This window comes from Coffea eugenioides, chromosome 11, assembly GCF_003713205.1.
Source record: "Coffea eugenioides isolate CCC68of chromosome 11, Ceug_1.0, whole genome shotgun sequence".
In the NCBI taxonomy this organism is placed as follows: Eukaryota; Viridiplantae; Streptophyta; class Magnoliopsida; order Gentianales; family Rubiaceae; genus Coffea; species Coffea eugenioides.
In genome coordinates this window covers 29,311,724-29,455,902 of record NC_040045.1, presented here as the reverse complement: position 1 = coordinate 29,455,902, position 144,179 = coordinate 29,311,724, and the positions used below count along the sequence as shown (strand labels likewise).

The 144,179-nt window shown below is 35.0% G+C and overlaps 7 protein-coding genes and 1 non-coding gene across 13 annotated transcripts; 5 read left to right on the top strand and 3 right to left on the bottom strand.

Moving 5' to 3' along the window:
- Positions 1–5,877: 5,877 nt before the first annotated feature.
- Positions 5,878–24,578, top strand: LOC113751219 (protein ACCUMULATION AND REPLICATION OF CHLOROPLASTS 3). 2 transcript variants are annotated; one of them, XM_027295148.1, is made up of 16 exons: positions 5,878–6,295; positions 6,435–6,493; positions 10,684–10,745; positions 14,216–14,350; positions 14,621–14,669; positions 15,063–15,175; positions 15,291–15,362; positions 15,642–15,752; positions 16,718–16,899; positions 17,840–18,124; positions 18,218–18,303; positions 18,473–18,864; positions 21,970–22,077; positions 22,168–22,305; positions 22,635–22,801; positions 24,075–24,578. In XM_027295148.1, exons 1-16 carry the CDS (start codon positions 5,970–5,972, stop codon positions 24,145–24,147), a joined length of 2,358 nt encoding a protein of 785 aa, XP_027150949.1. In that variant the 5' UTR covers positions 5,878–5,969; the 3' UTR covers positions 24,148–24,578. The 2 variants fall into 2 exon arrangements, with proteins under 2 accessions (XP_027150949.1, XP_027150947.1); XM_027295146.1 differs by having other exon boundaries at positions 18,206–18,303.
- Positions 24,579–55,479: 30,901 nt separating this feature from the next.
- LOC113753314 (uncharacterized protein At4g15970-like) lies at positions 55,480–59,610 on the bottom strand. Of its 5 annotated transcripts, XM_027297435.1 has the most exons (6): positions 59,129–59,610; positions 57,779–58,144; positions 56,832–56,968; positions 56,487–56,579; positions 56,255–56,375; positions 55,480–55,825 (listed from the first exon to the last, which is right to left on the bottom strand). In XM_027297435.1, the coding sequence occupies exons 1-5, from the start codon at positions 59,477–59,479 to the stop codon at positions 56,288–56,290; spliced, it is 1,035 nt and encodes a 344-aa protein (XP_027153236.1). In that variant the 5' UTR covers positions 59,480–59,610; the 3' UTR covers positions 55,480–55,825; positions 56,255–56,287. The 5 variants fall into 5 exon arrangements, with proteins under 5 accessions (XP_027153236.1, XP_027153235.1, XP_027153234.1 ...); XM_027297434.1 differs by having other exon boundaries at positions 55,480–55,828; positions 56,487–56,968; XM_027297433.1 differs by having other exon boundaries at positions 56,487–56,968.
- A 16,260-nt stretch (positions 59,611–75,870) lies between these two features.
- LOC113754051 (ubiquitin carboxyl-terminal hydrolase 23-like) lies at positions 75,871–84,516 on the top strand. Its single transcript, XM_027298370.1, has 10 exons — positions 75,871–76,415; positions 77,237–77,351; positions 78,185–78,295; positions 78,627–78,799; positions 79,016–79,342; positions 80,300–80,425; positions 81,696–82,424; positions 82,751–83,393; positions 83,508–83,598; positions 84,006–84,516. Exons 1-10 carry the CDS (start codon positions 76,068–76,070, stop codon positions 84,163–84,165), a joined length of 2,823 nt encoding a protein of 940 aa, XP_027154171.1. The 5' UTR covers positions 75,871–76,067; the 3' UTR covers positions 84,166–84,516.
- A 6,239-nt stretch (positions 84,517–90,755) lies between these two features.
- LOC113751840 (plant UBX domain-containing protein 7-like) lies at positions 90,756–101,068 on the top strand. The gene is made up of 10 exons (XM_027295990.1): positions 90,756–91,092; positions 93,802–93,932; positions 94,146–94,259; positions 94,803–94,998; positions 96,791–96,868; positions 96,978–97,046; positions 97,824–97,967; positions 98,094–98,196; positions 99,952–100,199; positions 100,666–101,068. The coding sequence occupies exons 1-10, from the start codon at positions 90,991–90,993 to the stop codon at positions 100,825–100,827; spliced, it is 1,347 nt and encodes a 448-aa protein (XP_027151791.1). The 5' UTR covers positions 90,756–90,990; the 3' UTR covers positions 100,828–101,068.
- Positions 101,069–103,652: 2,584 nt separating this feature from the next.
- Positions 103,653–106,660, bottom strand: LOC113752213 (putative F-box/FBD/LRR-repeat protein At1g78840). Its single transcript, XM_027296342.1, has 3 exons — positions 105,341–106,660; positions 104,122–104,298; positions 103,653–103,862 (listed from the first exon to the last, which is right to left on the bottom strand). The coding sequence occupies exons 1-3, from the start codon at positions 106,658–106,660 to the stop codon at positions 103,653–103,655; spliced, it is 1,707 nt and encodes a 568-aa protein (XP_027152143.1).
- An 11,255-nt stretch (positions 106,661–117,915) lies between these two features.
- Positions 117,916–118,022, bottom strand: LOC113754545. Its single transcript, XR_003465228.1, has one exon. It is a non-coding gene; the product is annotated as a small nucleolar RNA R71 (small nucleolar RNA).
- Positions 118,023–118,653: 631 nt separating this feature from the next.
- Positions 118,654–119,751, top strand: LOC113752212. Its single transcript, XM_027296340.1, has one exon. The coding sequence runs from the start codon at positions 118,654–118,656 to the stop codon at positions 119,749–119,751; it is 1,098 nt and encodes a 365-aa protein (XP_027152141.1).
- A 14,836-nt stretch (positions 119,752–134,587) lies between these two features.
- LOC113752211 lies at positions 134,588–136,372 on the top strand. Its single transcript, XM_027296339.1, has 3 exons — positions 134,588–134,978; positions 135,099–135,606; positions 135,640–136,372. Exons 1-3 carry the CDS (start codon positions 134,588–134,590, stop codon positions 136,370–136,372), a joined length of 1,632 nt encoding a protein of 543 aa, XP_027152140.1.
- Positions 136,373–144,179: the final 7,807 nt, after the last annotated feature.

Genomic DNA, 144,179 nt, shown 5'->3' with positions numbered 1-144,179 from the left:
AAAATCTAATTTTGCAAGAGATATAATGATTGTAAAAAAAATGAGTTTCTGACAATAAAGTGTAATCTAATTGGTAAAATGCTTCACCTGTAATTGATAGGTCACAGGTTCAAGTCATCAAAAGGATAAGTGGAGAATCACTGTTGATCTTCTTTTAAAAAAAAAAATTCAAATGTCCTAATCAAAGGGGCAAACTGTTTCCTGCTCTGTTTTCAAACTCGGACCGGACCGGCCGGTCGAACCGGTCAAACCGGGAACCGGCCAGGTAGCCGGTCCGAGTCACATTGAAAAACCGGAAATTTAAGACCCGGTCAAAGCCGGTCAAAAACCGGATTTGACCGGGTTTGACCGGAAAAAAACCGGTTTTTCCGGTTCAACAGTAATTTTTTTTAAAAAAAATTCAAACTTTTTAATATTATGTTTTGGCCCCCTAAATTGTTAAAACTTATTGATTTACCTCAAATATTTGATACTTTATAAATATTGTCCTAAAATTTGATGTTATTTTTCAATTAAATTCATAATTTTAATTCTAAACTTGTTAATATTTATTAAATAATATAAATTGCTACTTGATTGTTCTAATTTCTTTGTATTTTCTTGTTAAATATATTTGAAACATCAAATATATATGAATATACCTTTATTAATATCAATATATTATTATATATTATATATATAATATTTTAATTTTTAAATAATTTTTATTTATGACGTCATCCGGTTCGACCCCTATCGACCCCCGGTCGAACCCATTGACCCCTGACCCCTGACCTCGGCCGAGTCGCTATCCGGTCCGGTTCTGAAAACATAGGTTTCCTGTTCCTTATAGAGCTTTGCCTAGCAATCTATCGAGGTAAAGCTCTATATCCACGTATTTTATATTAATTACTTTTACTTTATTTTGATGTTTACTGTATTCTGAACCCTTACTAATATGTTTTTGTGTTTGATAACAATGCGCAATCAATTATTCTTCAAACATCATAACGTTCTGAATCTCATGGATGTTTATAAGGATTTGTAATTTATCGAACTCAAAAGAATGAGAAATTTTCTCAGTATGAAGCATAAAAAACACTGAACCAATAAAAGTAAAGTTTAATGGTATTATCACTCCAGTTTTGGAACTATAATACATATTCTTAGTTGCAAAGTCTTTTCTTGCATTATCCAATTTGCACCAACCAATAAGTAGACATTGATCTTTCAATGTACACTGGACCTGGGAAGTTTGGTGCCATTATCTTCTTTAATTCCTTTTGTAATCCATTTTTCAAAGACCCGGCGCGGCCAAGTCCTCAGCTATACAGGAGTTACTGATGTTCCTTGTGATTTGCACGTTATGGCTGAGAATTAAGAGATTGCTTCATTGCAAGTTTGGTTGATACCAGGATTTTGCCCTTCTTTTCTTTAATTTTCATTTTGCTGCTCTCAGACTGATTACTTTCATAAAGAAATTGCGAAAATTTTTAGACTATGCTGAATTTTTTTTCTTTAAATTGCTTTAAACTTGTGAATTCCCTATTACTTTTGTGAAGTTTTGTTATTTATACATCGAAATTTTGGTGCTGATTCAAAATCTAAAATGGAGTTTCGAGTTTTCTTGAAAATCATTATAGAAGAATTTTAACTAGCTCACCGCATTGTTCAGGAGATGGTGGTTGAGGAATCGAGTTCTATTTCATTTACATCACAGCTAGACGTTCTTGAATGCATGGCTTTTTCCTCTATCCTTTCTATTTGTCTATACAACATATAGTAGGGTTTTAATGATATTCATTTTGCTAATCATGTTCAAGTCTTCGTTTGCTTGTTTTCAGACATGTTTCTTCTGTTGAGGTTTTGTATAATGTTCTTTTGATCGTCACCAATTGATCGATCTGTTTCAAGAGAATTGCAGTTTCTTTTCTTTCTGTTAATTCCTGGAATTGTTTATTAGTTCTCCTTCTTATTAATTTGTCCAGTAATTCCAATGTGTCTTCCTTCTCGATATGAGGATGCAATGAGGTGATAATCAGACACAAGAGCTTAATCAATTATAGCACTATTGGAGAGTCTAATCTAACCAGTTTAATCAGAGCAAAACTGAGGTTTTGTTTTGAACAAATTTTTTTTCCAGCTTTTGTAGTTAGCAAACATCTTGACATAATGATGATTATATATAGGTCAAATTCCACTTTACCCCCCTGTGGTTTAGCGTTTTTCACATAACCCCTTATGGTTTCAAAAGCTATACATAACCCCCTTATGGTTTGGATTAAAATGTCAAAGTGACGGGAATGATCATTCAGAACGGCGTCACCTAAAATGTCAAAAATAGCCTTATGTAAAGTTGAAATTTATGTATTAACCAAGGGGGATTATGTGTATATTTTGAAAATCATAAGGGAGTTATATGATAAAATATAAAAGCATACGGAGTTAATGTGTTATGTATTTATAAGGATAATTTCGACATTTTTAGAAGTTCCGTTACGAGTGACTATTTCCGTTACTTTGACACTTTAATCCAAACCATGAGGGGGTTATGTATAGCTTTTAAAACTATAGGGGTTATGTAACAAAAGGGTAAACCACAGGGGGTAAAATATAATTTACCCTTATATATATATATATATATATATATATATATATATATATATATGCTTCTATTGATAGTGCATTTCATGATACATCTTGCATGTTGGTCTTATTAGAAGTAAAGTTGTGCTTGTGTTAAAAATGCTACAACAGATTTCTTTTCATTGCATTTAGGACACAAACCAGTGGGGAAAAATCTTCAACGAATTGAAGAAATATACAAGGTGAACAATTGAATATGGATGGGGCTTTTTCAGATTTAGAGATTGGGATGCAATATTTTATCTTTGAAATTGGATAGGAATGGTGATGACAATAATGGCCCAAGAGCTGGTGACACTCGCTGGAGAAATGCATAATATAATTGGTTAATGCTTGCTAAAGATATTCATTTTATCGCATAGGCCATTTTATATTTTCTAAAGTTTATCTCTTTCTTTTTTTTTTTAACGAATATTGATATCAAAGAACTAAAATACTAAATAAAAAATTAAAGTTAAACCCAACAAAGAATAGTTAAAAATAGGGTATTCAGTTTTGCTTACTGTAATTACTGGGGCAATATATGGTAATTACGAAATTAAGGAAAAGAGGGTGGGAAAAGGATGAGATTGATTGTTATTAAACAAATAAAACACGAAAAATAGAGCAAATAAATTGTGAAATATGTACACATGATAAAAAGATAGGGCTTTTATTAGGTATAGTGTAAGAGTAGCTAAGTCAATTTACTATATAGAGAACTGAGTAGTGAATTATTATATGATACATATGATATATGATAAATGATATGACATGATAGATTCATTGAAATTTATGATAAATGTATTGAACTTTAGAAAGACTAAAAATTATTCAAATTTTAGTAATAGGAACTTATAATCAAACCAAATAATAAGGATAGAAAACTTGGTTGGAAAAAATAAAAAAATAAAAAAATATAAGCTAATTGACAAAAAGGTTTACAAAGGCATAATTAATACGAACTTATACAAAGTATGAAATTAAAAGATTGATTGAAAGTTGCTATAGTTAAGGAAGTGAAAAAAAAAAAGGAAACGAGAATAAGTGGATGATAAAATAAAGATAGAATTGATTATTACCAAAAATAAAATACTTAAAAGTTTTGAAAGTTGCTATAGTTAAGGAAGTGAAAAATAAAAAGAGAATAAGCAGATGAACAAATAAAAGATAGTACTTACCTGGCCACAAATAAAAGATAGAATTAATCATTATAAAAAATAAAATACTTGAAATCTAATCAAATAAAAAATTAAACTTGGCCACTTGTTGAAAAATTAATCAATCCATCGCGGATTGTTCTAAAACATGCAACTACTTTTAATGTATCTTTTGCTTTGTCAAATGTTTCTCATGCTTGATTTGAGACTTTTAGTGGTTCTATAACCGTTTTAGATTTTAGCAATGAAAATTATGATAATACATGTATCAGGAAATTCATGTGATTAAAGTAAAAAATTAATAGAGATAGAACATCATTCTTGTAGGTATAAAAATAAATATGAGAAATAGGTATGTTGAATGGAGAAAATACTACCGTTCTAATAGGAATTAGATGTTTTGAATTCAAATCTACCCGCTCTTCACTTCTTAACTCACACCCTTCCTAAATTGAATTTTTGTTTAAAAGAAAGTATCTTTGACCTACTATCATGTATACTTTTGACGGTGCTAATGAAATATATATATATATATATATATATATATATATATATATATATAGGGCTTGTTCTTGGTTGATTATTTTAATTGATTATAGATCTTAAATTTAGATAATCAGTTTTTGTGACGTTCTCAATTGCTTTTTTTTTTTTTTTTTTTTTTGTCAAAGGTCAACTTCTATATATAATTGCTTTTGTATTCGGATTATAGATTTTTTTAGTGACCAAGCTAAAATCTATAATCACCAATTGAGTAGCTATTGTTGATTCTTTTTTTTAATATATAAAAAGCAAATTTCATTAACAAATTGCTAAAAATCATTTAGCATAAATTGATCAGTATCACTACCCTAATAGTAGGTTAAACATACGCTAGACATTACAGATCTGCAATTTAACAAACACAATAGATCTAAAAAATTATGAACAGATCTAAAAATTATAAGAAATTTTCAACATTATTTTCTAATAGATAAATTGTTGTAGCTCCCTTCTGTGCATGCTGCAATTGCCATATCTACTAATCAACGGTCTTAAAAATTTCAGATTTGACAACTAGATCTAAAATAATAACAAAAAGGAAAAAAAAAACAAAAATCCCAATAGGAATCCTTAGGAGAATAAAAAATTCTCATTAGAAATCTCTAGGAGAAACAGAAAACTCTCGAGGGTGCGTTGGATGAAACTAAAATCTGAACACTGAAATTTGAAATCTGAAATCTAAATCCATTAAGTTATAAAGTTGTTAAGTATTAAATCTAATACATTTGAGTGCATATCATATTTAGTAACAAGTGAATAACTTATCACTTATTTTTGGGAGTAAATTTTGTATAGAAAATTCGGTGTCACTTAATTAATTCAGATATTCAATTTTTAGTTATCAAACACGTCTAAACATGTTAAGATTTGAATTTATTAATTTTAAGTATTGAATTGGATTATCAAACAGAGATTAAGAAAACTTACGATAAACTTTATTGAAAAAATAAAATAAAATGAAACGAAGTTCATGAAGGGTATAAAGTCAAAAAAACAAAAGTGGCAAGGGTATTATAGTCTCTTACTAAAAAAGACGAGACAATGGGAGTGCAAATAATAAGAGAAGGTATCATTAACATTTTGCTTTGTATATACCGATTTAATTTATATTCATTTTTATTAAGAATATATCCTTTTTAATTGGTAATACTAAGGGTTACTATCGAATCAAATTCAAATAGTGTACTATTCAAGTAAAATATTTGAATTCGAGTTTAATCTCATCAAGTTCTTCAATGTTGAGCTTGAATTGAAGCTTATTTTATCTTACGTGATCTCGACCAAATCGATTTCAATCGAGTTTTCAAACTTAGTTTTTTGAGTAAATTTTATAATTTTTTAACTCTTATAAATATACTGTTCAATAAATTACTCGAGTTTTTATTTTTCTCGCTCAGAAGTGATTACCTTATCAAGTAGTTAGGAGTTGAATCGAGCCTCTCCCCAAGTTACTCGCGAACTTGAGGCGAGTGGTTCGCTGAGTAGCTTGGATTCCAGTTCGCGAGTAGTTTGGTTAATTTACACCGCCAAGAATCAAACAGCCAATTACATGGGTTCGGCAAAATGGCAAACAAAATCATGAAGTACCAAATAGCCATTGTATAGTGGTCCTATCGTCCTGCTGAACTCTCTGTCTTTCCAAATCCTTCAAATCCCTGTACAATGGCATTTCACATCCCAAAATCCATCCCTTCTTCACCAACTCCCTGCACATTTCCCCATCCTTCATTCTTGCCTCACAATCTTCATTACTCTCACTATTACTACCGCACCAGATTCACTCCCATTTCCCGCCGCAAGCTCCTCCGACCTCAGCTGCATATTTCCAACAGTTCCAAAAGCGCGAACTCCATTTCCGACGAGGATAGTAAGAACAATAGGCAGGATAGTGTTGAATACGTGGAGGTGTTCGGAATCGGGAGTAGGAAGGATGCCATCCTCGATTTTTGCTTGAATTCTCCATTTCTTTCCCCAGCTCTGCGTTTCTGGTAATATATTTTTCTTCAACTGATTAATTCACTTTTTTCCTTTATGCAAATGTATGAAGAAGGCGCTTTCATTGCAGCATGGTGTACAATACTTGATGCAGTAATTTTAATTAAGAGTTGTGTTGTTCTGTTGATGCAGGAATATTGTTGTGAAGGATTCCACAAAGGTTCAATTGCAACAAAGGCTTTCCAACCAAGGTCTGTTCTTTGAACTTAGTGGTCCACTTACTTTAATACATATGCATATAAATTACAGGGAATTTTTTGACTTTTTCGACTCATTGGAAATGATAGAATAACTCCTATTACTTTGTCTTTATTCAATTTTGTGGAAAGGGAGTGAGTGTAAATTCAATGGAAGATAAGGGTTGTTTTGTATGATTTACATCTTTAAAGAAGTTAAGGGAGTTATCTTATATTTGTTAATCTTAATTGGCAGTCTACTCAGGCTGATGATATATGATCTTTGGAGACAAATACACCCCTATCATTCATTCCTGCACTGGACTTTTTGATAATCTAATCATGATAATACCCTGTCTTTCATTCTGATTACAACATTGGATGGGAAAACAGGGTGAATGTAATGTTGTTGAAACATTGGGTAGTTTTACTATATAGTTATGATTATTTAATTCGTGGGGAAGCTGAATTTCTGAAAATGCAGTTGCAGTTAGGGAGCTGATATTGGTGCTCCAATTGGCCATGGCACTTCCCTGGGATTTTCTAATCATATTAAGAGACAGAAAAATTATAATATTGGATTGGTTGAACTTTGAAGTTGTTTTCTTGCATTATTGGAAAGAGTCAGGAAGAGTGCAATTAACACTTGGCAAGTGTGAATATTTAGTCCGTGGCAGCTAATTAGATTATTGGTTAACTTTATCTGCTAATATATATTTATAGTGAATTCGCTGTTCATGATGGCTTGATCCATTGGATTGGCTACATAAATTTACTCTAGACATCTAGCATTTTGTTTGACCGGCTAATGCAAAAGAAAGGTAACAGATAGTGAGTGATGAGACCTTATATTAGTGCTATATCAGCCTCTATAATCGCAGAAGAGCTGAATGACAATAACTTCTGCATGTGAGTTAATTTTCTTTATTCCAAATACTGTTGGAGCTATCCCTACTTGGTTGAATGTGATTCCTAGTTGGGTGTTATTGGCACCATATTTGGCTTTGTAATTTCCTCAGTCTGTAATTTTGTAGATGAACAATGCTATTCCATTACCACTCAATTAGGTTATAGTTTATGATATGAAAAGTAAACTTATCTTTTATACCAAAAGATTCCTAGAAATGAAATAAGTGGATATTCAACCAAAATGTCATTTCACCTATCTGTTTACTGTCTAGTTTGTTCCACTTTTTTTCTTCAAACAGTTGCAAGTTGGCAGTTTTATTTTCAAATTGTGTTTTCATCAATATAGCTGCTTAAAGAACTATTTTCCAAGTGTTGGCCTATCTCCAAATCCAGCTACCTGCATCACTCCATAAATAGTCTTCAATAAATATTATTACTGGTGTACAGGAACTCTATACCTACTTTCTAAGACTGTTTAGGAAATGTTGATTTGTATGTCTGATTACTGTGGTACACTTCTCATTGTATGACTAATTGAAGTAGTGGATTGCCCAAGCAAAAAGGGGAGCATTAGTAGTATTGTCCTATTTGCTTGTTTGGAGCTTTAAAAATAGAAAGGCCCTTGGTCAGTTAAGAATCAAAGAGTACAGTTGCTGTTTGGTTCGTTGTACTTTGGGTCAATTCAAGAATTACTCCTTACTGGTTTATTTCACCTATATGCAACGGATTGCAGCTTTTTTTTTTGTTTTTTTCTTTTTAATACGGGAAGTTTGTCCACGTCATATTGCAGTCTTCCTTTCAGAGTGAAAAAGTTCAAATATAAAGAATGGAAAATGCATCTGTTAGGTCTGGTGCTAGGAAATTGACCAACGAGAATAATAGGGTTCTTGACAACTCAATGGAGACAATAACAAAGCAAATAAAATTAACGGAAAAATATAAAATTTTACATGGTTTAGTCGAATTGACCTACGTCCATTGGCGAAGGAGTAGCAGATTTACTATAACAAAAGGAGAGTACAAAAGAGACAGTGCGAAACCTAGAAAAAAATTCAAAAGTTCAACGGCACCTAAAAGTGAAAACACAAAAGAGTCTAAATAACACAAAATGTTTAATGGTTCAAAGTCCGATGACTTGCCCTTTTGGTTTGATACCTAACCAAAACTCCTTTTAGATTGGGACATGGGCTGCCTAAAACTCTCTTGGGCTAGTGCCTATGGCACTTGGTTGGTAAACTCACTTAAATTTACTATATTTATAGCCACCAAGAGGAGAGACTTCTTTGTAAAATTTCTAATGTGAGATACAAAGATAAACTCAACTAATTTCACCTTGGTGTGTATTAGCAAACAAGGTCCACATTCTCCATAAAAATTTCAACGGATCCCAACAGACCACAAAAATTCCAACATATCTCAATAAGTCACCAACGAACCAAGATGCAAAAGGATAACGAATTCCAGTGGACCAAAACTCACAAAAGGTTCAACAGATCCCAACAAGCTAAAAATACGAACATAATAATCTTGCTCCATCTTCTCCTCAAGACCCTCAATGAGCTCGAATGGGTCAAACAGCTCTTCTTCACAAAAAATCCAACTAAACTTCAATGGCTCTTCCTCCACTTTCTGTAGTGCTAAACCGACATGGAATTGATATTAATAGTTTGTTATCGTCATCAAAAACTTAGAGCCTGAAACTTTGATATCGGTTTGTTAGGAATGGTCCCAGAAAATTAACCAATGAGAACAACATGGTTCTTGGCAACTCAATAACGACAATAACAAAGCAAATAAAATAAATAGAAAAGCACAAAATTTTATGGTCCAATTGACCTACGTCCACGGACGAAAAGGTAGCAGATTTACTATAACAAAAACAAAGTACAAAAGAGAGTACGATACCCAACGATACCCTAGGAAATAATTCCAAGGCTCAACGTCATCTAAAACTGAAAACACAAAAGAGTCTAGATAGCACAAAATGCTTGATGGCCCAAAGGCTGATAGCTTGCTCTTTTGGTTTGATGCCAAACTAAAACTCCTTTTAGACTGGGACATGGGTCTTTTAAAACTCTCTTGAGCTGGTGCTCTTAGTACACTTAAACTCACTTAAATCCACCATATTTATAACCTCCTCTGTCGACTATATTTATAACCACCAAGAGGAGAGACTTCTTTATAAAACTCCCGACGTGGGATACAAAGACAAACTCAACAGCATCACATGGAGGATGTGACTTCTAGCTCCCAAGATATTCGTTGGTGGTGTTTTTAGAATTGATTATAAGCTTTAGCCACAACTGACAACATAAGAATTGTATTCAAATCAAGACAGTTATTGCTAACTGAGGAAAATTTCCATCCCCAAATTAATGTCTTCACAAACTCAAAACTAGTATTGCACCATCACAAATTATATCTTAACTAAACAAAGGGCCTGGTCCCATTGCCTTAAAGGAAGCTGTTTCACGATTCTCCTCCTTTTTCCATTTCCATTTCTACCTGCACTTCATCTTTTTTTTTTTCTTTTCATGAAATTTGTGTTGTTGGTGTATTGATTTTTGCTTAGCTCATCTTTAGCTGAACAAAAATGGTCTTTTGTTTTTCAAAAGCTTAAGATAGCATTTTCATGTTATGAGTATCTACTATATTGGACAGAAGAAAATGGGCTTTAGATAACCAACTGCAAAGCTTTCTTGCAAGCCAACAACAAGGTAACAAATAAATAAACTTATCTGAAGGCTTACTGATTGGGCCACCATCTAGAATTAAGTGCCTTATTTGAGCAGTCTGACTTGTAACAATGGTAATTACGACCACTGTCCTATCACTTTTTGCTTATAGAATGGGAATCAAATCGAGTGCATGCAAACTCTGTTTTATAATGCTGCATTCATGCTACAGTAACCTGTTCACCACTGTCCATATCATGTTCTGGTTGCAACCCAGTTAGTCTCTTCTTAATTCACATCCTAGTAATATATGTGTGTGTGTGTGTGTGATGAAGATTAGAGTTAAAGGTTATATTAGCAGAAGCTGAACAGTTTTGTCCTGTATAATCATGTAATAGAGGGCACATACTAATAACACCAAAGTTCACCAAACTGGTAATGGGAAATGCTACATGAATCTAGATGTCTGGAACCCAGAATGGGATCATCATATGCATGTGGATTTCTCCTTAATGAAGGTTTCAATTCCTCTTCTACTTTTTTTCTCCTCCTTTAATTCCCTGACCAAAACATCCCCCCCCAAAGCTTCTCTCTCATGGGCATTCTTTTACACCTTTGCAGATATAAATCCATTAGTGGAGGCTCCAGCCCAATTGCGGCAATGTTCAAAAGCGGTTATACTTGTTTGTACATCCTTTATTCTGATGCTTTTGACTGTTTTGGTATTCACCTTTTATGTCAGTTTGCATATCTGGGCAAACACTTAATTAAATAGGCAAATGAATCCCAACAAAATGCTTGGCTAGATGAGCAATGGCAGTTTCCAATTGTTGTGACGAAATGTCATAATAGCTAAATAGTACAAAACCAATGAGATCTTTAATAGATGAGTCAGAATGGCAAAAAAGTAGAGCTAAATATTTGAATTAGTAAAGAAATAAGTCTGAAGAAGAAAAACAGAAGGTTAAAAATGAGATCATTATGTTGGAAAGGCGATAATTTTTTTCAGAAGTTGTGATGTCCAAATATAGGACAACTGCCTCCAAATCATGCTGTGCTTTACATTTTAGTGGTGCGAAGAAACTTTTCTTTCGAGTCTTCATTGTATTTGAGAATAACGGCAAACTTTACCACACTATGACTAACTTGATCGCCTTCTCTTCTGATAAAGGAGGCACAATCAGAAAAGGAGTTTTCCAGTCTAAAAATATCATCCAAAAGAACATCAAGTAGACAAATGTCTCTATACCTCTTCTGGATCCTGTTTATGATACTCTTGCAGCCAGATTGCAAAATGACATTCTTCCACCATTCTTCAGCTGCCTCATGCTATGCTATCCTCAAGGCCCAAGCTTCTGCAATCTCACCTTTCATTTTCTGATCTAAACGGACCTTGTATCCACTATCCTCCCTGTGAGTTCCTTGCAACTATCACCATGCCTATCTTGTTCTTTGTGGAACTAGTTACGGTGTCTGTGTTGATGTCGATATGTCCTGGAGATGGAGTTTGCCAAGTTTTTACTTCATTCCTTGTTGCCTCTGTAGTGTTCACCTGCTGATCTTCATTTTTCTGAGCTTCTGAAAGTTCCTTCAATTCTCCAATTGTTTTGTTGACCAGGATTGGTCCAGTTATTATCTTCAAACTTCATTTCTTGCCTTCCAAATCTTTGAGAGAAAATTTACTGTTAATTGAATATGCTCCATGGCATTAGTTCTTTCTCAGCTTGCTCAAGTTTTTTCAACCACCCAAAAAGCTCCATCTGTAATTTCCATAGGCCAATCCCATTAGATGAGAAAGATTTTCCAAGCCACATGTACATCATTCCTTCAAAAGAAGAGCATATGCTCAGCAGTCTCCACTTGTTCTCTACATCAATTACAAATTCTCTCATATTTACCAGTTCTCTTTCATTGCAGTATTTGGAAATATATTTTTTAAGCATTTCCACAGGAAGTGCTTGAATTCATGCTTCAAGTTCTGGCTACACACAAACTTCCACACGTTAGCTTCTTGTTGGTTGTCACTGCTCTCACCTTTCACATGATGTCTTATTGTCTGGTGATGCTGTTGTTGGTTTCCCAAGTAGTGTCTTCTTCCCAGAGTGTACTGGGCCAAGGGGCAGAAGTTCCAGTAAGGACTGTTCCTTCCTCTGAATATGCTTAGTGGTAACTGCTTAATCTATTACATTCCACCTCAGAGAATAGCTCTCCTAACAGTTTGGCATTCAAATTCCTTTTATTAATCGGATCCTTAACAAACACATGGGGACTGTTTGTGGTTGTTGGCAATCTTAATTTGCCTTCATTTTGTTTAGGTAACCACCTGTCTTCCCAAAGTTTAGTGCTGCAATTGTCTCCTACCTTTTTCCTTTAGTCCGTTCCCAAACAGACTGATTGAACTGCACTGACTTTGCCAATCTAAGAGGAGGCATTGGGGTTTGCCTTACTTCCAAAGAAGATGGAGTTGGGAGCTATCTTGCTTTTATGACCTTACTGACAAGCAAGTTAGGATTTGTAATAACTTTCCAAACTATTCTATTATGAGAGTACTAAACTGTTGGATGCCCCTGAACCCAATGGTTCTGTGTGCAAGTAAGCATTCAAAGAACTACTACAAGAATTAAAAGGTGACTGATTGGAAACTAAGGATTTTGGTGGTTAGTGACCTCTAGATTGGCATTAAAAAGGATAATGTTTTAAGATTTGAAAAAAGAACTGAAATATTATGACTCTTGAATGGAGACATGCATACAGTATGAGACAGAAATGCAGTAAGAGATTGTAGCAAATGGTAATGTGAGAAGATTTGGAAATATTACTAGAAAAGGAGGCACTTGAGGATTGACTTTTGAAGAAAATCTGGTCTGTTGGCAGTTTTGCATTTTGGATTTAGTGTAGGTCTCTTTTCTGTTTTAAGTTTGTTTGATAATTAAGGGTAGTTTTGCTTTGTAAATCGGGTTTAACTAGTAGATTAAGATGATAAGAAGGTGTTCTGTGCCCTTAAATTATCAGGGGTTGGCTGCAGTAGCTCATTGACAGCAATTATGCAAGGCAAGACTTTAATTGGTGATGTCATTCTGTCCTGTAAAAGTTGTAGCCTGTGCTGCATAGATTCAGGTGTAGGATATGGTTAAGTTGATTGTACAAGCGTCAGTCTTTAACACGTAAAATTTTAGATTGAGGAATATGGATATAAAATTGCTCTAAAATGGATAATGCTACAAGAAGCAACTTAAAGATTTTCTGCAAGTTGATTTATACACCTTTTTCTTGAATCCTCATGTGTAGATCTAGTATCAATAAAAATTCCTTTTTGCCGAATGTCCAATGCAGCAATAGTGCTGAATTTAGATTCCCTACAAAAATCTAAGTCCATTACATGAAAGATTGATGAGGAAAACTCAGAAAGTAAGAGTCCTTTTTTGCCAGGGCTTTGGTAAGCAATTTTATTTTCTATTTTTGGCTGTAATTTGATTGAAGTTGATCTATTAATTGTTTTAATCAGAGTAAATTCAGAGCTATTTCCTGAATTTAATGATGTAAAAACTTCAGAGAGTTCTTTAGCATTTGGCTCTGCTGTAGTTTTTGAGCATCCCTGAGTAAGAGTTGGTCTAGTTTTGGGCAGTCTGACAAAGAAACATGTTGAACTTATGATGGAGGAATACTTGATGTAGTTTCTTGATCAGAAGCTGCTTGCAAAATGATCGCATGGATTTCCAGAATGCATTCGTTAAGAAGAAGTTTGCTGCTGCAGCCAGACTTTTTAAGTTTTATTGATTAACATAAATTAAAATAGTAGTCCATCTTGCGACAGAACAATATTTTTTCAGGCATCGTGTCATGTAAATTATTTTTCATTCACCCCTTAGCAACTGATATTTTCATTTTTCATCAATCTTGTTAAAGTTGACATTCGTGAAGAAGCATTATGACGAAAAAGAGAGTTTTTATTCACATACCTCTCGAGGATGCATTATGTTAGAGAAGTAGTTTTCATACATCTAGTCCTATCGTTCTTCATCTTCTCGATGTTAACCTTAGCAAAGAAGCATCCCACTTTTTCTTAAACATTATGACTATGTGCCTCAACTGCTTAAAACTGGCTCATTTGTGGCATTATTTTCATTTTAGTTGGTTGTTTCCTTGATCCTAGGTGGCTAGTGCTGCTTATGGCACTGAGGATACTGTTGCTCTTGAGATTCTTGGGACAACAAAGTCTGAGAATGGTTTAGTTGTTGGCATTATTTTGAGACCTTTCAGCTTTGAAGGACAGAGACGCCAAGCGGAGGTATAATTTTATTGGTATAATTACTAGTGATCCATATAATGGGATATTGAAGCTTTCAAAGTTTGTAAATAGAATGCTAACTAAGAATGGCTGAAGCAAAAGTTTGCTTTACTTTCTTTTCATTCTTCTGTTGGTCAGAGACACTGTAACATAATTTAGTTAAGACACTGTAACATATTATTTGTATCTAATTCAATTTTGCTCTTTCTGTTACCAGCTTCCATTCTATTGAATAGGGCATATTTTTTTATTTTCTAAAATGCATCTCAGGTGAATCATTTGGTGGGCAAACTTCAAGAGCATGCAAACTTTTACATTGGTAAGCTGTGACCTTTGTGTCATTCACTGACTGTTGGTGGCATTCTGGGTTTTAAACCATAAAAGTTGTATAGACTCTTTCTTTATGCCTGTTGATCATAATGGTTGTCACCATTAAATATAACTAATTTCACATTACCCAAACTATATGTTTGCTTTGCTGAAAAGTTTCTTTGAACACCTAAATATTGTCTTCTGGAGAAATTGTTTTGCTGTTGCTCTCTACTGACTATGTATCATATTGGCCATGGAACTGAAGGTTTTTATTGAAGGTTCTGATTTTATTGAAGGTTCTGATTTTGACTTGTTGTAAACTGAAATTTCCAGTTTTCTTTGCTGCTAATCACCTGCTAAATTTCTCGAGGGCTATTAGGTTGTTTGTCTTGACATGCAGTGATTGACACTGATGCACTTCTAGAAAAGGATTTGGTGACTTTGGATGAAGCTTTAAAGACTTCGAACGACGCGGTTTTAATGGCCATAAATGCCATAACCATTCTCATAGCTGTGAGAAAAACTACTGACTTCTCTTATCTTCAAAACTTCTGCACTGTGCAGGACTTTTGGTTGTTTCGTTATTTACTGATCAATTTGGTTCTACTTATTTTGCATCATTTGACAGGAAAAGAATCTAAAGCTTCTAGAGGTGGCACATAATGATGCTAAAGAAGTTAAAGTTCAAGAACTTCAAAGGGTGAGTTACCTGAATATCTGCTTTGATCAGCGTAGTTCATTGCCCTTACCCTGCCTAGGCTAGTAAGCTGTGTGATTTATGTTTATGTTTCCTTTTCATACACATGCTACTTTGCCCTGGCAATCCCACTTTTTATCCTTGCTCTGCAAGCCAGATGCTTTCAAGACCTTAATGAGCAAAAGAGAAGCTAGAATATAGTCTTATTTCATGGAGATTTTCATTTTGCACTTCTAATCAAGTTTTAGTTGTTGCCCAAAAAGCTAATGAGACATTTTGCAGATTTTTGAGGCCTGCCGTGAAGCGAAAATTGGATTTGGAAATGGTTTTAATATCAAGACTTCAGTTCTCAAGGCTGTTTTTGACTGCCCCTTCCTTGGTGTAGGCGTAAAGGTTAGAGCAGACTACATATTCTGCAATCTGAATTGCTTTTTTGTGCATTATTTAGCACTTTTCTGGAGTTCAGTGGCATGGCTGTTAGACATGGCTTAGACATGTTCCTGGTGCAGGGGCTAAATAAATGAGATGACAAGTTAATCAGTGTATTAATTGGTGGAAGGATTAGTATTAAATTACACATTTCGTTTGATACAAGTTAAATTATTATTCATTTATGAATCATTTAGAAATATGATGATGACTCAAGTTATGCCTCTCTTTGGTTAAGGAAAATTTTCTTTCCCTCTATTCTGAGGGTATATTAAAACAGGCAAATACTCTCCAAATATCACTTGGGAATACCAGGCTAAGAGCAAAGTAGATTCAAATGCAAGATCAATTTTTTAGACAGTTTCAAATTTTCCTTAATTTTGTTGTCTCATATGAGCAGCTAAAGGCATTGGTAGATCAAATAACATGTTTCAAGATGGTAATCTTTGGTTGTGTAGATATAGGACTATTTTAAATGTTTGTTCTGAGCCATTTCCACCATGAAGTGGGAAAGATGAGAAAGTACGTGTAAATTGATCAGAACTTGGCTTCCAAAGTCCCACACACCTGATAACCATTCAGATTCTAGTGGAAAAGGACAATCTTTGGTACGTGTCAGCACCCAAGAGCCGAGGAAAGATGAAGATGCTAAAAGTGGCTAGATAGGTTAATGCTGATTAAGTTTAAGATTATCCTGTTTGATGAGGCTAGTCTGATAGTTTCATCTTGTTTCTGAGCCTGTTGCTATGCTTTTTTTTTTTTGCATTTAAAGCCTGGTTCACCTTGTTAACCTTTGCTTGGGTTACTAGAAATCTTTTCCCTCTGCAATTTACTTGATGACATTGCATGTTTGAAGTTTGATTCTTAAGCTTTTTTAAGACAATGCTTTACATCTTCTTTTTGTACTTACATAGTATATTAATGCTCAGGATTCCAGTGGTACAATCATCTGCATTCTTGCAAGCTCAGGTGTCATCAGTAACAATGATGCTGGTGCCATTTTCCAAAGTGTTCGTCTAACTACAGAGTGCAAGGGGGAAATTATAATGTCTATAATCCATGACTCCAAACTTGAGTCCAATTTAATTAGAACTACAATAATAGCATTTGGGTAAGCATTTTTTTGCCTTAGTGCAATGGTGAACTCTTTGCATTCTAATTATGGATCTATTCATTTAATCTACTTTCTCTTTTAACTGAAGTTGTCACTGGTCCAGGAACTCAGTTTGATGCATCACTCTCGTTCCCCTTTCTCCGCTCCTCATGTTGCACATCCTGTTGTTAAGCGTTGTTCAAGCCAATTTTCTATGTCAAGCATAATTGCAAAGAGATGTTTTGAGATTCTATGCTTTGGAAGGACCAGATTTTAGAGTATTTTTCTCTTTCAGTTATTAAAGTCGTTACTAGTGTCCTTTTCCGAAGTAGTTATATGGTGTCAAGCATACAGAGGTTCTTCTAAATATATTTTTTTCTTCTAGTCTTCTCATATTTCCCCAACTAGGCAAATCAGCCTTTGGGTTTTTGGGAAATCCTGCTTTCCACATAAGAAGCCAATCAACGAGTCATAATGTAGTCTTGAGTAGGATTGCTGTTCCAATGAAATAGCATTGGGGGCTATTCTTAAATCATCTGCTCACATCTTTGACATAAACATTCATATGATTGAATGCTTACACCTCTAAATGAACTTACTTGTACTGTGGTGAAGTTTTTGAACATTTTAAGGTTGAAGTGACTAATTGTGGATTTTATACTTCTTTGCATACCACTGATGTGCTTTTATGACCAAATCTTGCCAAATTTTTTAAAATATTATTTATTGTTTGCTGTGGGTATTTTCATTGTTCTTTCATTCCTTATTTGAAATAATGCCTCATTTCCTCTTCAAAATTTGTGATGGTCAAATACTGTTGTACAGTTGGAATGGACATGACATTATTGTTTGATAACAAGAAGTCTTGGCACCGAATACTATTCATACCTCTTCCAATTAGAAGTCTTATGTCATCTATGTTATTGGTGTTTTCAAGCTGAGTATCTTCTTGTTACAGTTGTACTGGACATCAATCCACTAAGAAGATGGGATTTTTATCAAGACTGGCCCAACAGTTTCCTTTCATCTTCAATATCTTGAAGAACCAATCACCAGAACCTCAGAGAACCACTGAAGTCTATTTATCCGAGCCTCAGCATTTTTCTGGAGTGACATTTTCTCAAGAACATGATTATATGCTAGATAAAGGTTCCCTTGATGATACTTCTGATGCTTCATGTGGCTACAGAAGAGAAGTTGAACCATCGTTTAATAGTAGTGATAGAGATTCATCTTCTTTAAGGTATTTTCACTTCCTCATCCTTGCTTTGATCACATTTATATGCTTGCATTATGTCACTGACATTTATACAAATGTTCCAAGTTTTCTTTCCAGGAACTACAATCTCTCTCATGAACAAGTTGGTGTTGAATTTGCTGATTCTGACTCATTTTCTCTTGCAAACATGCCAGATGCTGAAGGTAGGTTATTTGCTTCTCATTGTCTTACATCACGACGTGCTTTTCATTATGTTCTGTAATCTCACTCTGTATAAATCATTGAAATAACCAGTGTGGTTACAACAAGCATATATGAGCATCCAATCTTTACTAGAGTTGAAGTAATAGTGGTGTTGATGCACTTACACAGGAGCGCCTACTTTTAGGGAGGAGCTGCTTATTAGATACCGCCTGGGGGCAGATGATCAGAAGACACAAGAGTGGACCCAAGAGTTGGCTGGAGATACAGAAACCACTCTAACAGTTGATAGTGTCAGCGTCTTCAGACTTCCTGTTGGTGTTAAACATTTGGAACAGGCAGAAGAATATCCAGCACACACTAAGCATCTGAAAAGATGGACAAGGGAGGACAGCAGGAAAGCTCAGGTTGATACTGCTACAAGTGTGTCTCGGGATGCGATGGGTGACAGGGGCTTCGAAGCTACAATAAACTTCAATAATTTCTCAAAAACTAGAAAAGGAAATTCGACCAATGATTCCAATAAGCCAGGAGTTCTTTCCAATCGGGCAGCATCAATGCTGGTAAAATCCAAAGACTTATAGCAGTTTAACATACTTTATAAGAAGCCATAGTCATAGAAAGTCTTATTTGTGTTTTTGTGCTCCTAAGATTAATGTGGAGTTATTTTATCTTCAACTTGTATGACTGGGAAAAATGCTACTTGGTTAATTTGCATTTTCTTTCCTTGTTAGGAAAAACAAGATTGTTGGTTTTTGTTAGGAAAAACAAGAACTTGTACATACTGCATTACTGGCTTCCAGTTTTATGAGTGATTATTGGCAATACCTTTCTATGAATAAGATCTACCCCACTGGTTTATGTTCTTTCCCCTTTGACTATAAGACTTCTTTTTAACCAAGTGCACTTCAAAGAATTACCCAGCCAAAATGTTAATCTACCTAGTTCAAGTATTATTAAGTACAAAACAAGTTTTTTTTTTCCATTTCTATTCATTCAAGTAAAATGTTCTCTACATTCGTGCATGTGGTTTCTGCCAATTGACTCGTACAGTAGGAAAATCTTTATTGTCTAGATGAAGCATGAAAGGAGCATCACAAGGCATTAATTAGAAGTTTCTGTTGAAAGAAACGATAGTTTTTTGTTCTTGACTAACAACTGCGGCAGAATCAAATCAAATCTTAGTGTTTTTTTTTATTGTTTAGTTTGTCTTCAGTTAAAAATGTGTTGTGTAGCTGGTGTACATGTGCTAGGCATGTGGCCCACTAAGAATATTTTGGTCATTTTTGCCACTTCAGGACAACCATGTCTTTGGGGCCCTATATGTAGACATCTTATGTACTGCAGCGAGCAGTTTTTGATATCGAATATTTCCTAAAGTTTTATCAGCTTTCTCGGGCTTCATACAAGCCTAGAAGCTTTTCTCCTTCAATTTGTGATTTCCCTTCATTAATTCCTTGTGTTTTAGGGCTGCTACCCAAATTTCCTCTTAGCTTTATGCATCAAATACATAACGTTGCTTTTCTTCATGAGACACTGAATTTAAAGATGTATAAAATATGATATGCAGCATTCTGCATAATGAATACGGTAAAATGGATGTCAAGTGAATATTGTGTCAAAGGTTATGTGCAAAGACTTGTGTTTGTGAAGATACAATCCAGCTTCAATGCAGTGAATATATGTGTTTAGAGTGCTTACCCTTCAAAAGTCTTATGTTTTGTCCATGTAATGCTGGACTTTTGTATATTCTACACATGCATTTTAGTTCTCTGCCTATAACAGCTAAATCAGCTACTTGAGAATTTTGAAAGTTCCTTACTTTCACATCGAGAAGATTTTTCTTCTGATATACTGCAATCAAATGTGATATGAATCATCCTGATGTAAGGTCCATCTTAGTAAGATGGAGGGATGTCTGGAATTATAGAGAGATGGGACCATAATGTGGGTTGGGTTTTTGGTCAAACAACATTGGATTACTGCAGTATAAGTTCTCTTCTTTGTGTGTTTTTCTTGTTTAATTGACACAGTTGTTTTTGGGATTTTCCTTTTTGTACTCAATTACAAACTGAATAAAACAAAGAATCTGCTACTTTACCCCTCCCCTCACCCCCCCCCCACCCCTCCAAAAATAAATTAACGTAAAATGGAATCAAAACTTCTGCTTTTTGGGTTGAATAAGATGACTTTAGATGCAACAGTGAGATTCAAGAGGACAGAAATAACCTTCAGGCATAGGCAGGAGCAATGCAGAATTTGCTGGAAGAATCCTCAATCCTGGTCCGTCTTTTGGGGCCTTTTGCATGTCTTTGACCTTTAGTGTTAAATACTAAAATGGCTTCTATAATAGCAAAATGGCTTCTATAGGATGTCTTTTGAGGCAGAATTTGAAATTTTGATTTGTTTATTTGGGGTAAGTTCAGAAAGTAAGTTGATATAGCTTGACAATTTGGGAGATTGACATTGTTAAACATCTAAAAATAGCAAGTGTGACAATGTTAGCGAGACGAGGAAATGTTGTGCCTAAACCAATGATTCAAGATTGAAAGATTGGTCTAGTAGAAGAGTTTCGGTGACCATTATGCTGGAGCAGATTTATGGAGAAACAGACTTTAGAAGTAGAGAATAATGCTGAAATCAGAGTGAAAGAGGAAGAAGGAGAAGATAAGACAGGAGTTAACTTGTAGAAGTATTACTTAACATATAAGCTGCCCAAATGAACTGATGATGAGGGGAGGTCTGTTGTGAGAGGTTCTTCTCTCTTCCTGCTGCTGGTCCTAGCCTTTCCTGGAAACTCCAAAAGTTTTCTACTTTTATCCTTAGCATGTTCCTTACCAAGGTTCTCCTACTCTAAGTAGAACTAGATGCCTAAAGGTTAACCTGGAGTCTGAAAATTTCACTTGAACAGCCTGGGAATAAAACCCACAAGTGTAACTACTACAGTTCCTTAAAAGAAAAGGAAAAATAACCCTTTGGCTAAATCCTATTTTTATAGGTTAGAATCTTGCCAACATGGAGAGAACCAGAACGGTTACTTTGAGGGGGCGAATTTCACACACATAAACTTTGATGCCGGTACAAAATTTTTGTAAACTTTTTTGAGGCAGCAAACGTTTCAATTTACAAAAGAATATCTTAAAATATTTCATGGAGGGGGGAAACATTAATTTCGAGAATTTGGGGCAGTGTCCCTTCCTGCCCCCCATTCCCTCTAGTTCTGTCTGTGCCTTTCAAATTCAAGTTTCTTCTCTTAAAACTGGTCAGTCTCCTTGTTTTCTGTCAGTTCAACAGGGAATGAGCTTATTTCTACTCAACCGTCTATTCTCCATGTTTTTATTCAAGTGGATGGATCACCATTTTTGTACTAGTGTACAACAGACCATCCAGCAAAGTGCATGGTTTATTAGCGGAGTTGGCAAATTACCTTTGGGTTAATGCATCTTATTCAATTTGGGATGATGCAATATACTAATAAAGCTGGTACTGCAGGATAGTTCCTTGGTTGGCAAATTACCTTTTTAGTTTTTCTTTTTCTTCCCTAGTTCTTTTGGACTGAAAGTAATCTTTTTTAAGTAGGTCCTTCGAGTGGTGGAGGGGATAGAATCTTAGTGACTGTCGAGCTTCTATCTCATTTTTCACTTTTCTTACTGTCTGGCTTTGAATAGGAAGCAGAACGAGATTTACCAAACAAGAAGTGGAATCCTGTACTGCAAATGAAATATAGAGGAGGAATATACCATGGCCGCATCCAAGGAGGACTTCCAGAAGGAAAGGTACTCGACAATTCTTTGAAGGGCTAGAAAATCTCCTTTCAGAGATACTCGTTCTATTAAAATGACAGAATTGCAAATGTAAATTTTCAGGGCCGTCTTTCTCTTGGAGATGGAAGCATATATGAAGGCATGTGGCGTTATGGTAAGAGATCTGGTCCAGGTACATTCTACTTCAAAAATGGTGACATTTACCAAGGATCATGGAGGGATGATGTCATGCATGGAAAGGTATGAGCGTTACTATTCTGTCCTTCATTGAATTTTTACTTGTCATTTAATGTCATAGAGCTAGCCTAAGTCTTTGTATTGCTTGCTGGGATATTGTTTCATCTTCTGTTCTGGTTTTTTCTTGAGTGTATTCTTGTAAATTGTCCAAGTATTGTGTTGTCCTGAGAGAAGAATAATATTCTCGAGCTCTATTATTAGAGCACATGCATGAGCATGTGTCTATTATCACACTGAAGCTTTTGGAAAAAGCACTTTGACTTTTTTTCCTATGTTTTAACGAAGACAACTACTTCTGTCACTTTGACCTTGAGATCATTGTATTACTGTAGGGTTGGTTCTATTTCCACACCGGGGACCGATGGTTTGTAAATTTCTGGAAGGGTAAGGCAAATGGGGAAGGGCGATTCTACTCAAAGCTCGGTGATGTGTTCTTTGGTCACTTCAAAGACGGATGGCGACATGGCCACTTTCTTTGTATTGGCATAGATGGAACAAGGTCTGTTTTATTCAAACTGCTGTAGTGCACTCTATGTTGTCTGTTACATGCTTTGGTTGTACTCCATGCGTCTTTCAATATTTCTAAAATATTCAAGAGCAATGAAAACTTTATGTGGTTAATACAGAAAGTGGGAATGTTGTTCTGAAAATCTCTGCAATGATACTAAGATCTTAGCATACACATGGTGGTGATTTTTATCTTGAATTACCTGAAGAATATGCACCTTTTGGTTCAAATCTATGTGGTGTGGTTGCAAGAATTTCACTGCCTGCTTTTCTAAGGGATACCTTGTAAAATGTTCTAAATAATATCTATTATATGTAAATCACATTGAAAAGTGAGCACTCGGGTCTGTAACATGTTAACATTGCAATCACAGATTAGCAGATTCAATGCTACATTTGCAAGTGAGTTTTATAGAATGAAATAGAGATGCCATATTAACTTACATGTCTTTCATGACCCCAACCTAAAAAAAGACATCAAGAAAATAAGTATTCAAATGAGACCCAACTAGATGGATAAACTATAATTGCTTCTAGCTTCCTGCTATATATGTGGTTTAGGGATTATGACTGTGGATGACAGCAACTCTTCATGATCAATTTTTAGAGTTAGAGATACAATTGTTGATATTTTCTTCATCAGGTGTGCAGTCATCAATTGTTTCTTGTGGAAACCCATATCTTTCACGTGAAGCATCTAGAGATTTGTATCGTAAAACGTTAAAGGATTCTTCTTTCAATCTATGACAGCTAAAATCTTATCGGAGAATGCATTTTTTGGGTCTTAAAGTACAGAGGAATGCCTAAAGGAATAAACACTTTGAGAACCTTCAATTGAACTCTCCTAGCATAACTTGAGTTTGTGACTTCTCTTTCCTTATCTATTCCTCCGCATTTGTCATGCGATAAATACACATTTGTATCAAGCTAGACTCTTCATTAGCTTACAATGATGTTTATGATACCTTCAAAAATTCCCTTCCTCGTCCATATGACTTCTGTTATTATGTTAATGAATGCCAATTTGCCTTTGAGCAAAGAATGCTTTTTTATTTTCACTGTTTCCAATCTTAGTGAACTTCTTTTGATGAGGAAAAAGAAAATTTCAATAGTGAATGACACAATAATCTATTGAGTTTAGATTCACCGGTTGTTGAAATTCATAGATTTTGAACTATTGTGCTTCAAAATAATTGGAATCATACTTCAAGATATGGCTTTTCTAGATTTCATTGATTTATTCATAATACATACAATCTGTGCAGATCTCGTGAGGTTTGGGAACAAGGTGTTCTTGGAAGCCGTGAGCAGTTGGATTCTGATGCTGATGTTGCTTAAGCTCTTTAGAGATGTAATTCAAGTTTGTATTATTCAGCCAAAGGTTTTTCTCTTTGACTCTCCTGAAAGCTCAATATGGTAAAACAATAGAGGATGCCGGACCAGCCTTTCAGTTAGAGCAAATACTGGGACCAGCTGCCTTGTAAATGTTGCACAGATCTTGTTTAGTTTCTTAGCCTGTCTTGCCAACATGTATAGGTGTCCCATTCAATTGTCAACCATTTGTATATATATATATACCTCTGACAGTATGCAAAAGGAAAATTTAGCGTTTCATGGGGATGCATTTTTAACGTATGTTGTGATGATTTCAACCTAGAGAGAACATTGGTGCACTCGTGCAGATTTTGAAGTTGGGTCATTGTTGCAGATAGTACCTTGCGTCAGCTCTGCTTCCTTTATTTTGTTGGAAATCTATTGTTGCATTCTTAGATGAAGGATTATCAATTAGGGCTCCCTAGGATTAGGAATTTTTGCATTTGCTTCAAGGTCCACTACCGTATTAATTTCCCCAGGTTTCTCGTCAGTGTTTGAACTGTTGCCACCCGTATTATCTGTGTTTGAAACTGCTCGAGTTGTTGTATTATGTTCCCTTTAATCAAGACTAATTTCTTTAGACAAAGTGTGAATCATATGGTTTCGATTGCAATTTAATTTAGATAAAAGCATATATACTACTGAGAAGAAGCAATACTAAATTGTTGTTGGCTGATCTTGAAAATTTACTGGTAGCAGAAATCCAGAGTTGCATGGTTCCGTCAACTATTTTGGCATCACATTTGAAGTGGATATAATCTTTCGTCGGTAATGCATAGAAAAATTGCTTATATGATAGATAATCAAGGAATCTTTGTTCGGCCGAGCATGATTTTCGAATTTAAAAGCTTTTTTTGTTTCTGAATTATGGTACAACTTTTTCATTTTTTTTTTTCCCTTCAACATGACAAGAACGAAGTTTGTATCACACAGCTTACAAAAGTAGAAACCAATTTTTAGCTTAATCAGATTACTTCACTCTCCCAATTACGAGACCGTCTCTCTAAATTGATGGGCGCATCTCCTGTGTAAGAGGTTTCAAATTTCAAACGTCATCCCAAACACCCGCCTGCTCTAATCAAATCCAAAACCCACGAGAATAACCAAAAATTCTACAAAATGATATGTTTTGTACCATTTTGGTATAAAGGCAAAATTAATGGTTAGGAGGAAGACAGCACAACAAACACTCAATTATAGGTCGTTTTTGAGGAGAGATGAATCCCAGTTGAAGAAAGAAATTGGTACAAGTAAACAAACAAACAGGGTCTGCTTATAAAAGTTGCCTTGTCTTATACAATGCTATTGAATAATCTAGGCCCACTTGTAAAAATAGTCTTATCTAATACAATACTCGTTAACCTACGTTGTTAATGAGTTACAAAAAAGAAAGCATGAAATTATTTTTTTATTATAAGAAAAGCATAAAAAATATGTGTATATGCATTAACCATTAAAAATTAATATTACAAAATAATGGAAGGCCAAATAAAATAAAATGTTTTGGCTATTAAGAAAATGGCCAAAATTTAGATAGATCCGATCTTTAAAAATTCAATAACCCACATTGTGTCACACCATTTGATGAGATAATATGGCACAATTTGGACTATTAAATCTTTAAAAATTGGGTCTAACCCGGTATGAGTCTAAAGAAAGGAAAGGTGAACTTTATAAAGGGTCAATCTAATGAGGAGTGCCCAAATAAGATGTAATTCAAGTATTAAATTTCATGAAAAGTAAAATTTATTAGAAAAAGTACTTAAATGCGAAAGAGCATAATAATGGTTAACATACATTCACATAGCAAGTTGAGTGTGATTTAAGTGTTTAACAAGTGTTATTAGCAAAATCCATTTATAAATAATTATTAGGTTTTACATATATAGTGAAGCATTTATAAATTAATACTTGATAAATTAATAACATTTAATAAATAATAATTTTTCGATCCCGACTTGAACTAATCAACTAAATTAATAATTTTATTGAAAACCTTATATAACCCTTTGATCCCATTCATATCATAAATTAATAATGCACTAAAATTACATCTCATATTTTTCTGAAACATAAGTCTATTGCTGTTTGTTTTATCCTGAAATTTAAATCTATCCAAACCTCATTCCTAATTTTCCTTATTGTATCTAAATGTTTTGGACATGAATTCTTATATTGCAATAAATTATGAAGAGTTAATAATGCTTTAAGTGCTTCTTTTTTTGTAATAGGCTCCATAGTTACTGTATCATCTCTAACTTTCATCATTAGCATGATTTTGAGTAATGTCAGCAATAATATCTTTTAAACTGGAGACCTCTAAACTTGTTTCATTTTCATCATCTGGATAATCAATAGGTAATTTACATATTTAGACTTTGAACATCTTTTTATTACTAGAATAATTCATATTTTTATAAAAATAAATTAAAACTTTAGTCGATTAAATGAGTGTTTATTTGAATTGTAAGCACACTCAATAAATTAATAAATTATTAAATTATCAATTAATTTTAAATTAATAGAATTTGTATAACTCCGAAATTGTTAATTTATAGAGGTTTTACTGTAATTTGTATTAAGGAAACTACATAGCTTTCATTAAATTGAGAAATTAGTACATTCATTCAATAACTTCAAGGCTAATTAACCATGTAGCTATAATTATTGCTAGCTATGACTTCATAAAAAGAAGAAGAAGAAAGTATCATACCCAATAATGCTGCACAAATATAGTACTGATGTATACATGCTTAAATTTAAAAACTGGTATTGGTTAAACTATCATGACACAGTTAAGAACAATTTTTAGTAGGGACGAATACAAGAGGATAACTTTGCATCTTGGAAAATTAGAAATGAATAGATAATTTACATTTCTTTTATGATTCAAAAAGCATTGCAAATATATGATAAAATTAATCGAACAAGATATTGTAAGGAAATGATCATGTATAAGAGCTAACTTTTCCTTTTCTAATGTATTGCTGCTTATCACTTGACTTCATCCTATAGTATCAGGTATAGTTGCAAACAAAAGGACCAAGAATAATTGCAAAGAAAATCAAATATTGTGCAGGAATTGCGAAAGTGTTAACAATAATTGGTAAGAATAATTACACATTCATGGATTCAATTTGTAGTTTTGTGAAGTAGAAAGAAAGAACTCTTTTCATGATTCATGAATCATGAAGTATGAACTCTTTTCATGATTCATGATCTAATTGCTTGAGTATACAATAAAAAAGGGCTAAGAATAATTGCAAATTAATCTTGTTTTCAAATTTATGAATTATAAATTGTAAGAATTGTGAAAGTATTAAGAATAATTGGTAAGAATAATTACAAAGAGAAACAAATATTATTTTAGGATTCATTTTGTAGTTGTGTGAAATAGAAAGAAAGAACCCGTTTCATGATTCATGAATCATAAAGTATGATTTAATTGTTTTTCATAAATGAGAATGAGATGCTGAGGCATGTATGTAGTATATGTTATAGAAGGACTAAGAAAATTGACCAAAGAAAAATTAATCTTCTTTTCATGATGCATGAAGCATAAAACAAAGTATAATTCATTTGCAATTGAAAGTGAACAATGAACTGAATTAACAATATATAAATTTAAATATATAACTTAAATTAAAATAGAAAAGTTAAATAAATTTATTATATCTAAAATTGAATAAATTTAGATTATTTTAATTATCTAAATTTAGACAAGCGTAGATAGTTTAGATAATTTAAATTTAGATAATTTGAATCAACAGAGGCAATTTTAATACACCATTCACGCGACTTCTATCTCTGTAGACCTGGTTATCCGGTAACCAGTTATTTTGCTCTTTCTTCAATTTAATTTTATGCACTTTTTGATTTCTTTATGCGAACTTGGCCCCACAAGTTCAACCTTCTCAGCTGCTATAATTGTGTACGAATCGAATTGACATTGGACTGAATACTTGGGTGTCAATCTAATACCAATGAAATGGTACAAACCGTTGTACCATTTTGAAGATGCTTCGCAAGAAGAACCCTAGATTATTGATTCTTCCCAAAATTACCCAATATTTCTACCCAATCACCTTCTCAATCTCCTTTATTACTAGAATTGAAGGCATGAATAGACAAAAACCATTAGTTCCATAGGTTAATGATTGAGGGCAGCTCCTATGCCTTTCCTCACAAAACCACCTCTCCTCTTTATCTAGCTTATGTCGTTCACATCCTTTGTCTGTTGAATTTCAACTAACTTTTCTGCTTTTGGCTTTGTTATCACCAGGTTTACTTAGTAGGTCGAATCATGACTTGGATTAACAGGGGACACCAGCTGATACATAGACAATGGTGGACAAACTAGTAGCAGCATTCCAAAAATTCAACTTGTCATTGGAGCAAATAGAAGGTATGGATCTAAACCCAACTGATATTGAACCAAGTGTGGAAGAGCGCAGGCTTAGTTTAGTAGGGAAAGTTGTAGGGAAGAAGATAGTAAACTTCATGGGTATGAAGAACTTTACTAGCCATGTTTAGGGATACTCAAGGAGTTTCAAAGTGACTGAAGTGAAGGCTAATCTTTTTCAATTCCACTTTGAATCCAAAGAAGATAGAAATAAAGCCCTGTAGGAAAGGCCATGGGTCCTAGATAATTAGTTATTGGTCCTTAGGAGGTGGAATCCATACGTAGAAAATGACCCCAGTTTCTTCAATGTTTCCTTTATGTGGATACAAGTTTGGCATCTCCCAGTACATTGGATGAGTAAACTACAGGATTTAGGTTAGGGCAGGTTTTTAAAGCAGTCAAAGAAGTCTAATTCCTTCAAGAAGGGGAAAGAAGGGTAGACACATGAAAATTTTGGCTCAAATTGACATTTTGAAACCTTTCCTACGAGGCACTGTTATTAAAATGAGTGGGGACATGTCACTGGACTAAGTTAAGGCATCCAGATTTTTACTATCGATGTGGGATCACTCGGCATGGAGATAGGAATTGTATGGCGGAACTAGGCAAAGACCCAAATCAAAGGAAAGGGTAATACGAGGCATGGATGAGAGTTGGGAATATTATGGCATCTCCATTAGGTTATAGGGCTGCTTAGACTCAAGTGATAAAGAAGAGCGAATAAATAAATGGCACAACAGAAGAAGAAAGGAAATCCAACAATGACAAAAGTTCTCTGGTGAGGAAAGCAGTACTCCAACACCAAATGAACAGATATGTTGAGAGACTAGAGACTATGTGTGCACCTTTAAGTACCGTACAAGCTGACAAAGGTGAAAAGAGGGAAAAGGATGGGAAGGAATACGGAACCAATGAACCCCAAGTACTACCAAAATCCCAAGGGAATGGTGATGTAGAGGCACTAAGGGATATCGATGTTGAAATAGAAAACCAAAAGAAAGGAAATGAGTCACCTTGGCTCATGATCCAGTGTATCAGCAATACCAACACGACATTATAGGAAAAGAAAACACTATAGTGTCTACCAATAAGCAGTAGAAAAGAGGCGGTCCAAAAGGAACAAGAATCGCACTTAGTGTCATGAATACATGACAGGAAGAATACATACTGTTGGGGAAAAAGAAGTTTTGTCTGAAAAATGTAGATGAGGAAATGATCGCTGGGTAGCCTAAACATGGACAAGAAAATAAGATAGCCGAACTGAACTAGAATGACACTAGAAGCAGAGAGGAGATAGAGGCAGCCCCACCAATGCCTCCACCGTGCAAATGATATCTACGGTATGGAACTGCCAAGACGCTAGGAGCTCCTTGGTAGTTCTCTAACTCAAAGAGATAATGCATCTCCATTCCCTAAACTTGACTTTCTTATGCAATATATATATATATATATGGAAAAAGTTAAAAGAAGGCTAGGCTATGAGAATTGCTTTGCAATGAACTCTGTGGGTAGAGCTCGAAGCCTAACTATGTTATGGAATAATGACCTGCAAGTAACTTGTGTGGAAACTACTAACTTCTTAATTGAGGTCCAAATACAAGATGTTGAAAATAATAACACCTTGTGGTTTGTGCATATCTATGCGAGCATTGATGATTGTGTGAGGAAGAAACATGGTACTTAATTGATGAAAGAAAAAAGAGATGGGTATTGGCTGGGGAAGTAGAATTGGAACTAAGAGGACCTTTAGATATTTTAGGGACTTCATTGAAAAAAATAGTCTAATGGACTTGGGATATGAGGGATTCCGTGGACATAATGTAACAAATAGGAAGAGGGAGAGGGCAAAGACTAGACAGATGCCTTGGAAGTCAAGAATGGTGCATGAATTTTAGAACTGCAAAAGTGGAACACATACATAAGGAAGCCTCTGATCACTACTTGTTGTTACTCAACACTAACCCCAACATCAAGAAAATTAAAAAAAAAATATTTTGTTTTGATAAGATATGGATATCAAAGGAGGGGGCTAATGATATTGTAACTAGCGCCTGGGGAGATCAAGAACAGTTAAATATGTATAAGGTAACTAGAAGATCAGAGCATGCAAAATAGCTTTATTGGAGTGGAATAGAAAGGAAAGGAACAATTCCAGGGTGAAAATAAAAGCTTTAAAAGAACAGTTGGCTACTGCAGCATTTGGCAATCAGGGAGCAGAGAAAGAAAAAATGGCAAGGTTGAAACAGCATCGGGAAAAAGCATATAAAGAGAAAGAAATGTTTTGGAAAAAAATCTAGGAATAGGTGGTTGAAAGAGGGAAATAAGAACACCGCCTTTTTTTTATACCAACACAAGTATAAGGAGAAGGATGAACAAAATTTCTAAACTACAAAAACATGATGGTGATTGGACTACCCGTGATCAAGAGTTGGTGGATGAAGTGTGCAATTTCCATTAGAACCTATTCACATCTAACTAGCTAAGAGAGGTGGAGAAGGTATTAAAGGATGTTCCTGCTCAATCACAAGATAGATGAATGACCAATTGACTAAACCTATGGATGCAAAAGAGGTCAAAGTAGCCTTGTTCTCTATGAACCCAAGTAAAGCTATTGGACCAGATGGTATGCCTTCTAGTTTCTTCCAACATTTATGGCAGTTTCTTAAACATGATATTGTTAATGCCATTAAAAGTTTTTTCCATTCAGGTCGCATGCTTAACTCCATCAATGACACCTTAGTAATTGAGATCCCCAAAGTTGCAACCCCTATCAATCTTTCTAATTTCATATCAATCAGCCTTGGCAATGTAATGTATAAAACTAATTGCAAAAATCCTTGCTAATAAGCTCAAAAGGGTCTTGCCCAATTGCACAAGTCTATGATAGTCTACTTTTACCCTTGGAAGGCAATCTTTGAACAATGTTATTATAGCCCATGAAATCCTTCATTTTCTTAAGAACAAAAGACATAAGAAAACTAGTTTCATGACCCTTAAGTTTGACATGGCCAAAGCTTATGATAGGATTGAATAGGTGTTTTTAGGAAGAATGATGCTCAAGATGGGGTTCTATCCCTTATAGGCTAAATGGATTATGGCTTGTCTTTTTACTATATCTTACTCTTTCAATTTGAATGGTCAAAAAGTGGGTCTTGTCAAACCCTTAAGAGGCATAGAACAAGGGGACCCTCTATCCCCTTATCTTTTCATCATCTGTGTTGAACGTTTATCCAACTTACTCAATATAGCAACCTCCAACAAATTAATAACTATTGTTAAAGTGTGCAGGAATGGACTAGGCATGTCTCATCTCTTTTTTCCAGATGATGCCCTCATGTGCCGCAAAGCCAGTGAATAGGAGGTAGGAAAGCTCATAAAAATTCTGGACCTATATAGCAAAGCATCAAGACGGATGGTGGACTTTGACAAGACAATAGTATACTTTAATAAGAACACCACACAGGCGTGTAGAAGGAAATCTCTGAGAAATTGGGAAATATGAAGAAAGCAAAAGCAGGCAAATACTTGGCGCTCCCTATGGAAATTGGAAGATCTAAAAATCAAGTATTTGGATATCTCAAGAGAACCATCATCAGCAGGCTTCAAGGTTGGAAACACAAACTGTTGAGCCAATCTGGAAAAGAAATTCTTGTGATATCAGTACTTATGGTGCTCCTTGCTTATGCCTTACCTTGCTTTAGAATTCCTAAAGGATAGTGTAAAGAGATTTGCAGAAAAATAGCCTAGTTTTGGTAGGGGGACATGAGAATGAGAGAAAGCTACAAATGGTCAATTGGAGTTAGATCACTGAAATGAAAAGCAAAGGTGGACTTGGATTCTGGAATTTAGAAAACTATAATTCTGCACTGCTAGCCAAGCAGTTATGGAGAATTCTAACATCTCCTGGCCTGCTTGTCAGTAGAATCCTAAAAGCCAAGTACATGAACAAGAGTGATTGGCAAAAAGAGCCTCCAAAAAATGCCTCGTAGGTATGGAAAAGCATATGAGGTGCCAAAACCTTATTGCAAAAAGGATTGAGAGTTGGATTTTAGGAACAGATGCTGGCAAAGTCACTATAACCAGGGATTAAAGAAGCCAAGTATAGAAAGTCAATGACCTAATGGCACAATGGAAATGGAATGCCAAGCTGATCCAAGAAACCTTCGGAGAAGAAGATGGAAACAACATAATTAGAATTCCATTAAGCATCTACCAGAGGAAGGACAAGTTGATATCGAGATATACAAAATCAAGCAATTACACTGTCAAATCTGGATATGTCATTGTCCATCAGGAGGAGAAAAAAGCCACAATTCAAAAAAAAGAAGAGAGTGAAACAAGTGTAGAAAACTCCAAAAGGAGAGCGTGGAAGGAATTGTGGGGCTCAAATGTTAAACATAAACTAAAACACTTCTTTTGGAAGTACTTATATAACAGCTTACCAGTCAACAAAATAATCAATAAGAAGACTGGGATAAGTGATAGGATCTATAGGGGATGTGGAGAAGAAGTAGAGACATTGGAACATATTTTCTTTAAATGCTATATAGCTAAAAGGATATGAAAATTGGCCCCAGTAAACTGGAATGGATTACAAGATCTGTAATTAAACTTATGGAGATAGTGGAAATGCTTACTACAAGCAAAATGAAGAGAAAAAGGAGATGACTATATTGAGCTAACTATTAACATCCTCTGGCAAATCTGAAAAGCCAAGAATAAGATGCATTTCACAAACTGTAAAACTAGAGAAAGAGATATAGTTAACAAAGCCCAACAAGAGTGGTTAAAATTCAAGAAAGCTTTGGAAGGGAAGTCCAGAGAGTGCACTGTAAGAACAACTCAAGAACAATGCAATATATCAAAGATGCTAAGAAAGGAATGAATCCATGCCATCAACACTGATGCAGTAATGTCATCACATCTATTATGAATAGGATAAGGCATATTAGCAAGGAATTGGACAGATATGGCAGTGAAAGCTTGGGCTGTGATGGCAAAGAGAAAAGGAATACCTATGTTGGAAGAAGCACCGGCAATCAAGACCACCTTACAAATGGCCAAAGATGCTGACTAGAAAGAAGTTAAGATCTTGACTGATTACAAGGAGGTTATTAACAGAATACAAGCTAAAGACCTATGTCACACAGCCATTGGAATAGTAATTGAAGACATACTAGAACTAACAGAGTTGTTTAGTAATGTAATTTCTACTTCATCTTAAGGAAAGCTAATACTTGTAGTCACAAGCTAACACAGTTAGCCGTTATGTTAGTTAATGACACCAAATAGGAGACTAATTTCCCAATGTGACTTACTCAAAGTGCGTTAATGACACCAAATAGGAGACTAATCTCCCGGTGTGATTTACTCAAAGTGTACATGAAGAAATGGTGCTGGTAGCTTTTTTTCTAATTAATATTGTATTATCTAATGTTAATATAATATACAAATGTTACCCTTTGACAAAAAAAAATAAGAAATCCATTTTTAGCACACTTTTGGAGCAGTTACCTTATTCAACAACCAAGAGTACATCCCCAATTCTAAGCTTCGAGCTAGTGAAAAAAGGTGAGAACTTTCTTAATTTTATTTTGCTCGTTCCTTTTTTTTTTCTTTGACTAAATCAATCTATTATTATTATTAGCATACATATACACACACCACATACGCTGTCAAACTCCACAATTGGATCATATAGTCTTACATATGAAGAAGGATTTCCTGACATAATAAACCATTTAGTAAATGGAATTCATATCACTAGGATAAATGTATTTACATAAGGTATAATAGGGTTCAGGGTCATACGCACCCAAGTTTGACTAGTTTGTGAAGACTAAGCATCATGAAAAGTTAGGTATTTAAAATACTTAAAAAAATCAGAATAAAAAATCCCTATAATTATTCCCTATGATTAAACTAGGTTAGCCCTAGTTTTAAAGAATTTTCTAAGTGTATAACCCTATTAACTAAGACTCTTAAAATTAAACTCTAAGCTAAAAGTTCAAATTTTGATCTTATGAGGAAAAGTTGGCTTTTTAATTCATTAAGAATTTGGCCTTGAAACTATTTTTATTGAATCCAAATAGGGAGTACTTCCTTATTTACGTGCAAATAAGGAAGTACCCCCTATTTGGATTTATTGAAATGATGTTACACGAAAATAAGTTTTGAACGCTGATAATATGAACTGCCTGTAGCTTGAATACAGCTCACTCAAACCTAAGGGACCAATGTGCAAATAATAGATAATTTTGCCACATTACTTCTTGAAGTTACACGTGTCAAACACATGTCGCATAGCTTGACACATATCCACACACGTGTCACAACCATTAACATATGTCACATCATAATGTGACACATGTCATCTAGCTCGACACAGGTCATGACTCTATAACATGTGTCGCAATTCCATCACTCCTCCAGTTGATTCATCACCATCCCATCTTTCTATAAATAAGGCCCCTTCTCTTTATTTACACATCAAAAATTAAAAACTCTCATTTATACTCCTGAGAGAGTATGAAAATGTAAATTAAAGAGGAGAAAAGGAAGAATAAAGAAGGTTAAAAAAATATGAAAAAAGGCCATAATAAAAAAATAGTGCTAGAAAAAGATGCATCCTATCTAACATCAAAGATATCAAGTGAGTATCCATTTATATTTATGTAGATGTATATTGTGTCCATATAAATGTTATAATACTCAAATATTGCTGCATTATAATCATATAGTTTTAGATCTACAATTTATATAATAAATTATGATAGATCCATGATAAAAATGGATCAAGTAAATTTAAGATTAATAGTCGTGTGTATCTAAATACTACCATAATGCTTGCCCTTACTTTATTTAAGTGGTAGGTAACCATACATGATTAATATACGATTGACTTTATTTAAGTGGTGGGTAACCATACATGATTAATATATGATTGTTATATTATATAGTGATGATTATACTTGATCGTTGAATCGGTCTGCAAGTGAGTTGAATCAATTGTTGGTTGTGTGCATTATCGCATTGAAAAATGTTCATGTGCTTGTCTTGCCAAAGAAAGATATTGTCGTTGCATGTGCTTGACCATACCAGTTGTGTACTTTATCGCACTGGTATAAGTAGTTATGCCAGTGCTGTGCCTTAATCCGTCGAGCAAACAAGGGTTATGTTGAATATCATTGTACATGCTAGTTCACAACCCACTATTTAGTTAAGAGGTTATCCACTTATTAGGTCGAAACTAAAAGCACTTTCAGAATTGGTCTATTATTCAAGAGTAGAAAGTTGACCTCATGATGGTGATATAAGGTGGAATTGGGTCATCATGAACAACTAATCCTGTATCATTTATTGTGTTGAGATTTTTTTTAATTTTTTCTTACTTTGTCTCATATTACTTATATCAGGTCTAACTATCCATCTAATATTTAATTACATAGTTCTCACTAACATGTGTTAACTCACCCATTATTAACAAATTTTGTAGATGATTTGAATATTGAGATACCGTACTAGTGACCTAGCAAACAGTATATCAAGTTGTTATTAAATCTCATGTAAAGAGACTAGGTGTAAAGACAACTTGATTTGTTCCACTGCAGTGTGTTGTAACTCTTTTATTATAAAATTCAATAAAAGAATTTGTGTTTCAATAAATAGACTATTGTGGTATTTGAGTCTTAGTGAGAGTTAGGCAATCTACTACTAATGAAACCTTGTTGGGCGTTAAAGCTGGGGTGTGACAATTAGTTTTATTAGAGTGAACCTCACATGGTCTCTACACGAGATGAGTTTGGAGCAATGTGTTGTGATTCCGACTATGCAAGAAAATGCAAGAAATTACGTGCCACATATGGGGCCTACCTCCAGAGTCCGTAAGGAATTTTGTGTCACGTATAGAAGTCAACTCTAGAGTTTGAGTTCATCCAAATGGACAACTTGGATTGTGACAGGCTTTACAAGGATGCAAAGTCCTTCAATCGGCGTGAATATGAGGCCCTTATCTCACAACAAAAGTGAGAGAAGTTTAATAGTTTGGGCCCATGAGCTATTGAATAGATTGGGTTAACTATTTTGACCTCATGATTTTGGTTCAAAAGTTATTCGGACTAACTCTTAGGTTCGAGTTATGACAATCTAATTGTCATACACCAACTCTATTCCTTAGTAAGGTTTCATTGGCAATGGATTGTCTAACTCTCACGAAAACTCACTTAACTAGTTTCATTGGTAATGAACTGTCTGGCTCTCGCAAAAACTCACTGAACTAGCACAATAACATGTTTATTGAAAGACAAATGCTTTTATTGAATTTTCACAATGAAAAAGTTACAACACACTATAGCGGAACATACCAAACACTCTTTACTCCTAGTCTCTTTATACGAGATTCAGCAAAAGTTCTATCTACTGGTTGGTAGGTTACTAGAACGATGTCTCAACATTCAAATTAACATCTAAAAAATTTGTTAACATTGAGGTAAGTTAACACACCTCAGTGAGGCCCATGTAGTTAACTTTTAGATATATAGTCAAACTTGATATAAACAGTATTAGATAAGCAAGAAAAAACAAATAAATCACAACACAAAAAAGAATATGGCATTGGTTGTTGGAGACAATCCAGTTCCATATTATACCACTATCACGAGTTCAAACTCCGTTTCCCAAACAATAGATCAATTCCAAAAATGTCTTTCACTATCAACCCCATAAGTGGACAACCTCCTATTTAAGTATTGGATTGTGAACTAGTGTGTACAATGATGTTCAATAAAACCCTTACTTGCTCAATGAATTAAGCACAACACAAGTATAATCACTTGTACCAAAGAGACAAAGTATACAACTGGTACGATTAAGCGCATGCAATCACAATATCATTCTTTAGCTAGATGCGTACATGAATTTTTTCTGGTATGATAAAGTACACAACTAGCAAATGATTCCATTCACTTGTAGACTGATTCCATGATTAAGTACAATCACCATGTGTACAATATAACAATCGTATTTGAAGCATATATGGTCATTCACCACTTAAATAAAATAAAGGCATGCATTATGATAGCATTTGAACATACTAGAATAGTAATCTTAAATTCTACTCGGTCCACTTTAGCATGAATCTAACATAATTACTATATGGAGTGTAGATCTAAAACTATATGCTTATAATACAATAATATTTGAGCACTAGAACATTTATATAAGCACAGCATATATCTATACGAATATAAATTGGCAATCATTTGGATATCCTTAGTGTTAAATAAGGTGGATTTTTGTTGAAACTACTTCCTTATTATAGCCTGAAACTATCTCCTTATTATAGCCTTCTTTCTCTGCTTTCTTTAACCCTTTTTGCTCTTCCCTTTCTCCTTTTTAGCTCACTTCTCTTACCCTCTCAAGAGTATAGATGAGAGTTTCTATTTATATGTAAATGATAGGGAGGGCCCTATTTATAAGAGGATGGGATAGTAATAAGTCAGCAAAAGGAGTAACGGAACTCCGACACATTTCATAAGGTAATGACACTTGTTGCGCTGGCATGAAATGTGTCCACTACGGTGCGACACATGTTAAGGGTTGTGACGTGTATGGACATGTATCAAGCTATGCAACATGTGTGTAACACATGTCACTATAAAAAGAAATATGGTAGAATTATTAGTTATTTTTGTATTAATCCCTCAAGTTTGAGTGGGTTGTATTCAGGTCACAGGTAAAACCTCTTTACCCAAATCTCCTAAAGTTGATTTAGCTCAAGTTAGAATCTCCTTAACTAATGGTGAACACGAACCTCCTTAGTTAGAGTCTCTTAGGTTGAATTAGTTTAATATAGATTAATGCTAACTACTGCTAAGATATCTCATACAAATTGATTGAGAAAAACCCTAATTTTCACCATGACAAACCCACTCTAGTTAGAGAAATTAGAGATGCAATTTTTCTTTATTTTCTTGGACGAATTTGGGTATTTTTCTATCAAGATTTTTTCAAAATCTCAGAAAATGTATGTTGAGTAGCCTTGCTAGCGAAAGCTTGATGAGTATTTATAGACAAATAAGTTGTCAATATCTTTATGGAAACTTGAAATCAATTTCCAATAGGATTTGACTTTCTTATTCTAATAGACCACTTGTATTTGGAAGATTTAAACTTATTTGTACTATAAGTTCCTCTAGTTTATTTTGTCTCACAAATTAAACTACAACTTATAAAGCTTATCTTGCAAGACTCCACTTAAAATTCTTTTAATCCAGTTAAAGAATCTCTTAATATGTGTGATCCATTATGTTCTCATATACGTTGACAATAACTATAAATTATAATTCTTAATAAATAAGAACTAGATAAATTAAAACTGCTTTTAATTTATCATGATTCTGCTAATTATTCAATTCATTCTTATATATCAAAATTGATATCTAACAATGATCATGACTACCCAAGTAATGAGAAAAGTCAAGTAGATGAATTCACCTTTTAGTGAACATTTATTGTGTAATTAATATTTTTTTATCATAGTTATCTCATATTAAACTTGAAATAAGTTGTACCTGTTGAAGATATATGATTATAGAAAGATTTGATATTGTAAATATTAGGAAAGATTTGATTTGATTTGTTTTGATTATAGTATCAGATATTAATTAGGTAACAGATTGATTTAGACTAGCATGATTTTAGGATCTAAATTAGATTACACTTATGTATATATATATTTGAATATTGTGTAGTCCAGAAATATGAAGAAGTGTATTTTCTCTCCCTTTTTCTTAGTTTTCACGGTATCAGAACGTTAGACTATGTTATCAGTTTGTCTTTTGACGTGACCCTATTTGAGTCACTTTTAGGTCTTTCTTGTATGAATTATAATGGCAGATATGCAAGGTAGTAGTAGAGAGATAAAAACAGTAATTTCTGATGTTATTCCTACAACATAAAAAATTACTGAACACAAACTGAGTGAAAATTTTTTTTTGAATTGGAGTAAAACTATTCGGATATATCTGCGCAGCATCGATAGAGATGATCATCTCACTGATGACCCACTCGTTGATGGGGAAGAAAAAAAGGTTTAGCTAAGGGAAAATGCAAAACTATTTTTACAGATCCGAAACTCTATTGATAATGAGATAGTCAGTCTCATCAATCATTGTGAGTTTGTTAAAGATCTTATGGATTATTTGGCTTTCTTGTATTCTGGTAAGGGTAATTTAAATCGTATATATGATGTTTGTAAGGAATTTTACCGTCTGAAAAAACAGCAGAGATCCCTTACAGAATATTTTATGAATTTTAAATGTGTGTATGAAAAATTGAATTCTCTCCTTCCTTTTAGTACTGATGTAAAAACTCAACAGTCTCAACGGGAACAAATGACTGTAATGAGTTTTCTTGCAGGATTACCAATTGATTTTGATGCTGCTCGAACACAAATTCTCTCTAACCCAAAGATTGTTTCCCTCCATAACACTTTCACACGAGTGTTGAGAACCGAGGGATTTTTGTCTATTTCCAATGTTACAAGTGCTCTCGTGAGTCGAAGTGGCGCTGGTTGAGAAAATAATGGTAGAAACAGTGGCAAAAATGGGACTGGTGGGATTGCTAGTCATGGACGATACAACTCAAATCAGCGAGTCTATTATCACTGTAAGAAACCAGGCCATACCATACGTGCGTGTTGGAACCTTTATGGTAGAGCTCAACTGCAACCCCCGTTTGCAAATTTCATAACCCAAGAAAACAATTATGCACCTTCTGACAAATTCATACTCATCTTTGCTGATGAGTTTGCCAGCTTTACTGAGTTCCAGGCCTCACAAAAATCTGCTAACCTATCTTCTAGTACTAATCCTCCTTCTATTGATCACTCAGGTAAACCTACTACATGCCTTGTGTCATCTTCTAACAAATGGGTCATCGATTTCAGTGCAACAGATCATATGACCGGTAATAAAGGTATCCTCTACTATTTTAGTCCTAACAAAGATCATCCGAATGTTATTTTGATTGATGGTTCATGTGCTTCAGTTATGGGTTCTAGTGTAGCAATTCCTATCTCATCTATCCCATTATATTTAGTCTTATGCTTACCTAATTTTTCTTTTAATTTACTCTCAGTCAGTAAAATTACAAAAGCTCTCAAGTGCTCTGTATCATTCTTTCCTGAATATTGTGTTTTTCATGATCTTATGATGGGAAAGATTATTGGTAAAGAATGTGAGTCTGGCAGCCTGTATACACTTGAAACCCTTTCATCGAAAGTGCCGAAACCTGTTGCATGTTCCTTTACCTTGACTCCTCTTGAAATTCACTGTCGTTTGAGTCATCCATCTCTACCCACCTTGAAGAAGTTATGTCCAAGTTTCAGAATTTATCCCATTTAGATTGTGAGTCATGCCAATTTGTCAAGCATCATCGTTTGCCCTACTTGCATAGAGTCAATAAACGGGGTACATTCCCTTTTGAATTAGTGCACTATGATATTTGGCACTCTTGTCCAATAGTATCTAAGTCTGGTTTTAAGTATTTTGTCACTTTTGTTGATGACTACTCTCATGTTACTTGGTTATATTTAATGAAAAATCGTTCAGATTTATTTAGTATCTTTTGTTCCTTTTGTACTGAAATAAAAATACAATTCAATGTATCTGTCCGCATTTTGCGAAGTAATAATGCAAAAGAGTACTTTTCAAACCCTTTAATTCGTATAAATCAGAAAACGGAATCCTTCACCAATCTTCATATTCTGACACACCATTACAAAATGGTGTTGTTGAAAGAAAAAATAGACACTTATTAGAAGTTGCTAGAGCCCTTCTATTTCATATGAAGGTTCCTAAGCAATTTTGGGCAGATGCTGTTTCAACAGCTTATTTTTTAATTAATCGCATGCCATCTTCTGTGCTTGTTGGTGAGATTCCTTATTCAATTTTGTTTTCAACCCAATCTTTATTCTCTATTGAACCACGTATATTTGGGTGTACTTGTTTTGTTCGTGATACCCATGCTCAGGTGTCTAAATTAGATCCCAAATCTCTCAAGTACATGTTTTTGAGTTATTCACATTTTCAAAAAGAGTATAGATGTTATTTTCTAAATTTATATCGTTATTTAGTCTCTGCTGATGTTACATTTTTTGAGACACATTTATTTTTTCTTAAGTCTAATATCTATAGTAGTTAGGAGGAGGAAGATGATATTCTAATCTACACTGTTACAACAACTGTTCCTATCAGACCACCAATCACTCAAGTGTATTCTCGTCGTCCTCAACACATAGACTCACATCCTCCACTATCTTCTCTGTCTACAGATCCGAGTCCTGATCCACCGCTTCTTCAGTCTCTAGATTCCAGTCTTCATTTGCTTATTGCTTTAAGGAAAGGTAAAAGACAGTGCACTTATCCAGTTTCATCATTTGCTTCATATGATCATTTATCTCCCTCCTTGCGTTGTTTTACTGCTTCTTTAGATTCAATATCTTTTTCTCAACGCTTATTTGAGGCTTTGGAACATCCTGGTTGGCAGGCAGCTATAGAGGAAGAAATTATGGCTCTAGATAATAATGGTACCTGGGATTTGGTTCATCTACTAACAGGTAAGAAACCTATTGGTTGTAAATGGGTATTTACTGTTAAAGTCAATCCTGATGGTTATGTTGCTCGCCTCAAAACTCGTTTTGTTGCAAAAGGGTATGCTCAAACATATGGGGTGGATTATTCAAACACATTTTCTCCTGTAGCAAAACTTACCTCTGTTCGATTATTTATTTCCCTTGCTGTTACTAATAATTGGCCTTTGCACTAGTTAGATGTTAAGAATGCATTCCTTCATGGAGATTTACAAGAGGAAGTTTATATGGAGCAACCACCTAGATTTGTTGCTCAGGGGGGAGTTTGGTAAGATTTGTAGATTCCGAAAGTCATTATATAGTTTAAAACAGAGTTCTCGTGCTTGGTTTGAGAGATTCAATGAGGTGGTTCAAGTGTTTGGCGTGAAGAAATGTAATTCTGATCATTCTGTCTTTTATCAACAATCTGAAGTTGGTATTATCCTATTAGTAGTTTATGTTGATGATATTGTTATTACTGGTAGTAACAATGAAGGTATTGCAGCCCTTAAAAATTTTCTTCAATCGCGCTTCCAGACAAAAGATTTGGGTATGTTGAAATACATTTTAGGCATTGAGGTTACAAGGTGTAAACAAGATATTTTCTTATGCCAAAGGAAGTATGTCCTTGATCTTTAAAAGCAACAGGAAAGCTAGGTGCTAAGCCATGTAGTACACCAATGATTCCAACATGCAACTTACAGCAGATGGTGGGGAGTTATTCTCAGATCTTGAAATATACCGAAGGTTAGTCGAAAAATTGAATTATCTTACTGTGACTCGTCCGAACATTGTATATTCGATTAGTATTGTGAGTCAATTTATATTCTCACCAAGAACCATCCATTGGACAGTTTTAGAACAAATCTTATGTTATCTTAAAGGAGCTCCGAGACGTGGTATACTATATGGTAATCATGGTCATTCTCATGTTGAATGCTTCTCAGACGCGGATTGGACAGGTTCTAAAATTGATCGAAGATCTACAACTGGATATTGTGTTTTCGTTGGAGGTAATTTGGTATTGTGGAAAAGTAAGAAACAAAATGTAGTATCTCGCTCTAGTACAGAGTCTGAATATCGGTCTATGGCACAATCCACTTGTAAGCTTATATGGATACACCAATTATTGTATGAGGTGGGAATCAATAATTCACTTCCAATGAAGTAATGATGTGACAATCAAGCTGTCCTTCATATAGCATCAAATCCAGTTTTTCATGAGAGAACAAAGCATATCGAAATTGATTGCAACTTTGTTCGTGAAAAAAATTCAGCAAAACTTGATCTCAACCAGTCATGTGAGAATTGGAGAGCAGTTAGCTGATATTTTTACTAAATCTATAAATGGTCCGAGAATTGATTATATTTGTGGCAACATGGGTATGATTAACATCTATGCTCCATCTTGATGGGGAGTATTGAAGATATGTGATTATAGAAAGATTTGCTATTGTAAATATTAGGAAAGATTAGATTTGATTTATTTTTATTATAGTATCAGATATTAATTAGGTAATAGATTGATTTAGACTAGCATGATTTTAGGATCTAAATTAGGTTACACTTGTGTATATATATATATTTGTATAATTGTGTAGTCCAGAAACATGAAAAAGTGTATTTTCTCTCCCTTTTTCTTAGTTTTTAGTACCTATTCCATTATATGATTAATATTCATTTCTTGAACCAAAATATTACTCCGATGAAGAAATACTTAAAAACATGTTCTAAAACTCTTCCACTTAGTTCTAAGAATTCTGAATTACTTCTACAATTGGCCAGACATGAGATAACTCATCTTTCATAAGATGTGGTAAATCTTTATAAGTTGTTCACTATCTTTCTATATTTCAAATATATACCTATATGCTAATAATGTGAGCATTCCCTGTTATGGAAGAAATCATATAACAAACAAAGTATAACCATCAGTACTCACGATACGATGATAACTTTAAATCTAATGATCACTTAAACAAATGTCACTTAGAGATTAATCCTTTGGCACTTAAAGAATATCTCTATGTAGATCAATTCAGTGAATTTGATTATCTTTTCAACCACACATATATTAGTTTAGGTGTCTCATACACTATAATAGATGAGATTTACTATTTCTCATATAGACGCGGCATAATATATGCCAGTCTAACCGTAATGCTCTGTTTTATTAATACTTTGATTAAAGATATTTAAGAATAAATCTTATCCATAATCGAATAAACCTCACCATCATAACTCTTATAATTTTATCACTTAGATTTAATCTAAGAGTTTTATCATACAAATATAAATATCTATAAATAATCAATATGGTAAAGATATCATGTAAAATAACATAAATAATTCAAGTGCATATTAAATGTTAGAAGTTAGTTGACTTTAGGTCATATACACTTTCAACTAGCATGGGACTAATAAGAAAAATGAAAAAAGTCATAATTAGCAATGGACTAGTTTGGTAACGCTATCCAATCAATATTTATAATAAAACATTTAAAACATAAATTATAACAAGTAAACACATAGAAACACATAGCATACAAACATAATATCTAGATGTGATGTCAAATCCTAAGGAAAATGAGTAAAATACATAAGACACATAAACACATACAATCTATCTATTAAAAGGGCCAACTATCATCTAAAAGTAAAAATATAAGAAAATAAACATATCTAACATATCTATTATATTTGTCTATCTAATTACAATTTTTGCAAAACATAACCTATTTATTAGATCTTGAGTATTCGAATACCCTCCAAATTATTATAAAACTTAAATTACATAAATAAACCATAAAAATGCCTAAAATATTAAAGAAATAAATAAAAATACATAAAATATATAAAATATATAAGATCACATATTTTCAAGAATTTAAAGGGTTGTAGGGTTAACTCCCTCTGAAGAAATGACTAAGATGAGGGAATATTGACCTATCTATGTTCAAGAATCAACAAAGGGTCAAGACACCAATTTAATTAAAAATACTTTAATAAAGAGAGTTAAAATGTAGTAAATTCACATTATTTAGCTAAACACAAAGAAACTTAAAACATTCAAAATGGCAAGTTAAATGCATTTAAGAGAAGCACAATTAGCAATTAAAGAAAAAAAAAACCATCCTAATTGAGAGATTAAGAAGCTATCAGAGTCAAAATATATTTTTCAAAAGATTAGGGTCTAAAATAAAATAAAAATAAAATTTTGGGGTCAAATTATAATTAAAATAAGTACCTAAATGAAAGAAAGTTAAAATTTTTGGATCACAACAGAGTTATTAAGAAACTCATGGGGCCAAAATAAAAGTTCATTTTCTTATGGTTTAAACCATCACGGTAATTGTCTGGATTGTCCCACTTTAGGCCCGATGAAGTAATGACAGATTACCTAGAAAAAATAGTAATGACCCACTTAAAAAAAAAACTCAAACAATTCAATTTTGTTTTTAACCCAAATAGACCAAATCTAAAACTAAATAAACCTAACCAATAGCTTTTGAATTGTTGGCCATCACCAAGGACTTGGTGGGGATGGGAGGTAAAGAGTTCAAATCTTACTTCCCACCAATTGTCACAATATGTGATTTCCGTAAAAAAATCCAGACAGGTGCGCTGGTCCGATGGTGGTTCAGTCCCTATCAATTTCCCAATAATATAGATAAAGTGACGATGACAAAAAAAAAATAATAATCAAATTAATCCAACTCCTTAAAACTCAAACAAGCTTGACTTAAATCTAAACAAACCCAAAGAATCAAATTAATCCAAGTAAAAAAAGAAAAGGAAACAAAAGACAAGGTAAGCATTAGCAAGTTTCGTTGGCCTCTAGAAATATTCCGACAAGAATGGTCGGAACTTCGTCGGGATCAAGCTCTGGTAGCTTATTTTGGGAACAAAAACTAGAGAAATAACCTCCACATGACAAGAAAGACAACCTCACTATCTATATCAACTCAAGGTTCATGAACAGGGGACAAATAGATAGATTTCTTTCAAAGCATCCAAAACCCAAAACACACAAAATGTCATGAAATATGCACTAAAATCTATTTTAAAATATGCTATAGATTCATCAAACATATAGAACAACCTTTGACCAACTATCAAGTATAATCTCATTTGCCAAAAGTTGCCAATAATAACATACCCAATTCAAAGTTCAAGGAGCTAACTTTTAATTTTGACATTTTCTTATTTAATCAAACATCAATAGACGGTTAAAAGGGTCTCTATGAGGCTATAATGATCATGAAACGGGCACAAATAAAAGCAAAGCATGAATCACCATGTCTAATCAAAAGATAAAAGCTTAGAACTCCTTTATGATGGATTTAACCTTTTACCCAAATTTGAATAGATGGAAAAGAATAAACAAGAGTTACCATTGGTGCTTGGGAAGTCAGATTGAGCATAAACTCTGGTAGTGTATAGATTTTGAACACAAAATAGACCCAAATCGACAGCTTCTTTGGCAACAAGAGTTGCGCCTAAGATGATTTCAAAACTCCAATTTCAAGCCTTTAAAGCCGCTTTCTCCAGATACTCTCAACAGGGAAATCATTCTATTATGAATCTAGAAAACACAGGAAAAATAATCTAACCCAAAAGGTCTAAAACAAAAGAGAAAGCTGGGGACGAATGGGGCTGGTTCATTAGTCCTAACGCCTTTTCTTTTCTGAAATTTTTCTTCTTCTTTCCTTTCTTTCTGATCTTTTCCTCTCCTATTTGTTTCTGTTACTGCTCCTTTCATCACCCTTTGCTTCTGAAAAAACCTAAACTCCTTGTTTAGTAACTATTTATATAGAATAAGAACTAGATACAATGGTTGAGATCAATTCTTAGGGAGGCAGATATAGGTGGTGGCATTTTCTTGATCAATTGATCAGAAATCTTGATAAGATTTCGTATTAGAAGTGGAATGGGAGGGATGGCTGGTACAGGTACAATATCCAATGAGAAAAAATGAGAAGGAAAAAAAATAAAGGCCTCCAGTGTTGTTTCTGTGATGCGAAGAAGAGGAAGTATGTTAGGATTTTTTTATGTGAGCAAAGGGTTTTTCTTCAAACTTTTCCTATCCTTTTTGTTGGGATTTGTGTGAGATTTGTTTTGAATTTGTTTTCATTTCTTTTGGTTTTTGGAGTTAGGTTTTGGGGGTTTAAGGAAAATGGGTTTTTTTCTTGATTTTTTGAATTTCCATTCTTTTGTTCTTTTCTTTTTCTTGTTTTACTTTTCTTTGCACCAAACCCACAAAAACAAAAAATAAAAATGAATACTTGAGATAAATAAAATAAATAAATAATAATAATAATAAACTTGAGATAGACAAAATTTTACTGTATACATCTCAAAGAATGAGCATTTGAAAAACTAAGCAAATAAGGAAAAAAATTTCGATAATTATTCCCTATGAGTAAACTAGGCTAATTCTATTTTTCTAGAATTTTTTGAATTGTATAACCCTACTAACTAAGACTCCTAAAATTAAACCCTGAGCTAAAAACTCAGAATTTGTACTTCGAAAGGAAAGTTGACTTTTTATCCATTATAAATTTGCCCTTGAAACTATTTTTATTGAATCCAAATAGGAGGTACTTTCTTATTTATGTGTGATATCTTAAGTAAATGGATATTACATTATACAAATCCAGAATGCTAATAATCTAAACTACTTGTGGCCTGAATATTATTTACACAAACCTAAGGGACCAACCTGTTAATAACTAAAGTTCTTACCATATTACCTTTTGTAGAGACACATGTCCTAACACGTGTCATCACATCTTGACACATATTATTAGTGTGTGTTGTAGTGACACGTGTCACCAAATGTTGACACGTGTCATAATACTATGACACGTGTGGCATATTCGACCCCTCTTAGTGCTGACTTATCACTTTCACGTTTCCTTATAAACAGGGCCCTCTTCATTTACACATCAAAAATTAGAAACTCTTACCTATACTCTTAAAAGGATAAGGAAAAGTGAGCCAAAGAGGAGAAAAGAAATAGCAAAAATTGCCATAAAAGATAGGAGAATGATGCCATAATAAAGAGATAGTGTCATGAAGATGACAACCTTACCTAACACTAAGAATATTCAAGTGAGTGCCCATTTACATTTATGTAGGTATATATTGTGTCTATATAATTGTTATAATGATCAAACATTCTTACATTATAAGCATATAGTTTTGAATCTAGGCTCAATATAGTAAATTATGCTAAATCCATACTAAAATCGAACCAAGTAAAATTTAATATTACTACTCTTGTGTGTTTAAATACTACTATAATGCATGTCCTTACTTTGTTTAAGTGATAAATGACAATGGGACAGTGTCGAGACAGTGATAAGCTAACTTAGGACAAGAAGATTTAGGTAAGTGTCCACTGCATTCATGTAATGATAATGTTGCATTCGTATAGTTATTATATGATAACTTTCTTTTTGTATATTAAACATATAGTTATAGACCTGCATTTATAGCAGTAGTTATGTCAACCTCATATTAAAATCAGACAAAGTAAAGTTAATGATTGCTATTTTTGTATGTTTAAAAACTACTATGATGTATGTTTTGTCTCATTTAAATGATAGTTTCTTGTTTAAGGTGAACATACTTTTCAAATTACTATATTACAAATGGAATTATTTTCTTATCAAGCATGCTATTGTTTTGTGAATCTAGGTGTGTACTTTATTGCATAATAAATTTTATTTGCTTGTCTAGCTAGCTATTGTCCTCGTGAATCTGGATATGTATTTTATCACACCGAAAAGTGATTGATTGAATCAGCTTGCAAATACAATGAAGCATTTACCGGTTATGTACTTTATCGCATTGGAAAGTGCTTGCGACTTGTTTCGCTAAAGAATTGTCTTATGATTGCTTGTGCTTGGCCATACCAATTATGTACTTTATCATACTGGCACAAGTGTTATGCCAATAATGTGTCTTGATCCGTTGAACAAGCAAAGGGCTATGTTGAATATCACTTCACACATTGATCCACAACCCACTATTTGGGTAGGAGGTTGTCCATTTACTGAATAGTGAGTGAAAGGCATTTCCAAATTAACCTAAGTGATTATTGAAGTAGGAGGCTGAGTTCGTGATTGCGGTATAAGGCGGAACCGGATCGTCACTAATAATTAGTGCAGTATCCTTCCATTATGTTGTGATTTATCTGTTTTATGTGTTTCTTATGTGCTTGAATATACATATTCTTGAAAATTTAATCTCACTTATATAGACAGACCTCACTGGACTGTTGAGTTCACACCAAAACACTAACATTTCTTTAAGGATCGAACTATTCAAAATAGACATGAAGAAGAGATCATCCCAGCATAGCAATGGTAGTTGAGTGTATTAAAGATATACAGAATCTAGTGAATTCAAGTAGAGCATAATTTCTGCTGTATAATAGTGTAATACTATGAGTTGTAAAAATGTCTCTACAGTAAATGAAAACTATTGTTAATTTTCAAATTAGTGATTGAGTGAGTCCTGACAGAAATTAGGCAATCCACCGCTAATAAAGTGTCAAAGAGGGATGGAATGCTTTATCGTTTAGGTAGTCCACTAGCAAATGCTTCGTTGAACTTATAAGCTGAATCAACCAATCACTTTCCGATGTGATAAGTACACATCAGGATTAAAGATATACAGAATCTAGTGAATTCAAGTAGAACATAATTTCTGTTGTATAATAGTATAATGCTATGAGTTATAAAAATGACTTACAATAAATGAAAACTATTGTTAATTTTTAAATTAGTGATTAAGTGAGTCCTGATAGAAGCTAGGCAGTCCACTGCTAATAAAGCCCCAAAGAGGGATGGAGTTGTGGTGTGATAGATGCTTCATTGTCTAGGTAGTCTACTGGCAAATGTTTCATTGTACTTATAAGCCGAATCAATCAATCACTTTCCGGTGTGATAAGTACAGATCAAGATTCATGAGAATAATAGCAAACTAGACACGTAAATAAAATTTTTGGTGCGATAAAGTAAACACACAGGTTCACAAAATATATAATAGCATGCTTGATAAGCAAATTCTAGAAAAATAGGATTAGCCTAGTTTAATCATGGGGAATAATTACCAGAATTTTTTATTCTAATATTAAAGTATTTTAAGTACCTAACTTTTTGTGGTACTTAGTTTTCACTAAACTAGTCAAACTTGGGCGGGTATAACCCCGAACCTTATTGTACCTTGTGTAACTACAATTATCCTAGTGATATAAATTCTATTTACTAAATGCTTTATTATGTCAAGAAATCCTCCTCCATATTAAGACTATATGATCCAATTGTAATATGACATCTTTTCCCGTTAAAAGAATTTCATCCTAGAAATTCATACCTATTTTTGAGAATACTTCTAGGTATTTTCTTTGAATCTCTTCCTCTAACTCCCAAGTAGCACTTTATATTTCATGGTCACTCCATCATATTTTAATCAATGGTACTTCTTTTGTCCTCAACTTGCACACATCACATTCCAAAATCTGGATTGGTTTTTCTTTGTATGTCAAGTCAAGCTGCAGGTGTAGTACCTAGTAGTCTAATATATAATCCTTATTTGGTTGGTACTATCGAAACACGGAAACATGGAAAACATCATACATTCCTACTAGGTTTGGAGGCGAAGCTAATCTATATGCTACTTTCCCAATACATTTTAGTATCTCAAATGGTCCTACATACCTAGGGCTTAGCTTGCCGCCATTTATATGCTTGATGATTCCTTTCTTTGGCAATACTTTTAGAAAAACTTTGTCCTCTTCCAAAAATTCTAGATCCTTATGATAATTTTCAGCATAACTCTTTTGTCTACCTTGGGCAGTAGTCATCCTTTGTCCTATTAGGTTTACTTTGTCAATCGTATCCTCCATCCAAAGAATGATATTTGGTATAAGAATTTTCCTTTCTCCTACTTCCTTCCAATGTATTGGGGATTGGCACCTTCTCTCATGTAATGCTTCATAAGGTTCCAGACCAATAGTTGATTGATAACTATTGATATAAGCAAATTCTACTAGAGCCAAATACTTATCCTAATCATCCTTGAGATCCATCACACATGCTTGAAGCATATCTTCTAGTATCTAAATGATCCACTAGACTGGCCATCAGTTTGGGGATTGACTAAGGTGCTAAATCTTAATCTTGTTCCAAAGGTTTCTTGTAATTGTTTCCAAAGTCGTAAGCTAAATCCAGGATCTTGATCAAAGATAATGGTTTGAGGTGCACCATACAATCTAATTATTTCATCTACTTACAGCTTGCCTAACTTGTCCAGAGAATAGGTCATATTAATAGGTATAAAATGAGAGGATTTGGTAAACCTATCCATTACTGCACATATTGCATCATGTTCTTTATGACTCCTTGGCAATCCACTAACAAAATCCATGGTCACTTCTTAACATTTCCTTTCTAGAACCGGTAGGAGTTGGAGCAATCCAAATGATTTTCGGTGATCTGCTTTCACTTTATGACAAGCCAAACAAGTGGATATACAATGTGCAATATCTCTCTTCATGTTGTTCAACTAATAGTATTGCTTTAAGTCCCTATACATCTTGTTTCCTCCTGGATGTATTGTATACTTTGAACATTGTGTCTCTTTCAAAATTCTTATTTAAGATAGTTAATATTTGGAACACAACCCCTATTTCGGAATTTCAGCATCCCTTCTTCATTAATTTGAAAATCCAGTAGTTTTTAACATATGAAGAAAAACCAATCTAGATTTTGGAACATGATGTGCAGAAGTTGAGGACAAAAGAAATATCATTGGTTAAAATACGATGGAGGAACTATAGAATAGAAAATGCTACTTGGGAGTTAGAGGAAGAGATTCAAAGAAAAGACCCAGAAATACTCTCAAAAAATGTGTGAATTTCAATGATGAAATTCTTTTAAGAGGGGAAAGATGTCAAACTCCACTATTGGATCATACAGTCTTATATATGAAGGAGGATTTCTTGGCATAATAAAGCATTTGGTAAATGTAATTCATATCACTAGGATAATTGTAGTTACACAAGTTATAATGGGCTCGGGGTCACACACGTCCAAGTTTGATCAATCTGTGGAGACTAAGTACCATAAAAGTTAGGTATTTAAACTACTTAGAAAATTGGAATAAAAATCCTAGTAATTGTTCCCTATGAATAGACTAACCCTAGTTTTTAAAATTTTTCTAAGCATATAACCCCACTAATTAAAACTCTTAAAATTAAATCCTGAGCAAAAACTCGAAATTTGTTCTTCAGAGGAAAAGTTGACTTTTTGCCCATTAAGAATTTGACTTTGAAACTATTTTTATTGAATTCAAATGGGAGATACTTCCTTATTTGCATGTAAAAGCTTAGGACGTTTACCTAAATGATATTACATGGAAATAAAGTTTTGAATGTTGATAGCCTAAACTACCGGTGACCTAAATATAGCAATCAAACTTGAAAGACCAATGTGCAAATTAGGGGTGAGCAAATTCGGTACATACCGAATTCATAACCGAATTCAAATTCAATTGGTAATTTGAAATTGGTATTTGGTAATTTGGTACAAATTCGGTACGTACCGAATTCACCAAATTTTAATATGGTATGAAATAGGTAATGAGATTATGAATTTGGTAATAACCGATTTTGCATTCAAATTCAGTAAAATGAAATAGGGTTCCGCATTACCGCATTCGAATACCAAAATAGTTTATAAAATTATATAATATATAGATAAATGCTATTTAGTATTAGTATATACTACTAATATATTATTATATTATATAGGTAAATGCTATTAATAATAGTTAGTATATGGTATTATCATGTACTTATAATAATAATAATATATAATAATGTACAATATATTATTTTAGTATTTGTTAATTGTTATATGACTATAATAATACAAATATATAGTAATACATAACAATATAACATAACTATAATACTTATTATTTTATACATGAGTAACATGACTAGAATTAGATAATAATTAATACATATATGTATAATACTAAATATTAAACAATAAACATAATTAGTAATTAGAATTTAGATATTGGTAATTTGATACATCATTCATGTTTGAATTATTGAATATTTGAATGCGTAACCTGTAACTTGCAAGTATTAATGTGCTCTAAATTTACATTACATATTTAACATAAAAATTCATATTCTCTATTCACTAATCTTAAGGCTTTAAGTATAGACAAGACAACTAAGCAGTGTGAGTGAGTGCATATGAATTGCAAATCAATGTATTAGTGTATTGACTTTCACAATAACATATGTAAGTAAATAAGTTTTATGTTGATCTGAAATAAATTATAAGTTTGTAACTAATATAACTTATCATTAATCATTGTAATTTGTAAGTTTGTAACTAATATTACTTATTATTAATCATTGTAAATTATAAATTCATAAATTATCTCTAATCATTGTATAGTCTAAGGTTTATTCTAGTTTAAATTAATCACTTTTTATGTGTTCCTTAAATCATAGACTAAGGATTCTAGGTATAAGTGATCAAATAAATGCCAATTAAATTAAACCACAAAATGATTAGAACATAAGTAATGTGTTAAATTATGAATAAATTTGTGGATCAAATCAGTAATAATTTTTAAAAAAACAGTTTTTTTTTATAAATGAATTCGGTTAACCGAATTCATTACCATTTCCGAATTCGAAATCGGTTGCGAAATGAATTCGATTATAGTCGATTCGAAATTGAAAACGGTTTAGATTTCTATATTCACCGAATTCAGCTAACCGAATTACCGAATTTGTACCGTTTGCTCACCCCTAGTGCAAATAATAGATAATTCTGCCATATTCCTTCTTAAAGTGACACGTGTTACATTGGACATGTTCCACACATTTTGACACGTGTCACACCATAGTGTGACATGTCATGACCCTATAACATGTCGCAATTCTATCGCTCCTACTAATTCATCACCATCCTATCTTTCTATAAATAAAGTTCCTCTCTTCATTTACACGTCAAAAATTAGAAACTCTCACCGAGACTCTTGAGAGGGTAAGGAAAAGTGAGCTTAAAAAGAGATAAGGAAAAGCAAAGAGGGTCGAAGAAAAGAGGGAAAAAAAGGCCACAATCAAAGGAGATAGTGTTAGAAAAAGATCCACCTTATCTAACATCAAGGATGTCGAAGTGAACACCCATTTACATTTATAGAGATATATATATTGTATCTATATAAATGTTATAATGTTCAAATATTGTTGTGTTATAATCATATAGTTTTAGATCTATAATCCTATAGTAAACTATGCTAGATCCATGCTAAAATTGGACCAAGTAAAATTTAAGATTAATACTCTTGTGTGTCTAAATATTATCATAATGCATGCTCGTATTTTGTTTAAGTGGTGAATGACCATACATGATTAATATATGATTGTTATATTATATACATAATGATTATATTTGATAATTGAATCTGTCCGCGAGTTGAATCAATTATCGATTGTGTACTTTATCGCACAGGAGAATGTTCATGTACTTGTCTTACCAAAGACAGATATCGTGATTGTATATGCTTGACAATACAGTTATATACTTTATTACACTGGTACAAGTGTTTATGCCAATGTTGTGCCTTGATTCATCTAGCAAGCAAGGGTTACGTCAAACGTTAGGATAGGAGGTTATCTACTTATTGGGTTGCAAGTGAAAGGCACTTCTGAAATTGACCTATTGTTCGGGAGTAGGAAGTTGAGCTCGTAATGATGGTATACGGTGGAATCGAGTCGTCACCAAGAACTAGTGCGTATTCTTCAATGTGTTGTGGTTTATTGGTTTTTCCTTGTCTGATATTACTTATATCAGGTCTGACTATCTAATATTACATATATCAGGTCTGACCATTTCTAAGCAAATATAACGTACTTACAATCCAAAAAGCAAAACATATCTTTAGCAATAACAGGATTCCCAGCCAGAGGTGTTCTCAATGTATGATATACTATGCTTGGGAATTTGCTGCTGGGCTTGAATTTCTATACGTTCTGTTGTTTGTATCATTCAAATTTTTTTTTCTCATAAACTTGATCAGCGAAATTAAGCTTTCAATTTTTGCACGTAATCCTATGTCATAATGTTGTTCTAGAATACAGTCTGTTAAGCAATGCTCCATTCTCAAAAAACCAAGAGCATAATAATCCCTAACATGGTCCCTGGATCACCTGAGATGATGCTTACTTCCAGAAAGATCTACCACTAGTTCTAAGTGTACTACAAAGGTCAGTAATATCTATCCAAATATACAACTAATCATTGCATTTTTACAACAAAAACTATTGTTGGTGAACAGTTACTCTATGCAGCGAACTGACACCACAGACTGCTCAGCCTAATTTCTCCGTGCAAAGGAATCAGCTTAAGACGAGGTTTGTAGGCACAGAAATGAATTTCTGGTGAGGAACTTCAGGATTATTCCAGGGCCTAACTTGTGCCAGAGGCTCCTCACAGCCTAGCTTCAAGAAGGCAGCATTGGAAAGCACTGGAGCTGTACTTTTTCTGAATTTCGGTAATCAGTTCAAGCTGCTGGAGACAAACAATAAAATAAAATAAAATAATAAAACAACATAAAATAAAAGGCAGAGAGTATCAGTTCACAGGAACAAAACACCTGATGCTTTGTAGTTTAAGCTAAAAGATGCATCCCACACATTACCTAATTTATAGTAGCTATACAATGCAACATATTGACAACTAATAGCTACCAACCAAAAAGGGGGTGAATGACTGGCTTTCATAAGTTGTCATTTAACTTAAATACAATCTAAGCAAGCACATTTTGTTTCAATTACCAAGTACAGAAAATTTGCACATCTTTGTGCGCCATTAAACACAACATTTGGGTTAAGATGGAGGAGCTTTAAGAATTCAGTGCAGGAATAGGCACTTGACATTGCAGAAACAGAAGCAAAACATGCAAAGGACAGGGGCTGAAAGAAAAAACAGTCTTACCATAAAATATCCAAGCTAGTGAAACATTATCTATTATAATCTTTTGTCAGTCTTCCCATTATTGTCCATTTCCTGCTTCTCATCCTCGCTTTGCAAATCAAAGTGTAGGAGTGCATCCAGACTGGATATCCATAAAAAGGACATTGTTAAGAGATTTAACGTTTTAATAACAACCTTCACAAACCATGCACAACCATCAACAATAATTGATAAGAATAAGCATCCCACTAACCTGCAATTCTGAGGAACCCTCCATGATACTAAAGGCGATCCCTTAAATCTAGGTGGCAGAGACATATAGCTTTTCCAATCTTGAAGCAATATCCTGAGATCGTGAAGTTTACTATCCAGCCCAAAGCAACAATTTGCATGCATGGTACAGACTTCATTTAAATCTCGGCTAGGTTCGCAAAACCCACCAAAGTATGCAGTACTCAAAAATCTCATTTTTAGTCCAATATCTTGGATAAAAGTACCATTTTTTATTATGTTAAGTACATCCTGATCATGTAAACCAGGAAATTTCTCTCTTGATGAGTACCAATACTTGTAGAACTCTATGGATCGATTATTTGACCTTACAAACTTGAAACCACCATTAGGTTTGTTTTCAACACCATCAGATATCCCTGAAAAATGATCACAAGCAATCTGAAAATCTGCATCGAAGTAGAAATGGGGAAATGGATCCCTAAACCACATTACATCAGCATCCTGGAAGAAGAAAATGAATCAGAAAGTACTAAATATGAATGAAGCAAATACTTCTAAAGTTCACATATATTTACATGAAATATCACGTTATTAAATGAAATCAAACAAGCAACAAATGTAATAGGAAACGGCACAACTTAAGTATCATAATTAAATAAGTGAATCACCACAACAATGTTTAAGTCTCGAAGATAAAACACAAACTAGTGAATGTCCCAATAAATGCAAAGAAAAATATCCAAAAGACACGTAGAGAATCCTTCCTCTATGAATACCTCTGATAAGTTATATTTGGTTTTGACTTCCTATCTTTTGAGGATTGAACATGAGATAATCTTAGAAAAAAAATTAAATCATATGATGGAGTATCTTCTCACTCTATCTAGTCCTTAAGATTCCATAAGCCTCAAAATAACACAATAGACAGAGTTAAGTACTACTATTCTCCCATGCAAAGCAAGCAAACCACACACAAACACCAAAATGACACGTTCATCAAATTATGAGATGCCAATACCAAGATCCAGCCATAGACAAAATGTTGGTTCTCTGGATTAGAACTACAATATATGATTATTAAAAACGTTAATCAGCAGAATAAAACTGGTAACCATGGACCTAATGACCTTAAAAGACCTTGGACAGGGGATTATAAATAAAAACACAGTTACAGAAGAAATTGTTAAGCGCAACTGCTTAAGATGATTACAAGTGTTTGTTAATGCATATGCAGCTACCTCAAATGGGAATATTTGTGTGCCTGTACGAGAGGGGGGGAGGGAGGGAGGGAGGGAGAGAGAGAGGGAATACCGTGAAAACAAAGTTAAATCCCAACTCCAGAACAGATTGTAGGAAAAAAATCCTACTCCACATCATCTTTAAGTACGCTGGAGTCATGAAATAGGCCTCACTTGAAAAATTGACTCCTTCAGTAACTAGGGCAAAGCAATGTGTATGTATATCCAAACATCGAGAAAATGCTTTCATATCCAACGCAATAATCACCAAATGATTAAGAAGTTTCCGAGTGTGTTCTCCAAATCTGAAGCTCTCAAGAAAGAGATCAATAATTGAATTTGGTGAAGCCCACGCTTCATTCAAAGTAGTTAGAATTACTGTTTTATCTTCCATTGCAGCATCATTCAACACTTTTTCAAGCCTAAACTCCTTGCTGTCCTACAGTAACCACAGAGGTCAACAGAGCACGAGCATTTTATTGTCTACCATGGACAGCAAATAACAATGAGTCAAAGCATGGAGTTCTGCAAAGATATTAAACCAAGAAAAATTTTCCCTTCATGCGTATCAAACTATATTTTTTTCCAATGAACTCATGAATTTCCAGAAGAAAAAGCCCAATACCGCATTATGTGAAAACTCTGGCACCAATCTAGAGCTGCCTTGACTAAACTATAATGAGATACAACACGAGCCAGCTTAACCACAAAGGTAAAACTAGAACTACAGAATGTAGAAGGATGATGTACAAGTACATACAGAAGGACTTTACAAGAAAATTTTGCAGTAATAACCAAAAAAGCAACTGCAACCACTATCATTTTCCTATCTCAGTATTGACAAGTAAAATATTATTCCATTTATTTCCATTTTCCATCATCCTCTGAGAAAATTGTCAGAAGCAATCGTGCTTATATAAATCTTCTTCTTTTTTATCGTGTTATAAATTGTGCTTATAATGCCCTCATTGGATCAGTAAACCTTCTTCTTTTCAGCCAAAATGGTTAGTCAACTGATAACTTAGTCACTCATATAATAAAGAATCTGAACATCATCTTTATTCGTTGAAAGAACATTTTGATTAAACAATAAGTTAAGTAACCAAAACAGGATATTTCAAATAACTCAGCGATCATTTGCTCCATATGCTGTAAATATTTCTCGGAGATCAAAATTTTTAGGGGGCAGGCCAGTAGGCATGGATTCTGCAGAATCACTGTTCATGGTTCTTCAACTAATCAAATTTCTCAGCATAACTAAACATGACGCCAAGGTTCAAAGGCCCAAAAAAAAAAAGCCAAACCCTTTATGGAGTCCGAAAACACAGTAAAAGAAAGGCCAACAACTAACAAACCAACTGATATTCCCTTCTTCTATTCAACTATATATGGAAATCAATACAATGGACAGGCACGCACTCACCGGCAGACGAGAATTATCAGAGGAAACATCGTCAGAGAGTAAGTCAGGGTTCCCGGAGGCATAGTAGTAGTAATAAACCATCGGCATTTTCAACCCAACAGAATCAGTAGCTCTATAGAGAACAAAGCAGGACAAAACCACAGCGCTTAGGAAAACAATCGCAGTAAATACTCGCCGGAGATACACGGCGGAATTAGATGCAACATCCGGCTTCATCTCGCCGGAATTTGAGGGCAGCGGCGGTTTTGGCGGCGGAGACGAGAGAGGAAGAAAAGAGGGAGAAGACAATCGACGGCGAGGAAATATATAGGCGGAGGAGAGTGGCGAAGATGATGGCGATGACGAGATCATGATGGAGAATTGGTAGAGATTCGGGTCGGATTTGTAGGCATTGGGCGTAGAACATAGTACTCGTTACCGTGCGTGAGTATGTGAGACAGAAAGTGCGGCGAAGAGGGTAGATGCGGACTTTGTCGGTTTTGATTTGGTTTTAAAGTTTTGAGAGATGTTTTGGTTGTTCAAGAGAAACAGTAAACGTCTATATAGAAATTTGTACCGCGGAAATTTTGAAAATTGGGGTGGAAATTAGAAAGTAGTGAAAAATTAACAAATAAATCTAGACATTTTTTTGTACTCCCTCCGTCCAACTTTAATAGTTCTGATTTTTTTCACACAATTTAAGAAAAAGTAGTTAATTTTGTTGGAACAATCAATTTAGATAGCTATTTTTCTAAAATACCCTCACATTAATTAGAGTACAACTTTATGGGAACTTGAATTGATGGTAAAAAAAGAATCAAGACTCATTAAATGGGATAGGTTTATAATAACAACAACTTACATTGAATAAGGGTATTTTAGAAAAATTAAAATACAACTACATTCTTCAATTGGAAAATGAGCTACAATTTGGGACAGACGAAAAAGAAAATATGACTATCAAAGTGGGACGGAGGGAGTATTTAGATTTACCAGTACTCAATGCACACCCAGTGTGTGTGCAATCAAAAAATACATAATATTTATGATCATATATTTTAAATAAAATTTTTATTACTAAACCAAACTTTAATCTTTTAAATATTTTCCAAAAAATAATTTTATATTGCTAGTTATAATATTTAGGGGTAGTTATGTTGAAATATATATTTAAATAGTTGAAAGTAAAATTAGATCAGTAGTTATAGATAGTTAAAATAAAAATAGTTTTTATAAGAGTAAATTCATAAAACGACAATAAATGTTAACCCCGATGTTAACACCAAACTCCTTTCTCAGGCTTTATATATAATATAAATTTTGTTAAAAAGAAATAGTAATTGAATTTCAATTTTACAAGTGTCCAATAGGCATTTTTTAGATGAACTTTTATAAGAAAAAAGTTTTTTCTATAAGTTAATATATATATATATATATATATATATATATATACTCCCTCCGTCCCATTGTTAATGTCATATTTCACCTTTTTCATTGTCCCAAAATTAGAGTCACGTTACACTATTTTCCTTCTAACGTTCCGTCCTTGCCCTCATAGTGCATGTGCTAGAAAATCCAAATAAATTTGGTGGGACCTGCTATTTATTATCCATTTGGAGAAGCAAGAGGAGTACGTTAGACTAACTCTCACTTTATAAGGCCAATAATAGCGCGTGTCTCTAACATACAAAGGGATGCTTTTGGTTAAGATGGGACCCACGAAATCATTACTCCATGAAAAACACAAAGTGCAGCTGAACATTGTACTTGCGACGGGGTAAATTTGGAACAAAGGCTTGACTGTCAATAATGATACCACTGTACATAAAAAGTTGCATTCCCTATAAACGTCTCTAATATTGGGACGGAGGGAGTATATAGAATTTTATATCGTGTAAGTGTATAAAGTGATCATTACACCCTTCAATCCACTGCAAGTTCATCTCCTCCACGCTCCAGGTGTCAAAATTTCAAGTATAAAATGACCATTATGCCCTTCAATCAACCTCTTGCTCAATCTACCCCGTTTACGCATAGTCAATGCCTACCTTAAAGTGTTTTAAGGGTAAGAAATTTCAAGGATGAGTGTCATGTTTGCGTATTGTAAAAATATTACTAAAATGGAAAGAAATTAGATATCAAATATAAGTATACTTTTAATTTATACATTCAATAAAAATTGCTAAATAGTATTGTGAAGAATTCTGATACTTCTTCTTGCTGTTTGAAATGTTTTGCTTTATTTTATAAGCAATTGAAGTGCATATCATAGATAAAATTTAGTAGAAATTTTATTAAATTTAGAGTTGTTGATTATTGTTTGCTTCTAATTCGTATGCTAAAATTATTGGCCTTGTTTGACAGATAAATTTTTTGTCAAGTTTGTCTGCTATAAGTTTAAAAACTTTAGCTACAGTAACTTCAAAAAACTTTTCAAAATTTTTAAACTATACATTTCAAAATATTAAAAAAAACATACTTCAAAATTTTTTTTTTAATTTCTATAGTAAGCTACAATAAAGTTTTAGACAAATACCTAAAAAACTCACTTGCCAAACGGGGCCATTGTCTTTTCTTTTTCAGAATGTGGAGGCTGTGAAACATGGAAACTTTTGTGGTTTTTTAAACTCTAATTATGTTTTAATCAAATTGGCCGTCTTTAGATTTTGGAGTTGGCAAAGGGGTGTTTAGAGATTCAGTAGATGATTGCTTCTTCATTTGCAAATTATATAAGCGCAATCTTTTTTATTTCCATCTAAGGTAAGCCCGCCTTCTATAGTTTTTCCTAGGGAAAAATTCACTTTGAATTAGGGACACATTTCATCTCCAAACTTTTTTGTGCAACACATTTAGTACATGAATTAATAGCCCTGTTTGGCAAGTGAGTTTTTTTTATATTTGTCTAAAACTTTATTGTAGTTACTGTAAAAGTTGTAGAAAAAATTTTTGAAATGTGTAAATTTTTGGATATTTTGAAATATATAGTTTAAAATTTTTGAGAAGTTTTTGAGATTACTGTAGTTAAAGTTGTTAAAAAAACTTATAACAGACAAACTTGGCAAAAAACTTGCTTGCCAAACAAGGTCATATAATTTCTAACCAGATTTAGTTCAAAAACAGTAAATTGTTTAATTTGGAGGGAGAAGACTCATGCGTATAGCACGTGGCAGTTGATTTGGATTGCGAAATTATTTTTACTTAATGGCCACGTGCTAAACACGTGAGTCTTTTCCATCCAAATTGAACAATTTACGGTTGTTGGACTAATATGGCCAAAAATTATTAAATCATGTATTAAATATGTTGCGCCTAAAATTTTAGGGATGAAATGTATCCCTAACTCAAATTTTAGGGATGAAAAGTGGATTTTTCCCCCTTCTTCCTATCTAAATGGCTATTTAGATATGGCAAGCTTACAGAACCGACATGTTCCAAACTGGACATCATGGCATACTGTGTGTAATGAACTTCAGCCTGTTTGCCATGAAGAACAGAAGGAACTTGATGCGGTTGAGCTACTGGTTCGTGGCCTTTTGGTCACTGTTTTGGGGTGTTTTGGTTGTTGTCTTGGTGTATAGGGCAACTCTCAAATTGCAGTCCAATCGGTTCACAAGGTGGTACTCAACCGACTAAACTTGCGGGCTGGTTTGGTGTAATGGTTGGCACTTGGTAGGTTTTTTTTTTTTTTTTTTTTTTGAAACTAGAGGGTGTAGTGAAGGGGCTATTTAGGTCTGTTAAGGGCTTTGAAGTTGACTAGAAGCCTGGCCGAATGGGTTTGGAAGCTGGTAATCCAAAAAGAATTAGGATTAGTTGTAGTTCAAGGTGGGACTTTGTTCTTGATTAGAAAACTAGGGTCGTAACTTCCTTTTTTTTTTTTTCTTATCATTTTTGAGTCTGTTTTGTTCCCATATTCGTAACTACGTGTAGGGTTTTGTCTTTGGTCCGAAATCTGTCCTGCGTGTGTCCTTTGTCGCAGATTTGTCTTACTAAGTTATGCATTCTTCAAGGTTCTATTCGTGACTTACTTGTCCATGAGTCACACATTGATGGACTAATGGGACACTTTGGTGTCACCAAGACTTTAGCTATGTTGCAGGACCATTTCTATTGGCCACGCATGTGCAGGGACGTGGAGCGGATTGTTGAAAGGTGTGGTGTGTGCCATAAAACTAAGTCTCGGGTCAATCTAAACGGTTTGTATACTCCTTTACCTATACCTCACCAATCTTGGATTGATATTTTCATGGATTTCGTACTTGGTTTACCTCGATCTAAACGTGATCATGATTCTATATTTGTTGTGGTAGATAGATTTTTTAAAATGGCTCACTTTATTGTATGTCATAAAACGGATGATACTTTGCACATTTCTGACTTATTCTTTAAAAAAATTGTTCGTTTGCATGGCATACCTAGGACTATCGTGTCTGATAGAGATGTCAAGTTTTTGAACTATTTCTGGAAGTCATTATGGGGTTGGTTGGGAACCAAACTGTTGTTCTCTACTTCTAGTCATCCTCAAACGGATGGACAAATTGAGGTGGTCAATAGGACCTTATCCACACTCCTACGTGCAATCATAACGAAAAATCTTAAGTCATGGGAGGAGTGTCTACCTCATGTTAAGTTCGCATACAATAGGGTTGTGCATAGTATTACACAATTCTCATATTTTAAAGTTGTGTATTTTTTTAACCCCTTAACTCCCTTAGATTTGTTGCCATTATCTTTTTCTGAGCATGTGAATTTAGATAGTAAGAAGAAAGTTGAGTTTGTGAGATCATTGCATAACAAGGCTCGTACCAACATCGAGAGGAGGACGGCCCAATATGTCCAACAAGCTAATAAGAACAGGTGCAAGCTTGTCTTTGAACCTGGTGATTGGGTCTGGTTACACTTGCGCAAGGAAAGAATTCCCAAAAAATGACAAAACAAGATGTCACCAAGAGGAGATGGGCATTTTCAAGTCATTGAGCGCATCAACGACAATGCATACCGCTTAGATCTACCTGGTGAGTATAATGCTAGTGTTACATTCAATGTTGCTGATCTAAATCCGTTTCTTGCAGGGGACGAGCACGATTTGAGGGCAAATCCTCTTCAAGAGGAGGGGAATGATGCGGTTGAGCACGAGACCCATGGTGCTCAGGAAAATCCTGTAAAGGTGCCCCAAAACCCAGTGACACGAGGACGAGCTAAGAGATTCAAGGAGTCACTTCAAACCTTGGTTCATGCCGTCCAATCTCAAGAGAAACCACCCATTGAAGGGATTGAGTTGAAGGATCCTTGCAAGACTACTAAAGTGTTGCTGACAATTGAAGATGCAAGTGTTCAAGCTCCAAACGGCGGATTGGGTCACTGAGCTTACGGTCTATGTATTGTTGGGCTAAACTTCGGGCAAGTAAAAGAAATGGGCTAGCCAAATTTTCTTAATGTTTTCCCAGCTTTATTAGGGTTTAGTCAAAGCTATAAATAGCCTTAAGTGATGTTTTACATTCAGTTTTTCGATATTATTCAATAAAAATTTCAGAATTTCGTCCATAGATTGTGGCAAATTCCTTTAACTTGTGAAAGCTAGTTTGAACATCCTAGAGTTGATCTTAGGTTATTTATTGACTTATCAATCAAGCAAACACACTTGATTGTGGCGTCCTCTATCGTTGAATCCGTTCTTGAGTGGTCCAAGTTTGGATTCGACTCCATTCGTCTTGCAACGTGTCCTCTAGGATCCTAAAATAGCTTCCGCGCTCACATCAGAACTTCAGTTTATCTTAGACCATTCATTGAAGAACATCCTTTAATGGAGTCACCATTTTCAGGCTGGAAGCTCGAAAACGAAGGCAATGAAGCAAGAACAATATTGCATGATCTATGCTCTGAGCTTTTGAAATTTTGGTCTTCAACTTGTATGTTACGGTGTGCTGATATTGATTGAGATAAAAATCCATTATTCTTACATGGTTCATCAACTGAGTCAACAACTAAATCAACTTAATTACCTAATTGATTTTCCCTTTCTTTTCACTATCAAAAGTTTAGCTGACAATGAAACAGACATTCAGCAAGCTTAACTATGCATCAAAGAAAATAAGCAAGCAACTTGAATATCAACAACCTAAAAGTGCTCACAAAAGTAAGAAAACAAATATAAAATGATGAAACGGTTTTAGAGTTCGTTGCCAAAGTCTAGAATCATAAGTTACAGAGTATATACGATTCAATTGACTTCCTAGCCAGTGCTTTTCTTGGAATTCAAACTTTGAGATTGGATTCCAACTACTATAATACTTGTTTAAATAGTAAGCAACTACCAATAGTTTGCTAATGAAACTTGTAAATACCAATCAAACTTAAGTGGCATTTTATCAAAAATTAGGCTAGTTAGTCAAAAGCAGTGTGACTAACCTAAAGGAAAGTGATGGACAAAGCAAAAGTCTTGAATACCCAAGTTAATGCTGCAAAATCGAAACATAAAACATGATGCTATTACAGTGAGATATGAATGGATACATATGCTGAAGAAAAAACTGAGTGGAATGAAAGCAAGAAATTGAAAGAAGCCTTCTCTGTGCTACGTTGGAACATGAACGAAAAGAAGCGAAGCAACCATTGGTAGTGTATCTAGCGGTCTGTACTACATACCATTCAAGGTTTGCTTGTTCATAACAATTTCATCTCTAAAATGGTAGTTTATGATATCTAAACTAATCCAGTACTTTGTATTTCAATTTAATGGTTATGAACATGGTTCAAAGTCGCCGTCGCGATTGCGGTCATGGTCTGGACCGTTCCACATCGGTCTCAACATATCGGTCACGGTCTCGGCGAGATGCGAATTTTTGAAATATTTAATATTCTAAAAATTGTAAAAAATATGATAAACAAAAATAATTAAAAATTAGTAAAAATAATAAAAATTCGAGTTGACTCCGGATGATTCGGAGTGATTCGGTATGACTCGGCCGTTCAACCCTTCACGGTGATGTCTTAACGAGTTGAGTGGACTCGACCGAGTCTTTGAACCATGGTTATGAAACGATGAAGTACAACTGATAATTCATCAAAAGTTGAGATTGCTGTGAAGGACAATCTAACTTTAAGGGAAAAAGTAACTATCAAATCCGACTAGATAATTGGGAAAAAGTAGAGCAGTTGAAGAATGTTTGCATGGTTGACTTACAGGCAAAGGAGAGGGAAAAGAGGAGAACCTGACATAAAGGAACCGTTTACTGTTTTTAATCTAAAATTGAACAAAGAAATGTAAGCTTTGTTGAATAATCTATAATTCAACGGCAAGTAAAATCGTGGGAAAAATAAATACAAAGCTAACATCTAGCATTGAAGCAACAAGAAAGAACATCTTAATAAAATAATATGTGTGTGTGTGTGTCATTTAGACGTTGATGCATCCCTTTGATGAACAAAGAAAAAAAATTTGTCATAATAAAGGCAAATATTAACATATAAATGAATTAAAATAAAATTAATATGAAAAGTGCATATTATATTAGGTGGCAATTTAAGTTCATTTGTACAACTTTAAATGCTAATAGAAATACGAATGAGTATAAAGTCAAATGCTACTAAATATTTTAATATGAGCAGATTAAAATAAAACAACAAAAAGAAGCATCTTAATATATTATTTATATATATATGTTTGTCATTTAGAAGTTGATGCATTCCTTTGGCCAACAAAGAAAAAAAATTCTGTCGTAATAGAAGCCAGATATTAATGTTTTAATGAATTAAAATAAAATTGATACAAAAAATATATATTATATTAAGTGGCAATTTCAGTTCATTTGTACAACTTTAAATGTTAATGGAAATACGAGTAAACATAAAGTCAAATACTATCAAATATTGTAACATGAACAGATTAAAATAAAATTGAAACGGCAGAATATACATTATGGCATTAATAATCTTTTTCTTTATAATAATATGAAATCAAATTTAAATATTTCTTTTCATTTTTGAAAATATGACAATTCAAAAAATACTCTCTCAAATTGACATCATAATGAATATAAATTAAAATAATGATAATAATTTGTAATTGAATTACATCTCTCAAAGGCCTACAAACTAAAAAGTCCAATAAAAATAATTGGACCTTATACATGAATACCAAGGCCAGTCCAATTTTGGTCATTGTGCCTTGCAATCCAATCTATCTACCCTTGCTTTAGTGGCTTATGAAAAGAGAGGGAATTTGTGAGGATCCGAAATTTTTTTTATTTTTATAGAATATTACTGGAATATTTAAATGATTATTCACTCATTTTCTTCGAATTATTTATTTCGACCATTTTAAACCCATTTATATGGAACGACGCCTCTTTATATTTTTAAAGCGTTTTGTTGAAAAATTCGCTTTTCGAAAATTTGTTTAGTCTGGAACGACGGGTGCACGTTTTTCTAGGCTATACTTGAATCGGGAGTGTATTAATATTGGAGAATTAAGAACGATCAACAATAGATTAAGAAATATTAATGGAGGAATTAATACTCAATTCACGTGAGGACTCGTAAAATTATTATTTTTAAAACCCCTAATTTTGGCTCAATTAATTATTTATTTGGATTTTTGCCACGAATAATATTTTCTAACCTTATTGACCTAAGTACATGGTTTTATAGTTTCGTTATATTTTTAAAGTGTTTCGTTTCAAAAATTATTTTCTTATAAGCTTGTTTAGTGAAAACGTGAAAACGTGTCCAAACACTTTAGCCAATTGGGAATACAATAAGTTCAAAAATTTGAAACATATACAATGGTCCTAAAATAGGTAAATTTAGGTTTAAATACTCAAGTGATAGTTAGTGGTACGATCGTTATAAGAATTTCTCAAAGGTTTCATTTTATTGCGCCTAAATTGGAAATACGTGTTTTCACGTGCGCGCTTAATTGAGGGACTTTGGACCATTATTTTGGGACAATTAAGAATGAATAATATTTATATGAATGTAAGTGCCCTAGAGGTTTAGTGCACTAGTGCAACAAACTTAAGAGGAATCGAACACAAAACGCGCGCGTAGGCGCACTAGTTGCAATTGATTTTTACGTACTTAAAATATTACACGAGTAGCGTTCCTTATACGCCAAAGGATCAGCAAACCATTTTCTTTCTTCAAGCTCCTTGGACGGCTAGTAGCTGCAAAGAAACAACAAAAAACTTTCAACATTCCCTCTACAAATCTTACTCAATCTACCAAACTCTCTTAAAAATTCAACTACATCTACCTCAACACTTGGGAAGTCCATTTAGCTGCAAAAGGAAGGAGCTATCCACGGTTTTCTTCAAGCTTCAAAGGGCCGAAACTTCTGTCTTGACCAACCATCAAGTAGGTAATGATCTAATACCTTAAATTTGTCCTATGAAAGTTAAATTACACTTATAAGCTTGAATTTGCATATGGGTTGTGGTTGATGTTGGAGAAATTGGAAAAGTGAGCTCTATGAATTCCCACTCTTGGGTTGTTGCTGATTTTGTGCTTGATGATGTTTATAATGTCGGATTAGTGTTTAAGTTAGTGGTTTGTTGAAGGAAAATTGCTGGAAACTCACGTTGGGTGCAAAGGCCAAATCTGACCATTTTGCCCCTGCTTTGTTCGGCCACTTTAATGCAGAAATTTGAGGATTTAATGGGTTGATTGTGTTGTTTACATGTTATAGAAGTTGTGTACAAATTTTCATTGAAAAATGTTGAGTTTTGGTTGATCAAAAGAATTTATTTCCCAAAGCTGGTAATCTGGAAACGGTTGCCGTCGTAACCAGACCAGTGTTCGTATTTCATCCATAACTCCGTATTCCGACGTTGAAATCAAGTGTCGTTAGTGGCATTTGAAACTAGACATACCCATCTTTCCAACGGTATATAATGCACGTTCTGGTTCCATATGTGTGAACCGCACCACTCTTCTGAATTCAGCTGCCCTGTTTCTCCGTTCTGCCGAAATGATTTGATGATGCTGCAACTCTAGGCTTAATTTCGAGCCAGTTGCATGCTGAAACTTAAAATGATTTCGTCTGTGAAATTTTAGCCCTATGAATGTTTTTCTAACAGTATCAACCATGCCCAAATCCAAGTTAAATTGAGTGAGTTATGATCAAAATACGGTGACTGCCTTGTTCTTGAAAACCTTAGATTTGGACAGATTAGATGTGAGACTTGTTGTGGCCTTACCAAATGAATTTCTTGGTGCTAAACACCTACCAAATGTACCATGTATACTCCTTAGACTTTTCTTGCACAAATGAACCATGTTTGGAGGTTTTCCTTAGCCGAATGTTTGGAAACGGAGAGAAAGAGAGCTAAAGGCAGTTTGGCCTTAGTAATTTCAAACTTTGGTTGATTGGTTAACCACCTTCCCGAAGGTATTTTTTCACGAAATTTGATAGAGAGATACCCTTCATATAGCAGTATTATACTGCAAAATTTGGTATTAATCCAAATCCGTTTCGACACTTAACTAAAGGTCCAAAGTCGGAACCAAATCTGGAAATTTGTTAATAGTCTTGAAATTTACCCAACTTTGAGCTACCATATCTTAGTGCTCGAAACTCCGATTCTCGATCCGCTTATTCTGCCCTAAACCTTACTTGCACATCTAATTGAGCTATAAATTTGAAGGGCTGGTTTGCAACGAGTGAATTCTGCCGAATTTTCAAAATTAGCAAAAAATCAACCCCGGCTCAATCCTGGGTGATTTGGAACAGCAATTTTAAGCTCATTTTTGAGCACTTTCCACTTCGATTCATGGAAAAGTGACTTCTAGGAACTTGTAGTACTTTCTAAGAGGTTTCCAACGGTATAAAGTTTTCCAATTCTCGACTTATGCCGAGTGAGTTACGATTTTTCAAAAATTCATAACAAAACTGAAATTTTCCAACTTTCAAGGAAATAGAGTTTTTCAAGAACTCTTTATTCTTTTGATATTATCTAAACGTTTTATCCCCGATTTCTTAGATAAAGACTTAAATACTTTTGAATGTTATCAAACCCCTCTCGAATCTCGATTTACGAGTAATTGAGGTTCATTTTCACGGAATCCCTTAGATTAATACTAGTGAATGAATTATTCCTCGATATTTGGGATTTGGATGATAATTCACTATTATTTGCCCAGGTGCACACGAGGACCTTCACGAGGATCCCACGGTGGACGCTTGAATTTTCCTTGACCTTACTTACACCTAATACTTGGTGAGTGTCAGGTGTATGTAAACTTGTTACATGTTTAATTGTTATTAATGATTGAAAATCTTGAAAGTGGAGTCGAGTGTGTACTTTACCACACTCGTTCTCATTAGAAATGAAATATTAATGATTGAAATGTATTGAATGAATGATTGAAATGCATTGAATGAATGATTGAAATGTATTGAATGAATGAATGAAATGTAATGGTATGCTATAGTTGCCTACGTCGTTGGAGTGAATCTCCTCGACACACAAGTGCACATGGGGACGCCCAAATCTCATTGACCAACCTTGGACTCGAGCCGGCATGGGTTTGGTCGGGAACCTTGGCGAGCCATGAGATATATAAGCTTGACCTAGTGAGAGGTCTTGCTTGGCATACTCGAGTAGTATCGCCACAAACAAATGACAGGCGGGCCCGATACAGGGGTATGTAAGGTGAAAGGGGACAGGTTAAGTGGAGTTCTACGGACTAAACCTACCCGATTGACGGAGTGTCAATTCGTGGAGGTTATTGAATGTGCAAGTGGAATATAGCTCCTGAGGGCTCCAGTATCCTTGAATTGTTTCTGGTTATATTTCCAGTAAATTGTTAATTACTAAAATATGATTGCTTGACTTGTAAATTGAGATTATTATTTGAGCAATGTGCTTGTATGTGTGTTCTTGGCCTCACGAGCGTTTTTGCTCACCCTGTAGATTTGTTTTCCTTAACAGGATTGAACTTGGCGAGATCTCGAAGAAACCTTCCTGCTACGCTTTTGTTTAGGGTTTCTATTACTTTTGACTTTGTCTTGGCTTTTGGGTTGTATTTTGGAATCCGAATGTAACTTTTGGAGCATGATGTATATTTGGGATATATGATGGTTGTTGAACACCCGATGTGCGGGTTGGATATCGGATGACTTTTATTAAACTTGAACGCTTCCGCATTTATTGTATCTAAGTTATTGACTCGTATGGTGTGGTTCGGCAATAAGTTTAAATGGAATTGCTTGAGTCCTGGCGAGAACTAGGCAGGCGTCCTACGGATACCCTTTGGTTCGCCTTAGGGAGAAGTGGGGGCATCACAGAAGGAATGAAAACTCATAAATTCACCAAGAGTGCCATGCGTTAGTGAAACAGCATGCCATAATAGCAAGTAGAAATTGTTAGCGAAAAGGAGAAATTCGTACAAGTTTTCTTGGACTGTCAACTAAAGAAGAGGAAGAGTTGTCCTCTTGTTCTCATCTCTCCATCGGGCAAAAAAATGATTAAACTTGCTACAATTAGCAAACTCACCACGTAATTGTCATTAAAAAAGAATCCAACAGCTAAACCTCATTAGGCTGAGCTATTCATGGATCCAAAAAAGATAATGCAAATGTACCGATGTGTTGCAAAAAGACTTCAAACAGTTTCTTTTCATTTTTAAAAATGTGACAAATTTTCCATCACTTTTTTTACGGCTTCTAAAATAGCAAAAGTTACATTAACAAAGTAGCAAAATATAAAGAGATTGCTACAGTAACTTTAGGCACTTTTCTACAGAACTAATTGAAACTTAAGTCAATCTATCAAATATGACTTCAAATGATAATATAAATAGTAATAAATATAAATTCAAATAATGATCATGATGATAATAATATTATTGTAATTGGATTACATTTGTCCAAGATCTAAAGATGCAAAAGTCTATTAAAAATAATTGTATGACTAAAGATTGAAATGTCCATTAAAAATAATTGAATCTTATGCTGGAATGCCAAATCCAGTTCAATTTGGGTCATTGAGAAATGCAGCCAACAGGTTCATGATTGCACATCCAAAGCGAAGGAAGCAATATGAAAGCACAAAATTCACTTATAGTGCCACATGTCAATAAGGGAAATTGTTATAGTAATTTTAGATGTTCGCTTATCTTATATTACTAGAGGCATCTTGGCCATGCTTGTGCCCCTTAGAAGTTTAGTTAAACATAAAGCAATATATCTTTTTGGTAAATATAGGAGAAAATTTGAGCATCAAAACAATTAAAATTTGTTATGAAAAGAAATTTCGTTTATGAAACAAAGATTTTTGAACCAATACTATGTGTGCATAATAATACCAAAAAAAGGAGAGATAATAAGTACACTACATTATCAATTTAATAGCAGCATACTTTAATTGTGACTAAACCAAAAGTAGTCATAATACTTCTAGCAGTTTAATAATTAGAAAAGGTTTAGAAACTCACCAAAATTTGTCACAATTTTCAACATCAATGAAAGATACAAACTTGCACATTTTTCTATCCTTTTCAAAACATACAAACCTACACATTGGTTTTTTTTGTCTTTTTAAGAGAAAAAGCGAGTTGTTAATCCATCCATTTTAATCCTTTTTAATAGCATTACAACAGTGATAACATTATCTGCCAAAAAGCTTAAGGATACAAATAACAATATTAGATAAAAATATGTACTGCCATGTTTGCAAATGTACATATACAAATTCAAAACCAACCATTTGTTTGATCGCAAAAATGTCTTCTTAATCAAGATTGAATTTTTTAACAATTTTTTTGTCGAATCACACTCTAGGCTAAAAGTCACAATTTTGACTTCCACCACCAATTGCAATTCCTTAACAACAGTAATCAATTCAACTACTTGAGTTTACAAAAATTTATCAACTCCTTTAGCCAAATAGTCATGATATATCGAGTTCCACATCTAGCTTATATAAAAATACAAATTCATAGAACCAACTTAAAGCAAATGATTTTAAAATCTAGTTTTACACTTTTTTTTCTTCTCAAACCATCATGCAATGAAAATAAACCACTTGTCATGGATACAAGTCAGTAACCTAAAATGAAGAGATTATACGAAATATTTTATTCATATCCTAAATTGCTAGCCCCGACAATTCCTTTACATATCATCCTTCTCATCTAATAAATAACCATTTTTCACTATTAAGAAACTTTAAATAAATCAAAATATGGAAATATAATTATCTATCTATAAATTAAGAGATTTTGATTAATTTTAAATTCAATAGACCTCTCTATTCATTCACCTTGGATCTTCACTTGTCAAATTCTTCCTCCTCCATCCCAACACCATCAGCCTATTGTCAAATAACCATTTTAATAAATGAAAACTAAAATTGGAATGAAAATAAGTTGAGGAAAAATTGTTATCTTCCCTCAACAAAAATTGCTATCTTCCCACATCCACTCAAACAACAAAACCCATTCATTTAGTTAATTATAGAAAAATTGAAAAAAAATGCATTAACTAATTCAATATAAAAAAAACAAAGTAAATGATTAAGGTGAAGGAAAAAAAGAGAAAAAAATCAAAAGAGTGCAAAGTGAAAATTGAGCATGCAAGTGATAACGTAGATGAGGATGAGGGTTCTTGTGATTGTCTTTGCCAGAAAGGAAAGAGGAAATGAGGGGAAAAAAGAAAGCCAAAAGAAAAAGGGAAAAAAATAAAAATCGCTTTTTCAAAGGATTAATGAGCCGCATGTCAAAGTAGATAGGAGTAGGGATGGCAATGGGGCGGGTGCTCGGCGGGGGACTACCGGGGCGGGGGGAAAAAATTCCCCCCCGTTTAGAAACGGGGCGGGGGACGGGGGTATATTCCCCCGCCCCAACCCCCGCCCCGTCCCCCGTTTAAAATTTTAAAAATATATATATACATAATTATATATATAATGATATTATCAATTATATTACTAATTATACATGTTTATTAATTATTTATACTAAATTTATTAATACATTTATATTAAATTTCTAACTACACTTAATACAATAACATTTTTTTCCAAAAAAGCATAATAACAATTTAGTGAATGTATTTGTATCAAAAGTGAAAATTTGATTATTTTAGTTATACTTTTTTATCATATTAGATTGTATTCAAATAACTTTTGTTTAATTATTTTTATGAGTTTCAATTGTAAAGTTACGATGAATAATAATTTGATGATATGTTGATATTTTAGTACTTGATTATTTGTTCAAATTTAATTATAATAAATTATATAATAAATTTTTTTTAACCCCCGCGGGGGATGCGGGGCGGGGCGGGGGATGGGGGTAACTAATAGGCAATGGGGCGGGGGACGGGGGAAGGATCCCCCGCCCCACCCCCGCCCCATTGCCATCCCTAGATAGGAGTCACTTGGTAGCCATCACTCACCTTGGATCTTCACTTGTCAAATTCTTCCTCATCCATCCTAGCAGTATTAGCCTATTATCAAATAACAATTTTAATAAATGAAAAGTAAAATTGGAATGAATATAAGTTAAGGAAAAATTGTTATCTTCACTCAATAAAAATTGCTATCTTCCCTCATTCACTCCAACAACAAAAACCATTCATTTAGTTAATTATGGAAAAATTGAAAAAAAATGCATCAACTAATTTAATAGAAAAAAAACAGAGTAAACAATTTAGGGTGAAGGAAAAAAAGAGAAAAAAAAATGAAAAGAGTACAGAGTGAAAATTGAGTATGCAAGTGATAGTGTAGATGGGGATGAGGGTTATTGTGGTTGTCTTTTGCCAAAAAAAAAGGAGGAAATGAGGGGAAAATGAAAGCCAAAAGAAAAAGGGAAAAAAAAATAAAGATAGCTTACTCAAAAGATTAATGAGCCATGTGTCAAAGTAGATGGGCGCCACTTGGCAGCTATAGAGATTGCTACAGTAATCTCACTTCTTTCTTATATAATAGGTAGAGATAAGAAGTTTTTAATTAAAAAAATATATAAAATTTTACTTTGAGTAGTGTGTAAAATGATCATTACACCCTTCAATCCACTGCAAGTCCATCTCCTCCAAACTCCACATGTCTGAATCTTGAACGCAAAATAATTATTACACCAATATACCTCTTGTCCAATTTAATCCGTTTATAACCTTGTTACACCCAATCCCACATGCAATTAACTTTTGTTGTGGCGACTAGAGTCGCAAAGGGAGGAAGTGAAGAGGGAGAAAGGGGAGGAGGAAGGAGAAAAAGGAAGGAGGAGGGAGAGAAAGGAAGGAGGAGATTGCTGAACCACAACGTTGGTACCTGCGAAGTGTTGACTAGTATAGTGGTGGTGGTGGATTGAGATGTGGCAAAAGGAAGAAAAGGATGAAAAGAAAGTAAAAAATTGTGTATTTTTATGAATATTTTTGGGTGTGTACCCCGTTTGGAAGCTAAGTTTTTTGGGTGTTTATCTAAAACTTTACTGTAACTTACTGTAGAAGTTTTTAAAAAAATTTTTAAAGTGTGTTTTTTTTGAATATTTTGAAATGTATAATTTAAAAAACTTTGAAATTTTTTTTTACTATATTTAAAATTTTTAAAAAACTTATAGCAGACAAACTCGGCAAAAAACTCCAAACAAGCATGTGTTTTTTAGAGGGTTACTTTAGATAAAGTAATAAAAAACATATTATCTATTAAAAACTATGCTAAAAACTCACGTTCCAATTCCAAACAGGTTCCAGTTTAAAAAAAAAAAAACTATAAACAATACCCTGCGACGCGCCGCCCACCTCCAATTTTACACTCGCTCGACATGCATATTCAAGAATGTAGGGTTTTAAGCTGTTTATAGCAAGCTCCAGCCGAAACCTCACAAGCGTTCTTTCTCTCTCACACACTAATACATCCCCAGGAACACACGGTTATTTGATTCTGTAGAGAGAGCAGAAATCAGTCTATATATACAAAATTTTTTATGTATGTATAGCGTTTTGGTTTGAGGTTTTATTAATCTGATGATGGCGGCGGAGACGATGATGAATTCTTTGTGGGTCGGATCAGTTAAGGACCCAGAAAAGGAGCCGGTTACAACGTCGGATGCGTCGAATTCGAATGCGGCGTTGTTTCATCGGAGAATTGAGTTTCATCTGGCGAAAAAGCCGTTCAATGGGTTCAATGATGGAGGAAATAGTGGGAATGGGTTTAAGCTGGTGACTTTAAACCCGTATAATTCGAATGCCAGTTTAAAATCGGAGCCCCATAAAGCTTGGTCCGGGTCCGGGAAGCCCCCCTCGGAGTCTTCCTCGGAGAATCATAGCGGGTTGGATCCGGAGCTTAGCTTTACAATCACTTTCAGGAGAATTGTAAGATTTTTTATTTGTTTTTCTATATAAAAGTTTACATTTTTCCATTTCTATTTTCATTTTTATCTAGTAATGTGTTTTTTGCTGTTTGATTGAGCTCTGATTTTCTTTTCGGGAAACTTTGGTATCTCTAAAAAGCATCAGTTAGCTTGTTATAATAGAATGAATTGTGGGTTTTAAATAACTTTGTGTTGGCTCTTCATTTTTTTTCTTTGAAACAATTTGAAGTTCTGGGTTCTGTTTATGTATCGGAAATTTATTGTCACTGATGCTAAGCATTTAGGCATTTTAATGAGTGGAAATGTAGCATAAGCTGGATTAGCGAAAGCAATGAAGTTCTTATATTCTAAGCCTCTAATAATCCTCAAATTGCAAATTTGAATTCTTGTATGTGTATCTCTTTGCCGAGGTTGGAAAAGGAAAAATTCATACAAGTGGGTATTAGAAAGTGTTATTTGGCATTTTCGCACTGCAACATTCAGGTACTATAGTGTAACTTCTTAAATTTTGTCAATCATATCAGCAGTATCCATGTTATACCTGTTTTCATCACTGATTCTTCTGAGGCTTCTCCCAAGTGGGTGGTTCTTGTTAGTTACTAAAAGTTTTCTCGATGTTATACATTCAACAAGTCAGCAACTGAAAGAATTGAGGTTGAGTTCCACACCATGAATTACACTCACCTGAAATTGGGATACTGTCAGTATATTTTTTTATTTTTTATTTTGTTCAGTATTTGTAATCACGGTATTTTGTTTAGTATTTGGAATCATGGTTTTCTTTTTGATGCTATAATGGAGTGTAACTTTGATTAATTACAGGGTGCTGGCTTGCAAAATCTCGGAAATACTTGTTTTCTCAATTCTGTATTACAATGTTTGACATACACTGAGCCCTTGGCAGCATATTTACAAAGTGATCGGCATAAAATATCCTGTGAGTCTGTCATCTTTCTCTTACATTTTCTTTATCATACAATAACCAATATGAAGTATATGAAATGCCTGTATGAGGGATCCCTGGTATCATGTTTGTCATTTTATTCTCAATGGTGTAGTTTGATATTTGCTGTTTTATCATCCGTGGGAAAAGATGTCTGAAGGTGGGATAACATTGATGGATGTTTCAAATGTGCTTGTAAAAGCTAAAGTGAAAGAGACATAAGGCTTATGAACAATTAGATGATTGAATATGGTTCCAGATAAAAATGGAAGGGCTGACAATGTGGGATGTATAGAAGTGCAAATTAATTCCATGAATCTGTCAGAATTGATTGATGTTCAAGGAATGCCCAAGGATGAGATGTAGAAAGTGCAAAGTACTATCACGATTCTTCTTGCAATTTGTGATCATTGTTGACGGTTTCTTGTCTGATTTTCTATGTGATGCATATAAATTCTGGCAGAGCTAGACTGATTCTTTCATCTTTCTGGTTTTGAAAAAATTCATCCTAATTTCTCTACTTGCATTTTTTTTCTCTTCGTTTGCACTATCGATTCATTTGAACCGTAGCATTGGTTGGCATCTTTAAGATCTTATGACCGTGTATAATATATCATTTTATCTGAATTTCCAGTGGTCCTATAAGAAACATGCGTGCTGACTCGTACAGCTTATCTTTGTTAGTTCTTTCTGGTTCATTTTTTCTTCTCATGGCTCATATTAGTGGCTTATATTTTTCCTGAGCCCTGTTTTACCTCTGGTGTTCACTTTCAAAAGGGTCAATTGTTTGATTCTGATTTTTGCATCTTTGACATGGTGCTATGAAGGTCGTACTGCTGGGTTTTGTGCTTTATGTGCCATTCAGAAACATGTGAGCCAAGCTCTGGAATCAACAGGAAGGATATTGGCTCCAAAAGATCTTGTATCAAACTTGCGATGTATCCTGAATTTTCTGCTTATAATGTGTTCGCTGGACTTCTTGTCATGTTGTAGGTTCATCTTCATGGCTTGTAATATTATCTTATCTTGATTTAGTTCAATATGTTTCCTGTCATAGCAGTTTGATACTGCCTGACATGACTTTTTAGCATCATTGGTGATCTTAGTTTCTACTCTGTTTTGGTCTTCATTTTTTCTCTTGCACTAACACTTGTCTGTTTTGCAACTTAAAACTTCTAGATGCTTTTAATTTGGTATTCTCCTCACTGTGGTGGAATTGCTTAGGCTTTAGATGTTTGAGTTGAATTTGGATCCTTGACAGTGATTTAGGCATATCTCGGAACTTTAGAAATGCCAGACAAGAGGATGCTCATGAGTACATGGTCAATTTATTAGAATCGATGCATAAATGCTGCCTGCCCTCAGGAGTGCCTAGCGAGTCACCCAGCGCTTACGATAAAAGTTTGGTCCATAAGATATTTGGTGGTCGCCTTCGTAGTCAGGTAACCATATCTTGCTCAGCTGCTCTTTTTTTTTTTGCTTAGGGTATTAGATCATTGGCTACAGATAGAATCAGAGTCTGCCTCACTTTGGTAAACGTGGTCAAATTTTTAATTAACTTTTTTATGCTGAAAGATCAAGATTTGATTGGGTTTCTGAGTGTACAAGTACCAGAAGATTTGGAGTCTTTTTTTGATTAGTCTTCTTATATTTTACAGGTGAAATGCATGCAGTGTTCGTTTTGCTCAAATAAGTTTGATCCCTTCTTGGATTTAAGTCTAGAGATAGTGAAGGCAGACTCGTTATACAAGGCACTAGCTCATTTCACTGCCAAAGAGCAGTTAGATGGAGGGGAGAGGCAATATCAGTGCCAGCAATGCAAGCAGAAAGTCAAGGCTCTTAAGCAGTTGACCGTTTACAAGGCGCCCCATGTCCTTGCAATCCACTTGAAGCGTTTTGGTTCGCATATGCCTGGCCAGAAGATTGACAAAAAAATTGAGTTTGGCCCTTCATTGGACTTAAAACCTTTTGTGACTGGTCCATATGTAAGTAGAAGGTATTTTATACAAGTATTAAGCATATAGTCCGAGAACGTTGTTTACTTCCACTAAAATGATAAGTTTTCATGTGTTCTTTTACAATGTGCATCTTGTATCTAAATATGTGACGTGGAATGAATAGATTAATACACTCAGCACAATTCAAAAGCATCTTAAGGAGTGTTACACTCTTAATAGTTTTGAATTAACATTGAATAGCTAGGAAAAAAGCATGTGCAGCAGATATTGCATCTTTAACTTCTTGTTGTGGTTACTTTATGTGCTTCTACTGTTGCTGAATTTTTGTATTAATCAAGTTACTTTCCTGTTTTGCATGTCATGGTAATATGAAATCCAAAAACACATCCTGGTGATTTTATTTTACTGATTACTCCTGTCTTTCTGTTTCTATCAGCTACATATCCTTCTACAGTTGTTCCAAAACTATTTTCCACCGTTAACCACCAAAGATCATGGACTTTTCAAATGTTCTGAAACTGCCCCTCATACCTCTCATACATCTTGACTAAATTACAAATATGCAAATAAACTGATCCTTTGTCGAAGGCTGAAGAGACATGGGAAAGAGGGATTATATGTTTTAAACCCTTTGACTGATACCATGAAACCAGAAAAATGTCATTAGGTTGTAGGTGTGATTTCTGTTCTTATGGTGGGTTATCAATTATCTTTTGCATGTAGATATTCCACCATTTTTTATTTTGAAGGGTGATGCTGAAAGGGATGAGTATTGAGTAGCTGATTTGGACAGTTCATTGCTATTTCTAGTAGTAGATGAGTAAAGCCAGCCTAGCACATGTATTTTGTTATTAGTGTTTACCAAAATGAAAAAGTGTTAAAATGCTTTTTCATGTCTATGCCAACACATTTGCATTTTTTGTATGGTATCCCTTTTTTTTTTCTGTTGTTAATTGTTGTATTTCTTTTCTTAATTCATTGCAGGATGGGGAATTGAAATATACTCTGTATGGTGTTCTGGTTCATGCTGGTTGGAGCACACATTCTGGTCATTACTACTGCTTTGTTCGGACATCAAGTGGCATGTGGTACTCACTTGATGACAACCAGGTACTAGGATGCATCAATTTGTCATCATTTTCTTGTACCAATTTGATTACAGAAATTTCCACCTATCATTTCTCTTACAGAAATTAGGACCTATCATTACAGAAATTTGATCATCAATTTGATTACAGAAATTGGGACCTATCATTTCTCTTAGTATCTATGAGTTCCTTTTCTTGTTGGATCAAGGGTTCTTATAGTGCTATAAATTTCCACCTTAATTGTGTATGACCTTAAAATTGGGTGACGGAGTGAAACTCCAGTTGTCTGGTGGACATTTTATTTTCTTTGGTGGGAAGTTGAAGTAACTTGTACCGAATCAGATATTTGGAGATGCACCTTTGTTTTATTTTAATTTTGAAAGCCACCTTTGGATGATGGGCAGTTTGGAACCTTTGGGTTTCAATTTGCTAAAAAGCACATGAAACTTATCTTCCTGAATCGGGGTTGCCGAATGATTTGTTGGCATTTTGTTATTATTGCATGATTGGTGTTCCCCAGCTTTGTAACATGAACTAGCTGGTCAAATCTTTCAACTTGTAGGTTGATGTTACTTTTTGGTGTTTATAATTCAGTCTTTAAAGAGGTGAAACTTATTAGAATCCAAAAAGCATGTTTTCTTCATTATGGGTTGCTTTCTCTAATGTACCAATTTGGTCTGTGGTTTTGCTCCCGAACGCAACTTACAACCCATAAATCTGATTCCAAACAAATCAAATTCTAGTCCCCAGAAAAGTGACAGATCTTTGCATAGGGTTGGGTAATTCAGGTGGTCAAACCAAGTCTGTCAATATGGTAACATAATTGTTTAATGCTTTTAGTTTTATAACAGTTATGGAATAAAGTTTAGGACCTAATGGATGGAACTTGGAATAGTTACAGAGTTTTAAAATTCCTTTAAGCATCGCAGTCTCAATAGAGCTTCAAGATCAATAGTTTCCAAATGAAATATAACTTTTTTTTGAAGAGAATTATGATAAAAGAGGATGATCGGCTCTTTTTAAGGAAAATGGAATTCTTGCCAAATTCTTCAATGTCAGTTTAAAGTTTGGTGTAATGTAATCATCTTGATTTTCTATGCTCATATGTTGGTACTTTGTGGAGATAGCCATGTCCAGTTGTCTATTGCAGCTTTAAATGCTGTCCATCATGTGATGCATCATGGGATTAGTTTTCTTATTTTACTTGTTAGGTCATCTATGGCAAATGTTTGTGCAGGATAGATGAATTTTGGCTTCTCTGCATTGTAAACTGATACACCGTGAATTAACAGGTTGTTCAAGTTAGTGAGAGGAGGGTTTTGGAGCAGAAGGCTTATATGTTGTTTTATGTTCGAGATAGAATGTATTCCACACCTAAGAAAGTTGTTGATGCGATACATAAAGAAAGTATGGTCATAAATACATTTGGAAGGAAAACATATCCTAATCTTAATCAAGGATTGAAGGAAAATATCATGAATGGAGCAGTTGGGGGAAAGTTGAATGACTCCTTTTCTGCTACTGCTGCTCAGAAAGATGTAATGAATTCTAACATTATAAGCCAAAATCAAATGAAAAAGGATCCTGCTCAGAAAATTAATGGCCCAACAGCTCCTGAAGAAGCATGCCTAAAGAAAGACCAGCCTGCAGAAAATTCACTGAAGGTGCCACCTGTTGACCGCCTCCCCACATCAAATATTAATGGTGGAGATTGCTTGGTGCAATCACTTCCATCTTCTAGTGGATCTGATGGCTTTGTTAATTTTGGGAATTCTAGTAACTCAGGCAGTAGCGGTGGCATAGAACTGACTACTGCTATTGTTAAGCAAAAAGACATCAATAGCCTCCAAATTTCTGCCGGAAAGAACAAGACTGATTGTGTGGTCATACCAACTGATGGAAATACGAAAGCGAGCACTGGTAAATATCTTAGTGATGCGGTTGACAGACCAGCTAATGGTAATGTCCTCCATAGATCTCCTCAAGATACATGTGTTCCTTTGGAGGCTAATGCTGGAAAGGTACTTGATTTGCTTAGATTATGTTTTTGATTAGCTTCTATTTCGTATTTTACCTGCTCTCTTGAAATATATGCCATCTGCTCTCTATTTTACCTGCTCTCTATTGCATATATGCCATCTGACTTGCCCAGTATCTGCAGAATGTCACATTACTTCAAGCATCTTTGGCATATATGTTGTCATTTCTGATTGATAATTAACCTATCTGGAGATAGTGACGAATTTTTACTTGGCCAGCATGGTCAATAAACAAAATTTTATAGACAGCCACGTATTCTAGGCCTTCCCGTCCCCTCGGACCGCATATCTAACCAAATCTTCTGTAGGTCGGATGTTTCCCAGACAGTATTGGTGTAGCTGAGGGAGGTGCTCAAAAAGTTCGTGATATCAAAGATCGAGCATGCCAAAAACCAGCAACAAAACACTTGCTTCGCAAAAGGGCTCTTAGTGACAGGCTGCATTTAGTAAAGAGGAAGCCTTTGAAGCGCCCTGTTACAACCAAGCATCTTAGCAGAAACATTATTTTAGGAGCAGCCTTGGGACGGAGAAAGAAGAAAAAGAGGGCCAGACATTGTTCCCCAAAAAAACTGGATGGGAATCATGTCCTGTCAGATCTCGGGCCATCTACTTCTGAGGAGTCGAAGACTTCGACCATAAGCTGTTCAGCGTTCCCTCCAAGGGGCTTCAAATCTAATGCAGATGAGAAAGATAAGATTCTTGGTTTGAAGGGTATTACAGACAATGCTGACCTTCTCAGGGGCGTGAACGTGAAGGTTGTACCATGTAGGGATGAAGTTGGTCAACATGAGAAAGTTCCCTTGTCGGATACACAATCACGCAACAGATATTCCACCGCGGGTGGAGAGTTATTTGATAATGGAAAATCATGTGGCTCCATGCTCAAGAAAGGTGAAAAGGTGGAGAATGGTTTGATGAGGATTTCTGCTGATGGTTTGGAAGAGACAACTGGTGATTACTTGCATAATTTTGTCTCTTTAGGCTATTAGCTCAATCTAGTTTTTATCCATTGACTCCGTGCTGGAGCACTGATTATCACTTGTCTTTTGATTTGATTGATTACAGTTGCACGTTGGGATGGTGTTGAATGTTCTCCTGAAATTGTAGAATCCAGAAGTGTGGAAAATCTCAGAATTGGTTATATTGGGGATGAGTGGTAAGTTAAGTATAAATTACTGAGATATTTGTGTTGTTTAAACTATTATTGTTATCGTAAGAAGGTTCACATTCATTAAATAAAAGTATGCAGCTTAATTTGTTGAAATCTGGTTTGGATGCTGCTATCTGCTCATGAGTAGCTGACTCATGACTTGCGGGTGAATTTTTCAGTTCATTCTACTCCGTTATATTGGGAGCCCAAAATTCCTATAGCTTGACTTTATACTTCCATAATTGTAGAAGGGTTAAAACTCTGTGCTCTTCCTGTTAAGACATGTTCAAATTAAAATGGGCTTATGAACCAAATAAAACGTCTGGGCCTACTTGTTCTTTTAGCTGTTTAAATTCTCGTATTGACATGTTCTCTTGTATGAGTCTCCCTTTTATATATCTATACTTCTGTAGGGATGAGGAATACGACCAGGGAAGAAGGAAGAAGATTAGAGGCTCCAAGCTCACATTTGATGGAACCAATCCTTTCCAAGAAATTGCGACGCACAAGGCAAAAACAAAGAAAGCAAAGCTGGACCGATCTAGCTCTGCGAACCAGCCATTCAGGATATGATGAATCGGAAGCACAGGTCTAGAATTTGTCGAATTGAAGAGAATTCCTCGTATAGCGGCATATCTGCATTTTTCTGTAACGATTGTTGCTGGCCAGAGCCGAAGGGTGGTCGAAATCAGTATTAACCAAATATTTTTAGTCGATATTATTGTTCTCTTCCCCCACCCAATAATGTAATTCGAGACTTGCTTTAACTCCCAGTGTTCTTGTTTGAGTTACCTGTCAGGCTGCCTGGAAAACAGCTGAATTTTTGCAATTTATGTGGAGATATGCTGAGGATTGACCAGCCTCTCTCCATAAAGTTTTGTTATCTGATCCTCGGTCTTTTCTTGTGAGTGGAGATTTTGTTCATCTGCTTGCTTGACTTGCAACACAATTGCTTGCTTAAACTGTAGAGATTTGTTCCTTCAGAAATAGCATGAAAACCATGAGTTAGTAACTGTGGAGAAATATCTGCAATAGACACTAGACAGAAATAGGGAACTGGGCCAGCGACATCAGTACTTTGGTGGGCACGTCAATTAGCCAAATTATGAAACCGTGTTATGTTTGGATTAACTGTTTTTGAGGATATTTTTGAAAATTTTACTATAATACTATATATAAAAAGTTTTTACTATAAAAATTTTTTGAAATATTTGATATATTATATGGATGAGATGTTTTTTGAGTTATTATGTGTTGCTGTAGTATTATATTTTAAAAATTTATTTTTAAAAAAATGGCTAATCTAAACGGACGATTTCTAGGAGAATTGCTGGGACCAAGTGCAATTGTCATGTAAAAGGACTAATATTCTACTTTACATATTGAGCAAAATTATCATTAGTTTTAGGAGATTACAAGGAAAGAAATCACCAGTAACAGCATTTATTAGGGATGGTAATGGAGGTGGGTACCCGCGGGGGAAGAAATGGGGCGGGGCGAGGGCGGGGGTGGGGGCAAAATATTTACCCCTGCCTTAAAACGAGGCGGGGGATGGGGCAACATACACCCGCCCCATCCCCCGCATAAAAAAAGATATATACATATATATATATGTATATATATACAAAAGTAACAAAACCTCTTATTATCCCCCTTAGTTCCTCCTTCGTTCCCTCCTTCGCAGCCACCGCCGTCGCCTCCCATTCCCCTCAGTTCTAATCACTACTCAATTAATCGTAGGCGCAAAGGAGAAAGGTGAACTGGAAGGACGCGTGACTAAATTACTTAAGGACATCAAAAAGTCAAGTGTGCCCACTTCTTTTTGGTGCATTTGAAGTAAGTCGTCTATTGTGGCTTAACTTGTTATGATAGCATTGCAGGCAATGTCATTATTTTTATTGATGAGGTCCACACACTTATTGATTCTGGGACAGTAGGACAAGGCAATAAGGAATCTGGTCTTGATATTGCCAATTTATTGAAGCCATCACTTGGACGGGGTGAGTTAAAGGTAATATTTCTTCCTTGTTACATGCTTTAGTGTGCATTATGTTACTGGATACTCATTGATACCTGGACAAGAAATCATGTTACACTGGTATGATCATGGATATTGTAAACTCATGTTTCTAATCTTAATTTGGAATTAGTAGCCGAAAGTTTCTAATCTTTTCTCGCGGAGGACCGCGGGGGAAATGGGCCGGGGGTTAAGGGGCAGGGGACGGGGGGAGTTATTTGACAACGGGGCGAGGGATGGGGGAAGGATCCCCCGCCCCACCCCCACCCCTAGCATTTACCAATTCTAAAGGTGTACGTGAAAATGAGTTTCAACAACTTCCCGACTATATATTTTTACTTTGCTGACAGATTGAAAGTTCAAATTCTGTTCAATCCAGACAGCAGAATTGCACTACTGTTAGCTAGATGTAGGGTTTAACTTCCTTTGGTTATCTTCCTTTGGAAAATCTGTTGCTCCCCTTTTAAAATCCTTCCAAAAGTAAGTTTGGTGCAGGACTTTTTTCATTACTAAAAGAAAATAGAAACACTAAAAACACAAGAATTGAAAATCTTTTTTATGTATAAAAATGAAAATACAAATTTGAGCCATGATATGCAAATTGAAAGATGCATTAGAAAGAGTTCTTCGTGGAGTACAAATGTAAACTCATTATGAATTCTTTTAGTGTATAATTTTTTTCCTTTTTAAACTTTCCCCACTTCCCCCTCCCCTAATCCCTTCCTACTCCCGAACCTAGTGGCCAAGGTGGAATCTTGGTCTGCCTGACCAATAGAGGTGGCAAAATAGGTGGGATGGGCGGGATTTGCTTGGATTTGAGATGGAACCGAGTCATATGGGTTTGGGTCCAACCTTATCCATATGTGTTTTGGGACTAATTTGGGCGGGATCACTTTGGGATGGGTTTAGATTGATCCCGCCCAATGCCCAAATCTATTTTCTACATATTTTTTTCCTTTAATTCATTTTTAATTTTTTATATAACTTTAATATTTTTTATTTATTAAATTTCTTTTAGTTTTATGAAATAAACATGCAAGTGCTTTATACTCAGGATTCCCACCAAAAATTGGATTAACAAATAAAGGAAAAGATAGATATACAGCCATATTCCAACACATATCAAGATGGCTAAGGCACTTAGGGTGTTGAATATTTATCCTCATCATTGTTCAAGGATGACAGGTCTAAACTGACTGAAATGCTGGAAATTCTTGTGAATAATGACTAGGAAGACTACTAGATTATATTCGCTGGTATGACTATAAAAATTGTTAAAGATAATTTTTGAATCTAAGATTCTGTTTGGATTGGCTATTTTTTCAAAAAATAATTTTTTCAAATACAATGTTATAGTAATATACAATAACTCAAAAAACATCCCATCCATATTAGTATATCAAATATTTCAAAAAAATTTTATAGTAAAAATTTGTCATATACGCTGCTACAATAAAATATTTCAAAAACATCACCAAAAACAACTAATCCAAACGGAGTCCTTGCTATTTGAACCCAATGGGTACCCAAGTATTTTCCAAAATTTCCCATCAATTAATGAGTACAATTGAGATTTGTCCCATTTTAAACCTAATATCAAATTCCAGTACCCATCCCACCCAAAGTCCCCATGGGCATGGATAACCCATTGGAAAGTTATTTTGCCAAATGAAAAATTCAACGTGATTTGTAACCTTTTTTAAAACTAAATAAATGAAGCATGTTGCAATGCAACAGCCAACTAGATTCTATGAAATTAAGATTTAGCAATAAAGTATGGTTCAATTTTATTAATTATTTTTTGAAAAGATTTTTCATTAAAATTTGATGCTTTTCTGTTTGATCATTTGATTAAGAAAAAATTACCAAATTTAAATAGTTATGTGATTTTGCAATTGATATATGTAGTTCAAGACTTCAAGTTTCAATTTTCAAAGATTTATAGGCGAGTGAACAATTGACAAGTTGGTCAAGAAGACAAATATCTTTTGGGTCATCATGTTACGGGTAGAATCGTCCCCAAATTCGACGGTCAAATTGGTCAGCGGATTTTTGGTTAGAAATGTAAATAAAAGGGCAAATTATCCAATTGGCCCTTTAACTCTTTGTCTAGATAAAATTAAGCCCCTCATCTATTTTTTACTGACTTTAAGCCCTTGAACTTGTAAAATGGGAAATCCGTGGCCCTTTTAGCCAGTTTCTTCGATTTTGCAACCGGAGGACCAATTCACACGAACGCCAGTGTGCTTCTTTCAAGGGCATTTTTGTCCTCATATTCTAAGCAAAAAGGGCACACATAGTCCACCTTCCCTCCACTAGCTTAGAAATCAACGGGGAATACAGTGGCCAAAATTTCCCCAAATGCCCGCCTAGACTCGTAAACGGACTTCCCAAAAACTACTGAATTGGGTAAAGAAAAATAAATATTCTCAAAGATGCAAGACTTAGGCTCCAGATGAGACATCAGACAAAGGGGTCCAACTCCGTCTTTATCCACAACCAATACCTCACTAGGCATTAAAGACATCAGAAACCAAACCAATATCCTCAAAAACGCAAGCTTGGACTCGTTAAAGACATCAGAAACCAAACCAACTCCAGTAATCGATTTGAGGACGTTGTCATGGACGGAGACGATGCCAACGCCTTCTTGGCCGCGGTGCTGGACCGCGTGGAGGGCTAAATAGCACAGGCGAGAAGCTTCGGGGTCACCATAGATGCCCACCACGCCTCACTCCTCTCTGGGTTTGTCGTCATAATCGTCGGAGACATCGGAGACGACGTCGGAGATATGATTCTTGGAAGCGGCCGAGACACCAGTCCAGTGGACTTTGCGGGTATGGGTGACGGGGTGGCAGGGTGGCAGGGTTTTACGAGGGTTTTTGAGAAGGAAGAGCAGAAGGGCTTGTCATGAGGAGGCGTTGTAAGCGGAGAGAGCTTCTGGGAGGCCGCGGCTGCTGCGGTGGCGACAGAGACGGCCATGGGATTGCGTGGGGGTTGCGCAGGGAAAAGTAAGGGAGATGAGGGAAATCAAATAGAAAGGTGGACTATGTGTGCCCTTTTTGCTTAGAATATGAGGACAAAAATGCCCTTGAAAGAAGCACACTGGCGTTCGTGTGAATTGGTCCTCCAGTTGCAAAACCGGAGAAACTGGTTGAAAGGGCCACGGGTTTCCCATTTTACAAGTTCGAGGGCTTAAAGTCAGCAAAAAATAGATGATGGACTTAATTTTACCTAGATAAATAGTTAAAGGGCCAATTAGATAATTTGCCCTAAATAAAATGTTCTTCTGGGAGTAAAGTGCCTATTGATTGCATCTAAAGCGGAAAAAGTGCAAATCACCTCATATTCATCCAGGAACTGTAATTAATCCCTATAAGAAAATTAAACACTACCAAAGAGATCAAATCTCACCGTGCCAACATTTGAACCTGTTGAATAATGAGCATTGCCATTTCCTGGTATTCTACTGTCATCGTTTGGACTAATTTCACTTTGTTTTTTTGAACACTGTCACTTTTTTATTTTATAACCTAAACTTTAATTTTGAACACTTTATACTTTAAATTCTTAATTTTGGACACTTTGCGCTCTATACTTTCAAGTTTGTCCAATTTAAATCCAATCAATGACAACTTTAGTAAAATTAACGGTATAGGGAACTCAACAAATTAATGATAATGTGCAAAAAGTAGTCAAAAAATGTCAAGATATAATAATAAAAATAAAATAATATATTATTATTAATTTACACCATCTTTTATCTCATTAATTTTGCTAATAATATTAGTAATTGAGATCTTATAAATCAATGATAATGTACTAAAAATTGTCAAAAAAAAAAATTAAGTGATAACAGTTAGAGTAATTTTCAAGTTCAAACTATCGACATAACTAAGATTAATCAGTATTTGAGACTTTTAACATGAGTCTTTCTTTTTTTTTTTAAAAAAAATATATATAGGTAAGATAGGATTTAAGAAACGGAAATGGAGGAAGATGAGATTTGAACCTAGGACGTTTATGTTTATGTTCTGGGGTTTGATTACAGGTATTCAAAAAGAATCGAAAAAGCGGGTAATCGAGAAAATCGAATTGGTCCAAATCGAAAAAAGAGTAACCAATCATAATTTTTAAAATAGTTAGGTTACTCAAAATTACTTGAAAATTAGGTTAGAGTATGATTTTCAATTTTAAAAAATTGTGATTACCTAAGCCTACCTGCATATGTATAAGGTTAGTTAAGATAACCAATATCCAAATCTAAACAATAATTATTTATTCATTTACTAATAATTTAAGTTATGAGCCCCATGTCATTAAATATTTTATTTTCACAACTTATAAATTTGTATATTTAACCGCATCTTCCATTTACCTTTTTTTGCTTCCCACATTTGATGCCACTAATTTTATTTATTCTACTACTTTATTTTTTTTGTCTTTCTTCAAAATTTCTTTTCCTTTCTCATAAATTCTATCCACTTCACCACTCTAATTTTTTAAATTTTTAATTGTTTAGAACTTACACATTTGGTTGTGAAACAATTTGTTATCTTTAATAGAAAGTGAATTAATAGTTTTTAAGAAGTAGAGAAAACGAAAAAAATGTTCAAAATATTTTATGTTTTAATTATCTATTGTTCTCTGATTTTCTATTTTGTAGATAGTTTTTCAGAATTGTAGAATTAAATACTCTCATTAATTTAAACAACTATTGTATTATTTTCTTTGTTAATTTAATTTATTATCTTGAATCACCAGACTAATCCACACGTGTCCCATACCAACCTGCCCAAGCCGTGTCCGTGTGAGTTGTTTCATCGGAGATTCAATCCTTAGCAGTGGTACTCACATAACTAGGTTACTACTACCAGACCATTGCCCCTGACCAAAGCCCCGGGGGGCAATCGCTATTTGCGATTAGGGTTAGTAAAATTGTAAATGGACTGGTTGCTTGCTCCATAAACACCCCCCTTAGACTTGATAGTTGTCTTCTTGTTACGATTTAGTTTTATCAAGTCTCAAGGTTTTTTTTCCCCTGAAAAAAAGTCTCAGGGTTTGATGCGTAATTTGGCCTAAAATCGAGTAACATTAATTATAATTATCCCATCGCAAAAAAAAAAAAAAAAAACCCCATTCCTTGGGCAGCAGGCTTCTTCCCTAATTCTCCCAATTTCCAAATTCCATTCAGATAAGGACTTAACTTCTTATTCCCAAAGAAAAAGAGATTGAAAGGGAAAAATGATTTGGAAAAGGAATTAAATGTGATATATCCCCAGTCCCTCTACAAAGCCCCTTTCTTTCCTCTTTCAAGCTTAAGTTTGCGAGAGAGGAAAACTCAGTATACTTTATTAAACAAAAAAAAAAGAGTAAAAACGATGGACGGAGTTTTATCTCCGGCCGATCAGCAGAGCTTAGTCTCTTCGTTTCTGGAAATCGCCGTCGGCCAAACTGCCGATACCGCTCGTCAATTTCTTCAGGTCGGATATACACACTCCCTCTCTCGCTTAGGGTTTATCTTGCGGATCTGATGATTTATTGAATTCGCATTGTTGATTTTGTTGCTATAATTGTTTCGTTTTTGGCTGAAAATATGTTGAATTTTTTTTTTTGTTTCTAGTGATATTTTGTTAGTGTAAAAGGTCTGAACTGTTTTCGGTACTTGTATCTATTTGATGATGATGAATGATATGAAGAAGATAATTTGAGCAAAAATAGTTAATTGATTGAAAAGCTTAGAAGCTGATTATCTCAATTTGACAGTTATTCGAGAATAACTTATGAAGGTTGCAGCTAAGATAAACCTGCAAAGTCTGATTTGTTGTATGTTATAATAGAAATATGGGGTTCTGCTTCTAGTGGCGATATGCATGGTCCCGCTTACGGGGTTCAAATCAATACATTATAAGAAGAAATATCTATTTTTGTTATTATTTTTTGGGGTTTTGGAGAAAGAATTGTGGGATTGGATAAGGATTGAGATGACAGAGGGTTTAAGAGTATGGTTCTTTTCTGTTGTGCCATTTATCAAAATGGTGTTTTGCTATATTAGAAGTTTCTAATGGTCGCAGAATATTTGTGGCACTTATGCTGGCTTGTCCCATTAATGCAGTAAAAAGGTAGTCTTTTTAGCATGAGGAAAAATGAAACGTGATGAGAATTCTGGATTTCCTTGTGAAATAAAACTGGGATGTTTGAGGTCTTCGTTTTTTTTTCTCTCTCTTTCCTTGGACAGTGTATATAGTTTTATGATAGCTCTGGAAATTCCTCATCAAGCTGATAAAAGAAACCGTAAAGTTCTACTTTGAATGCAATTGTTTTGAAATAAAGCAAGATGCCTTTCACTTAGATAGACAAACTGGGATGTTTGAGGTCTTCCTTTTTTTTTTTTTCTCTCTTTCCTTGGACAGTGTATGTAGTTTTACTTGATAGCTCTGGAAATTCCTCATCAAGCTGATAAAAGCAACTGTAAAGTTCTATCGGTTATATCTAGCTAAAAAGACAGCAGACTTTGCCTTAGCTTCTTAGAATTGAGGCAATGCAATAGCTAATCCTGCTTGTCCTTTGTAACAGAGTTTGTGAAAAAAGGTAAGATGGACAGGCAGGAAGTGTAGGATTTTGTTTTTGAAACATGATAGGTGGCAATATGTACTCCTTGTTAAATGCGTGGATGATGAACTTCTTATATTTTAAATATAAAATGATGAAAAACTTGAGTACTTCATTTGATAATTTACTGTCTTACATACCCCTTTTAAAAGTTTTCAACGATGATGCACAATATTTCACTTTATATATAAAAGGGAGATGCACCAATGTTGCTTTTTGGTTGCTTCAGTTACTGGGAATTTCCTTCCTACTTCCATCAAACATGAGAAGCACCCGTGCATATAGCATAACAATTCTTCTTTGTTGCATGGACCAACAGTTACTTCATTCACAAACTTTGTTCCCAAGTAATATAGAATTTTTGCTAACTTCGCTGCCTGTAATATGTGTCATGTTGCATACCAGTAAACAGATTGACACCTCACACCCAATCTTGAGTGCACATAACATAGATGAAAAATATTAACTCTAAAATGTAGAAGCAAAGCTTAATATTTTTTAGTAAGGAAGAAAAACATGGAAGATTTAAAGCAATTGTTGAGCTCAGTCATTATGTTGAAAATCTGGTGCAGTATTTGTTATTCTTACAGTGGCATTTTACTGCTGCAATTTAAGAGACATCTAAGTTCAATAAATTTGTTAAAGAAACTTATGGACATTTAGAGGTAAAGTCTGTAAGTCTTTCAAAATACATTTACAGTATTTTTTTCTAAATGTTGACTGCTGTACAGCTTTTTCCTTCAAGATTTATTTTTGGCATTGGAGGCATTGGTTTTAAATGTGGAAATAAGTTGTTGAAGTATAGTTTGTAGTTGTAACTGCATTGATTTGTGAAGCAAATTTGAGTATGTTAAATTGGCTTAAACATGGAGGAGTTGAATCTAATGAATAGTATTTGCTGCACGTAGAAGAACATATCCTGTTATCATAATTTAACCAGGCAGGGTCTTTAATTGCATCTCTAACAAATTTTGAAAATACGAAGACATTCTGCACAGTTCACATGAATGATTAACTTGAAAATCTATTGTTAAATATAAAACTTAAAGAGTTTGGTCCCTCTTAAAAATTCTGTCTTGATGTTGGAGTCCTAGCTTTTTTCATTGTGAACTTCTTGTTCTTATTTGTGATCTGAATTTGATCTCTTTGTAAACTAGACTCAGTAGTTATTATCTTTTTTCTATTGAGTGCTACTTGAAGTAGTGATTTGCAGTTGTGGTAAACTTTGAAGAGGAGGCTTTGGCCTTCAACATCTTTGAGAATTATTTGCTATTGTTTTAGTCAGGGAGCCAAACTTTGGGGGGTCCATATATATCAATGGTTAACAAATTTAGAATGTTTGACCTTTTATTTAAGAGTACTTTTTTGAGTTGTACTTCCTTTAAAGGTGGATTAAATAAAAGGTCAAACATTCTCATGTAATCCACCTTTAAGTCTTTCAAAAATAAATCTTGAAGAGTTGTACTTCCTCAGATACATCCTCAAGTAAAGGTGGATGACTTTTTTCCTTGTTGCCAACTGTTGGAAAGTTTGCTTTCTGATTATGTGAAAATTTTGATAGTCAATATTCCCTGCTGCAGGCCACAAGTTGGAAGCTTGACGAAGCTATTCAGCTTTTCTATATAGGAAATGAGGGTGGGGCGGCAACATCATCTGCACAATCTCCACAGTTGGAAAGTGATTTACCCTTGGATGATCCAAGCTTGAGGAGGTGAAAAAAAATTTATATGGCTAGATTGTCCTTCTATTGTTTCTGTGTCTTCTTTTTTTATCCTCTTCTCGTTTCTACTTGTTTTCTGAGGATGGATAAATTTTGGAAAGCTTCAAAATTGTGGAGACTGAATGTAGAAATTAGCATCTCCCAAACCATAAAGAAATTATACATCAGTCTAATGCATTTCTTTTACAACATGGCTTATTACAGTGGAACAAGAACAGACTTGGAAGACCAAAATATAAGACAAGGTGATGGAGATGATGTACGGCCACCTTTACCTGTAATAAGGGATGTACTCTATGACAACACAATGCTTTTTGGGTATGTCCTGATTCCTGGCATTCGGTGTGCTTTTCCTGGAATAGTTGAATGTTAAGAGCTGTTAATTTTAGCATATGCACTATTTTCTTCTTTTGAGCTGTGTTAGTGATGTAGATAACCTCATGGATGATTGTTCCTCATGCTTTTATGTGAAGAGGTATTTTGTATTACAGATACCTAAAATACTTTTGTGGGAAGAGGGATTACATTTTATCTAATTTCCTTCTCTCCAGATTCAGTTGTTCTTAAAACATTTATTTGCAATTGTTGTGGAAGAACATTTCGGATATATTCAATCTTAAAAGTAATCGTGCTTCATTTTTGAAGACAAGACTGAATTATGGATGTTATATAGTGAACCTCTGTTAGTCAACCAGAATTTGAGAGATTATGGTACTATGCGAATGCCCTCCTTTGGGACTGAATTTTTGTGAAACAGACTTGATCAAAATGAGGTTAATTACTTTAGCATGTGTTTTGTTGTTTAGTTACTTTTGTTGTCGCTATAAAAACTTTTTTTTCCTCCCTTTTCATTTTTTGAAGTGCGTCAAGAATGGGGGGTTCATCTAATGAAGCTCGTACAGTAGTCCCCTTCCGCAATTTTGAGGAGGAATTGAAACGACCTGGTGTCTGGGAAACAGAGAATGGTTCTGCATCTACTGTGGACAAGTCTCAATATAATCTTGCTTCGTTATATCGTCCTCCATTTGCTTTGATGTACCAGGGATCCTTTGAAAAGGTAAATGGCTTAATTTGGAAGAGCCCTGCAGTTTTTTGGCTGAATAAGTGTTTTTTCTGTTGATTCTTTTTTTGATTTTCTTGGGGTCCTCTTTCTTTTTTAATATTTTCGAGCTCCTTAAATTGTTTAACTTTCTAGACCTCTTATCATTTCCCTAAAGCTTTTATAAAGGTGTTTCAGTGGTTTAACTAATTATACAATTGTGAGTATTTCTTATTTGTGGCCAAGTGGAACAGACCGGAGAATGCACTAATGGAATGTGTTGGTCAAATTGATCACCAGGATTCTAACTTTATTATAGAGTTTAGGAACAACATATACCCCATCTGTGAAGGGAATAAAGGTGAGCTCAAGGAGGTCAAACTTCAGAGAGCAATGAATTGTTTTTCGACTTGTCGTTGGACAGGAGAGTTCTCAAGTAATATTAAATGAGCTGATAGTGTTCAAATTTTCTTTAGGCAATTTTTGCATAGTGAATATGATCATCTGTATGTGTTTTGATAGGATCTAGGATTGAGTCTCTGGTCCCCTTCCTCTTGAAGCTTCTGGAATGTTGTTAGTCAACGCCTGCAAAGACTGGTAGATTTCTAAGGATATATGAAGAAAGAGGGTAGTAAACTGGAGGTTGTGATTGAATGGTTGAAAGTCTCTGTGTATTCCTGAACTTTTGCAATATTATTGTTCAAGATTCCTGAATTTGTGCTATCAAGTTTCTTGGTTTGTATTAAAGTCATTGATCACCCAGCGCAGTCCTTTTGTTGGGATGAGTCCATGAAATAAGGGAGATAACTATGCAATTCAGAATGGAAAAAGGGTCCCCTGGGAAGGGGGTATAAGATTGGGGTATGACAAGGAGAATTCCATTTTACCATGTGAGGCACCTGTATACCTCATGTCCTCATTGATGACAGTTTGGGTATTTCCTCCTTTGGCATATTTATGCTGTAGTTCGTTTGTATCACCACTTAAAATTTTGAGGTTAAACCTTTGCCATGGAATCTGACAACAGTTTTTGAGATCTTGTAACTCTGAAAACAGGGAATGGAATTACTAAAAGTGTTTTAATTCGCAAGCTTATAACTACAGACCAAGTATGGTTTGACTTATTGTTTGGGAAGGTAAAGCTGTTATGACAGGAGGCACCTAGGTTTGCAATCATTTTTTTTTAACTTGTGCAGTTTATTTTTAGTACACTGTGTTTCATCAAAGAGCTCCACTAAAGGATAGCTGTGATTAACTTATAGAATAGCTGAATTTTCGTTTCTTCATCTGGAGCTCTAGGTAACTGGTTGTGTACACTTGGCAAGTTTAAGATTGGAATGACGCCTGCTACTTCTGTAATTGATTAAAGCCCACCCTGTATTCAACTGCAATGGTGATTCTTGTATTTAAGGCTATCTTCTCAATGGGCAAATTTTTTCTGGAATCACAATAAACAATTCTCACAACATCCAAATGTAGTTACAGTCCTTATTCAAGATGAAATTTTTTTTTTTTGGGTTTTTGGAAGATTTATTCTTAGCAGTCTTTTATTTGTTAGGTGGTCGGATCATTCTTCTTCTCTATCTCCTCCTCGTTCTTTAATTTTTCTTAACAAATCCTCACATGAATCTTCATTGCAACCTGACTAATTCTTGTTGGACTTTTAGTGAGGCGCTTTGTTGTGGAAATGTGATCCTTTATTCTCCCTGATTTATATTTATAAGAATATTGCATGTCTGAATTGATTGTAATGGATTGTGGTTTCTGTATTTTATATTGATGTTAACTATGTTCTTTTTTTGTTTTGCAGGCAAAAGATGCTGCTAGATCACAGAACAAATGGCTTTTGGTAAATTTGCAATCTACGAGGGAATTCAGCTCGCATATGGTAAATTTTTCTGATCTCACTTAGCATCCTCCTTACTCTCTGTTCTTCCTCAACCAGTTCTTTTATGTGGGCTGACTTCCACCAATTTTGCTATTTACTTCTTTTAAAGCTCAATCGTGATACATGGGCCAATGAAGCTGTTGCTCAAACTATTAAAAGTAATTTCATCTTCTGGCAGGTGTGTTTTTCTTCTTCCTCCTAAAAAGTTTGTTCTGTATAAAATTTGTGTACCTCTCAGACTCTTGTATTACAAGTTCTTCATTAACAAATGACATATTTACATGTCTTAATCTCTGTCAATCAACATCAAATGTTGTATGTATGTGCATGTGCAGTGGTTTTTTGTTTAATTAAATGCGCAAGTGTTTATTTCAATGCTACTAGAAATCATTAGATTTTTCAGAGGTATTTTCCATGCTTTCACCCTTTTTTTTGCTTGTTTGACTATGTTCATGATGCCATTTTTATTAGGGAGAGGAGATTCTGTTTCTAGGTCAGATGTGGCATTAATTAAATATAGGGGACATTCAAGTTTTTTTAATTTTGAATAGTTCTATACTGATATTTCACTTTTTAGCTTTTGAGGAGCGTTATCCCATCTAACACCTTTATGTAAAGGATGTCAATCACTAGTGTAATTGGTATCATGACCCACTAGACAAGGCACTCAGGATTAAGCTAATAAAAAAAAGTTGGATATTTTCTTTCCACTAGACAAGGTATCACTAACGTTGCTTTCCAGAAACAGAGATTGATGAATCACCATGTAGGAAATGAAGCTGTCAAAGGTAGAAAACTCCTTTAGGTGATTTATTGGTTGTTGAGGTTAAACAAGCTTTAAAATGATTTCCTGTGTGAAACCGCTTCTATTTTTCTTCATTAGTTAGGAAACTCAATGTGATTGCTGTGGTTCTTCCATTACCTTTTTTTTCTGTGATGTCGTTCGTATATACAGGTATATGATGATGCAGAAGAGGGCAGTAAGGTCTGCACCTATTACAAATTAGATTCTATTCCTGTTGTTATGGTGATTGACCCTGTGACTGGTCAAAAAATGCGCTCTTGGCGTGGAATGGTTCAACCAGAAACTTTGTTGGAGGTACATTATTCATGCTTGTAGTTTGTAGACAAAGATCATGTTCTGCTGCCTAGAAGCTTTTATGTTTTTTGCTTTTAATAGTTTCTAAGTATGAAAATTATAATAAATTTCTGTTGACTGCTGTAGGATCTTTTACCTTTTATGGATGGTAGCCCAACAGATCATCATGTGAATCTATCTCATAAACGGCCCAGAGAGAGTCCTGTCATTCGTCCTCACCGAGTTCAAGGTTCCTGAAATCCTTTTTTCTCACCAATTACTTTCTGAGCTTTTTTTGGCTGTTTTTTCCCTATGCTATATAATATCTACTACTGCATTCAGTCTTTCTCTACCTTGATTAAATCACTGTTTGTGCAACAAAAAACAGAAATTATGGTTTCTGTTCATTTCAAATTTCTATATCTATTGTCAAAACGATCATTGTTGTTTTTTTTGCTATTGTACTCATTCATTTGTACTTGCTTTGAATTTTCATGTTATATTTGCTGGTATTTTTGAATTTCTTATTCTTTAGAAAGTGGTCTGTTGATCTTTGTTGGTTTTCCCTCGAAATCTTCTGCTTTAATGAGTTTCTTTTATCACGATGACATGCTACTAGGACCGTATGATTTTGTAACTGCAGCAGCAGTAGCTTTAAAGGATGAAACTACTACACATTATTAAAGTAATAGTTAATTCAGTCAACAAAGAGCTCGAGGAAATCTAAAATGAAAGACTGCCATAGTTGTGCTCATGCTACTGTTAGGGACTTTTTTTTTTTTTTTGTTGAAGATAATTGGCCTATTTGTAAGCTGGTATATCTCAATTAGGAGTCTTTTCTTGAGTTTTACTAGTATAGAGTGTTTGCCAATATAGCTATTTTGCACAAAATTAACACGGAGCCTATCTTGAGCCTTGGTTAGTTTTGCAAAATTTTCTAGGATCTTATATAGCTATATAGTTGTCTTATTAGATTTTTAGACTTTATTGCTTTCATGATTGGATGGGGAACATTTGCTTCCCTTTTCCCCCTATATTTTTGTGTGATGAAAGCGGGATTGCAGTATGCATCCTAAGATTTTTCAGTTAGATTTGCCTTTAGCTTTTTTAAGATTAATTTTTTTTGCAGATAGATATGACGAATTAAGTTTAGTTGGTTATTATTTTGTTCTGTTTCTTGTCTAATCCCCTGAACGCCATCTTGTTGATCTCTTTCTCCATTGTTACTGCTCCCTGTCGTGAAACTTATTCTTCTTCTGCTAGAGTTAGTAACCTGATCCTGTCTTTGAGCAGCATGGTGTTTAGAACGATGGAAATAGTTTGCATAAGCATACTATGTTTATATGTATTAAGAAAGAATGTTTATTTGCTGTTGCATAATATTGTTCAATTCATTTTGTTCAGGCGGCACAACTGTAAGGCCTAGAAATAGTGCTTCTCTTAAACTGTAAAATAGTTTTTGCTATATCTATGAGATATGCACGAAAACTTTCTTCTTGTTGCTTTGTGAGATACTGTTGATTAACTCCTTTAAGAATAGCTTTCTGAGATATTATTGACTAGTGCTCTTATCCTACAAAAGCTTTAGTGGTTGAAAGCTGTTTTCGGAAAGCAAATTTTAAACATGCATTTCCAGAATATCTTTTCTGACTTTTCTAAAGCAGAGCTACTTACTTAACAACATGATCATCACATTTTTCATGATTTTTTTTTTTGTGCTTGACATGGTATTAAGTATCCATGCAGTACTTAAAGGTCATTGGTGCGGCTTTTAATTTGTTTTTGAAGCTTTGAAAGCTCAGTTTAGGTGCCCCATTATCTTTGAATTGCTAACATCTTCTTCCACTGATTATTCCTGTCTTACTTGTCCATTTTATTTTTGTTAAATATCCTCTTTGACATATTTTGGGTACACTTGAACTTCTATTGCACCCATTTTACTTTACCAAATGCTGCCTTGAGGATGAAAAATGGAAATTGAACTGGAATTTTTCTTGGATGTCAGGTGAGACTGAAGAAGATGAGGATATGCTTCGGGCATTGGCTGCTTCAATGGAAGGTGTGAAAGATATGGATAAAAAGGAAGCTGATGATGTTGACGAATCACCACAAACATTGTTAACCAAGAACCCTGCTTATCCACCACTGCCCGAAGAACCCAAGGGTGACAAGAATCTTCTCTGCAGGGTTGGCGTAAGGCTTCCTGATGGACGCAGACTTCAGAGGAACTTTCTTCGGTCTGACCCAATTCAGGTAAGATTTCGATCAATACTTTTAGTAGTATGAAGTGTAGTAAGTTTACTATTATCACTCCTTCAGGGAGGGACCTTATACATCCATGTTCATGTGTTGATTTGGTTTGCTGAATGTGAAAAATGGTGAGGATCAGTCATTTTATGTCATGGAAGGCCATCAATTTGAAGGCAAATAGGAGATTGTGCTTTCGTTTTGTTCTACTATAAGGATACACTACTACTTTTCCAGTTGCATAACAAGCAGAATTTTTCGGTCCCGATTTATGATGATTAAGTGACCATCTGATAGGGTTTTGAGCAGCCGGTTTTTTACCTGCTTCTAAAATAGGATTAGCTATTTACGAGCATGTCATTTCAAATGCTGTCCATTCCATTTACTTAACTGCAGTAAAATTCACTTAATGCTCTTAGTGCTGTCAATTTGGAAGCGCTCTTTGCTTATTTTGCTTTTTCTGTGGTTTCAGTTGCTGTGGTCTTTCTGCTGTTCTCAGCTGGAGGAAGCCAAGACAAGGCCATTTCGCTTGACACAAGCTATCCCTGGGTCCAAGTCCTTGGACTACAGCATAGATTTAACATTCGAGGCATCAGGGCTTGCTAACTCCATGATATCAGTTACATGGGAATGAAGACAAGGTTCAGAGTCAGCGGCTAAAATTGTGCCAAAAAGCTTCTGTTATTTGACTGCTGTAATCTTGTAGTATCCCTTCTTTTGTTGCTATTTCCTGACTTTTTGAGTCTCTTGGAAGGGAAGGCTGTGGAATGATTGAAGTTATACGTTCCCCTTGCGTATCATGTAAATATTGGACAGTGGATTTTCTATATTTATATACACACATATATATATCTGAGAGTTTTGCTCCTCCTCAATCTACATTTGGTTGCTCTATTAAACGCGCTTTCTTACCAAAGGTAGAATTCTAATAATCTTTAAAGGTAAAAAGTAGCTCTATTTCAGTCTACATTTGTGTGTGTGTGTGTGTGTGTGTGTGTGTGTGTGTGTACGTTGGATTATTTAAAAAATCTCTCTGAAGATTTCTGCTAATACCACGTAGCATGTGGGAAATTTTAAAATTATTACTTACCCTCCAGTTAGAGATTGACTATTATAGTATACGAATTGGCAAAATTACCTTCATGATATTACCAATTCTTTAGGCAAAAAATATGGAAGACAAAACCCCTAATACCTGAAATAAAACAGCTATTTTTACAATCTTGTAGTAACTGTTTAGGCCAAAAAAAATCAAAACAGTAAGAACAATGGGTGTTGAAACAATCATTTTTTGCTCTTAATATCACCTAACACTTCTAAAGTTTTAAAAATCTCACTTACCTTCCTTATATTTGTTATTTGTGTAGCAAAATTTTTAAAAATCCTAAACTACCCTTCACTTGCTAAATAAAAATATTCCTAAATCACTTTGTTCACTTCAAGAAAACTATCATTTCAAAAATAATCTCTTGTAGTACTACCACATCACATGCTATATTCCATAAAAATATAAATTTGAAAAATAAAAATGATATTTGAAAAGAAATATATTTGCATCAATTTTATTATATATGCTCAAAACTGACTTATTATGAATTTCTATTTTTTCAACATTTTTTCAACCCTTACGCAAACTATTAAATGTACCAATCATTATAAAAATTAACTTAAAATAAGCAAATAAATCATACCCCACTTTATCACAATCACAAAAGGTAAAAGATAAACAAAATTTAGTTTATTATAATGTATAATAAAATACTACATAGTCAATCCAAAAAATATGAGTAAGAGAGAATTATGGAGAAAAGGAAAAACGAAGAAAGTGACTCTTGTTTTTTTTTTTCTTTTTTTTTTCAAATTTTGAGCTCCATTTATTTGATATGTTGTGAATTATATGCCAAATGAGGGTTAATATAGTCTTTTTATAATTATTAGGGGAGGTAAGTGATATTTCTAAAACCTCAGAGGGCCAAGTGATATTAAGAGAAACCTCAAAGGAGTTTTCTGATATTATCCCTTTCACATAATAAGCGTGAGTATGGACTATGTGAATTAGGATAGAGTTATGCAAGTTCCACTATTTAAGATAGCTATCACTCCCACCGAAATGGTCATTCTCGTTTCCTAAAGCTAACATGGAAATAAATTTTCATACTCCAATTTTGCTCTCCTATGCTCTTATCTCGTTTTGTTGCATGACAAAGCTTTGAAATCTTTGTTTTATGACCACAATTGCGAAGCCTATTTTGCGTATATTGTTCAATCATTTGGCGGACTAAAGAAAGTTGTGATTATGCTTCACACATGTAAAGTTTCGTTTCTTGTACGAAATGTATTTATTTGTATAATCACAACTCTATTTACTTTAATTAATTAATATAAAATTAATATAATCCTTATTTGCCTAAAGCAACATAGGATGATGGGTGAATTAGGTTAATTAGGTTGATTAAAATTTTAAAATTATGAACTCACATTAAACAAGGCACAAAGATATTATCACAAAGTAATAAAACTAATAAACAATGACAACAAAGTAAAAGGGTATGTAAAGAAATGTAAACTGTCCATTTTATAGTGTGGTTTGGTTATGTTTACTTCCAATCTTTCTCAAATTTAGTGATTCTTTCACGAGACTGTATCTTCCAAAGAGTAAGACGACAACCTTTGTACGATTGAGGTAATTCAATTCAATCTCCTTGAGCCTCACTAGCTCATTGAGATTTGGATTATAGTCCTCCCTTGAGAAACTTCTCTCAAGTACAATGAAGTTCTCAAATTTGAACACTATTGTTGATGGACAATTTAAGCTATGAAATGTCGATTTTGGGTAGCTATCCAAGATCAGCTTCCATCTAGTTTTGTCATTTGTGGCATGACTATTAAACAATGAAAACTATGTTCAAAATTTTCTGATTGAATGTGACTTAGGTAATGGAAAATTGGGGGTTTAGGATAAAATATAAATGCTCCATCTGGAGGGTAAAGGGTTATTTCTGTGTGCGTGTGCATATTTGTCTGTGCTTATATCTTTTTAGGAGGTTATTGAAAATCATGATTTAATCAGATTAATTCAGCATTTACTATATAGTTGAATTCTATTTCAACTTCTCCTATTCAACCATACCAAAAGTTTGTATGTATATGAGTATCTCTTTTTTTTTTTTTTTTTTTTTTTTCTGGTCTTTACTTGTCTTATCCAGAAAATAAGGAAGGCATAATGCATGCTTCCTGATTGAACAAATAAGCTACATAGATGAAATTCGAACAACTTATTTCAAAATTAAGTACGATGTCAAATCTTGGTTGCTAGGACATGTGAAAAGAAAAAGAGATTGGGGAATAGTTCCAACTACGCTAGATAATAGTACTCCAGCAATATGAGACTTGTGCAATCTGCAATATTGGTACAATATCTGAAACTTGTTTTCACCCATGACTTTTGTGTCAAAATAGCTAATTTTCTTGATCTGCAGCTATAGGAGATACAGAAATGCATTCCAAGTTTATGGCCTTCTTAAGCACATAATCTACCAGCTTGATTTCTTCATCACTTCCTCCAAAGTTGGTTATCCACACATTCTGTAGTGATTGTAAGGCATATTCATAGTTGGCTTGCTGCATGTTATAACCGCTTGAAGCCTTCTTTTTATCAACGTCCCAAAGCTGCATTTTTGTGGAAATCTCAAATTAGATTATCTCCACTTCTGAACAGAATTTAGCAATTTCCCATAAAAATGTTATTATGAGGACTTTTATTGGGAGGATGGGGGAGAAGATTATGCCAGGAAGGGGAATAAAAACTACTACAATTCATTTGTCATTTCTTGAAGAGAAAACAAGATTTTAGATACCAAGTTGAATTACATGAAATAAAAATAAACATGTTTACTATAAAGAATCATACAACCCAGAAAAGTAGTACCTTCAGCTTGATTTGAAGTGAATCCACATGGACGAGCAAGGTCCCAAAACGGACTGATATAGAAAGTATGCCTTGAAAAAGATCGATGAGATTAATTGATACTTCATCTGTTTTCACTTCTAAATGCTTGACATAATTCAGTGGAAGTTCAGCAACTTCCTTGAGCATCATCACACACTAGCACAAATCAAAAGAAGATGCCATTAGCACAAATAAGTGGCTGATGTACAAGAATATTTTCCTTTTGGAACCTTACCCTAGCCATTTCTTAGGATTATAATGTGGACACAATATTAGAAAGCCAAAATGTTTGCGTGAAGGAGTCCATACAACAACATAAAGAATATATTTGATTTAGTAATCCATGCAAACTTATATTCGATTTAGTAATCCATGCAAACTTAAAATTCTCTATAACTAAACTAGTATACTAAAAGTATTGACAGTACAAATTTCATTATATATTACCTTAAATATACCATTTATGTGTGCTTTTATACCATATCTTGCTAAACCTATGAGATCAACACAACAAAATAGAGAAACAAAGGATACACCTTACTTAGTAGCATTAATTATTTTTAATTCGATTAACATTAAGAGCATTACACACCATCATTGCCAACTTTTAATTTGTATGAAATCATAAAAAATTACATACTCATGGTAGTTTTGCAACCTTATCATGGAGGAAGATGGTCAGAGGGAAAACAAAAAAGGGGGTTAAATACTTCCCAATCTAGTCATCACATAAAGTTATGAAGCAGGTCAAATCAACCATGCCAAAAGAGAAGGAAAAGAAAAGTACGCATACAATTCTACAAGGGTCGCCCAGCCAATCAGATGAATAATTAAGTTGATAATTACATGGGGACACCAAGTTGAAAAAATTTGTTTAGTTTTCGAATAACTTTGAATTCCCAAGAGAAGAAAAGCTACAAATGTCAGTAGAGAGAATTGATTGTATTAACATAGATAAACAATATGTTGTGTTCTACATACATGCTTTATGAAACCTACATTGGTAGCTATGTGAACAAATGGAAAAAGTGAGAAAAAGGACATGATTTTCAAATAATAACATTCAGGGTTTTATTGATGTTGCAAATGCTGAACTCACAGAAGACTAAGGAAATGAAAACTAAGAAAGAGGCTCTATTGAGTCAAATTAACAGTACTATACAATTGAAATTGAGTAGATAAAGAATACAAAATTTACCTCTTCACAATCATGGATGAGCGTCATTGTCATGTCACCTGCTGAGGAAAACATCTGAAGAAAATCTCTTGTGCGGTGAAGTTCCAATATATCATGGGAGTGAATAAATCGCGTCCTCAAACTTAGTTTTACTTCAACTTTGTTGGACGTTAGTGGTCGAGAGAACTTCACCACTGGCCCTTCATACTCAAGCACCAGGAGATTTGTACACACAATTTTCCAATAATCCATGTATTTGCAGTTACATATGACAAGACACTTAACTGTTGAGCTGATTACATGAAGTTTCCTGAGAGTCTTGCAACACTTCAATTCCAAGGAGACAAGGTGCGGGAAAAATGCATTGGTGCACCAGAAAGAACCATCAACTATTTCAATATCGGAAAGGATGAGTGTTCCAAGATATTTGAAATAAGGGTCCTGAAATGCCTTAAATTCCAATCTTGAATGTTTCAAGGACACAGTATCAAGTTTCGTAGCCTCATGTTCATTCCCGACCATTGAAGCTACAAGAACTCCAGCTCTATTCATCAAGTAGGGACCCTTATAGAAGAATCTCTGGAGGTTTGGTAGATCTATTTCAATTTTCTCCAAGAGTCTGTTACACTTGACCAAAAAGTAGCGTATTTTGTTGTGATGAATCTTGGCAATTTTAAGCCCAAGACAACGCATCAAAGACAGGTTTTCAAGAGAAGGACATGCATTGATTAACTTGGGCAGAAATTCATCTCCAATAAGAGCATTTTTGATGGAAAGAGTCCTCAGGAAAGGCAAGTTCAAAACTTTGTAGGAATATCCAAGGTTGATGCCTACCACCTCAAATGATTTCATAGATGAACAATGAGAAAAGATTACCTCTGGAAGTACATACAATGTGTTCCAACAACTACGATATTTTCCATTTGAAAACCTCAGGTCAAGAGCTTGCACATTTCCCTTGGTTGCTTCATCAAGAATTTTGTCTATCAGTTGGTCGATTTCCCCATTACTAGGAAATGTCATTTTAACACTGAGTTTTTGGAGATGAACCATTTGGCGTCGCACCAAGCATAGCTGCAAGGCTTCCACAAACTTTTCTCTAGATGGATAATTATCTTCATTGAGATCAATGATAGGAAATGTTGTGAAAAGCATATTCCAACGTTTGGATAAAAGTGACATGCTCCAGACATCTTCTATAGAGAGCAATGAGAGAATATGGTGATTCAAGTGGTCTGGTAGAGAGCTTAATCTGTCAGCACTTGTCTCATCTTTATCTTCTTTTGTCTCTTGAATCCTATTATTTTCATTTCCTTTCCTTCTTTTGCATACCATTTCCATTCTATTTGTCTTGAGAAGCTGATGAAATCAAAGGAAGGACCAATTTTGGTTTTATTAGCAAGCTTTTTTAAAGTTAAACTAGTGAAAACAATCAAGAAAGAAGACGAGTAAAAAAACAACCTATAAAATACATCTACAAAATTTTCCCAGAAAGACAATTCATTAAATCAATAAAAGATTCAAAGAAAACAGATAGCATATGTAGGTTTTCGTACCTTTTCAATCAAAAGAAGAAAATATTCAGCAAATGTTGAGAGTTACACTAAGCTAGAATTGAACCCGAGTTCCTGTGCCTCCCCATTTTCCACTCCAAGTGCCAAAGTTCACAGCATCAAAAGATGATATATTAGAAAGAAATGCAAATGAATGGGGGAGAGACAAAGAAAACAAGCAATGGGATAGCAAATTTCTTCCTTGTATGATTGTGTACCTATATAAGCGATAAACTAAACTAGTCTTAACGGAATAAACATTTTTCATTTAATATGCTATGTCATCCTTCTTTCTAACTAGAAATCGAGTAAATGCCACTTCAACAACCTTTCATGGTTATCCAAAATTCGAACTAGATGGATGTTTGTAATCCCAACCATTCTTTTAATCTCGAACTCAATAAGGAAGGGAGTAATTCAGCAAAATTTTTTTGTTGTTGATTCTTTTGAGTAGTGCTTCTTCATCTATACTACCTATTAGTACTAATGATTGTTTGTAAAAGAAAACACCAAGTAGCTAGCTTAAAACAAAGAATTTGTTTTTACGGTTTGATCAGTATATCGAATAGAAATTTTGTATGCGAAGGAACAATTGGAAAAACAAGGACTTAAAATTGTATAAAAAGCTAGTCCATCAATTCAGTATTTTCTAGACATCATTTCAGGTTTTTATTCTTGATTTGAAGAACTAGACAAGAATAATATTAGACAAAAAGGTGAAAATAGTTGCGGCTTCTAATGGTTACAGTGTCTGAAATAAATTCAAGGAAGTTTGATTGAATGAGAATAAACGAAAAAAAAAAAAATACAAGAAAGCAACTTATAGCTTTAATTCGGCATTACTAGATCTTACCTGTGAACTTGAGATTGACAATTTTGTGAAGAATGGTAGAAGCTTTGAACACGAGAAGTTTTCACCAATATTTTGTTGTTTATACAATGACATGTAATAAGTGATGTATACCAGGAAATATGTTACGTAAATTGAACCTACCAATTTTCCTTTTTACTAGTTTTGGCATCATTCACAATCTTTAATCTTTTAGTTGGACATTTATATGACAATAAAGAGTGAATCTCCTAGTATTAAAATTTACAACTAATCACATGTGGAGAAATGAATCAATTTAATTATGTTCTTAATAGGATCCATACGGTCATGAACAGCAAATTTATTTTAACTTTTTTTGTAGAGTGCACTTTACTTCTCACATGCTGTATGAATCATAATGTATGCTTTAAACTATTAAGGAAAGAATCTTATTGGAAAAAGATTAAGTGAATGTAGTGCTATCTTTTTTTTTTTTTTTAATAAAACCAATCAGTATGAATGGCTAATAGCATTCTACAGGAAAACTGCAGAAATTGAAAATGCGGGCTCAGAAATACGCGACTTGAAGTCGCGTATTCCATTCTGCAACAACAAAGAAGAAAATGCGAGCTTCAAAAGGCGACTTCAAATCTCGTTTTCAACAAAGAATGTAGTGCTATCAATTAGGTGGATTAAGGAATTTTTGTTAGTTACCTCAAATGTGAAAGTTATTATGTCTTACTGTACACAGAGGGAGAGCCATTAGTTGGATGTAAACTTATTTTTTAAAAACCTTTTAAATGTTTAATTTTATCCTCACAAAAATTTAATTTTACCATTCTAATCTAATCACCTGACCATCCATAAGCTTTTATTGCCAACTAACACAACCACAACTAAATTCCACCCTAATTATCTAAATTCATATTGCCCACATAACCACCCATGAGTAATATATCTATCAAATTAGTTTTAACATCCTATTAAAAAAAAAACTATTAAAAGATCAGTGTTTTTTCTATTCTAGTTGATGAAAATTTTATACTCAATTGTTTTATATAAGAAGTGATTTTTACAAAATTGAAAAGACAAATTGCACAGACATCGATGTGCTCTCAACACTAGTGATTACTGTTATAGTAGAACAAATTTCTTGGTGTTTAACATATATGTTATAATCAATAAACTTCACTTGAGGGAGAGGAGGGGAGGGTTTGGTTGAATGATGAGATGGAAGGAATTATACGTAAAAGGTCTCGAATTTAGTATCTCCTACTTATAAAAAAGAAAATTATAAAGAAAAAAATTTGTTGGAGGTTTTTTTTCCTTTGGGATATGCTAGAGTTACAATTATAAGTGAGCATGTCCATTACTGTAGCAAATAATTACTGTGCAATGAATGGTTGAATTTTCAAAACCACACAAAAGCAGTGCTAAATTAAAAAAGGATACATATTCAATTTTGTTAAAAATCTTGAAATCAATAAATCCTTCTATTTCATTAGCAATCAAATAACAGTGCGACAACCACAATTTTGCCGCAAACTCAAATCACGCGATTATTGGATGGTGATTAATTTACTTTTAAGTAACTGGGGATGTGTATACGGTGGTTAATATCCTGATAATATTATAAAATTTTATTTTTTATTCTTTTGTGAAGCTTTCGTCTACATTGATTTTTTATGATATCTCCATGACATCAGCATTTACGATCATTTCAGTGCAATTCCAAGATTGGCGCGCGGGGAAATTCGAGTAGATAGGTTAGGCATTTTGTCTATCAGGAGGAGAAAAGTACACTAACCTATGGGAGGATTTAGTTGAGAGTTTTTAATTTTAATTCTTTTTGCTTTTGGGTTTGTTGGCAGGGAATTTTCGTTCATTTGTAAGGGGAAACTTTGTCAAAATTTTCTAAAAATAAAATAAAATAAGATTTTGATAAAAAAAAAACACACATTCATGTAGGTTGCATTAATCTGCTAATTTTCCATTTTTGTTTATAATTAATTTACTTTTAATCATATATGACGATACAAACAAATTTGTATCTTGTTGGAAGTACTCTGAACTATTAATAGTTGATTTGGTAAGAATTTCTTAGGAAATAATTTAAGGAACTTGCTTGTATAGTCTTCAAAGCTACTGGATCTCAAGATACAGTTTCAGCTCTCCTTGTATTAGGTTAAAATTTTCTAGGTACAATGTCAGGAAAATATCTCAAAATAAACACAAGTGTTGACTAGAAACGTACTTGGACAATGAAGCATGATTTGCCAAAAAGCTTCTTCAAGAAAGTAAATAAAATGGATCAGAATTGAAGGAAAGCTTTAATCACCATCAGATACTTTCTTTCCAGGAATGAATGAATATTGGGCTGGTTATTTAAAAAATGAAAAAAAAGGATCAAATTAAGCTTAATTCATGAAGAAATAAAAAGAACCCCATTACCAGAATGTTATATTTTTTATATGGATCCTCAATAATTACTAGAGATTTTAAGCACGAATGGTTTAGTAAAGCATTTTAAAACAGAACAGTAGAATGGGAGAAGTTTTCTCAGAATAATATAAATAAGCAAGGACTATCTCGCTGGTTCCAATCTTTTGGGGGATAGTCAAAACAATGATCTTTTTACTTTACATCTACTTCACTCCATATTCCACCTCCACCTTTGATTATCTGACTTCTACAAGCTCTGTTACTGACTGAAGTGGGATGTAGAGAAGCAAGCGACAATGGATAAAACTAGCAGAAATGTGTCCTAGTCTCTACGTAATTGATTTGGAAACTGTCTGCCTTCTGAACAATGCAAATTTGTAGAGTCACTCATTTGTAAATTTATAATTCATCAGTATAAACTATGGAGCTTACTTCAAAAATGAATTGAATAGCAGAAACTTGAAAGGCGATTGTGTTAGAAGAGCCAAACTTTAGTAGAAAGCAAGTACAAGTCATGAAGAGAGTAAAGGACATTGGTTTTGAAAGTTCACAGTCATGAGAATGCCTGAAAACACATTTTTTTTTATACAAAAGGAGACCCTAAGTCTTAGAAGGGGAAAGGGGAGAAGAGGAGAGTCTGAAAATCGAATCAAAGTCTTCATGACCACCTGACGAATATCCTTACCAGCTAAACTGAGTCATCGAGACCCTGAAAACACACTTTATTTGTATGCTCCAAATAGAAGATGTGAAGCTACCTTTCTGCTTGAGAAACTGTTCCTTCTTTGCATATGTTTATATTGCTGGAATAGGCTATATGATCTTAGAAAAGAATTCAGTTCACATAAAGAAGTTCAATTATGAAGGTGGGAGCTGTATGTTCGACATGCACATTCTTAGTTGGTTACATACCCTAATCATGGATAGCTAGATTAGAAGAAGAACTGAACTTCCATAGTAGTTTGCTGCCTAGTTTGTCAATGTCATAAAAAATACTGCTAGTACTTGCAGGGGGAGCTGTCTGGTGGAAAATTATAAAGTTTAGAGTAACATTTTGCAATTTGATTAATTACGCATTACAGCAACCAGGATTAGGATTAAAAGAGCAAATGACATTAAACTAGGGTTAGAGAGGCAAAATTGTCGAAGGGATTGCAAAAGGGCTTCTTTGTCTTCAACAAGATTCAAGATTGAAGATCACATACATTGAAGGCAAGCAACATTCTATGTTGTGTTTGCCAATTGCAGAAAAGGACAAGCCATGCTTCAAACGTTTTGCTCACAATAACCAAGTATGCCACATGAAAGATTGTTCTAAGCAAAACATTTCAAAGGTCCATTAATAAAGTACAGTAATCAATGAACAATATCATCAAAAAAAGGTTAATGTTCCCAGAAAAAAATTATTTTTGCATGATTGCAAAACTAGTATAAGATACTCATTTTGGAACATTAAAATCACATACAAACTAGCCACATATTTAGATCTCCTTGAAACCCTATAATTTTTGCTAACTATTGGACTGTGTGGGAAATCTACTAACATTAGGGAAAATTTCATTAAAGACCTAACTTGATCAGATTTTTTGCCCTAAAAAGTTGTTAAACTCGTGTATCTTTAGTCTAATAAAGAATCTCAATCGAGAATTGGGCTTAGACCTTGCAATGATAAATTAATGTAGAAACTACAACATATTTTATGAAAGCCAATATTAATGATCATCTACAATCCTTTCCATGACCAATAATAGAAATATATTGAATAAACAGTGACAAAGGCTTCAATGAAGGATTACAAGCACAAGAATATAGACAGTATACTCCAATTAAAAGAACAACATCTACATTTCACTTGATCTCTATAGTTACATTGCTTGATTCTCGCGATGCCTAGAACAATTGCAACTTGATTAATTGAAATATTTTAGGACTCAGAAGCACAAAGATGCGTCAGCTGAAGAGCTTGTGCATTCTTTAGGAAAAACTTCACCAATTGAAGCCCTACAGAAGTCCCAAATTTATAATAAGCCAAACTTTTTAGACGATAAAGACAACACAAAGAGGCAATGTCCTTATCACTTTCAAGTCATCGTGGCTCCAAGATAATCTCGACCGAATACGAAAACAATTGGTTGCAACAAAAAATCCCAATACGAGAATTTATAACAACAATCTGGTAGGATTACAGCACTAAGTACAACTTTGAAGGAAAAAGGGACTAAATAGAGAAGGGCTTTGATGCTTACTAAATGAATTTAAAGATACCAACGGTCTGATGTTCTTGAAAGAAAGCCAATAAGTGTTGTTTTACTATCCATGAAGTGGGACTCAAATTTTAGACATGTGAGTTGATGAAACATGTGAAATTGAGTCTATATCTCCAACTCGGTCCAATAACTGCGTAGGACTTCATGCTTGAGCATAAGCTAGCTAGACATTGCTATAGCTAATTGCTGGCTTGTTTTATTACCAAGAGAAAACAGTTATCATAAAGGCAACAAATCAATACAATGTTTTATTTGTCCTAAGCAATGTTGGCAAGAGAGACAGGTCATAGTTAACTACTATAGTTGCTCTATCACACGAAATTACGTTAGAAAGATAGTCTATACCTTTTTTGTTATTTATTCTCTTATCACTAGAATTGCTTGAAAAGAGAATGAATTTATAAAACATCACAAATATGGGTACAATATTATGGGATTTCAAAACATTTTTTTAACAAACAAAAAGAGCGGTTCTTATCTCATTTGTAACTTGATTATAGCACTCACGTCAAGTTTCTTATACTAAAAATATATTCAAAATATGCAATGAAGTAATTGAATCAATCAAAGCATATAAAATAACCATGGCTTCTAGCTTAAAACCAGTTGACAATGAAAGAGTGGCTCAGGATCATATATATAATGTGGCTGGAGTTCCTAAGTTAATCAATGTGGGACATTTTATTTATTAACACCCCTTTGACACATGCCCGAATTGACTTGGACTTGAGGTACAGGTGAGTGGAACCTTAGAACCCTCAAAACTACAGGTTTTGTGGACTCGAGGTACAAATGAATAGAGCCCTAGCTAGAATCTTCAACTTGGAAAGAAAAGTTTGAGTCACCGGTAAAATTATAAACAGGTCGACAAATAAAACTTGAGGTTCAACTCTAATATCAAGTCGAGTAACCTACGTTTTTATCTTAAAATTAATTTGCAATGAGTGAAGCGGTTTAAAATCTTATTAGCATGATCGGAATTCCTTGTTTAATCAATAATGGACATTTTATCTCCAAAAAGTTACTATCTTATGTACAATACTTTCCTAATGCATCATTACCTAACATTGCCCTAACTAATCTTCAGTGATAGCAGTACAATTGTCTTGTTTGGATCTTCTACTTCGTGCAAATAGAAATTTTTTCTCACATGACGGAGTACAATAGATATTATTGCCCTCTTCATTTTGCTATTATAAAGTATGACATTCCATTTGAGATGAAAATTTTTTATTTTCGTAAGCTGTTCAACTCCTCACATACTAGATTATACAAAATTTCACGTTGGAATCTTGATTGGATATGGTAATGGTTGAAGGATTGCAAATGATATTCCAATGTGACTAGTGGATTGACCGGAATCATTGAGTTGAAATTTCAATTGTTACCATCTTGTATCTCGATTGTAAAATAGTTTAAATTTGGTCATTGAAAACAATTGTTTTAGCTAGATAATCATCTCCAAATTTCGTGCTCTGCGCAATAAATGCTTCATCCCTCAGTTTGCAAAATAACGTGGTAGTCAAAATTCTGTAGAGATCTAGTCTGTATACATCTACTTACTTAAAATCAACAGTTAATACGTTAAGGCTGAGAAAGTAGCATTAATACTACATTGTTTTGAGGTAGGTTCCGTCATGATTTATGACTTAAATTGACGGAAAGGTTGAGATATTGCATTTATTGAAAATTCATAGTTGGAGAACTAAAAGCATACAAATCAAAGTTCTAAGGCGATTAAAGTTTTTTGCTTAGAAGTTTATAGAAATCTTGATGAATTTGATAAACAGTGAGAATCTAACAAAACTAGAACAGCATTGATTGGTAGTTTGTGTTTGACTAAAAAGTTTTATAAATTAACGCGTAAGAAAAATTATGGCTCCGTATAGATTACGAGCTTTTGAGAATATATCTCCGTTTGAATTAGCTGTTTTTGGGGGTGTTTTTTAAAACAGAGCTGTTTAAAACAAAGGTGTTTTTGGGAGTGTTTTTGAGAATGTATTTTAAGATATTTTTAAAATTTAAAATTTTAGTGGGTTATTTTAATTTTTTTTTAATAAAAACCTTCACCACCCACCACCACCCATTCCCTCCCCTCCTCCACCACCATCACTGCCCCTCCCCCCTCCCTCCTAAAATTAAAAGGAATGTTAGGAAGAGAAGTAGTCCTCGTCCAAGGTACTGCTACTACTCGAGAGATACTTCTTCGACTTCAATTCTTGTCATTTAACAGTTGCCTAGTGTTGATGCCATTGCCACACATGCTGTCCCTAGATGAGTTAGACGTCTGGAAGTGCCCGAACATGGCATAGGCTTCGATCTCCAATCTCGGCAGTCTTAATTCCCTTCAAATTGAGAGTAGTCTCGAAGGATTGAGTTATTTTCCGGAAGAGATGCAACAAAATCTTACTCTTCTTGAGTCGCTGGAAATTCGTAGCATATGTGACCTATGAGCCGTGCCAACAAGCTTGGCTAGCCTCACAGCTTTGAAAAGCTTAACTAACCATCATAACTGTACTAAGATGAAGTCTCTAGACCAGGCGTAATGGAGGGGCAATGTTATTAAACTCGGATCAGATAGCAATTCAACTAAACTATTAAGTTAGGAGTCAACTGGTTAACTCGGTCGGATCATTCTTAAAAATTTGCTGATGTAAGTTTCAGAAATATTTAAATTAAGTTCTTGATTATATTTGACCAAAAATACAAAATGTTACAGAAATATTAGACTTGCTATCATATATACACCTAAAAATTATATATAAAAATGTGAATTCATGTCTAAAATATGTACATTCTCCAAAATTATTTGAAAAACTAAATTAAAACAATCATACCCAATTCGAGATCTTTTTGTTGGGAATATGGCTTTATAATGCAAGTTGGAATAACTGATGATAAATTGATAAATTGATAGGGATGAAAACTTCTCGAAATCATTTAGGAAGTGAGTGATTTTGATGTTCATACTAAGTAGGTAGCCTTTTTTTTTTATTCCCATTAATAAATGAAAGTTTTACAATTTATGTAACTCAAATTATGTTTTAGAAAAACAAGAAAGAAAAGTTTGAGAACTGGGTTAAATAGTTGAACTGAGTCACTGGTTTGGCCGAATTTTTATGATTTTAACTGATTTTTGACCCAAGTGATTTTGTACTGATAAGTGAATATTTAACGTACATTTTGTACAAGTTTGGCATGAACTTTTGGTATGTTTTGAGAAGATTAAAGCCATATTTGAACTCTTTTGATGATAATTGCTTAAATATTGTTTAAGTGTTCAAAACTTGATAAATGAGTAGATTAATGCATTAATTTGGTGAAATTGTGAAGGACATTGATGTATGAAATTCATACACGAGCTGAAAGAAATGTAAGGATTGTTCAAAGGATAAAGTACACAAGAAATTAGGAGCAAAAATGAAGAGAAAGGAAAAGAAGAGAAAAACTGGAAAATCACCAGCACGGATCCGAGCTCCGAGCTCGGATCCGTGTGAGTAAAGGGCAATTCGAGCCCTCATATGTACTTCTGGAGCAGTGTATCCGAGGACAAACGATCCGAGCTCGGATCCATCAGAAAAAGGCCTCGGATCGATAAGATCCGAGCTTGGATCGATCTTCACCCCTCGGATCCGAGGCTCGGATCTGCTTCTCTCTTCTGCATGTGGCACAATCATTTTTTCTCACTTTTCACACAACTTTCCAGCTATCTTGAGTGAGTGAAATCGGTGGCACATGCTTCTGCAATAAAAGGGAAGACAAAGTGAGTTATTGACAAGTCAAAACAATATATCTTTTGACTTCTTTTACAAAATCTAAGTAGTTGAAATCATGAAGGAAAAAAAATGCCTTTCCACCACCTTTTATGCAGAGACACAATGAAGAAGCAAGAGGACCTTACGTAGCTAGTTTTTCCTTCTGGTAACTAGTTTCTCTCTAGCTAGGAGTTCTTGGAGAAGAATTTTTGGAGTTTTCACTTGTAATCATCTTGTACAAGAACATAGCAGAAATTGGAGGGCTTCACCATCAATTGGCTAAGCTTTCTTTTATCTTTCTTGTACTTGTACTTTATGATGTTTTGCATTAATAAACTTGTGAGTTTGATTTTTATATCATTCATGAGTAGCTAAACTTCTTTATTTAGGGAGTAGATGAAACTTATGGCTAAATAATATGAATTGAATGTGATTTATACTTGTATTAGCTTGTCTATTTATGCAGTTATAATTACTTGTTGTTGTTTGATCACCAGTAGCATATTCATAGTTGTTATTAGTCAATGAGAATTGATAGTAACAATGGAAAAACATGAGTAGAGCTTGAGTTGTATATTCATGAAAATAGATGTACACTTAAGTGGATTTTCCAGCATTTCATGAAGGAAAATAGAGTAGAACTAGTATTTCACCATGAAAATAGGGAAAACTATATTGCTCTAGGCCATTTCATCATGAAAATGAGATTTGGTAATATTGGAAATGAATTCCTAATTAAACAAGAATAATAACAAGAGGTAAATCTGTTCATTTGCATTATTTATGCCATAAGTGGAAGTTACATCCCTAGATTTATCCTTGAGTGAAAATCCTTCATTTGCATTTAGCATTTGTTAAACTAGATTTGTAGATCAGATTTGTAGACAATAGCAATATACTTTCTCTGCTCAAATTCATTTGTAAGTCTAAATAATAGAGAAAAATAGGGCTTAGTACTTGTTTAATTTGCTCCTCGTGAGATAGACCCGATACATACCCTACATTACGATTTCGGCCTGTATACTTGTAGTCGACGGGTATAAAATCGGATTTAAACTTGCATTGATATAAAAATCCCGTCAAATTTTTGGCGCCGTTGCCGGGGAGCGGCAATATTAGGGTCTAATCATCTCTATTAATTTAGATATTTTCATTGTTTTTATTCAAGTTGTTTATAGTTGATTTTAACAATTAAAACTGCAAAATATTTCTTGTTTTTATTTGTAGTGTATGCACCCGATCAAATCGAGAAATTACACTTTTCGATCTTGAAATTGAAAGGACACTACGGAAACAAAGGAGGAATACACCGCATCAAGAGGAACAAGAGGTTTGGCAGTCGATAAAAGAAATCTTGATAGAATTACCATTTGAGGAAGAAATGACGGAAAATGAACCAAATAGGCGAATTCTACGGGATTTTGCTTTACCGGGAACACAAGGTTCTCAAACTAGCATTGTAAGGCTAACGGTAAATGCTAATAATTTTGAGATTAAACCATCACTGATTCAAATGGTACAACAATCTCAATATGGAGGTAATGCTACCAAAGATCCAAATTCTCACTTGTCAACATTTCTTGAAATCTGTGATACAATTAAGTTTAATGGTATTAGTGATGATGCAATTAAACTTCGATTATTTCCATTTTCACTAAGGGACAAGGCCAAGGTTTGGTTACAATCCCATCCTCCAAATACTTTTACTATTTGGGCTGAATTAGCTAAGGCGTTTCTAAATAAATTCTTTCCACCTGAAAAAACTGCTAAATTTGGAATGGATATAACTAGTTTCTCTCAACGGGAAGGAGAGACATTGTATGAAACTTGGGAGCGCTATCGGGAATTGCAACGAAGATGTCCTCATCATGGTTTACCAGATTGGCTAGTAGTCCAAATATTTTACAATGGTCTCATCTATCCAACAAAGACACATGTAGATACGGCAGCGGGAGGAGCTTTGATGGGAAAGATAGCTGAGGAAGCTCAGCAATTGATTGAAGAAATGACTGCTAACAACTACCAATGGGCAAACGAACGAGGTAATATAAGGAGAACCGCAGGTATGCTTGAAGTAGATATCTTGAATATGTTAAGTGCAAAAATGGATAATGTGGTTAAGATACTTAATAAACATGTTGGTTCTAGCTCTAATCAAGGAGTAGTTGTTGTATGTTGTACTACTTGCGGCGGAGATCATGATGATTCTATGTGTTCTAGCAGCGAACAGGTTTAATATCTCAACAATTACAACCGTCCACCCCAAAATAATTCATACTCCAATGCCTACAATTCAGGATGGCGTAATCACCCGAATTTTGGATGGAAGGATCAAGGGAACCAACAAAGACCAGTTAATCCACCGAATTTTCAACTGAAACAACCACTTCCGGAGTCTAAACCAGCTTGAGAATTGGCAATAGAGAAGCTGGCAAATGTGTCAAATGATAAAATTGAAAAGCTAGCTAGTGCCACTACTCAATGATTTGAAAGAATTGAAGGAATGATGGACCAACTCACCAATATGTATAGAAATGTAGAGGTCCAATTAGGCCAAATCGCTAATGCGGTTAACAATCGAAATCAAGGGGATTTACCTAGCAAGACAGAAGTGAACCCAAGGGAGCATGTGAAGGCCATAACCCTCAGAAGTGGTAAAGAAGTAGGTGAACTACCTGTAGTTGAAAGTGAGAGAAAATATGAAAGAAAAGAAAACAAGCAGTTGAGCAATTTGGGAGATGATAACAAGACAATTGAAGGGAAAGAAAAGGTGGAAGAGTGTGAGCCGCAAATAAAAGAAACAACACCAATTCCTCCACCGGTGCCATTTCCTCAAAGATTGAAACCTTCGAGAAATGATAAAGAATTTGACAAGTTTGTCAATATTTTCAAACAATTACATATTAACATTCCTTTTGTTGATGCTATTTTGCAGATTTCTTCATACACAAAGTTTCTCAAGGAGATAATGACTAAGAAAAGAAAGTTAGTAGATAGCGAGACAATTGCATTAACGGAAGAATGTAGTGCCATCATACAAAACAAATTGCCACCAAAGTTGAAAGATCCAGGGAGTTTCACAGTTCCTTGCACTATTGGTAATGTAGAATTCTCTAAAGCACTTTGTGACCTGGGTGCGAGTGTGTCATTGATCCCTTTAACTGTAGCTAGGCAATTGGGGTTGAAAGAGTTAAAGCGTACTAACATCTCCTTGCAATTGGCTGACAGGTCTATTAGACATCCAATGGGCATTTTGGAAAATATGCTTATTAAAGTGCAGAAATTCATTATTCCTGTCGACTTTGTTGTTTTAGATATGGAGGAAGATGGTAATGTACCTATTATACTTGGTAGACCATTTCTGTCCACTGCAGGTACAATAATAGATGTTAAACGAGGTAAGTTCAAGTTTCAAATTGGTGAAGAGAAAGTAGAATTTGATTTGAGTAAAATGGAGAAATATCCCTTTTTTACTGACCATGTTTATTCTGTTGACATATGTGATGAATTGGTATTAGAGATGAGTCAAGTTAATCTTGATAATGATTCTCTTGAACTTTGTCTTAATGGTGTAGGCTTAAAAGAGAACAAGTTGAAGAAATGACTGAATTTTTGCAGGCACAGGTTCCTTACAAAAGGAGAAATGCATATAAGGAGTTAGGACTGAGCAAAGGGCTACCTTCACCATCATGTGAGCAAGCACCATGGCTTGAGTTTAAGCCACTGCCTAAGCACCTCAAATATGCATTTTTTGGAGAAAAAAAGACATTGCCGGTAATTGTCAATGCAGCACTAGATGAGGAACAACTAGGCAAACTCTTACGTGTTTTGAGGAAGCATTTAAACGCTATAAGTTGGACGATTTCTGATATCAAGGGAATTAGTCCAACTATTTGTATGCACCGGATTTTGTTAGAAGAAAATTCTAAACCAGTGGTTGAAACTCAAAGAAGGTTAAATCCAAACATGAAAGAAGTGGTAAGAGTAGAAATCCTTAAATAGCTGGATGCAGGTATAATTTTTCCAATTTCTGATAGTGTTTGGATTTCTCCTATATATGTAGTGCCAAAGAAAGGGGAAATAACCATAGTACGTGGTAAAAATGATAAAATGATTCCCTCCAGAGTTGTGGTTGGGTGGCGAGTCTGTATTGATTATTGAAAACTGAATGCAGTTACTAGAAAGGATCATTTTCCTCTACTTTTTCTTGATCAAATGGTAGAAAGATTGGCTGGTTATGAATTTTATTGTTTCTTGAATGATTTTTCAGGATACAATCAAATAGTAATTGCACCGGAAGATCAAGAGAAAACCACATTCACTTGTCCTTACAGCACTTTTGCATTTCGGATGATGCCTTTTGGACTGTGCAATGCACCGGCTACCTTCCAACGATGCATGATGGCAATTTTTTCTGATTTTAATGAGAAAATTATGAAAATCTTCATGGATGATTTTTCTGTATTTGGATCTACTTATGATCATTGTCTTAACAATTTAGATCTAATTTTGCAGAGATGTGAAGAAACAAACCTTGTACTCAATTGAAAAAAATGTCACTTCATGGTTTGTGAGGGTATTGTTCTAGGCCACAAAATTTTTTCAGAAGGTATTGAGGTTGATCAAGTCAAAATAAAGGTTATTGAGAGAATGCCTCCACCTACCAATGTAAAAGGCATTCGGAGTTTTCTTGGATATATGAAATTTTATCGGCGATTTATTAAGGATTTCTCTAAAATTGCTAAACCTTTATGTGAATTACTTGCAAAAGATGTTTCTTTTCACTTTAATGATGAGTGTTTACTTGCTTTTAATAGGTTGAAGAAGGAACTTGTCTCCGCACCTATAATAGCATCACCGGATTGGAGTTTGCCATTCGAATTGATGTGTGATACAAGTGATTTTGCAGTTGGGGCTGTTCTTGGGCAAAAACATGATAAGCGACTTCATGTCATTTATTATGCAAGTAAAATGTTAAATGAAACCCAAGTTGACAATGCAACAACAGAGAAGGAGTTGCTAGCAGTGATTTTTGCATTGAATAAGTTTAGATCGTACTTAGTAGGATCTAAAGTTATCATTTATACCGACCATGCAGCACTCAAATATCTTTTAAATAAGAAAGATGCAAAACCTCGACTAATTCGATGAATTTTATTATTGCAGGAATTTGATTTGGAGATCAAAGATAAAAAAAGATCCGAGAACTTAGTTGCTGATCATTTTTCTAGACTGGAAAAATGCCTCAAGAAGACCATTTCTCCATTAAAGAAGAATTTTCAGATGAGTTTTTAATGGCAATTTATAAGTCACTATGGTATGCTGATCTAGTTAACTTTGTAGTTAGTGGAGTGATACCAAGTGATTTGAATTCTCATCAAAAGAAAAAGTTCTTAAATGATGTTAAATATTACTTTTGGGAGGAACTATTCTTTTACAAATGTTGTGCAGATGGAATAATTAGAAGATGTGTTTCGGAAGATGAGGTACATAGTATTTTAATGCATTGTCATACTCTTGAAACGGGAGATCATTTTAGTATAACTAAAACCATAGCAAAGATATGCAATTTGGATTTTATTGGCCTACTATATACCGAAATGCTAGAAATTGGGTTAAAAGTTGTGATCAATACCAAAGAACCGGTAATATCTCAAGAAAGAATGAAATTCCTTTGACTACATATTTGTAAGTTGAGTTATTTGACGTTTGGGGCATTGATTTTATGGGACCATTTCCTATCTCATATAATAATAAGTACATCCTTTTAGCAGTTGATTATGTCTCGAAATGGGTGGAGGCTACTCCTTCACAAACTAATGATGCTAAAGTTGTGCTTAAATTCCTTAAACGGAACATATTTTACAGGTTTGGAGTTTCAAAGGCAATAATAAGCGATAAAGGTAAGCATTTTTGTAATAAAATTATTGACACCTTACTGCTTAAATATGGATGCAGGCATAAAAAGTCACTCCCCTATCATTCTCAAGCCAATGATCAAGCGAAGTTGGTTAACCGGAAAATTACAATCATTTTGGAGAAAACGGTCAACCGATCGAGAAAGAATTGGTCAAACAAACTTGAAGATACTTTATGGGCATATAGAACGACATTTAAAACACCGTTGGGAATGTCTCCATATAAGCTTGTTTATGAGAAAGTGTGTCATTTATCTGTAGAAATAGAACATAGAGCTTATTGGGCTATTAAGACTATTAATTTTGATTTTAAATCTGCAGGTGAAAAGAGAATGTTCAAGCTAAGCGAATTGGAAGAATCGCGGTTAACCTCGTATGAGAATGCCAAAATTTATAAAGAAAAAGTGAAATTTTGGCATGATAAACACATTTTCCCTAAGCATTTTGAAGAAGGACAAAAGGTGTTATTGTTTAACTCAAGACTTAAATTATTCCCTGGAAAACTTAAGTCTCGATGGTCCGGACCATTTGATGTGGTTCGTATGTTTCTTTATGGAGCAGTGGAAATAAAAGGAGAAAATAGTGCCCCATTCAAAGTAAATGGTCAAAGATTGAAACCCTATTTGGTTAGAGAAAAGGTTCCTAAAGGAGTAATTTACTCCTTAAGAAACACAATGGAGAGTTAATAAAACTATAGGAGAGTCGAGTTTAACGACTCTAAACAAAGTGCTTGTTGGGAGGCAACCCAATAATAATATTGTAGTCGTGTTTTTATGTGTTTCTTACATTTTGGTGTGATTTAATTGACTAATTAGATGTATTTCACTTGTTTGTAGGAGGTACCCGAGTTTCATCATCCATTTTGGAGGTACAATTGAAGAACAAGTGTAAAAAGGGAGGTTTTCTTACCGAATTGTGCTTTAAGTATTTAGAATTACCATTCATATATACATTGTGCATTTCAAGTATATTCAAGTGAGTTCTGGTGATAACATATTTATAAATGCTCATGGACTCATTTGATGTGCATTTAATGCCCAAAAGTGCCATTTTGATGTAAAGGTGCAAAAATGATCAAAGAATCTCACCCCTCGATTTTCAATATAGATGTGTTTGATGTGTTTCGAGAGGTTGGATATTGTGTTTATGGTATATTACATGTGCGTGGGAGGTTGGAATTGATAAAAAGTTTGTCCAAATGTGTAATTTGAAATTTGCCGGAAAAGGGAGAAAAAGTTTGAAAAATTGCAGTTTCTGCAATTAGTGTAGAAAAAGACAGATCCGAACTCGGATCCGACTCAACCCAGACAGATCTGACCTCAGATCAGCTTGATGATCAAAGGCGAAATTAGAGATCCGACCTCGGATCCAAAACGATCCGAGGGCTCGTCTGTGTTTCTGGTGAGACGGATCCGAGCTCCAGGATCCGAGCCTTTATTTAAAAGGATCCGAGTTCGGATCGTGAGATTTTGAAAAATGGAAAAAGAAATCCGAGCTCGGATCCATCAAAACCATATTGGATCCAAGGGCTTGGCTAAACTTCTGGAGTGACGGATCTGAACCCTGTCGGATCCGAGGGCTGCTAGAACCGATTCGAGGGCTCGATTCCTCATTTTTCCAGATCTCTCTTTCCTATTCATCGCAAACTGTAACTCTTTTTCTCAAATCTTCCATTTCATCCATCAATCCTCCAAATTTTCACCATAAAAACATTCCAAACACTCTTATGATAAAAAATCCCAATCTTTTTCGCATCAAAACATCATCAGAAAGGGTTTTGATCTTCAAATAGGGAATCTTCTTCAATTTGGGGGCTAATTTGGGCTGTTTCGATTTCAATTTTTGCATCATTTCCATCCTCTAGCATCTTCCTATACATTTGAGGTAACAATTTGCAACTTCTTTTGAGATTTTATAATTTCCAATTTTACATTTTTCTAGTTTTCGGAATATTTTGGTAATTGCTAATAAGTTGAAATTTCTTGATACAATTGTGCTACATTGTGCTGAAATAAGTTGTTACAATTATTTTTATACTTAGTATTGAGAGAATTGCGGATTTGGTGATATTTTTTATTTTTTTTCTCAATTATTAGGCTTGAGCAATTTGGATCTTTAGACTTGTGAATTTTTGCTTTCATTGAATATATGAATTTGTTCTAAGGAATTTAAATCACTGTTATACAAATTGTGAACAATATGTGATCATTAGAGCAAATTGCATTTTGTAAAAGGGTGTGTTTCTTGTTAGGCTTAAGCACATTGAACATTTTTTTAAAATTTCTTACTTCTTTGAATAAGTTGAATTTGTTTTAAATGTTGTGGTGCTTATATTGATGCCATTTAGCCGATTCCATTTGATCAAGGAACGAATTGGTATGAAGTCTATGGATATAAATGCTAAGTGGTTGAATTTGAATGATATGTTAAGCATTGATGCGGATACGGGTGTGCAATAAACAACTTCAACCTTGGGTCAAGGACCCTTTGATCAACATTGGTGGTCTGATGACAAGATCAAGATCCAAGAGGATGAAGGAAGCTTTACAAGCCTTGATCATTCACCATACAAGTAAGGAGCAAACTAAGTTTGAAGATTTGATGGACCATGAAGTTACCTTGTTCACTTGTACGTTTAAAGCGAAGGAATGATCTCATACTTGTTAGCTTAGTTGGTAGTTGTTTTAAGACTGTCTAGTTTAGTAGTTGTTAGGCGTTTAGTATTTTATTACTTATTGGGCCTTATCGGAAAGCCTTAAAGAGCTGGCTCTTTAAGCTCTTTGTGCGGACCGAATTTCTTCCAGGTTTATGTGGGCCGGATTTTTGCCCTAGTTTTAGCCTATAAAAGGCACCTCTTGTAAGAGTAAAGGACAGAATATTACAACCAGAAATCGTGAGTAATTTTCCTTCAAGTTCTTAATCGAACTTACTCTTGAATTCTTGAGTTTATGGCTAAGGATTCAAATTAGACTTTATCGATTAGTTTGTTCCCTAATCGTGGTGTCGCTTCATCCATCCTTATTTGCTTAAGGTTGCTGATTACCTTTGTGTGTCAGAGGTCTTGAGTTCATGAGAACAATCGAGTTCAATTTCTGTTGGGAGAAAAGATCCAACTCTGATAAAGCAACCCTAGGGGAAGACTGATAAGGCAACCCTAGGGGAAGACCCTCCTAGAACCTCCCAACCTTGTAATTATCAGAGTTGGATCTTTTCTCCCAACAGAAATTGAACTCGATTGTTCTCATGAACTCAAGACCTCTGACACACAAAGGTAATCAGCAACCTTAAGCAAATAAGGATGGATGAAGCGACACCACGATTAGGGAACAAGCTAATCGATAAAGTCTAATTTGAATCCTAAGCCATAAACTCAAGAATTCAAGAGTAAGTTCGATTAAGAACTTGAAGGAAAATTCCTCACGATTTCTGGTTGTAATATTCTGTCCTTTACTCTTACAAGAGGTACCTTTTATAGGCTAAAACTAGGGCAAAAATCCGGCCAACATAAACCTGAAAGAAATTCGGTCCGCACAAAGAGCTTAAAGAGCCAGCTCTTTAAGGCTTTCCGATAAGGCCCAATAAGTAATAAAATACTAAACGCCTAACAACTACTAAACTAAACAGTCTTAAAACAACTACCAACTAAGCTAACAAGTATGAGATCATTCCTTCGCTTTAAACGTACAAGTGAACAAGGTAACTTCATGGTCCATCAAATCTTCAAACTTAGTTTGCTCCTTGCTTGTATGGTGAATGATCAAGGCTTGTAAAGCTTCCTTCACCCTCTTGGATCTTGATCTTGTCATCGGACCGCCAAGGTGGACCAAAGGATCCTTGACCCAAGGTTGAAGTTAATTATTGCACACCCGTATACCGTATCCGCATCATTCCCTCTTTCCTCGAAAAGATTCGTCCTCGAATCTTCAAAGTCTCCTCTTGAAAGTGAGTTGTCCACAAATCGATGGTGCGCTTAAAGGACAGCAGTGTTGGAAGTAGACGAATGACTACGAGCCATGTTGCATGTCGTTTGGTCAGCTTCGGGAAGCGCTCAAACAAGGACATGCGCCAAGGTAGGAAAGAGCTTGTGTAAGGCGTGTGAAAATCCCAAGTGGCAATCCAAAACTCTCTAATTAGCCTTTGGTCATGAAGCTTCACATTGACACCTTGATTGTGCAAAGGTGTAAAATCCAGCACTAGTTGACATTGATTTGAATCATCTTGCATGGATAAATTGGGAGCAACTTGTTGCATGGATGAGACACTAAACAACTCGTGGAGGACAGCTTTGGGATCTTGCGTGACACACAATTTCTCATCTTTAGGTGGAATAAGCACGAAATCAGGTTGTAAGTCTTTAATCAAAACTGAAAAATTTTGGACAGCTTTACAACCTACAAAAACAAAAGAACCTTCAACTTGAAACAAATTAGAAATTGGGTAAAGAATTAATGGTACATCATCAACTAAATGGTAAGAAGGTATAGAACAAGTTTTAAATGTGAATACTCCCTTTGCCACTTCATTATTCCTTCCACCAATTGATTCAACTTGAGAAGGCATTGCTAGCCTTTTACACTTTTCTTCAAAATCTGGATAAGAAATACAAGTGTTAGGATGGAAATTATACTCAAAAGAAGGTAAAGATGATGAATGACCCATAGGTAGCAAATGAGAGTCAAATTTCGAAATTCTCCCTTCATGGTGGATTTGACGTGATTCCCCTTTGGTATGGACAGATTTGAATTGAAATTGTTCCATGAGATGATTCCAAATAGATTCAATTCCTAAAAGACAAACTCCATGGAAACTAGTGAATTGTACAAGTGACTTTGGAATGGAGCATGGCATGACTAACTTCACTTGACTTTGCTTAATCTGCACAAATGAAGAAACACTAAATAAAGCAAAGGTAAGTTCGTTAGAAAAATAATAAGCCCTCACATTTTTGCTCAAAATCGTCTCACTTTCTCTCTTTTCTTCCTTTTTACCACTCATCTCATCAGATTTTTCCATCTCTTTATCTAGTTTAACGCCCTCAATTATTTTCTCATTATCAACCTCCTCAACAAATGGTTCAATAGGATGAGATACTCCTTTGTTGGGAATAGGGTCAGCTACCTCCTTCTTAGAAAACTCACTTTGATAGCATCCATTTGATTCCATTTGTTTTTGGTGTAGAAGACGTTGATATGTCTCCCAAAATGACTCCGCATGAGGTGGTTCAACTCTAGGTTTAGTCTTAGAAAATGTTGAATGAACCTTCTTGTCATCTCTTGTATAAACCGGCTTTAAAGAGGTAGATTGCATGGAACCCCTCCTCTTGAGAGATTCGTTCTCTTGTTGGAGCCGATCGTACAAGTCCGTAGTATAATGGGAGGGTACAAATCGTTTTCTCATCACTTGCTTCATTTCATTCCAAGTGTCAATCGGTTGTTCCCTATTTCTCCTCCTTGTGGCACATACTTGCTCCCACCAAATAAATGCATAATCTTGAAATTCAATAGCTGCAAGTTTCACCTTTTTCTCTTCAGAGTAGTTGTGGACTTCAAACACTTGCTCAACTCGTCTAACCCAATCCAAGTAAGATTCAGGATCATTTTTCCCATGAAAGGTAGGCATCTTAGTCTTGATGGAACCAAGATTGTCATCGATTCTCCTAGGTCGGTCTCGACCTTCCCTCGCTTCCCTGTGGCTTTTCCTTAATCGGAATGAGGTGTTAGAATGATACCCCTCATCATCTGCATCATGCTCAACACTCTGAGCACTTGAAGCCCTATTGGGAATATCTCCAGTACCTCGCATCTCAATGGCAGCCACCCTGTCGGATAGTTGTGTCACCACAAATTCAAGCTTCCCCGCTTGTTTTTGAAGAGTTTGGAGCACCAGTTTGAGTGACACGTCGGTCTCAGACGGCTCAGGCATGTTCCCCTCTTGAGACATATTGTCCAACCTGCAAAACAAGTGTATCCTAGTCTACCTTGCAACGCACTCGTGTATCACTCAAGAAAACACACTCACTCTCAATTTTCCTTTTCGAAGTTCTTAAAACAACTCAACTCTCAAAAATTCCAGAATTAATTACCCTATAAGTAATAAGACACAAAGCAGAATTTTGTAAATCTTAGAAAAACTCTACCCGAAACTGAAACTTTTTTTTTTGAGCTGCTGTTTTGCTGAGTTTCTGGTCAGTATTTTGGAGGGTAAGTGGTGCTTTTGGGATGTTCAAATAACGCAAGAACCAGTCCTCAAATTTCAGGGAAATCGGCTCGCAAAGACTAGCTCAACCGATTTTAGAAACCCAAGAATTTAAAGGCGGTGTGGCTAAGGTGTTTGTGGCGGTTTAGGTTTGGTTTTGGAAACTGATTTTGGGGTGCTTGGGGTCTGGTTAGGTAGTTTGGGGTCGTTGAAATTCAATTAAGATTGGAAACTCAAGAATTGGAAACCAATCAAGGTTTGGAGACTCAAGTTTTTTTTTTGGGAAACCAATCAGGAATTGGAAACCAATCAAGAATTGGAAACTCAAGATTTGGAAAACTTGATTTCCTTTCTGTGAGAGCCAATTCCTTCTCTTCTTCCTTTTTTTTTTTCTCTTTCGTTTTTTTTTCTTTTTTTTTTCGGCTCTTCAAGGAACACAAATTCAGATCACACCAACAAGTTCAAGAAACGGATGAAAGGTTATGCCAATTCCAAGAAAACCCTAGTTCTTGGTTTATTGTTCAAGAATTTTCAAAACAAGACTTGGTGGTCCAAGAACTTCAAGAATTTGTTCAAGAAACACAAGAATTTTCCCAAATTACGTTGTGGTGTTTAGGGTTTGCAAGAACAACAACCAATACTCAAGAAATAGGCAAAACAGAATTTCAGCAAAACTCAAAAGAAAATTCCAGCAATACTCTAGCAACTTGGACACTAAAACAATATAAGGTACGTGACTCTTTTTTTTTTTTTTTCTTTAAACCCTAACAACCCAAACACAAGTATAACAAATCCAAGAACTTGGACAGAAAACACAAAAAGACAACACCCAAACAGTTTTTTTGTTTTTTACTCGGATGAACAGTAACATGAACAGTACGCTACAGTACGATGAACAGTAATTCGGAACAGTAACGATGAACAGTAATCGCTACAGTCTTTTTTGTTTTTTTGACAAAAGACACAAACTAACAAGATTTGAACAACTTCAATTAAAAGAGAATTAACCTGATGCTCTGATTACCAACTGATATAGGCAACCCTAGGGGAAGACCCTCCTAGAACCTCCCAACCTTGTAATTATCAGAGTTGGATCTTTTCTCCCAACAGAAATTGAACTCGATTGTTCTCATGAACTCAAGACCTCTGACACACAAAGGTAATCAGCAACCTTAAGCAAATAAGGATGGATGAAGCGACACCACGATTAGGGAACAAGCTAATCGATAAAGTCTAATTTGAATCCTAAGCCATAAACTCAAGAATTCAAGAGTAAGTTCGATTAAGAACTTGAAGGAAAATTCCTCACGATTTCTGGTTGTAATATTCTGTCCTTTACTCTTACAAGAGGTGCCTTTTATAGGCTAAAACTAGGGCAAAAATCCGGCCCATATAAACCTGGAAGAAATTCGGTCCGCACAAAGAGCTTAAAGAGCCAGCTCTTTAAGGCTTTCCGATAAGGCCCAATAAGTAATAAAATACTAAACGCCTAACAACTACTAAACTAGACAGTCTTAAAACAACTACCAACTAAGCTAACAAGTATGAGATCATTCCTTCGCTTTAAACGTACAAGTGAACAAGGTAACTTCATGGTCCATCAAATCTTCAAACTTAGTTTGCTCCTTGCTTGTATGGTGAATGATCAAGGCTTGTAAAGCTTCCTTCACCCTCTTGGATCTTGATCTTGTCATCAGACCACCAATGTTGATCAAAGGGTCCTTGACCCAAGGTTGAAGTTGTTTATTGCACACCCGTATCCGCATCAAGCATGCTGAGAATTTTGGACATGTGCTCTTGGATAGGTAAATTTGAGTGATATTGATATTACAATTGCGTTTGAGAAGTAGTTAAATAGGCTATGTACTTGAAATTGTCAATTGTTAGCAGGGAGTTTAGCCCTTTCTCAAGGGGAAACTCTGCCGAAATTTTCTTAAATTCTATTTAACATGTGTGAGCAAGTTTATATTGTTTCTAATGATCATTCTTCTCGTTTGTGTATAGGCGTACTATGGCTCGCACAAGGAGGGCTCGTATTCGTACTCTTACTCCTTCTTCAAGTGAGGAACGAACTCCTTCACCTAAGGAGTCACCAGTGGAGGAATCCACTTCACCTGAGTCACCTCCACGCTTCAGGCCTAAGATAGCTTCCACTAGCCGTGACGAGCCACTTCCGGACTACGATACCACGCGATTTACTTCGCTTGAAAACCAACAGTGGTATGAAGCCGGATTGGACAAGGAGATCATAATTGAGAAGCATCTGGCACCAGAGGTGGACGATCATTATAAAATCTCCACGGCATTCAAGTGCCTTGGATGGGAGAACATTTTCGGCTTGCCAAAGCATTATTATCCTAATCTGATCCGGGAGTTCTACGCCAATGTAGAAAACAAACAGAGCCACAATGGCAACCTCATCGTCTCGTGGGTTCGTGTGAGAACCCTCATTTTAAAACACAATTTCCTCAAATTTCTTGCTTTACCCTAGGATTTAAATCACTTATTATATGCCCTCACATTATATTCCTTATGTGTTATAACAATTTCTATACATTACATTTTATTTTCTCTTACTTCAATTAAAACAATTTTCTTGAGATAGTTATATTTTTCTATCACTTATATGTTACCAAGTGTTCTTTTATTAGAGGTTGGAACTTTACATGTAGGATTAGAGGTGTTAAATATGTATTGGTACATTTGGAAATGTTAGTATATCATTAGTCAAAGATTAATAAAGGATTGGATAAGGATGGAGCCAAGTGGCAAAACCCTAGCCATGGATCTTGTTTGACTAAGGGATTAGAAAGAATTTAAATCAAATTTGGCCCTTTTATTTCCTCTTGTTGGCCGACTTTCTTGAAGCTTAGAGAGGAAGGAGAGGACTTCATTTTTCTTGCCTTCTAACCTTAGTAAATCAAGAGCAAAAATCAAAAGAGAAAGATCTTGAGTGGGTTGAGAAACTTCCCTTCATTCCTAGTGGTTGATCCAAGCTTGAAGCTTCCATCTTGGTGGATTGTTTGGTGACCTAAGCAACTTGTAAGAGAGGTAAATGACCTTTAATTTTGGGGGTTATGATGTTATATCATCTACTTTAAGTTTTCATGGTGAAATACAAGTTGTTTTGGTTGAGATTTGGGGTTAATTCCTTGAATTAAACAAGTAGTAGTTAAGCTTGTTAGTATGCCTACCAAGTGTTTGATGAAATGCCTAACCTTTATTCATGGTTGTTTATGATGTATTTACATGGTTTACACCTTTTTTGAGTTAGATTTAACACTTGATATGTGGTTTAAGTGAAAATCATTTGAGAATGAAGGTTGGATGAATAGAGAAAATTGTGGACTATTTTCATCCTCTTGGCTAATCGGCAGGAGAAGAAGGGGTTTCATCTTGATTTTTGTGGTTTATTTACACCTTAATCATGCCTAAGAAACTTGGCAAGAGAATGGTTAAGCTCATGTGTGAATTGGAATGAAATTTGAGTAAGGAAGGTAGTGGTTTTGGTCTATATAGTGGACTGGTTTGGTTTTCTTGAATGCTAGGCTGCTATGGTTATTTATTTCATGTTGATGTGTTATATTTTGAACTCCAATGGTCCTAAGTGATGTGACCCCCTGTATATGAACATTTGAGGGCAGATTTGGGTGAGTTTGGACTAAAACAAATGAAGATAGCACCAAAAACCAATGTAGTTTTGCTTGCGGTTAGGGCTGATCCAGGGTTGGAAAAATAGCCAACTTGTCCGAGCTACTGGTACAGCTAAGAGATGACCTAGAGTGTGTAATTAGTACCGTTGGAAAGCCCTTCGAGTCTATTTTCCAACGCCGCTGATGGAACCTAATTCCGACCTTCCTACAGTGAGATATAGCCGTTTTACCGAGACTGCGTGGGCGCGACTGTTTTACGCGCGAAGAACGATTTAACCTAAAATGAAAATTTTCTTTTGCCCAACTTTCATTTACTTATTGAACTTGTTTTCTCATGAACTTTTACTGCATTTTGGGCCAAATTTGCATGATGAATTGTGTGGCTTTAACCACTCACTTGATCTCTTAATGAGCCTACGATTGAGTGAGAAATGAACCAAATTGTTAACGGTTTTCACTCGTTGCCCTAGGAGTGGGAAACGAAGGTGGTCGTAACCGAGACACTTGACGTTTAACTACTGTTTGGCTTGACAGGTGAGTATTCCACTACCTGCTACCACTTGTTATGTGATATACTTGGATACTTGAAATGCCTGATTTGTTACTGTTAAAACCAATCACTGTTTTGATAAAATGGGGGCGAGTGTGTACTTTATCGCACTCGATCTCCATTGTTTTCACTGGAGCTCTATATACTGTTATTATGAGATATTATATCTCCATGAATGCCTGTAATTGAGTTGTTTGGATGATATCCCATCAACTACTGCTACTGTTTGGGTACCCAACCTTAGGTGAGTCGGTTCTATCAAGCCAGCAAGAGCTTGGTCGAGAAGACCGATAAACCTTAGGGACTGAATACTAAACACTAGAAACCGGTATACTCGAGTATTACCTAACTATTGTTTATGGAGTGCGGGTCCGGTAGGGGGTTGATTGGTAGACGGAGACTGGAGGTGTTCTACGGACCGTATATTCTTTAAATACAAACGTTGACGGAGAGTCAACGGACCCTGGTATGATCAAGCTCAAGGGGTTTTGACTTTTGGAAGCCACCCGTATTCTTGAATTGAACTGTGATTAAATTAGTCATTGTACTATGCAGTATTTATTTGGTTATTTTTATGTCTTTATTTGGTTATGTGTTTACTTGTTTACTTGGAACCTCACTGAGATTTAACTCACCCCACTCCCTTTGTTTTCCTTAACAGATCGGGGATGGACTAACGGTCGAGCACTTTCTTAGCTTTATTTTGTTTGAACTTGTAACCCTTTTGTTAAGACGACTTTACTTTTGACTTTTGTAAACTTGAGTTCATAAGTTCGACTTATGTTATGTAGTTGTAGTATGGAGTGGTAAGTGCGACTTTTGGCTTACCATTTTAAGTTTGAAAAGTTGGCTTGACGTTTATATGCCATTAGGGTTTGTACACTTTGATTTGAAGTTATTTCACCAATTATTTTGAGTTGTTAGTTCTTTGATCGACTGAGCCTCGGCGAGAGTTGGGCAGGCAGTCCGCTGATACCCTAAGCTTCGCCCTAGAGAGAGGTGAGGCTGTCACAGTTGGTATCAGAGCCTAGGTTTGAATTAGCCTGGGCGAGTTAGAAATTTCCGACTTGAGGATTGTCTTTGATTATTTCCCTTAAGAGTACTTAAGTTTATCTACACTTTTGTGTAGGATGGACGGACATAGTGGCCCTAGTGATAGTCCAGTTGGTGAGCAGCCCCGTGGAGTACTCCCGATGATTAAGTATCAGATCCGGCCAAGAGGGGCCACTGTACGTTGGAGTCCGGCTAACCGCCATCGGCGTTGCGAGTGCCGCCATATCTATGCTTATCCCAATACAATCGTTTTGACCGTGGTAGAGGAAAGGAAGGAGTTAGCAAAGAACAATGCTAGACTTGAAGCCGAAGTGAACCAACTAAGGGAAGCTAGTAAGAGGCAAACTGATCGAATTAAGGAACTTGAGTACGATGTAGTTAAAGGCCAAGAAAGGGTAGATGACCTCTGTGCACAACTTGGAGAAGCGCAGGAGCGCATGGTTAAGAAGGCCAGGAAAACGAGGGTTAGAACTGAATCGATTTTACACATTTGTGATGATTTATTTGGGATGAAAGCGATGAGGCTTCTTATATAGGAGGCGAGGTCGGAGATGAACCCGCCTAGTCTGATGGGTCAACTAGTCCTACGACGGACTAAGCCTTTGCTTCTAGGCTACTATTTTGGATGATTTTGATCACCGTATATAGAAAGGATAGGGGAGGTAGTGACGTGGTGGTTGTATAGCTTCCTTTTGACTGCTTGCACTAGATTTTTGCTTGATATGACTGTACGACTATATCTGTACTTTTGAGGCTCGTACTATCTACTTTTGGTTCTGTTACCTTGTAAATGACTGTTATGAGTCTTTTAATATATAATGCTTTGACTGTTAACCTTGATCTTTGATTTTTGACTGTTGACTGTTGACCTTTGACCTTTGATTTTGACTTCAACCTTGACCTTGACTCTATTTCGACATTTGGCTTTAACTGTTTTGCATTTTCACTTTCTTATCGTAACTCCGATTCCATTTCTTATTTGACTTTTAAATATGAATAAGCATCTATTGTATACCCATATTTGCTTACCCTGTTAGTTGCTATACATGGGCACTAGGCCAGTGAGTGATAATGGAGACTAGACAAAGACGTGCTCGGGGCCGTGGGCGCGAATCCAGGCAAGTTCAAGACCAAGGAGAGGAACAAGGTTCTGTGGCGAATCAGAACCAGGGACCCCTAGGAGATGGAGGGGACCAGGTAGCTACGACTATCAATCGAATGACTGATTTACTGGCTCGCTTGGTTGACCAGCTGGGTCAAGTACCTGGTAACCAACAAAGGGACCCTGAAGTAGGTGAGGACAGGGCCCTGGAGAGGTTTCAAAAGTTTTCTCCTCTAAAATTTCTTAGAGGACCTGAACCCGAAGTTGCTGAGAATTGGTTCGAGCGAATAGAAGATATATTCGCCGCGCTACATTACACTGAAGAGAGGCAAGTTACCTTCGCCGTTTTTCAGCTGGAAGGTGTAGCCCGTTCCTGGTATAACGTAGTACGGGCAAAGTGGGATAGGGAGCAAACTCCCCGTACTTGGCTTAACTTTGCTAGAGAATTTAATGAAAAATTCCTTCCGCCCTTAATCCAAGAGAAAAGGGAGGACGAGTTTATCAAGTTGCATCAAGATGCTTTAAGTGTAGCAGAATATGAGACTCACTTCACTCGACTCTCCAAGTTTGCCCCAGAATTGGTGTTTAGTGAACAAAAGCGCATAAGGCGATTTGTACAAGGATTGAATGTGGAAATTCAGAAGGATTTAGCTGTTGCTCAATTCGACACTTTTAAGGATGCTCTCGAAAAGTCTCAACGCGTGGAGCAGACCCGATTTCAAGTGCAGACCTATCAAGCTAAGAGGCGTAGTACATCTAGTAGTGCTCCTGCGCGAGGTGATCAAAATGTGCCACCTCCTAAGTTTGGAAGAGGTACGGGTGGAGCCCGAACTGCTGGGGCATCGAGAGGAGGAGCTCCATCTAGAAGAACTCAAAGTGGAAGGGGACAGGGACAACAGAGGACTATCTCCCAAGGAGTTCCTGCACCTACTACTCGTGCAAGTTATGGATATTGTGGTAAGCCAGGCCACATCGAGGACGCTTGCTGGTGAAAACTGAGGAAGTGCCTTCGTTGTGGTAGTTCCGATCATCAGCTCGCCGGATGTCCTGTTAAGAACCGTGAGGGAAATGGGGGTGCTCAGCCGGAAAAATCAAACCTTAAGCAACCAACTACTAGTGGGAGTAGACCAAAATCCTCTGTTAGGGTTTTTGCTTTGGACTATCAGCGAGCTCCTGAGTCCTCTGAAGTGGTAGAAGGTACGATTCTTGTATTCCACCGCTTAGCTAAGCTTTTAATTGACCCTGGGGCAACCCATTCTTTTGTGAATCCTGCCTTTATGTGCGGTATTGATGTGAGTCCTGTTAAATTACCCTATGATTTAGAAGTTAAAACACCTACTGGAGATCAAAATCTAATTACCAATATGGTTTATAGAAATTGTGAGATTTGGGTAGGAGAACGGAAGTTGGTAGGAGACTTGATAAGTTTAGACCTTAAGGGGTACGACGTGATCATAGGCATGAATCTGTTGGCCCGTTATAATGTACAACTGAATTGTAAAACTAAGGTGGTGAAATTCTCGATACCCGGTGAGGCAACTCTTAAGTTTGATGTGAGAGGTAAGTTAGCTTCGTCTACACTTGTCTTGGGGATCCGAGCCAGAAAGTTGTTGAGTAAAGGGGCGCAAGGATACTTAGCCTTCTTAATTAATACTCCTGGAGATAAGGTGAAACTGGAGGATGTCTTAGTAGTGAATGAATTTCCTGATGTCTTTCCTGACGAGTTGAAGTCCATGCCACCCGAAAGAAAATAGAATTTAAGATTAATTTAGTGCCCGGAACCACTCCCATTGCAGAAACACCATATCGAATGGCCCCCACCGAACTTAAGGAATTGAAACTGCAGTTACAAGATATGTTAGAGCGAGGGTTTATTCAAGAAAGTGAGTCACCTTGGGGAGCACCTGTTTTATTTGTTAAAAAGAAGGATGGTAGTTTGAGACTGTGTATTGACTATCGTGGCTTAAATGATGTTACGGTGAAAAATAAGTATCCTTTGCCACACATTGACGAGTTGTTTGACCAACTGCAAGGAGCAGTAGTTTTCTCTAAGTTGGACTTGAGGCAAGGTTATTACCTGTTACGAATTAGGTAAGAGGATATACCGAAAACTGCCTTTAATTCCAGATATGGTCATTTTGAATTTGCAGTGATGCCTTTTGGTTTAACGAATGCTCCTGTCGCATTTATGGATTTGATGCATCGAGTCTTTAAACCCTACTTGGATCAATTTGTTGTAGTATTTATCGATGATATTTTGGTGTATTCTAAGACTCGAGAGGATCACAAACAGCATTTGAGGATAGTATTGCAGACTTTAAGAGAACATCAGTTATATCCAAGTTTAGCAAGTGCGAGTTTTGGTTGGAGCAAATTTCTTTTCTAGGGCACGTAATATCTAAAGATGGCATTTCTGTGGATCCAGTGAAAGTAGAGGTTGTATCTGAGTGGAAACGACCGGAAACCCCAATTGAGGTCCGTAGTTTTCTAGGTTTAGCTGGTTATTACCGACGGTTCATCAAAAATTTCTCCAAGTTAGCCGGTTCTTTAACCGACCTGACCAAAAAGCATGATCAATTTGTCTGGGACTCTAAGTGTGAAGCTAGTTTTAGGGAGTTAAAGAAACGGTTAACATCGGCACCTATTTTAACTTTACCAAATGGGAAAGATAGTTTCACTGTATATATAGATACCTCAAGGGAAGGTTTGGGATGTGGTCTAATGTAAAATGGGAGTGTAATTGCCTATGCCTCTAGGAAGCTAAAAATCCACGAGCGAAATTACTCCACTCATGACTTAGAATTGGCCGCTGTGATTTTTGCATTAAAGAAGTGAAAACATTATTTATATGGGGTGACTTTTGAGGTGTATACCGATCATAAGAGTTTGAAATATCTATTCTCTCAGAAGGAGTTAAATTTGAGACAGCGTCAATGGGTAGAATTTCTTGAGAATTACGACTGTACAATTAACTACCACCCCAAGAAGGCTAATGTGGTAGCGGATGCTTTAAGCCGGAAGATACAAGTGGCTGGATTAATGGTTAAGGAATGGAATTTGTTGGAGAAGGTGAGTGAATGGAACCCACGATTGGACCAGCATAAGGTGATTTTATGCAATATTACGGTGAAATCTGACTTGTTGGACTGAATTAAAGAAGCTCAAAAGAATGATTCGATGATGCAAAAGTGGGTAGGAAAAGTGCAAAAAGGGGAGATGCAAGACTTTAGTGTGAGTCTCGAGGATGTCTTGAAATTTCGAGAACGGATAGTGGTACCGCAAGATGAAAGGATAAAAGGGGACATTTTGGAAGAGGCGCATCGATCTAAGTATACAGTATATCCTGGAAGTAGTAAAATGTATCAAGATTTGAGGAGACTGTTTTGGTGGGATAAGATGAAAAAGGAAATTGCTCAGTTTGTCCAAAAATGTTTAGTGTGCCAACAAATGAAAGCTGAACATCAGAAACCCTCAGGTCTTCTACAACCTCTGGAAATCCCTGAATGGAAATGGGAACATATTACTATGAATTTCGTATCAGGGTTACCCCGTACCTAGAAAGGTCATGACGCCGTTTAGGTAATAGTGGACAGGTTGACCAAGTCTGCTCATTTCTTACCTATAAATATAATATACTCTTTGGAGAAATTAGCCCAATTGTACATGGATGAGATTGTGAGATTACATGGGATCCTTGTAAGCATTGTTTCTGGTAGAGATCCACGGTTTGTGTCTCGTTTCTGGCAACAATTACAAGGAGCCTTAGGGACTAAACTGAACTTTATTACTACCTATCATCCTCAAACTGATGGACAGTCAGAGAGAACTATCCAAACACTTGAGGACATGTTGAGAACATGTATTTTGGATTTTGATGGAAGTTGGGGTCAATACATGACTTTAGTCGAATTTGCATACAATAATAGCTATCATTCTTCTATACAAATGGCACCGTATGAAGCTCTCTATGGAAGGAAATGTCGATCACCGATATTCTGGGATGAAGTAGGGAAAAGAAGGGTTTTAGATCCAACTACCATACCATGGATCGAGGATGCGTTCGAGAAGGTGAAAGTGATACGTCAGAGGCTTCAGACAGCTCAAAGTCGACAAAAGAGTTATGCTGATAATCGACGAAAGGACTTGGAGTTTGAAGTTGGAGACAAGGTATTCCTGAAGGTTACACCACTGCGAAGTCTTACGGCGGGAAAAGGAAAGAAACTTCAACCGAGATACGTAGGACCTTTCAAGATCCTTCAACGAGTAGGTAAAGTGGCATACCGGTTGGAGTTACCAGCAAATCTATCCAGAATTCACGATGTGTTTCACATTTTTATGTTGAAGAAGTATTATCCAGATCCTACTCACATACTGAAGCCAGAGGAGATTGACATTGATGAATCTTTAACTTACGAGGAAAGGCCCGTGCAGATCTTAGATCGAAAGGTGAAGGAATTGAGAACTAAACAAATCCCCTTGGTAAAGGTCTTGTGGAGAAATCATGAGGTAGAGGAAGCGACCTGGGAAGTGGAGGAAGATATTCGTACAAAGTATCCTGAGTTATTCAATAATCAAGGTGAGAATTTCGAGGACGAAATTCTTTAAGGGGAAGAGAGTGTGAGAACCCTCATTTTAAAACACATTTTTTCCAAATTACTTGCTTTACCCTAGAATTTAAATCACTTATTGTATGCCCTCACATTAAATTCCTTATGTGTTATAACAATTTCTATACATTACATTTTATTTCCTCTTACTTCAATTAAAACAATTTTCTTGAGATAGTTATATTTTTTTACCACTTATATGTTACCAAGTGTTCTTTTATTAGAGGTTGGAACTTTACATGTAGGATTAGAGGTATTAAATATGTATTAGTACATTTGGAAAGGATAGTATATCATTAGTCAAAGATTAAGAAAGGATTGGACAAGGATGGAGCCAAATGGCAAAACCCTAGTCATGGATCTTGTTTGACCAAGGGATTAGAAAGAATTTAAACCAAATTTGGCCCTTTTATTTCCTCTTGTTGGCTGACTTTCTTTAAGCTTAGAGAGGAAGGAGAGGACTTCATTTTTCTTACTTTCTAACCTTAGTAAATCAAGAGCAAAAATCAAAAGAGAAAGATCTTGAGTGGGTTGAGAAACTTCCTTTCATTCCTAATGGTTGATCCAAGCTTGAAGCTTCCATCTTGGTGGATTGTTTGGTGACCTAATCAACTTGTAAGAGAGGTAAATGACCTTTAAATTTGGGGGTTATGATGTTATATCATCTGCTTTAAGTTTTCATGGTGAAATACAAGTTGTTTTGGTTGAGATTTGGGATTAATTCCTTGAATTAAACAAGTAGTAGTTAAGCTTGTTAGTATGCCTACCAAATATTTGATGAAATGCCTAACCTTTGTTCATGGTTGTTTATGATGTATTTACATGTTTTAAACCTCTTTTGAGTTAGATTTAACACTTGATATGTGGTTTAAGTGAAAATCATTTGAGAATGAAGGTTGGATGAATAGAGAAAATTGTGGATTGTTTTCATCCTCTTGGCTAATCGGCAGGGGAAGAAGGGGTTTCATCTTGATTTTCGTGGTTTATTTACACCTTAATCATGCCTAAGAAACTTCGCTAGAGAATGGTTAAGCTCATGTGTGAATTGGAATGAAATTTGAGTAAGGAAGGTAGTGGTTTTGGTCTATATAGTGGACTGGTTTGATTTTCTTGAATGCTAGGCTACTATGGTTATTTATTTCATGTTGATGTGTTATATTTTGAACTCCAATGGTCCTAGGTGATGTGACCCCCTGTATATGAACATTTGAGGGCAGATTTGGGTGAATTTGGACTAAAACAAATAAAGATAGCACCAAGAACCAATGTAGTTTTGCTTGTGGTTAGGGCTGATCCAAGGTTGGAAAAATAGCCAACTTGTCCGAGCTACTGGTACTGCTACGAGATGACCTAAAGTGTGTAATTGGTACTGTTGGAAAGCCCTTCGATTCTAGTTTCTAATGCCTCTGACAGAACCTAATTCCGACCTTCCTACAGTGAGATAAAGCCGTTTTACCGAGACTGCGCGGGCGCGACTGTTTTACGCACGAAGAACTATTTAACCTAGAATGAAACTTTTCTTTTGCCCAACTTTCATGCACTTATTGAACTTGTTTTCTCATGAACTTTTACTGCATTTTGGGCCAAATTTGCATGATGAATTGTGTGGCTTTAACCACTCATTTGGTCTTTTAATGAGCCTACGATTGAGTGAGAAATGAACCTAATTGTTAACGGTTTTCACTCGTTGCCCTAGGAGTGGGAAACGAAGGTGGTCGTAACCGAGACACTTGACGTTTAACTACTGCTCGGCTTGACAGGTGAGTGTTCCACTACCTGCAACCACTTGTTATGTGATATACTTGGATACTTGAAATGCCTGATTTGTTACTGTTAAAACCAATCACTGTTTTGATAAAATGGGGGTGAGTGTGTACTTTATCGCACTCGATCTCCCTTGTTTTCACTGGAGCTCTATTTACTGTTATTATGAGATGTGATATCTCCATGAATACCTGTAATTGAGTTGTTTGGGCGATATCCCATCAACTACTGCTACTATTTGGGTACCCAACCTTAGGTGAGTCGGTTCTATCGAGCCAGCAAGGGTTTGGTCGAGAAGACCGATAAACCTTAGGGATTGATTACTGAACACTGAAAACCGGTATACTCGAGTATTACCTAACTACTGTTTATGGAGTGCGGGCTCGGTAGGGGGTTGATTGGTGGATGGAGACTGAAGAAAGTGGTGTTCTACGGACCATATATTCTTTAAATACAAACGTTGACGGAGAGTCAACGGACCCTGTATGATCAAGCTCAAGGGGTTTTGGCTTTTGTAAGCCACCCGTATCCTTGAATTGAACTGTGATTAAATTGGTCATTGTACTATGAGGTATTTATTTGGTTATTTTTATGCCTTTATTCGGTTATGTGTTTACTTGTTTACTTGGAGTCTCACTGCCCTAGGGAGAGGTGGGGCTGTCACATTTCGAGGCAAAAGAGTGGCTCTCAATCGGGATACAATCGCCAAATTCGTTAAACTCAAGGACGATGGAGAAGACGTGAAATTGACCAACGAATTCAAGGCACGTGATCCATGGCAAGTAGGAGAAGCTGTGTCACGTCTTAAGGGTCAATACCGTGAGCGATAAAGTTCTAAGAAACTCATAGTGTACGCGGATTCCTTTGAGCCTCGGTACCATCTTATTTTCTATCTTTTTGCTTTCAATGTGGTACCGAAAAGAAATGAAAAACGAAAGCTCCGCAATAGTGACCTCTACTTCATGGATAAGATGATGAACGGAGTAGGTTGGCAGCTGACTGGAATACCTCTGCCCAGTATCATCATCAGCTACATGCGGACCACTGTTCGAATGAGGGCCGGCGAAACCTGCTTTGGGTTCCCTCGCCTTCTCTCCCTTCTTTTTGAGAAGCTCAAGGTTCCTCTTGGAACCGAGCGAGCCATTGTCACTAGATCCGCCGAGGAGGTCAATGCCTCGATACTCAAATCTTTGAGTATCCCTAAGGATTTTGGAGCTGCTCTGATTCGAGACACTGGAGAAGCATCGACTTCCGCTCAGCCTCCACCTCACGCTGAACCATAAGCGAAAGCTCAAGAGACGGAGGCACAACAGACTCTTCCTCCTCCCGTTCCACGACCACCACCACCGCCGCGATCCAAGTGGCAAGAGCTCCTCAATGTCATTTGCTGTATGGAGACACGAGTCATCGAGCGCATTGACCAGACGGAGCGGATGATGACAGAGCGACTCGACAGACATGATCGCCGTCTTCGGGCGATTGAGGATCATTTCAGCATCCGTCGGTCACCTACCCCGACGCCTCAGCATGAGGAGGGGCATATTGGTACTTCACATGGTTCTCATGGAGTTGAGTAGGCCGTAGACTCTCGTTCCGAGCAGCCATGAAGATCTTTAACTGATTACATCTTTTGTTCCTTTATTTTTCTCTTATTATGTTCGGTTTTAACATTGTAGTTTTCTTTTGGAATACCTTGTGCTACTTATGGTTTTTCGTACCCTTTTGTTTCATTTTGGACAGAATTTCAATGTTCGGGAGGATTAATGGCTTCAATTTGCATCACCACTTCTATTGAGGGGAGTACTAGTTTCTTTTACCTTCCTCTATAATGAAGACATTGTAAATTTTAAGTGTGGGGGAGGGATTACTTTATCATATGGGGTAATTGTATTTTGGAATGCATGATTTTAGTTGTCTATGACTTAAAAATGTTGGAATTATATTTGGAAATATTGTCATGCGATTAATTTTCTTGAAATTGAGGTTGTTGGCAGGGAGTTTTGTCAAAATTTTTCTAAAATATTTTCCAATATTTCAAATTAATGGCCAAAATGTTCAATTTTAAGTACCTAATTTTTTCACTGGATAAAATGTTATATGTATATTGGGAAGGTTTAGTCCTCATTTTGCTTGGAATGAATTATTATGCAATTAGGATTTTTACATTTTAGAAAGTATATTCGGCTAAATAAGAAAAATTATGCTTAGAATTTTGCATGTTTAATGATATTTCTCATTTTTACTTAATTTTATAAATAAGTGATTGATATAGTCAAAACAGGGCCAGATTCATCCTTTAATTATGCTTAGAGGGAAAAGAAAAAGTGTAAAAAAAAGAGAAAAAAAAATATATATTGATATTATTTTTCTACTCCAATGATTCACATACTGGGTAACCGGGGGTTGGCATTTACAAATGTCGACATTCGCATAAAAAAGTATTGGAATTAAGAGTATGCTTAGCAATTTGAATAAGTGAAATATTGAGTAACTGGAAATTTTCACCTAAAAGTGTCGATTTTCGCGTAAAAAGGCGCTTTCACTATTTAAATAAAATGAAGTATGAATAAATCCCTCTCAATTATTAAGTTTTGATGGTCATGGGATGAGGAAGGCTATAAAATTGACTATGTGATTTACTTATTTATGGAATTAGGATAGAATGAGAAATTGAGTTGAATTTATTGAAATTAAGGCATAATTATTTTTTTTAATTGAATATTATGAGTATTTAGTGTAATTTGATAAATGGCACAATGATTGGTTTCTAGGTTTTGAGGAATGAAATTTGACAAAAATATATATATTGTTTTATCTCTTGGATCATTGTGATAAGTTATGTGTGAAATTGCTTGAGGACAAACAATGATTCAAGTGTGGGGGAATTTGATAAGTGAATATTTAACGTACATTTTGTACAAGTTTGGCATGAACTTTTGGTATGTTTTGAGAAGATTAAAGCCATATTTGAATTTTTTTGGTGATAATTGCTTAAATATTGTTTAAGTGTTCAAAACTTGATAAATGAGTGGATTAATACGTTAATTTGGTGAAATTGTGAAGGGTATTGATGTATGAAATTCATACACGAGTTGAAAGAAATGTAAGGATCGTCCAGAGGATAAAGTACATAAGAAATTAGGAGCAAAAATGAAGAGAAAGGAAAAGAAGAGAAAAACTGGAAAATCAC

What these genes read in the sequence shown, in the direction of transcription:
- LOC113753314 (XM_027297434.1), bottom strand. Translation starts at nt 59,479, where the DNA reads ATGATCTCGTCATCGCCATCATCTTCGCCACTCTCCTCCGCCTATATA. An exon ending in GATTTAACTTTGTTTTCACG is followed by an intron (nt 56,969 to 57,778) that starts GTATTCCCTCTC and finishes TTCTTCTTCCAG; the next exon opens with GATGCTGATGTAATGTGGTT. An exon ending in AGGGTTCCTCAGAATTGCAG is followed by an intron (nt 56,376 to 56,486) that starts GTTAGTGGGATG and finishes ATGGATATCCAG; the next exon opens with TCTGGATGCACTCCTACACT.
- LOC113751840 (XM_027295990.1), top strand. Translation starts at nt 90,991, where the DNA reads ATGGACGGAGTTTTATCTCCGGCCGATCAGCAGAGCTTAGTCTCTTCG. An exon ending in AACCAGAAACTTTGTTGGAG is followed by an intron (nt 97,968 to 98,093) that starts GTACATTATTCA and finishes TGACTGCTGTAG; the next exon opens with GATCTTTTACCTTTTATGGA. An exon ending in TTCGGTCTGACCCAATTCAG is followed by an intron (nt 100,200 to 100,665) that starts GTAAGATTTCGA and finishes CTGTGGTTTCAG; the next exon opens with TTGCTGTGGTCTTTCTGCTG.
- LOC113752213 (XM_027296342.1), bottom strand. Translation starts at nt 106,660, where the DNA reads ATGGAAATGGTATGCAAAAGAAGGAAAGGAAATGAAAATAATAGGATT. An exon ending in TCATCCATGATTGTGAAGAG is followed by an intron (nt 104,299 to 105,340) that starts GTAAATTTTGTA and finishes GATTTGTGCTAG; the next exon opens with TGTGTGATGATGCTCAAGGA. An exon ending in CACTTCAAATCAAGCTGAAG is followed by an intron (nt 103,863 to 104,121) that starts GTACTACTTTTC and finishes ACAAAAATGCAG; the next exon opens with CTTTGGGACGTTGATAAAAA.
- LOC113751219 (XM_027295146.1), top strand. Translation starts at nt 5,970, where the DNA reads ATGGCATTTCACATCCCAAAATCCATCCCTTCTTCACCAACTCCCTGC. An exon ending in GCATGCAAACTTTTACATTG is followed by an intron (nt 14,670 to 15,062) that starts GTAAGCTGTGAC and finishes CTTGACATGCAG; the next exon opens with TGATTGACACTGATGCACTT. An exon ending in TCCTTGGTGTAGGCGTAAAG is followed by an intron (nt 15,753 to 16,717) that starts GTTAGAGCAGAC and finishes ATTAATGCTCAG; the next exon opens with GATTCCAGTGGTACAATCAT.
- LOC113752211 (XM_027296339.1), top strand. Translation starts at nt 134,588, where the DNA reads ATGGAGACTAGACAAAGACGTGCTCGGGGCCGTGGGCGCGAATCCAGG. An exon ending in CGCCGTTTTTCAGCTGGAAG is followed by an intron (nt 134,979 to 135,098) that starts GTGTAGCCCGTT and finishes CCTTAATCCAAG; the next exon opens with AGAAAAGGGAGGACGAGTTT. An exon ending in CACATCGAGGACGCTTGCTG is followed by an intron (nt 135,607 to 135,639) that starts GTGAAAACTGAG and finishes TCGTTGTGGTAG; the next exon opens with TTCCGATCATCAGCTCGCCG.
- LOC113754051 (XM_027298370.1), top strand. Translation starts at nt 76,068, where the DNA reads ATGATGGCGGCGGAGACGATGATGAATTCTTTGTGGGTCGGATCAGTT. An exon ending in CAATCACTTTCAGGAGAATT is followed by an intron (nt 76,416 to 77,236) that starts GTAAGATTTTTT and finishes GATTAATTACAG; the next exon opens with GGTGCTGGCTTGCAAAATCT. An exon ending in TCTTGTATCAAACTTGCGAT is followed by an intron (nt 78,296 to 78,626) that starts GTATCCTGAATT and finishes ACAGTGATTTAG; the next exon opens with GCATATCTCGGAACTTTAGA.
- LOC113752212 (XM_027296340.1), top strand. Translation starts at nt 118,654, where the DNA reads ATGGACCAACTCACCAATATGTATAGAAATGTAGAGGTCCAATTAGGC.